The 144,179-nt window shown below is 43.8% G+C and overlaps 1 protein-coding gene and 1 long non-coding RNA gene across 2 annotated transcripts; both read left to right on the top strand.

Annotated features, from left to right (window-relative positions):
* The first annotated feature begins 46,557 nt into the window (after positions 1 to 46,557).
* LOC306960692 lies at positions 46,558 to 47,529 on the top strand. The gene is made up of 4 exons (XR_013792691.1): positions 46,558 to 46,710; positions 46,779 to 46,802; positions 46,927 to 47,007; positions 47,286 to 47,529. It is a non-coding gene; the product is annotated as an uncharacterized lncRNA (long non-coding RNA).
* An 18,236-nt stretch (positions 47,530 to 65,765) lies between these two features.
* Positions 65,766 to 143,231, top strand: LOC306961007 (echinoderm microtubule-associated protein-like 6). Its single transcript, XM_079553616.1, has 43 exons — positions 65,766 to 66,114; positions 66,511 to 66,670; positions 72,190 to 72,288; positions 72,382 to 72,450; positions 72,518 to 72,697; positions 74,311 to 74,446; positions 75,319 to 75,520; positions 79,688 to 79,825; positions 82,694 to 83,016; positions 83,490 to 83,699; positions 93,211 to 93,378; positions 96,931 to 97,141; positions 100,180 to 100,366; positions 100,676 to 100,781; positions 102,584 to 102,677; positions 103,340 to 103,440; positions 103,602 to 103,801; positions 103,952 to 104,063; positions 104,341 to 104,468; positions 105,015 to 105,156; positions 105,614 to 105,766; positions 106,878 to 107,009; positions 114,130 to 114,218; positions 115,465 to 115,638; positions 116,153 to 116,351; positions 119,431 to 119,533; positions 119,956 to 120,028; positions 121,768 to 121,897; positions 123,333 to 123,431; positions 123,680 to 123,700; positions 123,789 to 123,803; positions 124,175 to 124,342; positions 124,803 to 125,011; positions 125,089 to 125,246; positions 134,664 to 134,778; positions 134,967 to 135,081; positions 136,133 to 136,311; positions 138,091 to 138,263; positions 138,878 to 139,040; positions 139,472 to 139,587; positions 139,653 to 139,815; positions 141,006 to 141,106; positions 143,143 to 143,231. The coding sequence occupies exons 1-43, from the start codon at positions 65,918 to 65,920 to the stop codon at positions 143,165 to 143,167; spliced, it is 6,036 nt and encodes a 2,011-aa protein (XP_079409742.1). The 5' UTR covers positions 65,766 to 65,917; the 3' UTR covers positions 143,168 to 143,231.
* Positions 143,232 to 144,179: the final 948 nt, after the last annotated feature.

Here is a 144,179-nt window from a genome sequence, read left to right as displayed (position 1 = left end):
AAACTGTGTGAACAAACTTGACCAAACCTTGGTTTCTTGTACCTGGTGGGACCCTGTATAACATACTAAAGAATCAGCCTTCTAGCATTCATGGTTTTGGAGAAACAGCAATCTCGTTTTTTATGGCCGCAAATGCGTTCTCTCGCTGAGAACACTCGCTTTGAGGAACTCTCAGCTTTTTGCATTGTCACAGCGGAAAACCTCGTCATCAGCAGATTCGGTGTCAGGGATGAACATCCCAGTCAAAGGAAGTATGGTTTTGGGTTGTTTTCATAAGTGAGACCTGAGAAAACTGACGGTTATTCAGAAATTTGAAACTGACTTTGTGGAAAAACTGTGTGATCAAACTTGACCAAACCTTGGTTTCTTGTACCTGGTGGGACCCTGTATAACATACTAAAGAATCAGCCTTCTAGCATTCATGGTTTTGGAGAAACAGCAATCTCGTTTTTTATGGCCGCAAACGCGTTCTCTTACTGAGAACACTCACTTTGAGGAACTCTCAGCTTTTTGCATTGTCACCAGCGGAAAACCATATCATCAGCAGATTCAGTGTCAGGGATGAACATCCCAGTCAAAGGAAGTATGGTTTTGGGTTGTTTTCATAAGTGATACCTGAGAAAACTGACGGTTACTCAGAAATTTGAAACTGACTTTGTGGAAAAACTGTGTGATCAAACTTGACCAAACCTTGGTTTCTTGTACCTGGCGGGACCCTGTATAACATACTAAAGAATCAGCCTTCTAGCATTCATGGTTTTGGAGAAACAGCAATCTCGGTTTTTATGGCCGCAAACGCGTTCTCTCGCTGAGAACACTCGCTTTGAGGAACTCTCAGCTTTTTGCATTGTCACCAGCGGAAAACCATATCATCAGCAGATTCAGTGTCAGGGATGAACATCCCAGTCAAAGGAAGTATGGTTTTGGGTTGTTTTCATAAGTGATACCTGAGAAAACTGACAGTTACTCAGAAATTTGAAACTGACTTTGTGGAAAAACTGTGTGATCAAACTTGACCAAACCTTGGTTTCTTGTACCTGGTGGGACCCTGTATAAACATACTAAAGAATAAGCCTTCTAGCATTCATGGTTTTGGAGAAACAGCAATCTCGTTTTTTATGGCCGCAAATGCGTTATCTCGCTGAAAACACTCGCTTTGAGGAACTCTCAGCTTTTTGCATTGTCACAGCGGAAAACCTCGTCATCAGCAGATTCGGTGTCAGGGATGAACATCCCAGTCAAAGGAAGTATGGTTTTGGGTTGTTTTCATAAGTGAGACCTGAGAAAACTGACGGTTATTCAGAAATTTGAAACTGACTTTGTGGAAAAACTGTGTGATCAAACTTGACCAAACCTTGGTTTCTTGTACCTGGTGGGACCCTCTATAACATACTAAAGAATCAGCTTTCTGGCATTCATGGTTTTGGAGAAACAGCAATCACGTTTTTTATGGCCGCAAACGCGTTCTCTCACTGAAAACACTCACTTTGAGGAACTCTCAGCTTTTTGCATTGTCACCAGCGGAAAACCATATCATCAGCAGATTCAGTGTCAGGGATGAACATCCCAGTCAAAGGAAGTATGTTTTTGGGTTGTTTTCATAAGTGATACCTGAGAAAACTGACAGTTATTCAGAAATTTGAAACTGACTTTGTGGAAAAACTGTGTGATCAAACTTGACCAAACCTTGGTTTCTTGTACCTGGTGGGACCCTGTATAACATACTAAAGAATCAGCCATCTAGCATTCGTGGTTTTGGAGAAACAGCAATCTCTGTTTTTATGGCCGCAAACGCGTTGTAGCGACTCAAAGTCCTATTGTTGCTGGAGAGGGAAAAACCTTGGGTTCGGTCTAGTTGTATGACGCGCTGCTTGGGTAGCACAGAAGCACAGAGTTCAACCAAATGCATTTAAGTTGCATTTGCATTTGCATTTGCAACTCTTAGGAATCCATCCAGGAACTGTGGGCAGAGCTTACGAAGGTGACTTGTAGCTTTTACTGGCTGTCCTTTCTCCAGACTTGCCAGTTCCTCTGGAAACGTTCTTTGCTGGCAGTACCTTATAATGGCCAATTCAGCCTTCTCCAAATCCTCCACTGAGAGTCTGTGGGCATCGGTGGTCCTTTCCATTTCCTTGTCCTCAGAGGATTTCTGCTGCTCGTTCGTGAGTACCGACTGTGTAAGCGTCTGGTGTAATTGTCTCCTCTTCTTCGTACAGGACAGAAGCCAGTTTTTAATTCTCAGTATCCACGCCACTGATGTCTTAAGGCGTGTCCAGGAGGAAAAGTACTGGATCAGATACGAAACGGGCTCTTCTTCTGTCTGCACAGCATTCACCACAGCAATTTTCTTCAGCTCGGGATCTTCAGGAGGGAGCTGTCCAAGGTCCTGAGGACTGACAGGCCACTCACTCTCCGGATGTAAAAGAAAGTGAGGTCCTGACAGCCACGTAGCGTGTTTGACAAACGCCTCGACCTTTACCCCTCTGGACGCTATGTCTGCTGGGTTGCAGGCAGTATCCACATACCTCCATTGAGGAGCACTGGAAATTTTCAATATCTGTGAGACCCGGTTAGCCACAAACACTTTATACCGTGAAGTCTCATTTCGAATGTATTTAAGGACTGATTCGCTGTCTGTCCAAAATACTGATTTGACAAGTTCCATCTGCAGCTCCTTCTTCCAGAGCACATCCATTCTGCTTGCCATGGTTGCTGCTATGAGTTCCATCCTGGGAATAGTTACTGTTTTAAGGGGAGCCACACGAGATTTCCCCATCACGAAAGCAGAGTGCAGTTCTGAGTCTTGATTTCTTGATACCAGGTAAGTGACTGTTCCGTATCCATTTTCACTTGCATCGGAAAAATGGTGCAACTGTGCTGTACAGACATCTCCAAAGTGTGGTGGTTTCAAGCACCGGTCCACTTCAAACAGCAGAGGGAGCTGTTGTATTAGCTTTAACCATTGCTTTGCGATGGAGTCAGGAACATGATCATCCCATCCCATTTCTCTCCTGCACAGGTCTCTCATTATCCTTTTGGCAGTTAGAATCACAGGAATGAGCATCCCAAGGGGATCATATATGGAGGCAATGGTCGAGAGCATTCCTCTTCGTGTGAGTGGTCTTTCCTTGATCTGGACTCTGAACTTAAACGTATCCGATTTGATTGACCATTCGACTCCCAGCACTCTCTCCACTTGCACAGAATCAAATTCCATATTCAGCATCTCCATGCCTTTTGCTCTGTGATTTTCAGGGATGACATCCAAGACTGCTGCTCTATTGCTTATCCATTTTGTGAGAGTAAATCCTCCTCTAGAACACAGTGAGACCAACTCCTCATACAGCAACACAGCTTCCTCTTCAGTGGCCACAGATACGAGGCAATCATCTACGTAGAAACAGTGATAGAGCTTTTGTGCAGCTTCTTCTCGGTAGAGATGGCCGTAGTCCTCTGCACACCTTCTGAGGGCATAGTTAACGCAGCTGGGCGATGACATGGCCCCAAACAAATGCACTCTCATCCGGTACTCAGCAGGTGCTTTCTCCATATCACCATCTTGCCACCAGAGGAACCTGAGCAGATCTCGGTCGTTGGGGGTGACCAACACCTGGTGGAACATTGCCTCTACGTCGCCCATTCACTAGCAAGGACTACGCCACAACAAATTGCAGTTTAAGAATTTATTAATGTTTTAAATGTGCCGAATGAAGCTGGGTGAGACTGTGGGTGGGGGCTCCGTCTCGATTGAACCCAGCTCTTCAGGACCCCCCTCCCAGCAGAAGAATCAGGGCTGAAAGATAAAACAGACGTAGAGGGAGGGAGGGTGGGGTCGACAGTTTAGAGCAAACATGAATGAAGAGGCTAGGCCTGGTGTATATATATGGCTTGTGGGTAATTAGAGGCGTGGCCAGGTGAAAGCAGGAGTGGTTGGTATGCAGAAGGTGATTGGCTGAGGCGAGGTCCTGCTCCCGAACCTAGTCAATAAATATTGACTCCATTTCACTAGCAAGGACCACGCCACAACAAATTGCAGTTTAAGAATTTATTAATGTTTTAAATGTGCCGAATGAAGCTGGGTGAGACTGTGGGTGGGGGCTCCGTCTCGATTGAACCCAGCTCTTCAGGACCCCCAAAATGAAGAATTTAAGAACACAAAATTGAATGAGCTTGACGTAGGTCGTCGAGGTTTTGTCGAATGTAAGAGAGATAAGCCCTGGAGGACTAACGGCCGAGGGTCTGGATTTTATGGTCAGAAAGGCCTGCCCTGGCTGCTGAGGACGCGGCCCCGATACGGAATGAATGAATGGAGTAATGCGAAGAGGATATGCCAGATAGGTGGAGGATCTTGCGGAAATGCTTGCTGAACCAGAATCTAAAAGCCATCTTCCCTGCTTCGGTAAGGAACAGGGGATCATGCGAAGAAGCGCTGGAAGCAAAGCGAAGAGTGATGTACTTTAGCAGAGGCTCATATGGGCTGATAGAAGAGTTAAGGCGGAACAGATAGATAGGAAAGGAAGCGCCTAGCTGGTCAGTTTTACTCCTGCGAAGTGAGAAGATGAGCGAGTCAGAGGTATGGATTGAAAGGTCGGATAACCTGGGGTGTATCGACTGGTCATACACACTGGATGTAGGGGCGAACTCGGAGCATCGCTGGAACCCGAAAAAAGCCAAGAGGAACATGCACTCCAAGACGAGGTCAACGGAAGGAGTAAGGTAACCAGAACGTAAAGTGCTTACACAGCGGGCGAGAAGATCAGAGGTGAGTGGTGAGCGCTTAGGTAGTACGCGAGGTTCACTCTTTGTCAATCCTTTGAGCAGCATTGAGATGTGAGAGTGAGACATAGCGGGGCAGTCGGTACCTGTCGTAAGTTTGAAGATGAAATTGATACCGGAGAGATAGGATTGAATGGTAGACGCACGATTATGTCTGGTAGAATGAGCGAACGTAATGAAATTGCAAAGTGTGAGGATATCCATGCTGCCAGGAGGAATTCTATAGTTGCTAAGGAATGACTTGAAACTGTTCCATCCCGTGAGGTATGAAGACAGCGTGGCGGGAGCTAGACCGTTGAGAATGGCTTGTTGAGAGGCGTCGGTCAGATGAGACAAGGCCGGATCTAGGGGTAGACGGTGGCTGAATATGGAGGAACCGGCGTGGGGTGAATGTCGGAGTTCGGCGCCAAGCATCTGAACTTCTGAAAAGCAAAACGAGAGAGAGCGTCGCCAATGGAGTTATGGTGACCAGGGATATGAGCAGCACGAATAACAAACTGATTAGATGCAGAAACGAGGGTGAGCCTTTGCAAGAACTGCGAGATAATGGGGCAGCGAGACCGTCCTTTATTGATGATGTCCACAGCAGCAGAGTTGTCGGAATGAATGAGGATACATCTGCCTTTCCATTCGTGTCCCCAAAGAAGAGCAGAGATGACAATGGGGTAAAACTCGAACACGGCGGAAGACACCTCGGAAGGCCAAGTGTCGGCAAACCAACGCCCTTGGTAGAACCCCCCATACCCGATGGACGGGGCGGCGTCAGTGAAGAGTTGGATATCCTCGGGACAGGATAAGAAGTCGTCATAAAAGAACGACACACAATTCCAGGAATCCAAGAAAGACTTCCACAGGCGCATCTCTGAGCGGCAAGCAGCATCCAGCTCCACGGAGTCATGGAGAGACGAGACCAAAGCCGCCTTGGCCAGCAAACTAGACAAGAATGGCTTGCCTTGAGGAATGATACGGATGGCGTAATTGAGGTGGCCGAGGAGCGCGAGGAGCTGCCGTTTGGAACATTGAACCGTCATAATGAAGTTAGAAAGCAACAACGAAATACGCTGGACTTTCTCTCGGGGAAGAGACGCTTGAAAAGAAACCGAGTCGAGAGTAAAGTAGAAGGAACCCTTCCAGAAGACACCGAAGTACCGCCAAAAATCCGGGCGAATGGGCAAAACCTTGAACGCACTTGTGATGTCGGCCTTTTAAAGCCAAGATCCTCGTCCAGCCAAACGAATCAGAGAGATGGCATTGTCTATAGAGGCATAGCGCATGGAGAAATCCGGGGCAGGAATGAGGCTATTAACGCTGGGGACCGCAGAGCCGTGAGGGGAAGAGTGATCGATAATGAGCCTCTTCTTCCCGGAATATTTGCGGGTAGCGATACCAACCGGGTTAACACGAAAGGTATCGAACGGAGGACGGTCGAAAGGGCCGATCATGAAACCTTCCTTCACCTCCTTGGCCAAAAGAGTGTCGACCGTGGCCGGATCCGCCATGGCAGATTGCAAATTTTTGCAAAGATACGACGTCTCAGGCAGCACGGCGATCCCAGGATGAAAGCCATAGGAAAAACCTCGAACCAGGAAGTGCACAAACTCCCTATCTGGGTGATGTGTCAGGGCCGAAATCAGGGAATTTACCTTAACTGGAGTAGAAGCTGACAAGGCGACTCCGTCGTTGGGTGTGGAGACCGGATTATGAGGGCAGGTGGGCCTGGAATGAGCGCCTACGCAGAAGGAGCAGATGTGGAGAAGCCGACACATGGAGGCAGCGCAGCCGGAGTCATTGAAGTTGTTACAAATCATCCTACCCCCCTGATATAGCAGTGGTCTACCTCGCTTATCGGATCCTTTGACACCGGGAACGCCATTTGATTGGCGAACAAAGGACGCCCGAGGGATGAGGGACGGTGGAGGAGCGGCCGGGGACAGGCGACTGAAAACGGGGTTCTTAGATGAGCCAGATCGTGGACGAAGGGGCGCCACGACAGAGCAGAGGGACGCAGGATGCGAGGGAGCGCCACAAAGGTCGCACGAGAGAGAGGCACGAGCAGCGAAGACTCTGCAGTACAATTCCGAGTCGAGCACCCCCCAGTAGGTACCCTGATTGAACTGCTGCAGTCTGCCGGCTGCCTGGGTAGCGAACAACACGTGGTAGGTGTAGAAACCCGTCCCACCGAAGCGGAACACGAGGTCGAGGACCAGGGCCATGTAGTCGTCCAGTTCGGCCCTGCGAACCGGATACACAGAGCACAGGGTGTCGCGGAACAGCGAAAATGCAATAGCAAACTCCGTGGGGGTAAGGTCCTTGGCCCGAGAAGGAATAGGAAGCGACATGAGGGCAGACAGACCCGAACTAGACTGCAGTTCCCGCGGCTGCTGCGGAGGGGCGGACAGAGAAGGCTGAATCAGAATAGCCAGATCGACGTAAAGGGCGGGGAGAGGGCCGGAGGACAGGGAGGGTGGGGCCTGACTGGGGAGGGCGGGGACTAACTGCATGGATGCGGGAGCGACGGCCGCGGCTAGCCTAGCAAAATTGGCCGCCGGGTCGCCCATGGCTGAAGGGGACGAGGGTGGGGGAGGGGGCGACGGAGGAGGGACGTTGGCGCAGGGAGCAGGAGCACCCTGAGTTGGCAGAAATGAGAGGAGCGAGGACACAAGGTCTGACACTGAGGACCCGTGTACGGGGGCTGGGACTACCTGGATCCCTTGCGGGGGAGCCGAAGATTCAACACCATATTCGGCCAGGCCCCGCCGAGCTGGAGACCTCCGTAGCAAAGCAGAGCCGCCGTGGGAAGACCCTGATGCAGGATGGGACGACAAGTAGAGCCTAAAAAACTTGGATTTATTGTCATAACGACTGAAAGAAACGCCCGCTGTCCTGAGCGCACCCTGCAACTTAACCACTGTCCAGTCCCTGATGTCCCGACTAGAATTGGTTTGCCCCAGCTGGGATGTGCGAGAGGGGCCTTGTGTGGCGTGGCGGGAAGGGTGTGTGTGGGGGGGAGGAGAGGTAGCGCATGTGGCAGCGCGCGTGGCACGTGAATTCCTGGGTGCACCGCGGCGGGGAAAGGTGCTGTGGGGAGAGGGCGAGTGACGTACAGGGGGAGGCGAGGCAGCGCGAGGAGAGACGCGTGCGCGTCCGTTCCCGAGCGCGCTGCTGCTCCGGATTGCCGAGCGGCGGAGGGAGGGGCTGAGAGGGGAAGGCGAGTGACGTGGAGGGGGAAGCGGGGCAAAGACGCGCGCGCGCCTCTTTCTGGGAGCGCTGCGCCGGCCTGGGGGAGATGGACCGTGGGAATGACGTGTAGGAGAGGGAGAAGGGGACGGGGAAGCACGTGGAGAGACGCGCCGGGAGGCGGCGTGAGGGGGAGAAAGGCGGGGGGAAGGGAGCGTTGGCGGGAAGTGAGGGGAACGGGAAGCCCGCGTGGTGTGACTGTTTGAGTGCGTGCTGCGGCCTGTGGAAGCAGGAAGAGGGGAGCGTCGAGGAGGAGCAGACATGGAGGCGGAATCCCGCCGAGAGACCCGAACCGAGCGACGGCTCCATGGCTCGCTGTGGCCGGCTGGTGAGCGGGAGTGAGCCGAGCGTCTCCGGGGGGGAGAGGCGGAGCGACGAGGCCCAGGCTGGCTGCGTCCTGCAGACACCCGGGAGCGCTGGTGAAGACGGCGGCTGAGGATCCTGGGGACAGAATCCCGTGAAGGTGTGGGCGATATAACCTCAGGAGATCCCGATTGAGAGCGTCCTACCGCGCGCACCGGAGAACGCACCGCCGGTGTGCGTGAGGAAACGCTGCGCCGGACAACAGACCCGGTGGACGGGTCAGAATCCGTATCGGGCGGGTTGAGGTCAAGGACTTGCTCTATAGTAGTCATTGTCGACAGTTTAGAGCAAACATGAATGAAGAGGCTAGGCCTGGTGTATATATATGGCTTGTGGGTAATTAGAGGCGTGGCAAGGTGAAAGCAGGAGTGGTTGGTATGCAGAAGGTGATTGGCTGAGGCGAGGTCCTGCTCCCGAACCTAGTCAATAAATATTGACTCCATTTATCACCACCGGTTCCTTCCTGAAACGGGTCACCACACCAATCAAGGAGCTAGTTAGGTCTGGGCCTTGTAGGAGGTGAGCATTTAACGATGTACCTTGACAGCTCGCTCCGCAATCAAACACCACTCTGAGCTTCTTTTTTGTGGGATGATAAACCCCGTGGTGTGGGATATACCATACGTTGCCACTGCCACAATCCAGCTCCTCCTCAGGCACCATCTCTGCATAGCCTTTAGCCACAAGGTCGTTAATAAAGGTGTTATACTCAGTGAAAAAGGTTTGATCATTTTGCAACCTCCTCTTCAGTTGTAATAAGCGCTGTACAACCACTTTCCGATTATTAGGCATTTTAATGTTCCCTTGCTTCAATGGCAAGCTGATCTGATAATGGCCATCCACTTGTTTCACTGTGTTTGTCACCTTTTCCAGGAACTTTTGATCATCTCGTGACAGAGCAGGCATTTCATCCATGGTGCTCTCTGGGAAATCGTTTTTGAATTGCTGCTGCCACAGCTCGTCCAGATTCACAACTGAAACTCTGTTGACAGTTAATTCTGGCTGACTGCAGGCAACCGTCTCTCTGCTGCCGGCTCCAAGTGGTCCATTGACAGTCCATCCCAGCATTGTCCTAGTTGCAAATGGTCCTCCGTTTACACTGCATACCACTTCCAGCGGCTCCAGGGCCCTTGGCACATTTGTCCCGATCAGGAGCTCTATACCAGCGTCAATTTGTGGTAAGTGGACGTGCTTCAGGTGAGGCCATATTTTAATATCCCTTTTTGTAGGAATATTTCCTTTGTACACTGGCATGGATTCCTGTGTGTAGGCCTTCGGCAGCTCCAGAAACTCCTCTCCATCCAGCGCAGCAACTTCGAGCCCAGACACCATGTTGCTTCTCACGACCTTCTCCTGCCCCATCGTCCGGAGAAGTATATTTCCTTTTCTTCCTGTCAGATTGAGCTTGTTCATCAGAGACTCCGTACAAAACACTGCGGTGCTCCCTTGGTCCAGAAATGCAGAAGTTGTGACTGTTTTGCATCCTTTCTTTGATTTGACTTGAACGGGCACAATTGGCAGCTTGCAATCCTGGTCCCCAGCCCCTGTAAGGCCACTCGATATCAGAGTATTGTCAACAGAGACCTCATCACTCCTTTCAGTCTGCATGGCACTATGTGTAGGTTCTTTGTGGAGGACAGTGGGGTGTTTAAGGCTACACTTGGTACAGGAAATCCTTTTGCGGCAGTGCTTGCTCATGTGTCCTTTACACAAGCAACCGAAGCAAATGCCCTTTTCCTTTAGAAAAACAATTTTCTTCTTGTGTGCCATCCTTCCCAACTGCATACACATATCCAGTGCATGTCCTGCTCCACAATAGAGACACGTGTTATGTTCTGGTGCCTTCGCGTCCTTCTTTGCAGACTGTGCCTTCTGCCCTGTGGGACCTACTGTAGTGGCAAAGCTGGCTCCCTTAGAGCGAGGTTGTGACTTTGGTTTGAATGCACCTTTTCCAGTTATTGTGGGGGGGTCTTGAATACTGCCAAAGACTGGATCGGTTAGGATTTTCATTTGCTTTTCAATGAAATCCACAATGTCACTGAACTTTGCTCTCCTTTCCTGACGTTCTTGCAGATCACAAGCTCGGCTCCTCCACTTGTCTCTGAGCTTATAAGGAAGCTTTCTTATAACGTTCAGCATATTGGAGGGCATGTCCAAATCATGCAGGTATTGCACGTCCTCCATAGCATTGCAACAGCCCCGAAGAAACAGGCTATAATCTTGTAGTGCTCTCACATCTTTGTTCTTAATGTCGGCCCATGAGAGGGCTTTATCCATGTATGCTGCAGCAACTTTTTGTTCATTTCCAAAGTGCTCCTTCAATAAAGCTTTTGCTCTCAAGTATCCATTGTCAGGATTGATGTGTTGACAGCTCCTTATCAGTTCTCTGGCATGGCCTTTAGTGTGCTGTTCCATGAAATATATACGATCTGAATTATTGTATGTATTTTTCTCAACACCATTTTCAAATGCATTTATGAAGGTGTGGTACGTTAATGGGTCACCATCGAACACAGGGATCTCTCGCTTTGGCAGAGCGGCGAGGCATTGTTGCTGAATTAAGAGAGTTGTTATTTCATTCTGCGTCTTCATGATTTTACTTGTGTGTTTGAAATGGATCCATGCACAAGCTGGGTATTTGTCAAATCCAGAGGACGCGCTGAACTTTGTCCAGCAGAGAGAGCTGTTGCGTATTTGAGAGCGTATTTCCCGTCATTATTGGTTACATTTTGTTTTACGGGCATTGATGGAATAAATTCTCCTGCATGAACATTGAGAGTTTTCTTAGACTTATTCTTTTCAAAATAAGAATTCATTCCATTAGAGACATGTGATGCTGCTTTTAAAACTTGTGATTCCACTTTTGACATTTGCTTTGATAGCTTTCCACTTGTAGAACTTCTTGTTTTGAGAACGTTCAATGTTGCCACCTTTTCAGCAATTTCCGTTTCTAATTGCAGTTTCTCTTTCCTTTTTCTTAATCTTTCTTCTTCTTCTTCCAGTGAGTGTCTTTCTTCCAACAACTTTTGTCGTGCACCCAAAGCAGCAAGCTCCGCTTCAGTGTTTAAACGTGCAGAAGAAGTGGTAGACGATCTGGACAGTGAAATACGTGTTCCAATATTTGAAGCACTGTCTGAAGGTTTCAGTTCATCAGCAGTTTCCCTTGAGTTCAAACAATGTTCATTTACTCCATTGGTTTCATTTGTTCTTCCGCCAGGGCTTCCGTTTGTTTCAAATACACCTTGTTCGTTTGCATCAGGTTCACATTCATCGAGCCACTTTTGAACATTTTTTTTAAATGTTTCACTGTATGTCATTACGCTCGAAAACCATTCCGTTTGTTGCGCAGTTTGATCCTTTGGAAATAAGGGCAACACTTCCTCATGCGCAGTGGTAGCCTTTTCGCTCAATTCATTCAATGTTCCAAGAGATTCCTTCACTTGAGACATATTTTCCTTTTCGTGCATGAGCCTTTTCATTTCTGGTATTAAGGCTTTCATTTTATTCACACACCCTTTTCGTTCATGTTGCAATTTTTCCACCTTTAGAAGAAGCGCTTTTTCAGTGAGTTTACTTTGCCTTTTAGGCTCTGCGTCAGGACACGAGGCTGCACCATTCGTTTCACTCATTTTTTCTCTTTATTTCTTTCAGTGAACCATTGCATTGAAACATCCAGTGTGCAACGAATACATCATTTTCATTTCAACAAAGCAGCATTATCATTTCCCATGAAACTCCATCTGAACATCGCATTATTTAATCCACATTGCATAAGCGCCAATAGCAGCGAACATCCACCTTTACGCACGGGTATCCAACAAGAATCCTTTCATCCAAATGCTCCAAATGTAAATACTTCATGTATTATTGCAATAAGGATTCCGTATCCACATACAAACTGCAACAGGTAAGCTTACCTGGCCTCCACGCGGTTGATGTGGTGCTTAGATCACTGCGCGCAGATCACTGCTGCACTTACTTGGCTTGTTCCGAGTGGATTGATATTGCGAGCGATGGCTTTCGGCAAATGCCATTTTTGTTGACTAAATGTAGCGACTCAAAGTCCTATTGTCGCTGGAGAGGGAAAAACCTTGGGTTCGGTCTAGTTGTATGACGCGCTGCTTGGGTAGCACAGAAGCACAGAGTTCAACCAAATGCGTTTAAGTTGCATTTAATTAAAAGAGTGTCTTTGGTTAACATACAAAGCAGATGCAACAGTGCGCACGTATTGCATGTAGTCCAGGTGAAATAATGTGTTAAACAAACGAACGGTCAACAAAAACTACGGCGACCTCGGCCCCCCTCTCTCTACTACTGGTTTCATTCACAAAAAGGTGAGCGCCTTAAGAAAACTCCGCCCGTGAACACGTGACCTCGAACCCCGCACGTCACAACCCAGTCATAGTGACAGCGCCCTTACTTCACTTATGGCTCCTACACGCGTTCTCTCGCTGAGAACACTCACTTTGAGGAACTCTCAGCTTTTTGCATTGTCACAGCGGAAAACCATGTCATATGCAGAGTCAGTGTCAGGGATGAACATCCCAGTCAAAAAAAGGAATGGTTTTGGGTTGTTTTCATAAGTGAGACCTGAGAAAACTGACGGTTATTCAGAAATTTGAAACTGACTTTGTGGAAAAACTGTGTGATCAAACTTGACAAAAACCTTGGTTTCTTGTACATGGTGGGACCCTGTAGAACATACTAAAGAACGGTTAAATCCCCGGATGTTGTTCTCGCCATGCCCGTTCTCGGAGACAGACGTATCCCAGAAGGCATTGCGGCAGCAACAGTGCAGCAGCGGCAAAAGTGAATGCGGTAAGTTTAATGTTGCCTTCATTCTTTTTCTCGACTACAATTCACTTCTGAGGCGATTTCGGGCGAGAAATGTCTACTTGTCAAGCAAACCCAATTGTCTGTTTATCGGTTGAATCCCAAGTAAATGTACGATGTAGCGTCTTTAGCAAAGTTAGCGGCCCGCGCTGTGAGCTGTAGCCGAGCAGAGTGAGCTCTAACTCGGCTAAAGTTCTACGAACCTCCGCTGTTTTTCTCCGGCTCTATTGTAATTAAACTTGTGAAAACTCGAGAAGAAATGTTTGTTAGTGACTGTTGTTGACTGCATATTTATACTACTGGTGATGTTTAGCTAATATATGACGTAAGATGCTCATAATAGTGTAGTTTCATGACAAATGGGTAAACGACTGACCATTCTCATAATTCTTCACATCTTTCTGCAAACGTATTATGAATAAATATTATCTGTAATTAAAGGAAAACCTTTTAATTTCATCCAGGAAAGAAAAAGAACTCAGTATGGCAGAGGACATAACCCACACATGTAAGTTGGAAAGTAGTAAAATTATACTTGCATCAGAGCCTAGTGTTCTTTGTTGGGCGCCTAATTTGTCACTATTCGTGTTTGTTATGGTGAAATAACACATGAATAACATTTAACCTTCATTCAGGGACAGTGGAGGAAACGCGAGCCCTGATCACCTGGAGGACCTCCAATGAAGCCCAGTTCACAGGCCGGAGGAACTCATCCAAAAGTGGGTGGGAGTAAGTATCAGTTTGTTTATTTTTCTATTGCCTACTAGCTATTGATTAGTTACCTCTGTACAAAAGTAGTGTTATTATTCCTTTTTGAATAGGGTCTTTGTTGCAACCTCTGGCCTGGGCATAACTGCTAAGCAGGCCAAGAAAAAATGGCACAACTTGGTGCAAAAATATAAGGTAGTTGTTTCACATTCACCTATTTGTATAGAGACAAATATGGATGAGCTATTTGTGAATACATTTTTCAGGATATCTGTGATCCGACCTCAGTGTCAGAGGCCACCTGGGTGTGGTATGATATGCTGGATGCTGCGCTTCGGGGGCAGCACTCCATAAATCCCCCCGTTGTCGTGGCATCCAGCATTTCTGCCACATCCGGTGGGGTGGTGACACTGGCCTCTGCTCCCACTGAGGGCAGAGAGGAGCAGACAGGCGTTGAGGAGTACAGGCGTCAGACAGGAAGAAAGAGAAGTGGAGGGCAGGATTTGTTGGATTTTTTGAAAGAACAGGCTGAGAGAGAGGAGCAAAGAGAGAAGGAGATGGTTGCCAGAGAAGAACAGAGGGAGAGGGCTGCTGCTGAAAGGGCAGATAAATATCTGAACCTTTTTGGAAAATTAGTTGATAAATTTTAAATAAATATTAGTGAACAAAAAGAAGTGTCATTTATTTTTAATGTAGTTCGGGTTCGACATGTATGAGTGGACACAACTGCATAGTACAGTTTCCAATTGTTAGACCTGTTCACCCTATTTTGCAGGCTGTTTTTACAGGAGCAGAAACCAGTGTGCACAAACTTGCAATGCTACAACTCCGCAACGTCACGTTCTAGGGCTGGTGCTGTGGTAAAATAATTCGAAAGGTGAGTGTTTTCAGCAGACCTTTTGTAGAGCTCACAGAAGTATTACTTTGTTCTAAATGTACATGTCGCATAGGAGGCCTCACTGATTATTAAACTTTTATATACACTAATCACAAAAACTTAGGGCACACTCAAAAAACACATCCTAGATATCAATCAACTTTATTCATGGTGTAGGGCAATGTGTTGAGAAAAAAATAATATAAGAATGATAAATGGAAATCAAATTCTCAGCCCCTGGAGGTCTGGATCTAAAATTCTAGTAAAAATCAAAGTTAAAAATCAGGTCACTGGTTGATCCAAATTCTGTAGAAATTCCTCAAAACGAGTCTGTATCATCCTCAGTCGTGTGTGTGGTCTCCACGTGCCTGAATGCACTCCCTACAACGCCTGGGCATGCTCCTGATGAGACCACGGATGTCCTCCTGAGGGATCTCCTCCCAGACCTGGATTAGAGCATCAGTCAGCTCCTGGACAGTCTGTGGTGCGACGTGGCGTTGATGGATGGACCGAGACATGATGTCCCAGATGTGCTCTATTGGATTTAAGTCTGGGGAACGGGCAGGCCAGTCCATAACATCAATACCTTCATCATGCAGGAACTGCTGACACACTCTTGGCCTGGCATTATCATGTATCAGAAGGAACCCAGGGCCCACAGCACCAGCATATGGTCTTACAATAGGTCTGAGGATCTCATCCCGGTCCCCAATGCCAGTCAGGGAACCTCTGGCTCGCACATGTGGGCTGTGTGGCCCTCCAATGAAATGCCTCCCCAGACCATCACTGGCCCACCTCCAAACCGGTCATGCTGGATGATGTTGCAGCAGCAGAACGTTCTCCAGGGCGTCTCCAGACACTGGCACGTCTGTCACATGTGCTCAGGGTGAACCTGCTCTCATCCGTGAAGAGCACAGGGCACCATTGGCCAATCTGCCTATCGCTGTGTTTTCGGCGATAGGGGATGGGTCAAATGCAGAGAACTCATTTCTCTACAGAGATTTCTCTACAGAGATTAATACAGTATCAGATTTAGATTTAGATTTAAAAATAACACAACACTAACACAGGTCTTCACCACAATACAATTCATTCGAATGTTGTCCAGCTTTGTGATATGCTCTAAAAAAATGTTATCTGAGCATTTTTACTGTGCTTTTTCTTTGGTAAATTAGGTACTTGTTCCACCAGTGAATAGACCATAGTGTGATGACTGATGGCGTACTGACCTGTGAGGAATGGTGGTCCACTGTTCTGTGAACAACACGACAAATAGTGGCCACTGGCATCCCAAAGATGTCCCCAGGCTGATGAGGCTCCACAAGCCAGCCAGTACACCGTCACCAGGAGCTCCACCTCATGACTCCACCCATGGTCCTTACTTCGGGGCAGGAGCTGGGCCAGCAGATTAAAGGACCCTCTGTCCATCCTGAATGCTGGCTTAAGAGCTCCCTCAGAAAAATATACTGCCAGAATTGGCAGAGAGGCATTTAGGCGAGCATACCTCGTAAGTGGCTGTCTCTGTTCCTGAAAAATACATATTTTTAATAGTATGCAACACAAAAAATATTTTAATAACATTACCTATTTGACTTTGACTTGGTGACAAAAATTGTGTGTGTGTGTGTTTGTGTTATTTGTTTAGGATGGCTGTCCCATAAACTCATTCATGGCACTTCGAGAGGAGCGTTTTGCTGCCCTCTGGTGTCGGTGTTTTTATGTTTTGTTTTTTAAAACGTGTTTAATTTACAGATGTGTGTAATATTTAAACCAAATAAATGTGCACTGATGCATGAGATTGGTCATTATTTCATTTAGGCAATTTAGAAAATGTAATGTCAATGGAGTACTGTCAAAGGTTTTGAATGACATGAACACTGATTTGAATAATGGCTGGTATTGGTGCTTACTTTGAGGTTTGACAATACTCTAATCAGAATTTAAGTTGTACAGGTGAATCAGAGTTAAAATCATACATAAAAGATCATTTGGGAAATATGTATGAAGCCATATAACAACTTACCAATGGGGAAAGACAAGCAAAGAGGGCCCGCCTTCTTGCCCTCCTCTTCCTCATTAAAATGTTCAAATCGCGAACACGTCTCCTGTGCCGAGCAGCCGCCTCCTCAGCCTCCCAATAAAGCTGCCCAGCGGCGACAACAGCTGCGATTTCCACCATCTCAGGTATAAACTCTCAGGTATATAAAAACTAAAATCTGTTGGTCACCGGTAACTACGGCGTAGTTTCCCGCCGCTGGTAGTTTAACAGCCAGCGCGAGCCACCCTTGCATACATTACGAACAGTTACGTGGATATACTGTGCACAACAAAATAAAAAAGCAATAGAAATATACAGGATAAGTAATGTAAAATTAAAACAAAAAAAATGTGTTCAATAAAAAAGACATTTCGAAATAATTTATAATCTTTATTTCATAAAAACTTTGCTGAAGAAATTGTTTACACAACTGAAATGATTAAATGATAAAGGGAGCAAAAGCAGGACGAAATCAGCTGTGTGTATGTGTGTACAGCTGACTGTGGTGTTGTCATCCAGTGGGAGCTGTTCCAATACTCAAGCACCATTCTGCGTGCTCCCGTTCTCCCCAAGTCCATACTTCTCGCGAGCTCGGCAAGTACGTACTTGCCGAGCACACGAGAACGTACTTGTGTTCTTGAGTATTGAGAAACGGCCCTAGTTCTGACCAATCAATGCTGTGATTGGTCAGAACTAGGTCACCTGAGCTTCAAAATTGTTCCGTGCACGTCAAATAGTTCCACTTTTACACTCAAATTGTTCTAAAATTGCAGGATTTCTGCGTGTGGAAACTTTTAATAAGTATAGTGTTTTTTTATTGTTCCAGAATATGAAAAGATATTTTATTTCTGATTTCCTGGAACCAAACTTCACCGTAGAAAAGCTAGCCGATGGCCTAGAAGGACTATTGCTGATGCAGCTGATGGCCGTGGTCCATAAAAGTGAATGTAGCGGCGAGAGACGCCACCGACGTCCGCTCTGCGCTCCACCCACGCGCTTTTGTTTACTTCTCCGTCTACTTAAGGTGCGCGGTAGATCGTGGATGTACTGTGAAAATATCAGCGTGTATAAAGCAGCCACCTCTAAGGACTATTGCTGTTTCCTCTGTTAGCATCGCATTAGCTGCAGCGCTACACGCTCTGATGCTCTGATCACAGAAACTTTCCTCCGGGTTTACACACCTCTGCCTCCACACAGATGAAGCTGAGCCTGGGCTGCTTGTTGAGAGTTCTTTGCAGCTCACTTTTGGAGGCTTATGTTTGGGAATGTTTTGGATAAAGATAAGAACTTATCTCACAACCACTGACTAATACACAAGAGCAAATAGCAAGATATTATTTAGGCTATTTACAAAAAAAAAAATCAATATAAGCTTATTGGAATAGTGTAGGCTAAATGACTATGTGGACTATTTGGAATTATATTCCATGTGATTATAAAGGTAAGTATGAGTAAGTAATACTTTATTAAATCAGTAGAAAATATTTAATTGTATTAGAACAAAAAGTTATTAGTGGAAAATCGCAATAAAATCGAAATCGCAAAATTGATTGAAAAAAATCGCAATATTGATTTTTGGCAAAATCGTTCAGCCCTACTTTATACTGCACATTGACAGAATTTTTGTATTTGTTTCATTAAAGCCAAACTGGAGGATTGCATCTTTAACTTGCTCACTGTAAAGCTCTGAGTAAAATGGTGAGCCATCTTTTATTTGGAGGGCAGGAGGACTCACTGATCCAGCAGAAAGAAAGGCCTGATACATCTGACCGAAAGAGTCAAACACAGATTTTTGAAATTCTTCAGATGCCTTGTACATCTTTTGAAATAACTACCGTTTATTCCGGACTGTAAGTTGCTTCGGAGTATAAGAAGCACAAGCCAAAATATGCGTAATGAAGAAAAAAAAACATAAATAAGTCGCTCCGGAGTATAAGACGCACTAACCATAAAATGCCAAATGAGAAAAAAACAACAGGCACACAACAAGTACACAACAAACTAAATAGGTGTCTGTTATGTTAACGTCACATAAACAGCTCAGATAACTAAAGCATAAGGAACATACCTCTGCACCGTTGACAAACCTCTCCCAACAGCATGTTTTTCAATTCCTCATTTGCGAAGTCGTTCCTCTCTCTAGCTGTGGCCATCGAGCTTTTAGCCCGTGATTAGCTTTGTTTTGTTTCTTCTAAGTGTAACTTTGCTTCTCGCTTACTCCAAACTTTCTTTCTGCTGCTCGATTAGCCTGCAGTGCCCTCTAGTGGCATGGGAAATTATATATTTGAATTCCCCCCCTCAAAAAAATCACATATTAGACGCACGGAGTAAGACGCAACCCCTGCCAAACTATGAAAAAAGTGTGACTTATAGTCCGGAAAATACAGCACACTCCAGATTTGTACCAGCAGTAAATGGAAACTGAAGTTAGCTGTAAAGCCACATGACAGTATTAGCTAGCGTGCTAGTGGTCTTCAGTGCAACCCTCGTTACAAACCTTGAAATCAATTAATTTCCATTTACTTACCGATGTCACTAAGAAGATTCAGCTTCTGGCTGATGAGGCCAATCCATAAAATCCAGCCCGCCGATAAAGCACCTTTGTGAACAACGACAACGAATAAAGTTTGAAGTAGTTCGGTTTGATGCGGTCGCGGAGAGGGGACGCGGAGAAATAGCAGGAGTCAGATACAGCACGCTGATTGGCCAGTTTGAAATTCAAGGCGTTGTAAAACAGTAGCTAGTAACTTCAACGCGCACGTGTGTAGACCGGAGAACTGAAGGGAGACTGACTAAAACTGGATGTAAAGAAACATTAATATATTATACAAAATGTATATAGCCAAACATGATTTAAATATGTTTATTTTTTTTACAGGTTGTACTAGAAGCACATTCTAAACGTCAGTCATGTTTCTATAAGATAATGTCAAGCAATGCTCAATTTCGAAACAGAGGAATCCTAAATTACAAGATGCTTTGAAAATCTGGATGGATTTGGATGCTGCTAGAAGAACTTCAAAATTAAAGGAACCCTTCTGCAACTTCACAATGGAACAATGGCCATACATTCATTTCGGCATGTTTTGAACAGGAATAGCTTATGTGAATAAGCCTGATTCATTGTCCCTAAGGCCTACATAATATATATGATAATAATACATCATAATAACATTCTGTTTAATATTTTTGCGCTGTAAATGTAAGTACACATCTGCAAAGTCTTTATTTTACGCAATATACTGTAATGCTGTTCATTTTGAAGTAATTATCATTTTTTGTTTCTTACGGTATTTACCAATTAATTCAGCGCTCTTTTTTACTATCACAGAAAAAAAACTGCATTTTCTACATATTAGCACTGTAAATATCAAAGTTATATAATGTTTCTTGATTTACAGTAATTTACTGTAATTTACCATGGCAATATACTATTTTTCATTTTACGGCCTTTGACTGCAATTTGACAGTATTTTACCGTAAATTCTACAGATTTTTTTTACAGTGTACCTCAGGAGCGGTGTATCCAAACCGAACCTGTTTCTTTGTGTTTGGAGCATTTCAAACGATACAAAAGGTCCAGATTAATCATTATTTTAAAGGGACATGACGGATTTTCATGTGTGCCTGTGACCGTCGCGTCGCTGCCGTGATTCGTGTGAGGTTTATTAGAAGCGACACGTGACCCAGATATTTGACCAGAGGCGGCGCATTTACCTCAGGAGCGGTGTATACAAAACTGAACCTGTTTCTTTGTGTTTGGAGGATCTCAAATGACACAAAAGGTCCAGATTAATCATTATTTTAAAGCGACATGGTCCGACCTTTTACGTTTTATAAATGCTTTTAAACCAATTGACTGATACAGGAGAGTATCAGGTTATTTCATGATACCATTAGCAACCCAGGTAGCATCTGAACCAGTTCTGGCTTCGTTGTGGCACAGCTAGCTGGCCCAAAAACAAACAAACAGCGAGCTAGTCAAGTCAAGTTTTGGAATAGATACTTGATACTGGGTCATGCTGCAGTTTGTCATGGTTGATGGAAAGTAAAACATATGTAGTAAGTAAGTCTACGAAGAAAAGAGAATTGGTCTGTTTCAATGATCCCGCCGGCAGGCACACACTGGCATCCAGAACCCACAAATCAGTCACATCACATCAGGAAATAACGTGATAATTTCATATCAGGAAATAATGTGATCTGTTAATTGTACAAACATGATGCAAACATGATACGGACATACACATACGCAACTGAGACCAGGGCGCTTCCATAGTTTGTACCCACATTATTTTGTGCACAAAGCACAGTGCACCCCCACTGACCCCTCTCTGACCCTCCGGTCTCTGCAGCCTGACGCTCTAGAGTCTACGTGGACAGTTCCATCCCCTCCCCCTCTAACCCCCCTCTACTCCCCTGTCCCTGCAGCCTGGCGCTCTACGCAGACAGCTCCATTCCCTCCCCCTCTCACCCCCCCGTCTCTGCAGCCTGGCGCTCCACCTGGACAGCTTCCTCTCGTCTCCCTCTAACCCCCCTCTCACAACAGCCTGGCACTCTACGCGGACAGCTCCCTCTCGTCTCCCTCTAACCCCCCTCTCACCCCCCTATCCCTGCAGCTTGGCGCTCTACGCGGGCTGCTCCCTCTCGTATCCCTCTAACCCAGGGGTCACCAACCTTATTTCAGCTGAGGGCTATTTTAAGAGCATTAAGTTGTTCGAGGGCTACCAGTTAAAAACAAATCCTAAAGACTTAAACGTACACTGTTCACTTACAGGATATTGACCCCATATTATTTTAAAATAGCTTTATTTTAAACTCATACCGAGTCACAAGAACCGAAATAACTGTAATTTTAAGAATTAGATTCAAGAAAATTAAGTGTTTTACACTTTAGAAAAAGTCCCAAGGGCTACTGGACATGCCCCAAAGGGCCCCTGGGTGCCCGCGGGCACCACGTTGGTGACCCCTGCTCTAACCCCTCTCGGACCCCCATATCCTCCCAAAATCCTTTTATTGTGAATAGGGTTCATTCCATTGGACCTGGAAGTAGAGTGATGACATCATCACTTAACAATCCCATACCACACAGTGGCAACTCCAATTAAAACTTTTTAAAACGGATTCCAATGGTGACTTTACACATCTAAAACACAGTTTAAAGGCCTGGCTATGAAGAGTTTTGTGTCTTTTAACAACGCTGATTTTTGTGATGTGAAATTAAAAAGTTTAAGTCTGAGTTTGTTTGTGGATAATGCAGTGATATTCAAAAGAGTCAAAAAGGTGGATAATCTTCGAGCAGGCTAGATCTCCACAGTAATATGCCCTGAACTCAAAACCTGCTATGGACCAGGTTTAGTTACGAGCTAAGAAAAGAAACAGCTCATTGACCAATCAGAGGAGACCAGTTGAAAAAATTCAGATTTTGCATGGTTGAGTCTTAACAAGGTTCTAAGTAGAACTTCAATATGCAACATGAAGAAATGAGAATGAGACAAAAACAACAAAAAAATGTTTATTGAAAACAATTAAAAAAAAGGTGAAATAGAAGGTGAAAAAAATCTTGTTTTGAATGTGGTTAGGTTGTTGAGCTGCATAAGCAGGGCCTCTTGTAGCACACCATTGCTACTGAGGTTTTGAATATCTTAAACTATGCTGAGAGTTATGGTAATGTGGTCCATGACGAGCCACTCAAAGCACTTCATAAAAACTGGAGTGAGTGCTACTGTGTGGTAGTCCTTAAAGCAGAAGGGTGGTGACTTCTTTGGCAATGGAATTGTGGTCGTTGCTTTGAGACACCTTGGGACCACAACCTTGGGACCACAACCTGCTGCAGAGATGTGTTAAGAATGTCTGTGAAGACTTAAGTGAGTTTGTTGACTGCTCACATGGGCATGGTTGTCGTGGTGTCCTTGGCAGCCATTTTTCCATCTACAAAGTAATTCCTCAATAAGTTGTCTGCTCAGTTCTTCATGCTTGATTGAAGATCCATCTACATGTTAATCAGAGTTGCTTCATAAAGTTGTAAAGCAGCTGTTATTGCAGCAAACTGAGCCGATACATGAGTCAGTTGTTGAGGTTCCAGCACTTGAAGTTGATCAAGAAATAACTGTTGAACTACTGCATATAAGGATATTATGGTATGCCCATCTTCTGCTCAGTAAGAGTAGCCATCACAGAATAAAGTCATATCTGGATTTGTAAAAAGCGTTCTCAGCAAGTCTGTTCTCACATTTAGTTCCTAAGAACTCCACCTCTCAAAGTTTAATGGCTGGTATGCCATTCATGATTTTACGTCATTCTCCGTGGGCAAATTCTCCGTGCTTAGTCTTTGTTGATCTTACCCTCCCTCATCTTGGAGTGGGGCTTTATTGTTGTTTTTACCGCTTTGGGTGTCACTTGGTGCCAAGGATGGTCTAGGAGAGGATACTCAAGATCCAGGGGGTAAAACAGGAACTTCCTCGTATTGAGGAGATTTGTCAGGGGATGTCATCAAGGCTTTGTCATTTGCTTATGGTTCCTTTCAAGCAACTGTGCAACTAGTACAATTGACATGTTCTCATTCTTCAATTAATTAAGGTAGTTTTAATTTTCTTCCAGGCAGTCAAAACAGAGGTTTTATACATGATCTGCCCTTAGTGATAGTCCATGTTTTTCTTCCATTGTTTCTTGAGGTGTAGGTACATACCTTCTACAAAAACTCTCTTCTATATTTTAGCATGGTGAATTGGGACATTGTTGTCGTTTGTCTTGCAGTTTCTCTAAAATGCATTTGGTTAGTTTTTTCTCTTCATCTCATCCAGTTGAGTCGGGCAGTTACTAAACTCAAAAATAAACAGAGGTTGATGCACAACACAATTTTCAGGTGAATCAATATTACAACACAGTCTATGTTTATGCTGACTATTTAGGCTTATGTCCAAACAAAATGTTTAATTTCAGTAGGATTTTCCTTTTTAAATAAAGGTCTAAAAGTTTCTTATTAATTAGTACTTTAAGTAATTTTTAGATCTTAACTGTAATTAGTAGCTATTAGTTTAACATAAAAATTCAATAAAAATGTTCCCATGGTCAAAAAAGTGAAAAGAAAAATAAGCAAAGTAACACATTAAAGATGAGAAAATGAAAATGACACTACCGGTCACACCTGGGCAAAACTTAAACTAATGGTTGTCAAAAAAGCTTAACTACAGAGAATGGTGTGGCCTACACCTTTTCAGATGGAAAATTATAGAGCTCCGGGAGATGACGTAGTTACGGGACAGGAAACAGTGGGCATCTCCATTTTGGCAGCATTCGGCAGACTTGTGGTGAAAGGAGGCTAAATATGGTCGACAACTGTTGTGCACCAGGTTGCACAAATAAACGAGGGAAAAAGAAAGGTATATTGTTTTACCGCATTCCTAAAGATGCGGAGAGACGAGCTAAGTGGATCAGCGCCATTAAAAGAGCCAGGAGCACGCAAAACAAGACTGAAAGATGGGACCCCCCAGCTGTTGGATTCCGCTTGTGCAGCGATCATTTCTTATCAGGTCAGTTACCGAATACAAAGCTCACTAACATAAGTATCTTCATTATTTAATCGGCTATAATTGTGGTCTCTGATCAGTTTAATACTGCATAGCTATTAGCTAGTTATAGCATGCAATTTGTGGGGCTAACAATGCCATGCTTTGTAAGCTAACAAGTGCTAACGTAGTAAACCAAACCCAGTTCGATGCTGAAATGTTTTCATTTATTTTGTAGGGAGAAAGAGTGATAATCCCTTGAGTCCGGACTTCGTTCCATCTATTTTCAACTACGTTCCATCTCCAGGGAAGAGGAAAAGAAAAATGAGACTGGAGGTTTTCAACAGACGACAGAAAGCAAAGCTACAGAAGATAGAGCAGACAAAGCTATCTGCGAAAGTCATCCCTCCCAGGTGCAAATATTAAAGTTCAATAACCTGTTCAACCCCACTTCCATGGACTTGTTAAAATTATAAACCTAAATTCATTGTAGGTTTAATAACACCCAATGAGTTAAAAACAATAACATCTGTGGCTGGTTTGAAATCATCACACACAACTCTACTGACTTGAATTTGGCAGCCACTGACTATGCATGTGATTGTCCCTGTCATTGTCTTTCTATTTTTTATTATTGTTTATTTTATGCATTTTTTTTTCTTTATCATATACTGACTATAAAGAACTTTGGATGTAAATGTGCTTTACAAATAAAATGTACTTACTAATGAAAGCTAGTATATACAGCGGAAAACAGAGAGTGATTGACAAAAAAATGACACACTGTCATCAGTAGTTTATACATGTACTCATAATATACAACTTTTGTGTTTTCATCAGAGCATCAACCGATTGTCCCCAAGACGGCACCAAGGATTCTACTGCAGACCAGTCTCCCACCACAGAGCCTTTGAAGGAATCTACCCATGAAGAACCTGGAAATGATGTCCAGCCTGTTCTCCATGAGGATGATCCAGCAACTCCATCATGCAGCACTGAAACCTGTGGTAAAGGCGTCCAATCTCTTGAGCAAGAATGCCAAGCTCTGAGGACTGAAAATATGTTGCTGAAGGAGAAAATCAATAGGACTACACTGAATGAGATGAGCTTGCATAACGATGATAAAAGGGTTAATTCTCTTACTGGTTTATCAACATATTCAATTCTCATGACAATTTTTCATATTGTTGCTCCGTTTCTCAAACTTAAATCTGGTTTAACATGTTTTCAGCAGTACATGTTAACTTTAATGAAGCTTAGAATGAACTTGTCCTTTGAATTTTTGGCTTTTTATTTTGGCATTGACTCAACCACAGTTTCAAAGCTCTTCAAACACTGTATTAGTGTGATGCATTGCAGACTGGTGCCAAGTCTAGTGTTGTGGCCTGACAGAGAATACTTAAGAACATCTCTTCCATATGCATTTCGAAACAGTAGCTTTGAAAAGACAGTTTGCATTATAGACTGTTTTGAAATATTTCAAGAGAAACCCAGTCGATTGCTAGCCAGTGCTCAGTGTTACTCATCTTACAAATCACACCACACAATGAAATATTTAATTGCAATTTGCCCTCAAGGTTCTATTTGTTTCATTTCCACTGGATGGGGAGGTCGGACAAGTGATAAGTTTATCACAGAACAAAGTAACTTTTTATCTCATTTGCTCCCAGGAGATGTAGTTTTAGCGGACAGAGGTTTCTTGGTTAAAGAGTCCATTCAGAGATGCCAAGCTGAATTAAAGATTCCGGCATTTACCCGTGGAAAGAAGCAGTTAGATCCTGTTGACTTGGAGAACACCAGATGTCTAGCCTCTCTTAGGATACATATTGAAAGGGTAATAGGAGTTCTCGGTCAAAAGTACACAGTCTTGCAAAGCACTGTCCCCATAAGTTTCACGGACATTGACAGAGAAAATGATGTGACCTACCTTGACAAGATAGTGAGCGTATGTTGTGCACTTACAAATGTGTCTGAATCTGTGGTGCCCTTCCAGTGATGAGGATGTACAGTTGAACTGATGTGTTTGGCTACAGATGTGCTCAACCAGCAAATAAACCTTTGTGACTCTCATTTCTTGCTTGTGTGTTGTAACATTACTTACTAATTTTGATAACTCGCTATTCTGATGCGATGACACTATCTTTTCAGATCAAGCAGCACATTCACCCATTCTTAGTTCCACTTAACAAAATATTTGTTCTCGTGTGTTTGACATGAATGACCTACCCATGTTTTATATTCCTGATTGCTACAGATACTTAATAGTAATGATGGGGAAGAGAACAATATTGATTGAACAACTGTTTATTCATAAATAAGATGGTACAGTATCAGCTACAACTGTTAACTAATTTCACAGTCTCCTCACTAAAGTTTTTTCTGTTTTTGTGCATTTATTACTTTTCGGCAGCTGGGACATACCCACTGTTTTGGGACCCTTTTTATGCGAAGGCAGGTTTGGTGAAATTTTTTAACTGAACAAAAACCTGATGCACAGACCAACATGTTCCCTGCTTCTGGCTCACGGCAGTAGCACCACTGTAGTTGACTATTATCAGCAAATGCTGCTGCTGCTGGTGCTGGTTTTGGTGCAGAAAAATACTTGCCTAGCAGCTCTGGAATTATACATTTTTTAAAGAAGTCACGAGCACATTCCAATTCTTTGTCAAAGAATGCAACATCAGGTTTGACACGTTCAACAAAAGGTGAAGTACTTTCCCTTTCAGTCCACAGAATGAAATCACAATATGGTTTATCAGTAACAAATAGCTGCATCTGCACTTGATAGTAGTATACATGGTCCCGCTTCAGTCTAATTTTTCTTTGCGCATTTCTTTCAAGGCAAAAGTGTGCAACAGAATTTACTGCCTCATTAACAGAAAGGTCCTTTACAGAAAATGGGCACTTAATTTCTATCACACCGGAGCCACAGCAGCTGCAGGAAACATATCCATCAGGTGAGGCCCCAATAAATGGGTGCAGGGGTGAAATCCTGAATCCAGCTGATCCTACGATGACATCCATGTGTGAGAGGCGATGCTGCATTTCATAGTATTTTCTTGCCAATTCCTCATGCTGACATCCCCATCTGAAGAAAAAACAATAACATTAGTTTTGGACAATAGTAATGTCACCCCACATTGGTACCTCCCTGCTCTTTCAAAAGGTTACTACTTGGTTTAACACTCCTGCTTTTTTAGAATAGTGCTTCCTCGATTTACCCTCCCTGTTCTCTTACATCACATTCACTTGATTGTACACCAATGACAATTTTACATAACTGCATGCCCTATTTTACCCTAACCCTTCTATGCTCATGAATACCTGGTAGCCTCACTGGTGAAACTATGGGACTTTGGGTAGCATATTTGTCTTATCAGAGACACTGCAGGCTTCCTGATGTCTGTCTTTGTGGCTGCTCTGAAGGTAGATCCTGTTACCCTACCACTCCTTTGCTCAAACCAGATTTTGGATTTGGACTGAGCTCGGGTCTCCTCCTCTACTATATCACTCTGAAAACAAGACGATTCAAACTGTTACACATAACATTTTAAGTTTGCACAGACTGTACACATGCAGTACATGATAGATTTTAGATTTCAGTTATTAGCTCCTGTTATTTTAAAGAAAATACAATTTTCTATACCTGTTCTTTGGTCACAATTATGTCTTCAAATAGTGCTTCTGCTCGATCTTGTAACTCTGCCAGGTTGAGGTCTCTTGCCTGCTTGTTATACAGGTTGGTGAGGGGTTCTGGAAGATCCAGCATGACAGCCTTTGGAACATAGGATGCTGCATACTCTTTGACAACAGACAGGACTGCTGGTTTGATGATCTGCCCCTCTTGTGTGCGGCATTGGGAGAGGTTGCAGTAGAGTTGGGCTTGCTCAGCAGCGGTCAGAGGTGGGAAAGCTGGGGGAGCAGAATGACCTTTCGAAGATTTTCCTTTCTTATTTTGTTGAGAGTTGTTAAATATGATGTCTTTGCCCTGCTGATACTCCACTTTCTTTAAAGAGTCCGCACTTGGGGTGGCCCACTTGCACTTCTTAGATGTTACAGCTATCTCTTCTTTTGTTCCATTGTTATGCTGCCATATGCTGAACAACACAGCTGACACATGGGAGCAGCTCTCACCAAGTCCAGCTGTGCAATTGCAATGGGCTCCCAAGACAACACCATCATTCCTCACCACCATCCATGGCTTTAACTGAGGGTCATTAAGCCTTTGGGAATGATTAACCTATAAATGAAATAAAAAATGTTAGCTAAGTTGGGTACATCAAGATAGAAACTTGCTACAGATAGCCAGACGCACCGCGGTAGCTAGCCAAGCTAACATAAACAAACAACCCAGACTCCACATTTTTTTTCCTAGGATGGGAAAGGCCACATTTGAGAACAACCCTATTTTAAACTGATCCAAACTAGCCAACACCCTAACCTTAAAAAGAGAGAGTTGACAAGGGATTTCACATTGAGTTTTTCTTTTGGGACAAAATAATAATTACGAAATATATTGTTCACACATGTACAAAATTGAATGTATGTACAGACATGTTAAACAATAGCAGAGATTGTAAGGCTTGTTGTCTCGGAATCTAATGTTTTGACATTTAATTCTCTGCTCCCGAGATGCATACTGTCATTGAGTCTGGAGAAAACATTTCACTCCCATCTTGCCTGTTTGAATGTAGCATGAGGGTAAATGGTGGCATAGAGTTGACCTCAACCAATATATCTTTCATATGGTCCCCACAACTACTTTCCAAGGTAAAACATGGCATTTATAGTGTGAGGAGCTCGGTGATTACAGACAGGCTGATATGTAGCTTTGTTCTGGGTAATGTATTCCTTTTTTAAAGAGCATTGCGCACGGTTAAATATATCGCCTAAACTCAAACATAGTCGATTTAGACACACTACTAGAAAATAGTCAGAAAGTACTTCCTGAAAGCCACATTTTTATTATCTTATATCTATGTGACAAAAATATGCATGCACAGTGATCGCCAAGGGACAACCTGTGGGGTTCAAATCAAGGAAGCACCACGGGGCTCCCATTTGGCCCCCGGGCAGTGTTTATGTCCCCAGATATATAAGCAGGTAAAGCGAGGATCTTCATGATGCTTGTGTTTTATTGGTGTCACTGTAGCAAAACAAATAACATGCATAACTGTACAATATGCACTGTATGAGACTGTACACAGCATACAAGTGTCATTATGTTCACTCACTTGAACAACAGGTCAGTCTTTCAGCTGCTCCTGATGAAGATCCGTGATATCTGAAGATGAGCTCCTGGATGCAGCAGTCACCTACTGGATCATCCATGCTGGGGCTTGTTGATTACCATGGCAGATTTTGCTATGTGGCAGACAAAATCTAAAAATTAATAAGTTATAATCATTAAACTGAAATATGGAACATAATTAATCGGTTATATTGTGGTTATTCTTTGCCAAGTACTGTAATTGTTTTCCCCTTTATTATCCCCATAATATCTTCAATATTTTATTGTGAATATGCAATGTTTTTTGCATGTCAATGAGGGCTGACAGAGTAGTATTATTACACTTCCAAACATAACACTGTAGCTCCGTTTACACAGAAGACTCATGTATGTATGACCCTACAAACACATCAGTTGTCTGTCAACATCAGGCATAAGCATTTTTCTCCCATGCAATGTTTGTAGAAACTCAAGTGAGAAAAGTTTGCTAGCCTTAAGCTATTCTATCAAAACAAAGGCCCTTTGACAGGTCGGAGCTAGTGCTAATTGCTAACTAGCATTCCTATCGCACCACACTGACACCTTCCCCATTGCAAAAATAAACATCTAGTTCTTAGTTACAGTGGAAGAGACACTGCTTTTCTCTTTGTCAGTAGAAACCGACTTAACTGAGGCAGAAGGGTCCTCCGGGTTTCAGCCCAGAGGCGATCGATGGTGCTGCTCTTGCCTTAGCAGAGAAGGGTTTGGCTTGTTCCCATTGGCTGCAAAGCCATCCATTTTACTGGCTGTCCAAACTTCAGGGTGGAGATTATTAGCATTTCTATTAAAATATATGAATACGCCGATCGGCGATAGGCGTAAAAAGCGGCATTTTATTTTGTAGCGCAGATCGGCGTTCGGCGTACAAAGCGGCGTTTTATTTTGAAAAACGGCATTTTGAACGCCGGCCGATAGAGGCGATTTATGCTAACTTTGGCTTGCCATAGAAAACAACCGGACTCTGGGGCTGTAGAACGAGCGCCTGGCCCGGCCCCCTATGGCCCGCCCATAACGACGGGTATGCGCGTTATTATATATTTTTTTATTCCTCTTTGTCACTTTAGTTGTGCATGATTACTTTGCAAAACAAAAGTCACTGCTGAAGTGGGGTGGACGGAGAGAGGAGTGGCAGAGGGACAGTTTGTGAATGCACGACAGGAAAGGGTTTTAGAGCGCGGCTCTGGGGAAACAGAGAGAGAGCTCCCGAATATGGCAAGCCAAAGTTAGCATAAATTGCCTCTATCGGCCGGCGTTCAAAACGCAGTTTTTCAAAATAAAACGCCGCTTTTTACGCCGAACGCCGATCGGCGCTACAAAATAGAACGCCGCTTTTTACGCCTATCGCCGATCGGCGTATTCAGATATTTTAATAGAAATGCTAATTATCTCCACCCTGAAGTTTGGACAGCCAGTAAAATGGGTGGCTTTGCAGCCAATGGGAACGAGCCAAACCCTTCCCTGCTAAGGCAAGAGCAGCGCACCATCGATCGTCTCTGGGCTGAAACCAGGAGGACACTTCTGCCTCAGGTAAGTCGTTTTCTACTGTCAAAGAGAAAAGCAGTGTGCTCTTCCACTGTAACTAAGAACTAAATGTTTATTTTTGCAATGAGGAAGATGTCAGTGTGGTGCGATAGGAATGCTAGCTAGCAATTAGCACTAGCTCAGACCTGTCAAAGGGCCTTTGTTTTGATAGAATACCTTAAGGCTAGCAAACTTTTCTCACTTGAGTTTTTGACTACAAACATTGCATGGGAGAAAAATGCTTATGCCTGATGTTGACAGACAACTGATGTGTTTGTAGGGTCATACATACATGTATGTGTAAACAGAGCTACAGTGTTGTGGTTGTTTGGAAGTGTAATAATACTACTCTGTCAGCCCTCATTGACACGCACAAAACATTGCACATTCACAATAAAATATTGAAGATATTATGGGGATAATAAAGGGGAAAACAATTACAGTACTTAGCATAGAATAACCACAATATAACCGATTAATTATGTTCCATATTTCAGTTTAATGACTAACTTATTAATATTTAGATTTTGTCTGCTACATAGCAAAATCTGCCATGGTAATCAACAAGCCCCAGCATGGATGATGCAGTAGGTGACTGCAGCATCCAGGAGCTCATCTTCAGATATCACGGATCTTCATCAGGAGCAGCTGAAAGACTGACCTGTTGTTCAAGTGAGTGAACATAATGACACTTGTATGCTGTGTACAGTCTCATACAGTGCATATTGTACAGTTATGCATGTTATTTGTTTTGCTACAGTGACACCAACAAAACACAGGCATCATGAAGATCCTCGCTTTACCTACTTATATATCTGGGGACATAAACACTGCCCAGGGGCCAAATGGGAGCCCCGTGGTGCTTCCTTGATTTGAACCCCACAGGTTGTCCCTTGGCGATCACTGTGCATGCACATTTTTGTCACATAAGATAAGATAAGCCTTTATTGATCTCACAAAAGAGAAATTCACTTGTTACAGTCGGCGTTACTTCACATAGATATAAGATAATAAAAATGTGTCTTTCAGGAAGTACTTTTCTTACTATTTTCTGGTAGTGTGTCTAAATCGATTATGTTTGAGTTTAGGCGATATATTTAACCGTGCGCAATGCTCTTTAAAAAAGGAATACATTACCCTGAACAAAGCTACATATCAGCCTGTCTGTAATCACCGAGCTCCTCACACTATAAATGTCATGTTTTACCTTTGAAAGTAGTTGTGGGGACCATTTGAAAGATATATTGGTTGAGGTCAACTCTATGCCACCATTTACCCTCATGCTACATTCAAACAGGCAAGATGGGAGTGAAATGTTTTCTCCAGACTCAACGACAGTATGCATCTCGGGAGCAGAGAATTAAACGTCAAAACATTCGATTCTGAGACAACAAGCCTTACAATCTCTGCTATTGTTTAACATGTCTGTACATAGATTCAATTTTGTACATGTATGAACAATATATTTCGTAATTATTATTTTGTCCCAAAAGAAAAAGTCAATGTGAAATCCCTTGTCAATTTGTGCACAACTCTTCTCTTTTTGTACCCACAACCGTCTTTTCTCACAATGAAAAAAAAAAAATGTTAACGTGCAAGTAGTCAACAGGTGGTATTTAAACACCATTAGGCATCGTCCATATCCATTTGCTGGGTTGCAGGTGACATCACAGCGTTGTAAAGGCCTTTAATATTATATAGAGGTAAAAAAAAATTATAATAATTTCATGAAATTTTTGGTACAGAGAGATCATGGACCCAGTGACTGATATTAATGATCATTTTTGTAATTCATACATTTTCTTTTTAGATACATCTTGTGAAAGTGTAATGCTGTTAAAAGGAATATAACTGGCTCCTGCCCCTCCACTGGGTCCTGTGACATCACATTCTAGAACTTGCAACCCACCAATACTTGCAAAAGAACTCCACAATAAACTGTCATAATAGTTGTACTGTGTATGGTTATACATATTTACATTTTATTTTCTTGTATTAAGGTTTATCTCCTGCATCAATGCAAAGTGTTCAACAAAAAGTGGAAAGAATAGACCCAATACATCCTTCATGTAAATGTTAAGGAATGCTAATTGAATTTTGGGCTAAGGAAGGCTTAGTTTTACCTAGTTCACCTCAAGCCTGGTTGCGAGGAACATCTGATCCTGATGTAATGTTAAATCAGCATCTTGTTCATAATGAGATTTCCAAACTCTTTCAGGAATGTCTAAAGAAATATCTGCCATTCAGAGTACCATCACATGCAAAACAGGTCTGCAAAAAAGACTATACCAGGCTGAATATTTATGAAACAGGAGTTGACGTAAAAAGCGGACCCAAAGAAAATAATTATGAAACGGTTTTTAAATTAAACCAAAACTAGAACTGCAGGGAAGCCTGACTACTATAATTGCCCTGTTTCATCGAAAAAAGTTCCGTTTGGCTATGAAGTATTCCACATATAATTCAGCCAGCTGTCCTAAAATTCACTAGGTTAAGGCAGCTCTTCCGTGAGAGGCAGTGGAGTCCATATGATTGTCAAAACCACCTTCACCATTCAGCGCAGAGGCAGTAACAACTGCTGAACATGCCCTCAACAGTCCAGAGGTGGAAGTTGCTGCTGATCCATCCTAGTCCAACCTCACTGCGCAGCTTGATGGTGACTGACAGATTCTCCATCGCTGGACTTTGTTTCATCATCATCCTCCTCCTTCCCAGGCTAGCTCACTTGTGTACTTTTTGTCAGTGTACAACAGGCCCTTAACACACAGAAAACATAAAATATTACTATTGCATCAAAGCAATGTATGCAGCAAAAGCTATACGGTTGAACTGATCTATCCATTCACCTTGGTGTGTGTCAAATGTGACATGTTATTTGTTGTTACAAGTGTCATTATGTTCACTCACTTGAGCAAGCCAGTCTTTCAGCTGCTCCTGATGAAGATCCGTGATATCTGAAGATGAGCTTCTGGATGCAGCAGTCACCTACTGGATCATCCATGCTGGGGCTTGTTGATTACCATGGCAGATTTTGCTATGTAGCAGACAAAATCTAAATATTAATAAGTTAGTCATTAAACTGAAATATGGAACATAATTAATCGGTTTTATTGTGGTTATTCTATGCCAAGTACTGTAATTGTTTTCCCCTTTATTATCCCCATAATATCTTCAATATTTTATTGTGAATGTGCAATGTTTTGTGCGTGTCAATGAGGGCTGACAGAGTAGTATTATTACACTTCCAAACAAGGAAGAGGTAGGCAGGAGCCCCGACACTCACATCCTCCACCTGTTCGCTCAGCTCCGCTCTCGGCCGCCTCCGAATCGACATCACCGCCCACTGCCTCCTCCGCCCCGGTCACCTCGGCTGCTGCTGCAGCTCCACGAGGAGCTCAAAGTGAGCAGCAACGAGTTTAAGAAATAAAAGTCCTAATGAAATAATAAACAACGGTTACAGAGGAGATCGCGTTGAAGCTCGACCTCTTATGCTTAAGTTTGTTTTTGTTTCCCTCTTGCGCGAGGGAGAGAAAGGCAGAGAAAAAGTTACTCATCATTTCCAGTAGCAAATCAAACCGAAGCAGTAGTGAACAAAATAACGGAAGTTGTTTTAGCAGTGTTTGTTTCCACTGCAAAGCAAAGAAATGGGTCAATATTTTATTTAGAATTTTTTGCCTTTCCAATTTAATTTAGAAAATGGAAATACAATAAAACAACCACATAATTAGTTTTTCTGATTTTATTTTGAAACGGAATAACTAATTATCGAAAGGTACACGGATTTGAATGAAACGTTGTTTTTAAAGATAAAGCTGATTTTCATGTTTGCACTTTATATTTAATAAACAAAAAACAAATTAAGATGAGAACGAAAAACAACTAAATTTTTGTTTATGTAACCGGAAGATGTCATATTTGTGCGCCAAGAGCGCTAAATATAAACGCCTCTTATATGAAGGTGCTGTTTGCACAAAAACATCCTCCTTGTGATTGGCAGCCTGCGGCTCGAAGTGTGCCGCTGTATTGGCACATTTAGGCCATTCCTTTGGTTAGTGGCCAGCAGACACTATGGATACTATAATAGGAATGATGGCAATAAAAAAAAAATCTTCATCTGAGGCCGGAGTCTGGGGTCTCCTTTGTGCACAGTGAGGCACTGGTGTGAACCGAAGAGGGCATGATTTTCTCTGTCATCAATAAATCAAGGAGAGGCACACATTCACTTTCATCTCAAGTTAGCAAAGGTCTAATGAAAAGTGCTGGAGAGACACGAAAAATATGTTTGATCTAATCAGTTTTACGCACAACTACTGTCTCTCTATGATAATGTCCTTCAGTAGATCGGGCTCTTGACTAGCCGTCAATGATCAAAACCAGTGTGGTCAACATCTCGCTTAACCTCGGCCCCCAATCAAAACCGCCCTTTGACTCGGGGCTCCGTGCGCTCTGCGGCGCACTTGATAACTTTTGCGCACAGCCTCTCTTTGAGCGGTTCTAGCCAGATGCGCACGGCACATTCTGTGCACAAAGGCGTGGCTTGTGCTCTGTCCATATTTTAGACTTGGCCTAACAGATTGATATGTTGGCTGAATGTGGAGGTGCAGTGGTCCTTACTGGCGGAGGCTGGGGTAGAAGAGGCAGACACAACGTAACGGCGGCTCTCGTGAACGCCCCGACCTGCTCCGTTCCAAGGCCAATACTGAGCTGTAAATCTAGGCAGACTTCAGTCTCGCACTGACAGCCTGCTATAGCCTACCTGCTGCTGATGGGAAGTTGACGCCCCTGCTCCCCACTAACTGCATCTGTTTTACAAGTGCCTCTAGTGCAGGGGTGGCGAACACGCGGCTCTTGAGCCGCATGCGGCTCTTGGCCAATCAGAGTGCGGCTCTTTGCATGACTGGATAATACAATGTTGCTCTTTACAAGAGTGTTGGTACATATTTCCCATAAACTGTAAAACAGTCTTTAAGAATCTTGACTAAAAATCCAACCATAGTCCTACAGACCCGGTTTCCATCTCCACATGAATGAGAGCCCGCATCACCCTCGTTTTCCAGGCGGCGTGAAAAGGTGCCTGCCTCACTCACAGCAGGATGTAGGTTAAACAACAGGCAGGCAGATCGTGGCTCTGGGATCAGCTTCTGTGCTTTTCAGGTTTCTGATCAGCCTACTCTTTATTTGATGAAATGTGGCCTCATATTCACAGAAAAAGATCAAAATTAGGAAATGGAAAAAAGCGGAGCTCTAACGAAGCATATGATGCGAAGCGCGACATCGCGTACCGCGGAAATACGCAAAGTCATGACTTTTCTTTCACATGTGACTGTAGCTGTAACAAATACAACTTAAAACAGAACCTCAGACGTCCTCCAGAGGCTCCTGATTAAAGTTTATTAACTTTGTGCACTGTGCAGCCTAGAGTGCCTTCTCTCTGCACAGTCCAGTCAGAACAGAGCTGCACTGAGCGCTCAGGCCAGGGGCGAATCAGAGGAGGGGGCTCAGTCGGCAGGGCCCCACATACAAACACACCCCAGCATTAAAAAAAAAAAAATTCTAATTCTGTCCCAGTCAGAACAGAACAAAATGTCAGTTTATTTAATATATATTTATTTCAATCTTGGTGAGGAGTAAAACCAATACATCTAATACAATTATTGAAAAAAAGGCCATGTATAAAGTTATAGTTTATTGTGATTAAATATAACAGTGACATTATATTTAATCACAATAAAGTACCACCCCTGGATCTCACTAATGGTCGGTGCCTTTGTGGCTCTTCACAGGATCAAGGTTGAAAATTTCGGCTCTTGGTCTCTGACGAGTTAGCCACCCCTGCTCTAGTGCATCAAGACGCAGCATTGCCTTACGTGGCCAAGCTGCTCCCCGGACCGCAAACAGGCTACGCACAAGCGTCATTTCTGCAGATAATGCAGTGGTCTGGAACTGTACTGGCACGGGGGTTGTTGCAAACTTTGAGAACAGAAACCAGGGCTGCAAGAAAGAACTCCAAATCGCCAAATCTTTCTCTCTTTAATAAAACAGATGCACTGCCAAATTTGAAGACGCGCACCAACGATGCGTGTGCACGCCTTGCCAATCCCATCTGGGCTGTGCGTAGAAGTTACCAAGTGCGCCACAGAGCGCACGGAGCCCCAAGCGAGATGTTGACCACACTGGTTTAGATTATTGACGGTTAGTCAAGAGAAGGTTAGTCTACTGAAGGACATTATCGTAGAGAGACAGTAGTTGTGCGTAAAACTGATTAGATCAATCCTATAGCTATCCAAAACATATTTTTTCGGGTCTCTCCAGCACTTTTCATTAGACCTTTGCTAACTTGAGATGAAAGTAAATGTGTTCCTCCCCTTGATTTGCTAATAGGCTATTGATGACAGAGAAAATCCTGCGCTCTTTGGTTCACACCAGTGCCTCACTGTGCACAAAGGAGACCCCAGACTCCGGCCTCGTATAAAGATTTTTTTTATTGCCATCATTCCTATTGTAGTATCTATAATGTCTGCTGGCCACTAACAGAAGGAATGGCCTACATGTAATATCACAACAGGACCAGTAAATAATAGGGCTATGGTTAACTAAGTTGTTTTGACTGTAGCTAATGTTCATATATATCTATGTTTATGTCTAAGTCCATGTCTACAAAAAATAATATCAAATGTATAAACTACAAATAACATGAAGAGATTGACAAAACAGTCAAATAATATTAAATATATAATATTAAATATTAAACCTGCATTAGCTGCACAAGTTCATAAAAATGATTCAACAGTGCTGTGCAATCCGATTATCTTAATGCATGTAAACACAAATAGATCTGTGTGCGCCATTTGTTCACAGAAAATAACCTTTGTGACATGCATAAAAACACTTTAGTTAGATGGCCAATGCCACTGCCAATGCTAATGCTAATGCTGATGTTTGGCGCTGCTAGCTTAGCATATAGCATGTAGCATATTCATTCGTTCAGACTTTCTCACCAGTTCCTCTACACCAGGGGTGTCAAACACAGTGGGCCAAAATGTAAAACTTGAACAAAGTCGCGGGCCACCATTGAACAAATGAACCTTTTAATATGGACCCAAACAAGATTTGCTTTAACATTGAATATGGAACAAGCAACACTTATTACTATCTATTATAGAAAACGCTATCTCAATGGCCGCCGCCTGGGCGCCGCCATGTTTATTTCCCATACCGGCTTTGAAGCTAAGCAGGGAAGTGCCTGGTGCACGCAGATGTGTTTTGGAGGATGTAACTGTACCTGTGCGGAGCGTCTACAGCTGCAGTTTAGGGTGAGTGACGATGACACACATCGCCCTGTTTGCACACATACGCGCGCACACACACGCACGCACGCACGCACGCACACACGTGCACACATACACGCGTGCGCGCGTGTATGTGTGCGCGCGTGCATCCAAACAGGGCGGCGCGTGCGTGCAGGGCGATGTGTGTCATCGTCACTCACCCTAAACTGCAGCTGTAGACGCTCCGCACAGGTACAGTTACATCCTCCAAAACACATCTGCGTGTCTTTGTTTAAGTCTCTCCTGCAGTGACCGAGGCTGTGGTTCATTATAGATCCAGTGCTGCGTAATATCAGAGGCGCAGAGACATGCGTAAGATCCAATCCTGGCCATATTCCGTCTCCAAAGTTTTGTCTCCGAAAAAAAGTACACGCAAAACATTGCCCAAAACACGAGCCTCTAATCAAACGCGCTGCTCCGACTGTTTTCTCCTCCGTGTGAGTCAAAGCGAAAATGAAACTACCACTTAACGAGCGCATGGCCTGCACTGCATAGTTTTTTTCTTTTCTTTTACTTTGCTGCTGGACCATTTGTTTTCTATTTTGCTTTCACGTATTGTGAGCCCAGAGGTACATTTTATTCTAAAGCAGCTTTGAAAGCATTGCCAATTTTATTGTAAGGTTATAAATACTGTCTAACAACGATAATTAGGCTATTTCATTTCAAAACCAACTTTTTATTTTTTTGATTGTACACTACCGTGATGCACCAAACCTCGGGTCCTGCACCGTGACCCAAACCGTCAAAGCTGAACCCCTAATGTTTATCCATAATTATCCCACTCTCTCTTGAATTCTATTCCCTGAGTTTAGCGAACATATTGTCATTGTAGTTAATAAGAAAGGAGTACGGGTGCATCAAACACTCCAATTGCTGTTTGTTTGAAATTATTTTTAGCATTCATTATTTCACACATTTAGTGGCCATAGTTTTTGGAATGGGTTGGGAACCACTGCTCTACAGCTGAACTGTGTGACGGGTTGGACATTTCTTTGTAATCACTCATAATCTCAGAATATCAAATGTGGAGCCTAGCGAGGCCTGGCCGAAGGCCGGGTCTCAGCTCGTACAACATATAACTTAATAGTCCAGATATGCAAAATCTGAAAAAAAAACGGTGGGCCAGCTCGAGTAGTCATTTGGTATAGCCTCGCGGGCCAAATATAATTACATTGTGGGCCAAATTTGGCCCACGGGCCAGAGTTTGACACCTATGCTCTACACAATGTAACACGATGGTGGCGACGGATTACCTGCAGCCCATTAGGTTGTTCTATAAGCTACAATAATAGGCTTAACTTAACAGGCATGAATCGAGCACACGAGTGAATAATTTGTAAGACACGAACCTGTCCGCAGCTGGCTTCCCCACACCTCTGAATGAGGAAGACACCGCAACCAGGTTAAACACTGCTCCATTGCGCAATTGGCTAAGCACAGTCACGTGACTGACTACGTGAGGTCGAATGGCACGCACTACGCACGGATAATTTAAAGGGGCAGAACTAGTATACACAATTGTTTTGTATCTAGTAACAGATTTTAACCTGGGTTACACCCTCCCCCCTTAAACCCATGCACGTCCCGTTGCATGTTAAACCACGTGAATAATTGAACTGGTGGTAGACACACGGGTTAAAGCGTTTGATATACTGTGTAGTAACGTTTGAACCAAAGATATCAAGGGATTACCAAGTGAACTGTACTGCAGTAATCATTGACGCACAGAACGTTTTTGAACGGGTTCTGGTTCTACTGAATCAGGGGTTAAATCAAAGTTTAAGGGCTCAGAGACACTAGGGACTGGCGTCTCAGGATTGACAGACTCTTCAGCATCTTCAGTGAGTGGAATTTCAACAAATTCAGGACTGACTGGATGAATTGAGTAGTCGGGTAAGCTTCTTTCCACAGGTAGTTTGACAGATTCTTCTTCCTCGGCATCAGACTCAGGTAGGTAAGTCGGTTTCAGCAAGTGCTACAGATTCTTCAGCTTCAGGTAAGTGGTTAGGTGTTACAGGTAAAGTCTCTTCAGGTAAGTGCTCTCTCTCTCTGATCCTTCTACAACAGCTGGTTCACTCACAGGTGACATTGGTGGAGGAAGATAGTCATTGGCAACACTGGGGGATGAAGCCTTTCCGTAAACCTTCTCCACGGTGAACTTCATTGGACTTAGATTCAGGCCCAGAGCTGTTGAGTCAGGTGGAGGTTCTTCCTCTTCAGAGACCGCAGAGTCAGGAGGAATCTCGCGCTGCTGCCGAGTTCTTGGCCTTGAAACTGGACTGGCCTCAATGGACGGCTCTTCAACAGCAGGGAGGAACCAACACGGTAAGAGTAGATCTCTGTGAAGAGTACGTTTAGGACCATCATGACGCTCTGGCTTCATTGTTTAGACTGGTAGGTCTCCAGCTCGATCCACCACAACGTAGATGTCCTGCTCCCACTTGTCACTGAGCTTGTGTTTACTTCTCAATTGAACACTGCGCACAAGCACTCTGTCTCCAGGCTTTGAAGGAACGACTCTTTGATCAAAGCGGACCTTGTTCTTCTCAGATGCTTTGGTGGCGTTCTTTGAGGCAATTTCGTAGCTTTCTTTCAACCAGGACTTCAGACTTCAGACTTCAGACACACCAACCAATGAGGTTTGTGTGTTGCCCCACTCAGTGGTAGACCAAAAGCCAGGTCGACCGGAAGACGAGGGGAACGTCCAAACATCAGTTCGTACGGTGTGTATCCTGTGGTCTCATACCTTGCACAATTGTAGGCGTGTACCAAGGATTTGACGAAGTCTTTCCATTTTGTTTTCTGTTTTGCTTCCAGAGTTCCCAACATGTTGAGTAGAGTGCGGTTGAACCTGTCTACAGGATTTCCTTGCGGATGGTGTGGTGTAGTCCGACACTTCTTGATTCCAGCCACTTCACATAATTCTTTTATCAGTTTGGACTCAAAATCCCACCCTTGGTCTGTATGTAGTCGTTCTGGTATCCCATAATAGACTGTTAAGTTGTCCCATTTGTCCTAGCCATCTGATATGGTGTTGGAAAGGCTAAGGCGAATTTGGTGAAGTGATCTGTTCACACGAGGATGTCTTTGGTGTTGCTGGTGTCTGGCTCGAGGCTGAGAAAATCCAGGCAGATGAGTTCAATTGGTCTGGACGTTTGAATACTGATGAGAGGAGCGGCTCTCTCCGGAAGAGCTTTTTGCCGTACACACCGTCCACAAGCCTTTACCTTGTGCTCTACATCAGCAGACATCCTCGGCCAATTGAAACGGGTGCGAGCAAGGTCTAACGTGCGCTGTATCCCCATGTGACCCATATCATCATGAAGACTCTGCAAAACAGTGGAACGAAGTGCTTCAGGCAGGACGAGTTGATAAGATAGCGACATTGTTCTGTCGCTTTCTGTAGAGAATGCCTTCAACCAGTTTGAGCTTGTTGAGCTCCCTCAGCAGCAAGGAGATCTCAGGAAGCTCCTCCTTGGCAGTTGGAGGAACTTTTTCACCCATCTCCATCTGGTCTATTACTTCCCGGAGGTTCGGGTCAGACCTCTGCTTGTCCCGGATCTCAAGATGGGATAGAGCCGGAACCACAGGCAGCCCAGGATCCTCTGTGTAGCTCTCAGAAAGAACGTCTGCCATGATGGACAGGGACTCGATCAACGTGCTTGCTGCATCCGCCCGGATGAGGCAACTCTGGCAGATGGCATTGACAACCTCCATGGGATTAAGGGGTCGCCAGGATCGGAAAGATGTTGTCTTGCGAACTGATTGAGGAGTTCTTGATCCAATTCGCCGCAGGGCGAGTCTTCATGTGGTCAGCGGGAAAGTGCATCCGCATCCAGATTCTGTCGTCTAGCTCTATATTGCAACTTAAAGGAAAACATGGAGAGCGCAGCCAAGCACCGATGGGTTGTTGCATCCAGCTTGGCTGATGTCAGGATGTACGTAAGAGGGTTACTGCCAGTAACCACGGTAAATTTGGCACTGTACAGATTGTCCTGAAATGTTTCTGTTACGCTCCACTTTAGCACTAAAAACTCAAGTTTATGAGCTGGATAACGACTTTCGCTTGATGAGAGTCCTTGGCTTGCAAAAGCAATTGCCCGTAGATTTCCATCCTGCTCTTGATCGAGCGCTGCACCCAGTCCAACGGTGCTCGCATCTGTGTGTAGAATGTAAGGGAGTTTTGGATCAGCGAACCCCAGAACTGGTGCACTGGTAAGTTTCTCAATCAAGGTCATGAAAGCGAGTTGACATTGAGGACTCCACCGGGAACCGAAGGGTTGTTTTGGGTCGAACTGGTGGACCTTTGAGTCAATAGGGTTTGAGTTCTTTCTTGTGGAAGAATACCCACGGGTCAGGTCGTTGAGAGGCTTTGCAATGGCTGAATACCCCTTAATGAAACGGCAGTAATAGCCTGCAAATCCCAGGAAGGATCTTAAGGTCTTGAGATTAGTGGGAACTGGCCAGGATTTTAGTGCAGATACCTTCTGCACTAAAATTCCTCAAGTGTGTTGGAAAAAATGATCAGGTCATCCAAAAACACAAGAACCTCATTCAAGTGGAGATCACCCATACACTTTTCCATTAACCTTTGGAAGGTTGAGGGTGCGTTGGTTACTCCCTTGGGCATTCTGTTGAATTCCGAGAATCCAAGAGGCATAAGGAAGGCCGTTTATGGTTTGTCAGCTTCATTCTTTTCAATTTTGTAATAACCAGACTTTAGGTCTCGCACAGAGAACCATTTAAATCCAGTGAGCGCAGAATATGATTCCTCCAAGTTTGGCAATGCATATGCGTCTTTTACAGTCTGTAAATTGAGCTTGCGATAGTCAATACATAGTCGAATATCTCTATTTTTCTCTTTGACAACAACTATAGGCAACGAGAATGGTGACTCGGATTCTCTGATAACACCGGCAAGACAGCTGCTAACGCACAGACCACTCGGCAGGCCTGAATCCGGATGTTTGACGACAGCATACTGACTTGCTGGAGCAGAGATTTTAGTGGAGCCCTTCAGCAGCATGGTGTGGCCAGCAGGAACAAGCACAGCGGATTTACTGAGCAGCGTTACAACTCCAAGATGGTGACTGCAGCTTTGTTGGTAGGTCACTTGGAGAGTTTGTAGTACAGTTCGGTATCCGGATGCATTTGGTCGGAAGGAAAAATGATCGTAGAGCGTTTCGAGAGTGTTCATGCCAATCAGGATTGAGGTGGGAAACCCTGGTCTGACATCAGGAACAATGAGTGCAAGAGTTGGAACAGTAATGATACTTCCAACAAAGTCTTTGGGAAAAGTCATTGTGGTTTCGATGTAGCCAAGATATGGAACATTTTGGCCTGCTGCTCCTTCGACGTGGAATAGCTCGAGCAGGGATTGAACTGGTTGATCGGAGAGATGCTCGTTGTAGAAGGAAACCGGAATGGTCGTAACTTGGGACCCGGTATCCAGAAGACAGGACCCTTGTTGACCAGCGACTTTGACATCAGCCGTACATCTGGATCCTATAAGTCCTTTTGGCACCCTCCTTGATGTGGACAGCAGCTCAGAACAGGTCACAGGAAGCTTACTCCTGGCGGGACAAAGTTGGTCCTGCTCAGCCCCTGGGTGTCCCACACCAGGAAGTTTAGTTTACTTTAGTTTAAATGCTTCTTTCCAGATGGATTTTTTCCCTGCTCCTTCTGCTGCTTGTCTTGAAACTGCTTTCGCTTGGCGCTGACCAGCGCTGGGTTTGGCTCAGAGTCACATTGAGGCTTAATATGACCGTCCTCCCCACAGCGGAAGCAATAACCAGGTTTCGGAGTGGAAGAAGCTGGTTTGGCATTTCTTCCTGTCTTTCCGGTTTCAAACTGCTTTGAGGCAGAATATAAAGCTGTGGCCTGATGTCCACTGGTCTGCCCGGTGTTGAGAGCGGCAAGCTGTTGTTGAATGGCGGTCATCTGTACACAAATTTGTTTCATCATCCGCGCTGTTAACAAGTTGAGCATGCATAGTTACTTTGTGTTTAGTTGCTCCCAAGTGCTGCTTCATTCTTTGCTCCTTTGCTGCTTCTCTATCCTCCTCTGTTCGTAGAAATTATAAAAGTTCAGCAAAAGACGGGGGACTTGATTTCCTTTGTTTAAGCTGGAGTTCTGAAATTAGTCCATTGTTCCAACATCCTCGGCAAAATTGAGCCAATAAGCGTTTGTCCATATCCCTCTCGGATACTCCGCCTCTCCTCACAGCATGTTGCAGTGCCACCTGGAGTCTCTGCAGGTACTCAGACGGCTTCTCTCCATGATTTTGGTAAGTGTCCATGAACTCGGCGTAAAGTTCTTCTCCGTCCTGGACAGTGCCGTACGCCGACTCCAGCTGCTGCAGATACACATCAGGCAGCGCGTCATGGCTTAGATGTTTCACCATGTCACAGGCAGGGGGCAGCAGTATGTATGTGCCGTATGTAGCTGGGGTTTCATAGAAGCTTCAGAGAATCATTAGACAGCACAGGATTCCAGTGTACCACAAACCTGTGAATGCACTGAGACAAAAACTAGTTCATCCCGAAGACAAAACAGCAAGCCAAAAACAAAGCAATTTGGTTTACTCTATTAGGTGCAAGGAAGAAGAGTGCAAAGAACATTATATTGGAGAAACAAAACAAGTATTACAGAAGAGACTTTATCAACACCGAAGAGAAAGCACTAGCGGCCCCCAGTCGGCTGTGCTTCTCCACCTCAAAGCCTCCAACCACTCCTTTGAGGACGGAGAGGTCAAAATCTTAGCAAAAGAAGGACGTTGGTTTGAACGAGGAGTAAAAGAAGCTATTTTTGTCAAGAAAGAAAATCCCTCCATGAACCGGAATGGGGGACTCAGATTTAATCTTTCTCCACTTTACTCCAATCTCCTTCGCCGACAGCCGGTTTCTGCCAGTCCAATGAGACGGCACATCAGCCATCAACAGAGCAATAGGCAGGTAATTGGCAGTGAACAGCTTTGAAGAGGTCACCGATACTCTGGAGTGAGCAGGTCGTTAGAGACACTCTACTTCAAAGGCGTTTACTCACAGATAGTTTCTGGGGAGGAGCCAGGCCTTCCCCAACTCCTCCCTTTTGGTCTTTATCTAGGCTGCGAGCACTGACGAAGCCTTTTAGATGAGAGGCGAAACGTTAGAGACTTCAGCCACTGAGTACAGAAGACGACTTGAATTGCTTCTTTGAAGACTATGTTTTTGTGTTTGTTTTACCGGGAGCCTTTTATGTTTTGCTCACATCTTCAAAATGATCGCTAAATGCTAAACGGTGCTCAAGTCCTTGACCAACACACCAGTCTTACGACTCAACTTTGTCTTATGTTTTCTTTCTGGGGAAAATCAGTAAATTGTTCCCGGGAATGTGGTACAAAAAAGTTACTTGATAGGCTAACGTGGCTGTTACTGTGTACTCGATTCTAATAAATTATTTGTGAAGAGCGCATGCACCCCATATGAATGTTCGTCATTGTTTAGTCCTACTTTATACTGGGTTTATGTCTAGACCTAGTTCAGACCTGGTGTTGTCCTGAGTTGGGCCTGGTTTAGATGGTGTGTAAATTGCTAATAAATAAACAAATAAATAAATAATAATACCGTAATAATGATAATCTCTTCCAATCTTTGCTTCGTTTGGGGTCAATCATTTATTGATGTGCATTTTTTTCAATATTATTAGCTAAGATATTGTATGTTTTCTTCTGCACAGGATAGAGTTTGAGCGAGAACTGGCCACAGACACATATGTCTCTGATTATGTTTCCTCTGTGTCTTTGTGGTATGTTTTGTTGTAATGCAATTCCTACTGTCTTTTCCTTGTAAAGGTGTGAATAAAATGTGTATGTTTTTGTTACACTGCCCTGGTGGTTCAATGCAGAATCATTTGGATGAACTTCCCATCATTGGGCTTGAGGAAGCCGTCATGGACTGCAGTTATAGTAGAGTTGGTGAGTACTAAATGTCTGTAGTGTTTTTTAAAAAGTCATGAACAGGATGAAATGGAATATAATGTAGGTGCATTTGTAACACTTATTCTTCATCTGCATAGTTTGCCCACGCTGACAAAAGATGTGGATGTGGAACAGCCAGCCAAAACCTCTTCAAATAATAAACATGAGAATGATGGCATCTTCTATTATGGGATACAGCATTTCTACTGCGTACCAGCTGTAAGGGAGTTTTGGACAGAGAAGAGGGCTGTCATTATCAACCGATTACAGACTAAAAACAGTGTTGTTGGCCTTGGTAAGTTATAAACTGCAGATATTTGCAAATTCTCTAAAAACTGACATTTATATGCATTTCTATTTTAGCTGACGGACAAATGGACTCCCCAGGTAATTCAGTGGTTTATGTGCTTTGTCTCTGGCCTTTTTTCTTTTCATTTGTAAATCAGAATATTTTTTGTATTTGTGATAGTGATGGGCATTTTCTAATGTAGTGTTTGTGTTTTATGACAAGGAGAGAATCAACGAGAGGGGCGTTTCCCATTACCTCGACGTCTGGCATGCTGCAAAGCATCTCACTAAGAGACTTTGTGCTGTAACATGTGACATGGTTTTCATGTGAGAGTGACATGTAGTAATGAAACATGAATTTCAAATTTGAACTTGTTCAACAGGCCTGGGCGATGTCACAACAAAAAACAATACTTATACTTATAAAATATATTGTAATTGTATTGCTTGTCAACATGCACGCAACAGATGAGTTTTTGGTGAGTATGATCATTCAAAATGTACGTAAAGTAAAGTACTGTAGTAATAGATGTCAATGTTGCTTCTACTATTACATTATAGAGGTTCATTTCTGTATTTTAGGGTGTGTGGTGAGGTGTACTCCACTGACATGGTGGAGTCCATGGGTCTTTAGGTGATAATAGTAAGGAAAGAGAGGTCCTACAGCCTGGATCTGCCTCTTCATATGAAGCCTATGAAGCCGGGACAGCTCTTGCGGCGTTTGACCATGACCAACATAACCACCGACCAGTGCATGTCAACAACAAAGGCCATGTGTCGTAAGTGATCGCTTTATGACTTCCCTATATAATGCATGTTTTGAGAACTTATGTCACATAATTTGTTCATGTAAAAACGACTGTACTGCAAGAAGTCACAGACCGGGCAAAAGACTACAGTTCCATCCCTGACCTGCAAACAAAAATTCTACGAATACGACTTCAGTCTGCAGGACTCCCCCAAGAAAACGAAGCTTCAGAACATATGACCCTCGGTTTCTGGAACCCCTGTCTGGCATTGTGCCCCCTCCTACAGCTGATCTGGTGCAGTCACGTGTCCACAGAGGGAAGGTGTGTCAGTTTTTCATTGTTTTACAATGTATGTCTGTTATCTGTTCCATTAAAAACATGTTTGTTCTAATTGCAAAAAAACATGTTTTGTTTTTCTAGATGCCATCAGCTCCCTGAACAAGCTTCAAGTGAAACATAAACAGTGCATATATACACTGCTCACAAAAACTTAGGGCACACTCAAAAAACACAATGTAACTCCAAGTAAGTCACATTTCTGGGATATCAGACTGTCCAGTTAGGAAGCCACGCTTATTGTGAATCAATTTCACTTGGTGTTGTGGAAATTAAACAGACAACAGGTGAAAATGAGAGGCAATTAGCAAGATCACTCCAAAAGAGGAATGGTTTTGCAGGTGGTGACCACAGACCATTTCCCTGTCTTAATCCTTTGTGCCGTATTTTTGGAACACTTTTGCATTTGTCCAGTGTTCTCATCACTAGAGGTATCATGAGGAGGCATCTACAACCCACAGAAGTTGCTCAGGGAGTGATGCTCATCCAAAATGGCACGTCCATTCGTGCTGTGGCAAAAAGGTTTGCTGTGTCTCCCAGCGCAGTGTCCAGAGCATGGAGGAGATACCAGGAGACAGGCCAGTACACCAGGAGACCTGGGGGGGGGCGACCGAGGTCAACAACCCAGCAGCAGGACCGCTATCTGCTCATTTGTGCACGGAGAAACAGGAGAAGCACTGCCCGAGCCCTACAAAATGACCTCCAGAGGGCCACAAATGTGCATGTTGGTACTCAAATGGTCAGAAACCGACTCCATGAGGGTGGTATGAGGGCAATGGGCAGGTGTTTACTGCCCAACACCGTGCAGCCCGATTGGCATTTGCCCGAGAACACAGCGATTGGCAGATTGGCCAATGGTGCCCTGTGCTCTTCACGGATGAGAGCAGGTTCACCCTGAGCACATGTGACAGAGTCTGGAGACGCCCTGGAGTTCTGCTGATGCAACATCATCCAGCATGACCGGTTTGGTGGTGGGTCAGTGATGGTCTGGGGAGGCATTTCATTGGAGGGCCGCACAGCCCTCCATGTGCTAGCCAGAGGTTCCCTGACTGGCATTGGGTACCGGGATGAGATCCTCAGACCTATTGTAAGACCATATGCTGGTGCTGTGGGCCCTGGGTTCCTTCTGATGCCTGATAATGCCAGGCCACATGTGGCAAGAGTGTGTCAGCAGTTCCTGCATGATGAAGTTATTGATGTTATGGACTGGCCTGCCCGTTCCCCAGACTTAAATCCAATAGAGCACATCTGGGACATCATGTCTCGGTCCATCCATCAACGCCACGTCGCACCACAGACTGTCCAGGAGCTGACTGATGCTCTAATCCAGGTCTGGGAGGAGATCCCTCAGGAGGACATCCGTGGTCTCATCAGGAGCATGCCCAGGCGTTGTAGGGAGTGCATTCAGGCACGTGGAGGCCACACACACTACTGAGGATGATACAGAGTCGTTTTGAGGAATTTCTACAGAATTTGGATCAACCAGTGACCTGATTTGTCACTTTGATTTTGAGTATAATTTTGGATCCAGACCTCCAGGGGCTGAGTATTTGATTTCCATTCATCATTCTTATGTTATTTTGTTCTCAACACATTGCCCTACATTATGAATAAAGATTTTAATCCGAAAAATCGAATTGATTGACATCTAGGATGTGTTTTTTGAGTGTGCCCTAAGTTTTTGTGAGCAGTGTATTTATTTTTACAAACATGGAACAAAATATTTACAATGAAGTCTTTTCTTCCCTAATTCGTAGACATATTTTGTCATGTGCTCACAACTTGTTTATTGCCTGAACGGTGCTTCTTTACAACCAACATAAATGCCAAAATTGTCAGGATAATTTTCTGTCCTCAATGATCAATCTTGCTCATGACTGCACCTGCAACTAGTACTTCTGCCTCCCCCCTTGGTCTCTCCCTTCCACTGCTGCCACTTCTCTCCACAAGAACATCAAAATGACCCGAGCTGGAATTCTAAAGGGAAAAAATATTTTGTTATTGCAATAATATACATGCTGTATTCTACACATCGCAGGAAAGAAATACAATGAAGTAGTACTTATTTTACTTCCGTCATATTGTACAGCAGGCTGACTTTTTCCAAAGCAAATAACTGTATTCGTCTACATCAAATTTGCTTCTGAACTGCATAACAACCAGCCCATGCACTTTCTATTTCCCAGCAAATATGATCTTGTACTGTGTGAATTAATTCCATGTTATGTGTATAGGGAGCCTTTTTTTCTCTTCTAAATGTACAAACTAGTGACTTGTGGCCGCTACATACCCTGCCCTGGTACAGTAGTTGAAAAGTATTAGCACATTTCACAGAAAATGTATGTCAAATCACTGTCTAATAAGGATATATTGCTATTGGAATATGCTACTAAGCAGATCGATAAAACAGGCTAAACCCCCACAAATCTTTGGAGGATCAGGCTGTTTTAGCTAAAATGGCAACGTTATAGTGGCATTGTAATAAGGTATTTGGTGTGTCAATCACAGATTATTATTTTTTAGCTTATACCAAGTAATGACTTATATTATTCGTGAACGCATTACCATTATAATCCAATCATCAGTGAACACACAAAACGGGTAGAAATGGGATTTTTTTTTTTAACCTTTCTCCTCCCCCGTTTTTCCTCTCAAACATCAATGTTGTTTACTGAAATGCAAAATCCTTTCACATAATTCAAAATAACTTGCAGATTTATAACTTTCTTACCTCTGAAGACATTACCACTCTCAACAAAAGATTTGTGCAATCACGACTGACGCTCCTTTGGTTCTGATCAGCTCGTGCTTGTGCAAGGATGCGTCTGGTCCATGAGCGTGCACAACTCTGAGTGCAGTTCCGCTTTTCGCCAAAGGGGGCATAGTTCTGTGAAAACTCAGAGACTCGCGTTTAGCACATTTACATGGCCTTTACAACATTCCTAATGACTGCAGAATGTTCACACCTTGCCCTAAAGAGAGGCCACCTGTGTGTAATCTACTCTCAGTATAATTACAGCTGTTCTGTGGGGGCCTCAGAGCTGTGGTCAGAGTGTATTCGTCACTAAACATCATGAAGGCCAAGTAGCACCAGAGAGGTCAGGGATAAAGCTGTGGAGAAATTTAAAGCAGCGTTTAGTTATACAAAGGTTTCCCAAGATTTGAACATCTCACGGAGCACTGTTCAATCCATCAATGGAAAGAGTAAAGCACCACTGCCAACTTACCAAGACACGGCCGTCCACCTAAACTAACAGACCGAACAAGGAGAGCACTGGTAAGAAATGCAACCAAGTGCACCAAGATAACTCCGGAGCTGCGAAGTACTGCCGCTGAGCTGGGGGAATCTGTACATGGGACAACTATATACTCTATACCAGGGTTGCCCAAACTTTTGCTCTCCGAGGGCCAAAATGAAAAAGTGCCTGTGAGTCGCGGGCCAAACACGGCGATGTCAAGCACGAAAAACACATATAACCCTCTCCTTTGTGAGATCAATAAAGGATTATCTTATCTTATCTTATTTGCGTTTGATTCTATCTATGCAAATAACATACTATATTAAAACGAATGGTAACTATGGCAAAAGCCTGATTTTAGTACTGACAAAACAAATTCAAAAAGAAATCACTTAGGGCAGCTTTAAGTTCTACAGGGGGTGTTAAGTGTTAAGATCCAACCATGCAAAATGTAAATATTTGACATGTTTAAACTGGTCTTTTTTTTATCGGGACTGTAAGAAAGCCATGAGAAAATTATTTATTATTTTACTTTTATTTATTATGTCATCTTTATAACTCAGACAAAACCAAATTGAGGACAACACAACTCAAATAATGCCTAATATGCACCGTGGTTTTGTGGTTATAGTCCAATGTCCAAAAATAAGTATTCTTTTATTTCCAAGAATTTGCAAGATAAGGCCTCTGCTGCTCTGTCCTGCTCTACTGGACACCCTGCACTAAATCCCCCTAGGTTGGGGGTCGGCAACCCGCGACCCCGAGCCGCATGTGGCTCTTCAGCCTCTTGTAGTGGCTCTTTGTCCCACTGGAGCAGCAACGAGTATGTCTACAAGGAGAACCGGTTCTGATGAGTAATCCATCGGAACCATGTGACTCCTTCATTAACGACGTCGCTTTGCGCCGCAGCCTTTTTACACGATAAACCTGCAGGCGCGGAGCCGCTGCAGATACACGCCTGCAGATACACGCCTGCAGATACACGCACCACTTCATCCTAAACGTCTGCGCTGTTTTAGGATCCGCGCGACACGTTGTAAAGAGTCTGAATCTGTCCTCTTTATATACGCTAATGTGCAGCTGCTACTTTATTAAGAACCAAAACAAAGTGCACGTGCTGAAAGATTGCTCGCTCGTATCAATCAGAAACTACGACGCTGACGAGAATATCCTTCACCCTCGTTCATAAAAATAGAGTGTCTGTCCCACAGAAATAGCTTTAAATCCCGTTAATTTAATAACCATTTTACATTAGCCTTTATAAAGATGCTTTGAGGACATTTATGTCAAAATAGGTAAATTTACTTTATTTTCTGTGTAAATTAAAAAAAAAACACACAAGGAGCACATATTACAATTTATTGCCTATTTTTAATGAATTGATAAGAGAAACGATAAAGAACGTATAAATAAGAGAAATTACCAATATTAACATGATAATTGATGAAAAAAAATCAACAAATAAGCAAATAAAACATCATTAATCATTTTAATCAATATTTTGAATGAATCTGTCCATCCATCCATCCATCCATTTTCTTCCGCTTTATCCGGGGCCGGGTCGCGGGGGCAGCAGTCTCAGCAGAGATGCCCAAACTTCCCGATCCACACACACCTCCTCCAGCTGTTCTGGGGGGACCCCGAGGCGACACCAGGCCAGCTCGGAGACATAGTCCCACCACCGTGTCCTGGGCCTTCCACGAGGCCTTGTCCCACTAGGACATGCCTGGAACACCTCCCGCGGGAGGCGACCAGGAGGCATCCGGAACAGATGCCCGAGCCACCTCAGCTGGCTCCTTTCGACGTGGAGGAGCAGCGACTCTACTCCGAGCTCCTCCCGGGTAACTGAGCTCCTCACCCGATCTCGGAGGGTGCGCCCAGCCACCCTGCGAAGGAAACTCATTTCGGCCGCTTGTATTCGCGATCTTGTCCTTTCGGTCACGACCCAAATCTCATGACCATAGGTGAGGGTGGGAACGTAGATCGATCGGTAAATCGAGAGCTTTGCCCCCCGGCTCAGCTCCCTCTTCACCACGACAGACCGATACAGCGACCGCATCACTGCTGACGCCGCACCGATCCGTCTGTCGATCTCACGCTCCATCCGTCCCTCACTCGTGAACAAGACCCCGAGATACTTGAACTCCTCCACTTGAGGTAAGGACTCCCCACCAACCTGAAGAGGGGAAGCCACCTTTTTCCGGTGGAGAACCATGGCCTCAGATTTGGAGGTGCTGATCCTCATCCCGGCCGCTACACACTCGGCTGCAAACCGCCCCAGAGCGTGCTGAAGGTCCTGGTTCGTTGGAGCCATCAGAACAACGCAAACATCAGAGATGAGATCCCGAGGCTCCCAAACCGGACACCCTCCGGCCCCTGGCTGCGCCTAGAAATTCTGTCCATAAAGGTAATGAACAGAACCGGTGACAAAGGGCAGCCCTGGCGGAGGCCAACACGCACCGGGAACAGGTCTGACTTACTACCGGCAATGCGAACCAAGCTCCTGCTGCGGTCATACAGGGAACGGACAGCCCTTAGCAGAGGGCCCCGGACCCCATACTCCCGGAGCACCCCCCACAGGGCACCACGAGGGACACGGTCGAACGCCTTCTCCAGATCCACAAAACACATGTGGACTGGTTGGGCGAACTCCCACGAACCCTCAAGCACCCGATGGAGGGTATAGAGCTGGTCCAGTGTGCCACGACCAGGACGAAAACCGCATTGTTCCTCCTGGATCCGAGGTTCAACTATCGGCCGGATCCTCCTCTCCAGCACCCTGGAGTAGACCTTACCGGGGAGGCTATCTGAATCTGTATTTTTTTAATTATCAACAATAATATAAATCAGTTTGTTCGGTCGGTTGTGCATTAAAACTAATGCGGCTCTTTCAGACATTTGTTTGGTTTGAAATGGTCCGAAATGGCTCATTTGATGTTGTGGGTTGCAGACCCCTGCCCCAGGTGCTCAATGGTCTCAAACCAAATTAAATAAAACTAGATAAATAAGAGAAGCAACTAAGACTTAATGTAGCATATTGGAAAAATATGCTACACGGGGCCCCTCAGAGCACCGTCCTCTCACGGTTTTTGTCTTTACCATCTACACACACATCAGACTTCACATAGAACACGGACAGCTGTCATCTCCAGAAGTTCTCCGACTACTCCGCCATCGTGGGCTGTGTGTCTAAGGGGAACGACCTGGAGTACCGGTCAGTCATCATAGACTTTGTGGACTGGTGTGAGCGCAACCACCTGTGCTTGAACATCAGTAAGACGAAGGAGATGGTGATCGACTTCACGAGGAAGCCACTACGGCACACACCGCTGAACATCCAGGGGGAGGACATTGAGGAGGTTAGGTTAGGTTAGGTTAATTTATTTGTACCCGTGGGTAAATTCGTTTTGCAATTCTGAGAACTAGTCGACACATTAAAACACATTATACAAAGATAAAACATCACACATATAAAATATAAAACTTGTAAGTGCTCCACATACTAACAGGATGTGCCTTTGGTACAAAAACAACTGAAATTTAAGCCACTTGACAGTAACAAAGATAAAAAACCCGTGTCAGGGGCAATTTGATCCCGACTTGTTCATAAAGGAAAGGGCAGCGGGAACAAAGCTTTTCTTAAAACGGTTTGTGTGGGTCATTGGCATCAAAAACCAACGCCCAGACGGAAGCAATCGAAACTCTGAGTGCAAAGGATGCTCTGTGTCTTTTGCGATGCTTTGTGCCATCCTCTCTAACTGTCTATCATGCAGAAAGTCCAAACTGGTCTGAGGCTGGCCAATGACTTTACTTGACCACTTGACGAGCTGATTCAAGGCGTTTTTGTTTGTAACAGAAGAGCTCCCGTACCAGGCGACCAGGCAAAAAGCTAGGGTCGCTTCGATGAATGCCCGATGAATGTTTTTTGTTCTTTTCATTGAGCTGGCTTCTTAGGACCTGCCTTACTCATTTGGGGCATTTGCTTTCCTTATCACCTCTTTGAGGTTGTCATAGCTTATATATATATATATATATATATATATATATATATATATATATATATATATATATATATATATCTGCCATCACAGTGGCAGACGTCCAAGAAAGAGCCTCAGGTATGAAAAATTGGACAGCACCAGGCCCTGACATGATACACGCCTACTGGCTTAAGAAACTCACGGCTCTCCATGAGCGCTTGGCAGCGCAAATGAACCAGCTGCTGAGGGATGGGAATCACCCTGAATGGTTAACCGAAGGGCGCACAATCCTGATCCTGAAGGATCCCTCAAAGGGTACAGTCCCATCCAACTATCGGCCAATAACCTGCCTCTCCACAACGTGGAAGCTCATGTCCGGCACCATAGCGGCTAAGATAAGTAAGCACATGGATCAATACATGAGCACAGCTCAGAAGGGAATCGGTAAAGATACCAGAGGTGCCAAACACCAGCTCCTGGTAGACAGAACAGTCGCTCGAGACTGCAGAACCCGACACACTAACCTGAGCACTGCCTGGATTGATTACAAGAAAGCCTACGACTCAATGCCACATACTTGGATCATTGAATGCCTGGAGCTATACAACATCAACAGGACTCTAAGAGCCTTCATTGCAAACTCGATGAGGTTGTGGAAAACCACCCTTGAAGCCAATGGCAAGCCACTTGCACAAGTCTCCATCAAATGTGGCATATTCCAAGGAGACGCCCTGTCCCCACTGCTGTTCTGCATAGGTCTGAACCCCCTCAGCCAAATAATCAACAAGACTGGCTATGGATACCGACTCAGGAACGGGGCCACCATCAGTCACCTCCTCTACATGGATGACATCAAGCTGTATGCTAAGAATGAGCGAGACATCGACTCACTGATCCATACCACCCGGATATACAGTGCAGACATTGGGATGTCATTCGGACTAGAGAAGTGTGGTCGGATGGTGACTAAGAGAGGGAAGGTAGTCCACACAGAAGGGGTCTCACTCCCAGAAGGAACAATAGCAGACATTGAGGACAGTTACAAGTACCTCGGAATCCCACAAGCAAATGGCAACCTCGAAGAGGTGACAAGGAAAGCGGCTACGGCCAAATACCTCCAACGAGTAAGGCAGGTCCTAAGAAGCCAGCTCAATGGCAAGAACAAGTCCCGGGCAATAAACAGCTACGCCCTACCAGTAATCAGATACCCTGCAGGAATAATAAGCTGGCCAAAGGATGAGATACAGACCACAGATGTTAAGACGCGAAAGCTCCTAACCATGCACGGAGGGTTCCACCCCAAATCCAGCACCCTGAGACTGTACGCTAGCCGTAAGGAAGGACGCCGAGGACTAGTGAGTGTGAGAGCCACTATCCAGGATGAAACATCCAAGATCCATAAGTACATCAAGGACAAGGCTCCGACAGATGACGTGCTCAGTGAATGTCTCAGACAATGGGGAACAGAAGATGAGGTGCTGGATGTCCCGTCATGGGAGGACAAGCCCCTACACGGCATGTACCACCGAAACATAACTGAAGTGGCGAATATACAGAAATCCTACCAATGGCTAGACAGAGCCGGACTAAAGGACAGCACAGAGGCACTCATCATGGCTGCACAGGAGCAGGCCTTGAGCACCAGAGCAATAGAGGCCCAGATCTACCACACCAGACAAGACCCCAGGTGTAGACTGTGCAAAGAGGCCAATGAGACGATCCAGCACATAACTGCAGGGTGTAAGATGCTGGCAGGGAAAGCTTACATGGAGCGCCATAACCAAGTGGCTGGTATAGTGTACAGGAACATCTGTGCAGAGTATGGGCTGGAAACCCCAAGGTCAAAGTGGGAAACACCTCCAAAGGTGGTCGAGAATGACCGAGCCAAGATCCTGTGGGACTTCCAGATACAGACGGACAAAATGGTAATGGCGAACCAACCGGACATTGTGGTGGTGGACAAAGAGCAGAGGAAAGCCATTGTGGTCGACATAGCAATACCAAGCGACTTCAACATCAGGAAAAAGGAACACGAGAAACTAGAGAAATACCAGGGGCTCAGAGAAGAGCTGGAGAAAACCTGGAGGGTGAAGGCATCAGTGGTGCCCGTGGTCGTTGGGGCACTCGGGGCAGTGACCCCCAAACTGGAGGAGTGGCTCCAGCAGATCCCAGGAAACACATCAGACATCTCGGTCCAGAAAAGTGCAGTTCTAGGAACAGCAAAGATACTGCGCAGAACCCTCAAGCTCCCAGGCCTCTGGTAGAGGACCCGAGCAGGAGGAAAAAGAGAGACCGCCCGCGGAGGGTGAGGAAGAGTTAGTTTTTTTTTCATATATATATATACATATATATATATATATATATATATATATATATATATATATATATATATATATATATATATATATATATTAGTGGTGGGCCGTTATTGGCGTTAACGTGCTGCGTTAACGCGAGACTCTTATCGGGCGATAAAAAAAATATCGCCGTTAATCTATTCTCAAAGCTGGGTTGGGAGCTGGGTCTATACTGCAAGCTATGATGACTTTCACCGTGATATTATATTCAGGGCTTAAAGTATTCCGGCCTGAGGCCTCTGGCGCAAGCAAAGTGTATCAGACTGCAAATTATTTGTCCGTTTTTTTCTACAGTCTATGGTTTTTCCGCGCATTTGTGAAAAACTCGCGTTTCCCACACTTCTTACAGTCCATGAATGCATCTCACACGCAGCCTCGCTGTTACGTGATTCCTCTGAAACCAAAACAACTGCCACGCGGATGCTGTAGCTACTTTTGTTATGGATTAAGTTTTGCCAAATGGACGCTATGACCAGACGAGTGAGAATCGGCTAAAGAGGCGAAGAGCAGCAAGTTCTACGTCTGATCCACTGTGAGTTTATTTACTTCTTCTGTGAGTACAGTCGGGCTAACGGGGTCGCATCACCCGCGCTAAAATAAAGCCCCGCACGAGAGCACGGTGTCGGACCTGCCCCGCTACGTGCCTCCTTCTGCAGCCGTGCCCGCGGTGAGACAGGTGTGCACGGAACGACACGCTGCAACACCCCCGAGCTGCTGCCGCTGACTCGCTGTAAAAAGGGAAACGTAGCGCCTACATATTGAACAGAGCCTCGCACTGTCACAAATACCCAATTCGAGTCGATATTTTCCGCAAACGACGCACACAGTGGCGTGAACGTGCACACGTGTCAGTGCTGGCCGTGTTGACCCACTAGACACAAGCTGAAAGTGGCTCCAGGTCATTATTTTACAGCAGTTTTCCTTTAGGCTCAGTCCCAATAGCTCCAGCCAAATCTTACCAACAGCCTGATTAACAAACTATGACACTTAATCGTTTACTTACTAGATTATTTTCAAAAATATTACACTTTACATTTTGGTCTATACTTGTATTTTACCTCCCATATATTAAGTGTTTGCACAAATTGGGAGTACATTAGGTCCAAATGCAGAGTAAATGTGTAATAAAAAAGTTTAATAAAAAATATTGGCCTAGAGTCACGTGACGCCACGACCAAGATGGCTGCTTAGACCTCTGGCTAAAAACGCCTCTCCTTCATTTATCCTTAAAACGCGATTGTTTACCGGGATTTCTTCGATGAGGCAACTATTAAAGAAGATTTGAACTGAGAAATGCCCAAAAAAACGAAGAAAACATCAAAGGATAAAGAACAACGAAGTACGAGAACCACACGAGCTACAGCTAAACACCTGGCCGGTATGTCTCATCAGGAGAGTGATTGCTCTGACTCGGATCTAACACCAAAAGAAATGGAGAGCGTCACAAATAAAAACCTCTTTGATATGCTGCAGAAAATGGCTGTGGACATGGAAGATTTGAAGACAATTAAGAAAACTACGTCCTCAGTGGAAGAGAAACTTTCCGGCCTCGTGAACAGAATCACTGAAGTTGAGGAGAGGGTAAGCGGGATTGAAGACACCCTCGCGAAACAGAAAGAAAACCCTGCTGTTTCTAAAGAAGAATGGCGCACGTTGCGAGACAAACTGGCCCTGATGGAAGACCGATCCAGGCGCAATAACTTGAGATTCGTCGGCTTCGACGAAGGATCTGAACAAAATGATACAGCTGGATTCCTGAACCGGTTCATCACTACGGCGCTGGGCAACACCGCCGTGGCATCCCATGGCGTCGAAATAGAAAGGGCGCACAGGATCTGAGCGCGGAAAGCTGGCACCAGCGAGAAACCAAGGACCATCATAGCCGCCTTCCTGCGACACCAGGATTGCCAAACTATCCTGCGGACCGCTCGAGAGAAGAAACAGATCATTTGGGAAGGGAAACACATAATGATCTTTCCTGACTACTCCCGAGAGACCCAGGAAAAACGCGACGCCTTTCGACCCTGCAAGAAAGCTCTGCATGAGAGAGGAATAAGGTTTAGCGTGTTGTACCCAGCCCTACTGGCGATCTACGAGGGAAGTAATCCGCCGCAAACCTTCTCTGAACCGCTAAAAGCCATGGACTTCATCGAGAGGCTGTAAACCTGCCTACAACAACTACAAGTAGTCAAATGGATTATTATGATGTCGAGACTCATGTTGCCCTGTGCCCACGGAACGAGCAAGTAAATCTACGGTGATGCACAGTTCGAAAACAGTTCTAAAAACACGCTACATAAAGTTATTGGTAGACTGTTTATGTCCACATAAGTGGTGTTTAAACAGACTGGGCAAGCCACTTGGCGTTAGAGTTACGGACATTGACTTTGGGAACATTAAGTCATGTGTGCTGCATCTGGGAGTGCGACACATGATGTAAATATAGATCGGGTACTTCTAAAAATTCCCCCTATTTTGTATGCCTGTGTGTGGATGTGTGTGGATGTGTGTATGCGTGGGTTTGCGTGTGTGTCTGCATGTGACTCTTTGTTTTGTTGCTCCGTCTATGTTGTTTTTTGGGGGGGCACTCGTTTTCTAGCGAAGGGTCAAGTAATAGTCGAGGGGTAGTTACATTAGTAAATAAACGCCTCCAATTTAGACTCATTAAGAAAATTACAGATGAAGAAGGGAGAATTCTGATTACACTAGCAGAAATTCAGGGGCAGGAATTAATGTTAATAAATATATATGCACCTAATGGTGACCATCCAGATTTCTTCATTAAACCTGAAAACATGATAAATGATGTAGGAGACTTTCCTCTTATCATTGGGGGTGATTTTAATATTACTTTAGATAATGTAGCAGATCGAAGCGGAACTACTTATTGTCGAATTACTAAATCTAGCCAAGTGGTTAAAGAGGTATGCTCTACACTAGCACTCGCCGATATATGGAGACTTTTATACCCAAGAGAGCGGAACTACACCTTTTTCTCTAGTGTGCATAATGTTTATTCAAGAATTGATCTACTTTTTATCTCAAAATCACTGATACCATCCATATCTTCATGTGACATTGGTAATATTATTATTTCTGACCATGCAAATGTATCATTAGAAATGCTCTTACAGTACAATAACCCTAGGACAAACAGATGGAGACTTAATAACTCCCTTCTCCAAGATAAAGATTTTGAGGATAAACTAAGGGAGGAAATACAATTTTTATAAAGAAACCAACATCCCAACAGCGCCCTCTTTAAGAATGGCCTGGGATGCCATGAAGGCCTATCTTAGAGGATTTATAATTCAGTATGCCTCCCGTAAAAAGAAACAAAATAACATTCACATGGCAAACTTGGAGAAAGCAATCCAAAAAGAAGAAGGCATGTTAAAGAAAACAATGTCGCTTGGTAGACTAAAAAAATTAACCCAACTTAAAATGGAATATAATGAAATATTAACAAATAAGACTGAGTTTATGCTACACAGGGCAAGACAAAGTTACTTTGAATCTGGAGAAAAAGCAGGGAAGTTATTAAGTAACTACATCAAACAAAAACAATTCAATTAACTTATTCCAGCAATACAAACTAACGAAATGAGCTTAGTAACAGAGCCCGCAAAAATTAATCAGAGATTTAAAGAATACTATAAGGAATTATACAGCTCTGAATGTACCACAACTGATGAAGAAATTGAGGCCTTTCTAGATGTGGATCTGCCCAAGCTGGATGAAAAACAAAAACAGGCTCTGGATTCTCCTATTACCCTTAAGGAAATACAAAAAGCAATTCAGGAACTCCCACTAGGGAAAAGTCCAGGCCCGGACGGCTTTACAGCTGAATTCTTTAAATGTTACTCCGCTGAACTATCGCCATTCTTACTTGAACTATACATGGAAATGTTTAATGAGGAGAAGCTAGCACCCTCTTTGGATCAAGCTATTGTTACATTGATACTCAAACCAGGGAAAACCCCCACAGAATGCAAAAATTACCGTCCAATCAGCCTTATACAAACTGATTGTAAGATTCTCTCTAAATTACTGGCAGTCAGACTGGATAAAGTGATTTGCAGTCTTATACATAAGGACCAAGTCGGGTTTATTCGTAAACGCAACTCATCAGAGAATATTAGAAGGCTAATAAATATTATTTGGGCTGTACGAGAATCAAACTCTCCAACAACTGCTATCTCACTCGACGCGGAAAAAGCCTTTGACCGCGTTGAGTGGCAGTACATGTTTCGGGTCCTGAATAGGTTTGGGTTTGGACAAGTCTTCATGAGGTGGATAAAAATTTTATATACAAATCCTGTAGCAGCAGTACAGACACATGGAATTATATCATCCTTCTTTAGTTTAGGCAGAGGAACGCGACAAGGATCAAGTCTATCCCCAGCCTTGTTCAATCTGGCATTGGAGCCCCTGGCACAGGCTATTTGTAAAAACTCACAATTCCCAGGAATAAAAATTGGTAGTACATCGCATAAATTGATTTTATATGCTGATGACATTTTATGTTTTGTCACTGATCCAATAACATCTATTCCGATTCTCCTGAATATTATCAACGCCTTCTCAAAAATATCAGGGTATAAAGTCAACTGGAATAAATCTGAGGCTTTGCCCCTCACTTCATACTGCCCTAAAACATTATTCCAAATGGGACAGTTTCAATGGCCTAGGGAAGGTATACAATACTTGGGAATCCTGTTTCCACCCAAACTGGAGGAAATTATGGAGAAAAACTTGGACCCTCTCATAAAAAAAAATACTTTGGATGCTGACAGGTGGTCACTACTTAATTTATCTTTATGGGGAAAAGTAAACGTTATAAAAATGACCTGTATACCAAAATTTAACTACCTCTTCCAATCTCTCCCCCTACACACTCCAATGAAATACTTTAAAATGTTTGATGGATTGTGTAAAAAATTATTTTGGGGAAATAAACGTCCGCGACTAAGAATGGATAAACTACAAGTCCCAGTAGATCAAGGAGGTATGGGCCTTCCAAAACTTTTATATTACTATTATGCATTTAATCTTAAACATTTAGCACACTGGTCTTTACCACCAGAGAGAGCACCTCCATGGTTAGAAATTGAAAGTGAAGCAAGTATGCCTCTCAAACCCTTAACATGTATGACCACTCGCTTGACCCCTAAGCTGAAGTCCCACCCAGTCTTTACCCACTTACAAGATATATGGAAAAACATAGCCAAAATGTTTAAAATTGATGCTTTCCTAAACCCAGAAGCAAGCATATGGCAAAACCCAGCTCTCCGTAATAATAAAGCTCCATTTATATGGAAAATCTGGTTAAATAGTGGAATTAAAACTTTTGGTGACCTATTTGAAAACGACATATTGAAGTCTTTTGAAGACTTACAGCAGGAGTTTCACCTGCCTCAAACTGCTTTTGGCAATACCTACAACTGAGACACTCATTGAATTTTGTGTTAAGCCACAAAATTGTAATCTCCCATTCATCTTAAAGAGTATTTGGGAGAAGGACCTAAAGATTACATTCTCAGAGTTGAACTGGAAAAATATCTGTCAAAATTTTAAAAAACTGTCTAGAGACATGAGGGTTAGGTTGATACAATTTAAAATTATGAATCGATATTACTGGACACCAATGCGGTTACATAAGCTTGGCCTTAAAAATACTCCCAACTGTTGGAAATGCCAAAGCTTAGATGGCACACTGCTCCATGCATTGTGGCAATGCTCCAAAATTCAGGATTATTGGAATAAAATTCACGGCTGTATTGAGGAAATTACAGGAGATATCTTTGAGTTTTCTCCTAGGCTCTACGTGCTTGGAGATCCGGCCGTTGTACAGTCCTGCCAAAACGCACAATTCATCCAGACGGCATTAATGATAGGTAGACAGGTTTTGTTAAGGGATTGGAAAAATCCCAGAAAGAGAGATTGGTTTTGCGAATTAGGACGTGTGGCTACATATGAACAACTTTTCTACAGGATAAATGATAAATGGAATGAATATGAGGACAAATGGAGAAAATATTATGTGTACATTGGACATCAGCAGTAGCGGAGTGCTGTTTAATATCCGAATGTGGCACTTGACGTGGACTAGTCAGATATTCGATGCTGGCAGTAGACTTAGTGATACTACTGAACCATGACAGATAAATAAATGAAAAGAACTGATAGATAAATACTAGATTACAGCTGCACTCTACGTTCAGTAATGAACTAAACTACTACAGGAATTAACAGTTTGTCTCTTGAATAAACTATTTTGGCATCCTCTCCGGTCCAGCTTTGCCCAGGTCTGGAAGCTTTTTGAGCCAGGCCACTGTAAGATCTCGTTTAAAGCTGCATAATTGATCTTAACCTAACATATTTAATTTTTTTTCTTCTTTTAATTTTTTTAATTTTCTTAATCCCCTTGCGTTCTGATCACTCTTTTTTGTAGCATCTTTTGCCCTATTTTTTGCACTGTGCGTGTTCCGAATTTTTTTTTTTTTTTTCTTAGTATTTGTTTATTTTTTAATTTTTTAGTTCCTTTTTGCCGATCTCGTCGCTGTTTTTCAAAATTCAATTACATGTGTGTATATATATATATATATACATATATATATATATATATATATATATATATATATATATATATATATATATATATGTGTGTATATGTATATATATATATATATTTTTTTTTTAGTCTATTCTTGTTTGTCACGTTGTGGATAAACAATGCCTATTTGTATCTGGACTCCTCCCCTGGGAATAATTGAGAAAAAACATTTGTTCTTTGCTTTTGTTTTTACAAATATTTGTAATTGTTATATTGTTTTTTGTTTGTTTTTTGTTTGCTTTTTAAATTCTTTTTTGGTTATTATTAATTTATTTATTTATATGATCTCTTTTTTTGTCAACCTTTATCTATATTATCTATTATGTATATTAATGGATTTATTTCTTGACTACTTTTTTTGTCTTGATGGATTTATTATTGTTTTTATTTTTTATTTTTCTGTCATTGTTAGTTCTGATTATTTACTACTTTTGGAATTATTTTATGTTGGTATGGCTATGGATGCGCGCCTGTGAATGTGTGTGGGTGTGTATGTGTGCATGGTATTTGTGTTACTCTTTTCTCCCCCCCCCTCCTTTTGTTTTTTGGAAACCCATTCTGAAAAGAAAAATAATGTAAAAGAAAGAAAGTTAAATAAAATTTAAGTCGCAAAAAAAAAAAAAAAATATTGGCCTAGGCTACATTGCCTATATACAGTAGCCTCTATCTAACGTTTTTCTTTTTTCTTTTAAAGCACCGATAAGAGTACCATTAAAGTACCGGATCGATAAGGAGTATCGATAAAAGTCCTGGTCTAACGCACCACCTGACTTGAGAAACTGGTTCTCAAAGACTTACTTTTAGTCATTATTTGGGTAGCACTCATATTCTGAATGGTTTCGGCAGAATTCAAGCGAGCCATTTTAATCTAGATTAATCTAGATTCATTTCAGAATTAATCTAGATTAAAAAAATTAATCTATGCCCACCTCTAATATATATATATATATATATATATATATATGCATTGTAGCGGTAGCCGGAAGTGTGTTTATTGTGAAGCATTGACTGGAAGTAGTTGTCGCTGATCCCATAAATCCCATTAACCCCCTCGTGTCTGCATCTCTGCACCCTGACCCTGGATCTGGGACCGGGACTTGGATCGGGGGTTGGGAGCAGCTCTCCCCGCCCACTGTGCCTCTGTGTTGACCTGGAGCTGCAGCAGGAGTGGGTCCATACCACAGCGGGAGTGTGCGCCTCTGTGCCGGGCTGTGAGCACGCAGTGGCCAGGGATAATCTCCCGCTGCACATGGAGGATTTCAGGATTTACATTTAGCACAATTCTGTTTTTTCTTTGAACAAAACCTGCGGCACAAGGAGATATTCAATATTTGGATTCGGACGGATTTTCCTGTGTGACTGTGACCGTCACGCCGCTGCCGTGATTCGTGTGAGGTTTATTAGAAGCGACACGTGACCCAGATATTTGACCAGAGGCGGCGCATTTACCTCAAGAGCGTTGTATACAAACCAAACCTGTTTCTTTGTGTTTGGAGCATTTCAAACAACACAAAAGGACCAGATTAATCATTATTTTAAAGCAAAAAAGTTCAAAGCTTTTTTTTACATTTTATAAAAGCTTTAAAACCAAAGAACTGATAGAGGAGAGTTTGATCCTCACTCTGATCAGTCCAAGAATATTTGAAGATGTCCAGATAGCTTTTTTAAAATGTAGATTTGATTCTACAGTGTTTGTAACCAAATCATTTCCTGCAAAGGTTTTTGTAGGAAAAAAAAAAAAGTTTTTTGTTGTGAAGCTAGTCTATTTTTCAGTTTGTACAGAAACCTTTCACCCGCTCAGTGTTTGAGACCTAACACAGAAACCTTTCAGCTGAGCTCTCTGTCAGGCCCGACTCTAGGATTGTTCAGCTTCTCAGTCTGTAAGATATAACACAGAAGCCTTTCGGCCACTCAGTTAGGGTTAGTGCAGTGTGAGAATGTGTGATAAGACGGCCCCCAGAGGGCGCCTGCGCCTTGAGTGGGTGTACGGGTACCGCGGAAGTCAGTGTCGGAACAATCTGTTCTACACCGCAGCTAAAGAGCTTGTTTACTTCACCGCCGCTGTGGGCGTGGTCTACAACCCACGAGAGCATACGCAGCGCTTCTACCATGGGCACAGTGATGATATCATCAGGTGAGCCCCATCCCAAGCACAATGTTCCTCCCCTTCTGCTCCCTCTCTGACTTCCCTTTAGCCCCCCTTCGTCCCCATTGGCCCATCTATCTCCACAGCCTGGCGCTTCACCCAGACCGCTCCCTCTCCTCGTCCCACTCTGACCTCTTGATTCAAATATTTTTTATTGAGAAGCACATTTTTTTAAAGGTTAACCATTATTGAAGTTACTGAATGCTTCATTTTACAAAAATAAAAACAAGACAAAAATAGATAAATAAATCTCACAATATTCAGACAAAAACTACATGTACGAACACATAACATGACTAAAACACCTCAAAAACAGACTTCAGACCTCCTCCAATCCTTAACGGACCCCCTCTGACTTCTCACTGTACCCATTTGTCTGCGCAGCCTGGCACTTCACCCCGACCGCTCCCTGGTGGCGTCAGGGCAGGTCGGTGCAGAGCCGCGGATCTGTGTGTGGGATTCTTACTCCGCTGCCACTGTGTCCCTCCTCCAGGAGCAGCACAGCCATGGTGTGTCCGGGCTGAGCTTCAGCGCCGACGGACAGGTACTACCCAGAGCGGCTGGAGTCAGTGTCATCCCCTAATCGACACTTTCCAAAAGGTGGTGCACTTTTTTGTTGTCAACAAGGCCTATGATGGCCTGTGATGAAAAGTGCACCATACTGTGAAATATGGAGGTGGTTTGCTGATGTCAGTGGCTCCAGCAGCATAAAGTGAAGGTCCCGTTAGTGGCCATCTCAATCTCCTGATCTAAATATCATTGAACCACTGCCCAGGAATTTACAAGAACAGGAGGCTTTTTGCCAGGAAGAATGGGCCACTTCACCATCAGAAAAAATAAAGAACCTCATCCACAACTACCACAAAAGACTCCAAAATGTCATTGACGTTAGAGGGGGAAATACACAGTATTAAAAAAACAGGGTACACTTCTGATCAAGGTCATTTTGGTACATCTTTTTTCATTATGATTTAAAAATAGCAAACTCAGTTGTTTCACCATAAATGGCGCCACACAATCACTAACTGTGTGAAAAAACTGTGTTTCATATTCTTTGAAAAATAGTCAAAAAATAAAACATTTGTACGTAAACTTTTGAGCACGACTGTAAGGGGCGCCATAACCAAGTGGCTGGCATAGTGTACAGGAACATCTGTGCAGAGTATGGGCTGGAAACCCCAAGGTCAAAGTTGGAAACACCTCCAATTGTGGTGGAGAATGGCCGAGCCAAGATCCTCTGGGACTTAGATACAGACAGACAGAATGGTAATGAAGCAATCGGACATTGTGGTGGTGGACAAAGAGCAGAAGAATGTCATTGTGATTGACATGTAGCAATACCAAGTGATTCCAACATCAGGAAAAAGGAACAAGAGGAACTAGAGAAATACCAGGGGCTCAGAGAAGAGCTGGAGAAAACCTGGAGGGTGAAGGCATCAGTGGTGCCCGAGGTTGTTGGGGCACTCGGGGCAGTGACCCCCAAACTGGAGGAGTGGCTCGAGCAGATCCCAGAAAATACCTCAGACATCTCGGTCCAGCAATATATGTATACAGAAATATACAGTCAGAGGAACCATCTGCAATCCTGACGTTGAGTAGTTTGTGCATCACACTCAGACCATTCTACCTTCCCAGAGAGTTGAAACATACAGTGGTTACATAAGTATCACCCCCCCTTAACTTTTTGACATTTTGCCACTCTATGGACCATAAACATAAATATATTTAAGTTAAATTTTATGTGAAAGACACACACTAAGTGACACACAATCGTGAAGTGAAATGGAATTTATAAATGATTTTGAATTTATTTTTTATAAATAAAAAACTAAAAAGTGTGATGTACATAAGTACCGGCCCCCCACTTTCCTTTTAGTGTAAACAATTGCCTTCAGAAGTTGAATGAAGATTTCTGAATGATCACCTGTTGACCTAATGACTAAATAGAGACTACCTGTGTGGAATATAATGTCAGTTCAAATACAACCGATCTGTGGTGGTCTGAGAGGTCTGTTTAGAGACTATTGGGGAGCAGACAGCATCGGGGGACATGGCAGAGTGGCTAGAACAAGCCATTTTTAAAAGAAAGCCATAAGAAGTCCCATTTGCTGTTTGCCAGAAACCACATGGAGGCCACATTTTGGCAAGAAAAACGCAACTTCAAATGCTTTTCTTTCAAAAATGCCACTCTGCCATGAGGCCAGATTTGTGCTGTGTACGACTAATAGTTGTCCTGTGTACAGTTTCCCCCACCTGAGCTGTAGCTCTCTGCAGTTCATCCAGGGTCATCATAGGCTTCTTGGTAACAGTTCTGGTCAGTGCTGTCCTTGTTTGGTCAGTAAGTTTAGGAGGACAGCCGGGTATGGTAGGTTTGCATTGATGTCATACTCTTTCCATTCCTGGATGGTGAATTTTAATTGTACTGTAATTGTGTTTTGAGAGATGCTCAAAGCTTTGGAAATCTTTTTATAACATAATCCAGCTTTATACTTTTGAATAACTTTATCCCGGACCTGTCTGGTGTGTTCTTGGACTTCATGATGCTGTCTGCTCTCCAATAGTCAGACCTCTGAGACCATCACAGAGCAGCTGTATTTGAACTGACATTAGATTACACACAGGTAGACTCTATTTAGTCATTGGGTCACTTTTCAGTTTTTTATTTATAAAAAATATTCAATATTCAATATTCAATCATGTATCAATTTCATTTCACTTCACGATGGTGTGTCACTTAATGTGTGCCAATCGATATTTATGCAACCGACAGGTACCGCCCACCAGGTTCACAACAAGTCTATAATACAGGCTGGTGCAGTCTGGAAGGAAGAGGTGCAGTCTGGAAGTTTTCCCACAAAGGTTGTGGACAAGATGGCGCCAGTGTGTTTGGCCCGCTGTCTGTCTCTGCCAGGATTTTTTGTGCTACTATTATTTCTGTCAACTGTAATCTCTACTTTATGTAACATTCTGGTGTACGACCGCCAGACACTTCTGGATCTGCGCCCTGTGGCCTATAATCAGTGTTTGGAATAACGCCGTTTAAAAGAACGGCGTTAGGTAACGGCGTTATTTTTTCAGTAACGGAGTAATCTAATTCATTACTCTCCTCGTCGTTACAACGCCGTTATCGTTACTGGGTAAACAAAGTGGCACGTTACAATTGGGCTGAATGAAGCGCCGCGGTGTCAGCATGGGGAGAGCAGTGGAGAGGGTGGGCGGAGTCTGACGGAGCAGAACACGCACATCTGACTGTCCGTGCAGAGTACTGCATCGCGCTCTCTGCTCCATAAACTACTTGTGTCCCCAACCCGCGGCTTGTCATCCCCACAGCGCGGTGCAGCCGCAGGGGAGAATCAAGTTGGTGATCATTGATCAGTAGTGTTGGAACTTATTTTTAACCCAAAGACGCAGTGGACGCGGTGGAGACACGTCTTTCTCCCTCTCTCTCTCAGCGCCTTTCTTCTTCCTCTCTCCCCGCTCTCCGCTCCATAGAACAGTGCAAGGCCACTAACCTTCTGGGGCATGTAAACTTATACTTGCTGTCGATTGTTTCACGGAGAGACATCATGCTTGTGCGTAAAGTCTGCCCTGATCGTTGGCACATGTTACTCTTGTTCCTCCCCATTCTCTTTGAATACGGCCATATTCCTACATTAATAAAACAGCGGCGCAAATACAATACCACTCAGTCACAGGGGCCTCCCCCACTCACCCCCCATTCAGTTCATTCAGTTACTATGAACATCTTTGAACATCTTTGAACACCTGTCTGTTCTAACCATTTCAATTGACTTGTGAAAACAGCAACAACAAAAAAACAAAATTCTTTGACATATAGCAACACAAATAGTTACTTTCCCTGGTAACGAGTTACTTTTATTATAGAGTAATTCAGTTACTAACTCAGTTACTTTTTGGAACAAGTAGTGAGTAACTATAACTAATTACTTTTTAAAAGTAACGTTCCCAACACTGCCTATAATACTGCAAACTTTGAGTGGAATAGGCAAAATACTTCGCGCCCCCCACTCTTGCATGGAGTCCCTGCTTACCTGCTCCGGGTGCCGGCTCCACCTTCGTGCAGACGGCGCCGTGCGCGTCGGGGAAGGCGCAGCGGCCAGCTGGTAAAGCTAAAGGCTAGCTTGCAACGCTGCCCCCCGTCAGTCCGCAAAAGGCTTGCTGTGCATCGTCGATTTGTTTCGTGGCGTGTCCTCGATCCCATCGCTCCCTGCTTGGTTCCTCTGATCGGCTCGGGAGAGGGATTCCTGCCTCGTCTTCATCTATCCCCGCGCGTCCGGCTGCGGGGTGTGGAACATCGCAACCTGGGGTCTCTGAGCCGGGTATTCCGGACGGCTAGTCCCACCGTGGCTAACTCTTCAGTCCCTGCTCCCAGAATAGCCGTGGTGAATGCGCGCTCTTTGGGAAATAAAACTTTTATCAATCAAGGATATCTTCACGTCCCATCGATTGGATTTTATGTGCGTGACAGAAACCTGGCTGAATGTCGGTGAGTCCAGTGCACTCTCAGAACTGCTACCTGCTAACTGCTCTTATTTCAACACCCCGAGGTTGACTGGTCGGGGAGGAGGAATTGTGACAGTTTATAACGACATGTTTAAGTGCAAGCAGCTAACGATGTCTGCCAGTTATCGTAGTTTCGAACTGTCTACCTTTGAAATATGTCGTCCCGTCTCTGTTTTGATTGCTGTTGTATATAGACCTCCTAAATACAACAAGGAATTTATTACTGACTTTGCCAAGTTCCTAGCTTGCATCATGCCGAAACATGACAAGATTGTAATTGTTGGGGACTTTAACATCCATGGTTGTTGTCCGAAAAAAACGCTAGCCAGAGACTTCTTGAACCTTATTGACTCTTTTAATCTTGTGCAGTGTGTTTCTGGTCCTACACAGGAGCGCGGGCACACGCTTGATCTAGTGCTAGCTCACGGTTTGTCTGTTGATTACCTTAAAATCCTTGATGCCGTGTTTTCTGATCATATGCCTGTCATTTTTAACCTTAATATGCCGTGCGTAACAGCCGAATCGTGCTGCGCTCCTGTGCGCCTTTGCCGGGTAATTAACCCCTCCACTGCCGCTCGGTTCACTGCCGTTTTTGAAGGCTGTTTTGACCAGTCTGCATGCACTGAGGTCGAGACGCTATCCTCCGGCTTTAATTCGGTTTGCCAACGGGTACTGGAGACAGTAGCGCCAGTGAAGAGCAAGACTGTGCGACGTAATCACGAGCCTTGGTTAAATTAATCTACTCGCACTGCCAGGCGAGAGTGCAGGCGGGCCGAGCGAAAGTGGAAAAATGACAAACTGGAGGTGTCTTTCCAAATTCTGAAAGAGAGTTTTTTCCACTTGATAAAATTGGTGAAATTGAAGTCCATTTTATCAAGGCAGCATTTTGAGACTGTAATACATGCCTTTGTAACGACCAGGTTGGATTACTGTAACGGCCTTTATGCTGGTGTGAGCCAGGGGGCGCTCTCTCGACTGCAGCTCGTTCAGAACGCTGCAGCTCGGCTTTTAACAGGGATACGGAAATATGACCATATCTCACCGGTTTTAGCTTCTCTCCATTGGCTCCCAGTCAGATTTAGAGTTGATTTCAAAATTCTTCTCTTTACTTTTAAAAGTGTGAATGGTCTCGCCCCCTCCTATCTGTCTGACCTGATTCAGCCTTACGCCCCCTCTCGTGCTCTCAGGTCAGCGGATCAGCTGCAACTGGTTGTCCCAAAAACCAAGCGCAAACTTCGGGGAGATCGGGCCTTCTCTGTTGCCGGCCCGCGGCTGTGGAACCAGCTGCCATTAGAGATTAGACAGGCCCAGTCCCTTCCTGTTTTTAAATCTCTCCTAAAAACGCACCTTTTTTCTCTGGTGTTTAACGCAAATTGATGTTGCCTGCTGTTGTTGTACTTTTACCTCATTTTTTTTTTTTTACTGTAAATATTTGTATCTGTTTCTGTGTGCGGCACTTTGGCCAACTGTACAGATTTTAAAGTGCTTTATAAATAAAGTTGGTATGGTATGGTATGGTAAATTTTGTCTTTGCTGCAGCGCCTGGTCTCTGTCGGTCTGGACTCAAAGAACACTATCTGCGTCTGGGATTGGAGACGAGGGCAAGCCCTGGCCTCTGCTACGGGACACTCGGACCGGGTCAGTGCTGGTTTGGCCCTTATTTAGTCCCAGTTTAGTCCAGTTTAGGCTAAGATGTAGTTCTGGTTTAGTCTCATGTTTGTTTCTCCTCAGATTTTCGATGTCAGTTGGAACCCTCGTCAGTCCAACCACCTGGTCACCTGTGGAGTCAAGCACATCAAGGTGAGACAGGAGAGCATTTGACTTACTCTGACTCACAGGGAGGACATCTGACAGTTTTTCTCTGCAGTTCTGGACTCTGTGTGGGACTTTGCTTGCATTCAAACCCGGTGTGTTTGGGAAACTGGCGGAGCAGACGGTGTTGTCGGTTTGTCTCAGAGACGACCTCACATTTTCTGGAACTCTGAGTGGAGACGTCCTCGTGTGGAGAGACAGGGCACTACTCCGGACTTTCTCCAATGCCCACACGGTGAGATACGTTGTCCCCAACCGTCCCCAACACCCACATGGTGAGACACGCTGTCCCCATCTATCATCAATCTTCCCCAACACCCACATGGTGAGAGTCACCATCCCCAATGTGCCTATCTATAATTGTTTGTGCATGTAGATCAGTTAATCTGTAACAGATGGCTTTGACACCATGCTATTCTGTCATGTGATTATATAAGTTAGAGCTGGGGCTGATAAAACTCAATGACAGAGACGCAATCATCGTTTAGCTGAAAGTCCTTTATCATTAGGAATATTCTCTCCACTTTAGGACACCTTTATGAGACGGTCATGTGCCCTTAGTTCATATGTGCTGAGAGAACAGATGCTGTATCTTAGGACAGTTTCTGTTTCTGTTGGTCCAGCCATTACAGAAACATTATACATAAACCAGTCCATAATTCAGCATTTTGACCGTTACCGTAGTTACCACAAAAGGATTCTTAGCTGTACAATTATTTTACACTAGGCTGTTTATAATGCTGTGACATCAAATCACAAAGCCTACAACAAAGCCTATGAAGTTTTGTGTGAAATCAGATGCGTATGTTTGTTTTCAGCGATTTGTCGATAATTCAGTGATAATTTCATCGACTAAATAATTTTGTCATAATTTCAGTCAAAGTAATTTTTGCTGACTAGAATTAGGCTGAAGCTAAATTAAAAGTTGTTTATGAGATTAAAACTATGACTAAAATCTATCTGTGATTGGCTTTATTTTTAGTGGGCGGGGTTATTTTGGCGGAAGCGGGAAGCGATAATCCAATAGGTGTGTTTAAGATGAGCTAGGCGGACTCCGGCGGCTGCAGGCGGCTGCAGCCGCCGGAGTCCCCCTGGCTCATCCTAAACACGCCTATTGTTTACGTCCTAACACCGGTGCGGAAAATGGAGACAACATGGCTAGTTTTGCGGCACCGCTCACGGCAGTAAAATACTTCGCTGAAGGATTACAAGGACACGCACATGGCAAAAAAGTCCTGGGGAGAAACACACGGATGTTTTGGGCGAGGACGAAGAGGAAACAGAAGAGCCTGGCGCTACCTGCGTGAAAGAGGCGAGTGATAAAGAAAAAAGTGGTTCAGGCTCGTGGACAGAGGAATACCAAGCTTGTAAACCTTAGACCCTTTCATCAAACACCGGGGAACGTCACCAACATGTTCAGTGAAGGTTCTTGGATGGACAAAACCTGTACTGAGCTACACAGATGTCAAACAACATGGTTTTACCGAGTGACACGGAGGTAAGCTTGTCTCCGTTTTCTTGTCTCTGTTTTCCGCACCGGTGTTAGAACGTAAACATAGGATTCTCGCTTCCCACTTCCGCCAAAATAACCCCGCCCACTAAAAATACAGCCAATCACAGCCAGAGTTCTCGCAGCCTTGCCGAAATAGTTCTGCTGATACGTCAGCAAGACCTGCCGAACAGGAGCTGCGAGAACAAAATGATGTCATTTTGTTCTCGCAGCTCTGGGTGCGAGAACAAAGTTCTCGCGTCTTGTGGAGGATGAATAGGCCTTTAGACTAAAGCTAAATTAGAATATGTCAAAATTAACACTGTATTAGACTTAATTGTAACTCCGTTTGGGTCCAGGCCGGAATCTTCAGCCTACAGGCCTCTGAAGACGGCTTTGTGAGCGGAGGCAGAGATGGTTGTGTCCGACTGTGGGACCGGGACTTTAGCCCCATCACCACAATCAACCTGAAAGAGTCCCCACACGGCTACCCAGGTACTGCCCCACACTACCAAGATACAGGACTCAGAACTATAATAGTACTGCTCTACGGCTACCCAGGTTCTGGCCTGGAATTACCCAGAACTCACCTATAACTGATTTATAACTGACCCGACACCAATCAGTTTCAAAGTACAGGTCAAATCTCAAAGACCCTAACCTCAGCCTTAGTTCCAGGTGACACCTTGGCATTGCTCCACACTACCCAGATACTGCCTCACATTACTAAGGTACTGCCCCACACCACCCAGGTACCGCCCCACACTACCAAGGTACTGCCCAGCGGCTACCCAGGTACTGCCCCACACTACCCAGGTACTGCCTCACATTACCAAGGTACTGCCCCACACTACCCAGGTACTGCCCCACACTACCAAGGTGCTGCCCAGCGGCTACCCAGGTACTGCCTTACACTACCCAGGTACTGCACCACATTATCAAGGTACTGCCCCGCATTACCCAGGTACTGCACCACATTATCACGGTGCTGCCTTACACTACCCAGGTACTGCACCACATTATCAAGGTGCTGCCTTACACTACCCAGGTACTGCACCACATTATCAAGGTACTGCCCCGCATTACCTGGGTACTGCCCCACACTACCAAGGTACCGCCCAGCGGCTACCCAGGTACTGCCCCACACTACCAAGGTACAGGACTCGGAACTACGATGGCACTGCTCTACAGCTACCCAGGTTCTGGCCTGGAATTACCCAGAACTCACCTATATCTGATTTATAACTGACCCAACACCAATCAGGTTCAAAGTACATGTCAAATCTCAAAAACCCTAACCCCAGCCTTAGTTCTAGATGACACCCTGGTATTCCCTTTTACCGCCTCAGGTTTGTTCCATCCCTCAGGTCTGTCTGTGCGCAGCGTCTGCTGGAGGGCTGACCGGGTTCTCGCTGGGACTCAGGACGGGGAAATCTTTGAGGTGCAGGTCAGAGAGCGTGACCAGCCTGTGATCCTGGTCCAGGGCCACAGTGAGGGTGAGCTCTGGGCCCTGGACACTCACCCCAAACAGCAGGTGGCGCTAACAGGCAGCGATGACCGCTCGCTCAGGTACTGACCAGTCTGTGGTTATATTGATATCATGTTAAAAATGATTCCAGAGAACCATAGACATGATGAGTTTGCATTTAAATCCATGCAGCAAAAATATGGAGCACTATGCTTGATTTTGTTCTAGCAGTGGAACCAAATTAGTTTTGTCACCCTTGAGTATAAATTGTTGTAAACTCAGACATTTGTGGGGAAAACGCTGTCTAGTTATAAGACATGTGTAACAATCTCATCAGAATCAGAATCAGAATAGTTTTTATTGCCATTGTTTGAGAACAGGTTCACAAACTAGGAATGAACTTGCAGGTGAGTTTCCAGCATTACTGTGCTGGTGATCCTGAAAGATGACTCTAGACTTGTGAAATATGCCTCTAAACTCGTCCTTGTGAAGTCTTGGGAAATTAGTTTGGGCACAGCTAACATTTGAATTGAATTGAATTGAATTGAATTGAATTGAATTGAATTGTTTCCAAAAATCCAAAAATCAGGCAAGGAAATATTGTGACAAACGATTATATTGAGGACCACTGAAACCAACTTAAAAAAAATGGGAATGTCAGTAATGTTCAAAAAGCACATAGTGACATATCCTTTATAACACACAAGTTGCAATTAACATGAAACTCAATACAGTGGGTTGCATAAGTATCGGCCCGCCTTTAACTTTTCAACATTTTGCCACACTATGGACCATAAACATAAATACATTTAACTTTTATGTGAAAGACACACACTAAGTGACAAACAATTGTGAAGTGAAATGAAATGTATTCATGATTTTGACCTTTTTTTAAAAATAAAAAATTGAAAAGTGGAATGTGCATAAGTACCGGTCCCTCTTTCGTTTTCGTGCAACCAATGACCTTCAGATGTTGCCTGATAATTTCTGAATGATCACATGTTGACCCAATAACTAAATACAGTCTACCTGTGTGTAATCTAATGTCAGTTCAAATACAGCTGCTCTGTGATGGTCTCAGGGGTCTGTTCAGAGACTACTGTGGAGTAGACAGCATCATGAAGTCCAAGAACACAAATACTCTCTGTCATAACGGCCATATTTGTGTTCTTTAAAAAATGGCTTGTTCTAAGCCACTCTGCTATAGATCCTTTAACTGCTGACAACATCAGTGACATCAGCTGGAGGCAGGAAGTGATCAAGAGAAATAAGATTTAACTAAAACTAGCGATTATAAGTGTAAAACGACAACTAAATAATGTGGTCCTGTTGTGGCTTAAGGTGCAAGAACAAGAGGAATGACATTTGAGACCATAAAATAAGGTTTATCTGATATTTCCAACAACAGTTAAACATTTGTTTATCGTTGCTTTGACAACAGCTACAATGGAAATAGATAGGAATCGAGTTTCCCGCCTCCAGCTAAGCCCAGAATGTTAACAAACAATTAAAGGGTCTATAAGGCCAGATTTGTGCAGTGCACGATAGTAATAATAGTCTCTTCTGTCTACAGTTTTTCCCACCTGAGCTGTAGCTCACTGCAGTTCATCCAGGGTCATCATAGGCTTCTTGGTAGCAGTTGTGGTCAGTGCTGTCGTTGTTCGGTCACTAAGTTTAGGAGGACAGCCGGGTCTTGGTATGTTTGCACTGATGCCATACTCTTTCCATTCCTGGATGGTGTGTTTGACTGTACTTTGAGTGATGTTCAAAGGTTTGGAAATCTTTAATAACCTAACCCAGCTTTATACTTCTCAATAACTTTATCCCGGACCTGTCTGTGTTCTTGGACTTCATGATGCTTCTGCTCCACAATAGTCTCTTAACAGACCCTTTAGACCATCACAGAGCAGCTGTGTTTGAACTGATATTAGATTACACACAGGTAGACTGTATTCAGGGCCGTATCCAGGATTTAAAAAAACGTGAGGTCCGGATAATTCTTTAAGTGGGGGGGTCTGGGGGTCCTCCACCAGGAATTTTTTAAAGATTCAGATGTAATTTCCTGTATTTTAAGTGATCAAAAACACTTTCTTAAACTGTTTTCAAAAAATTGCTTTTTGTTGCACTTTTGGAGACCGTTTGGGAACACTAGGAAGCCTGAGTGAAGGTAGTGAGTGGATGGTGGTTGGACATGCAGATCGCGCAGGCTGGTTGCCTCGCTTCCATGAGTCTATCCCAGGGTAGCTGGGGCTACAATTGTGGCTTATCACCACCAAGTATAGAGTGAATGAATAATGCACGAAACTGTAAAGCGACTTGGAGTGTCTGAAGAAGCGCTATATAAGACTAATGCATTATTATTATTTTCCTGTATATTACAGCTTTACTGACTAACAGCACCACCCAGTTTTGGAACAGTTTGGTCAAACAACAAACCATAGCAAAACTTAACACAATTCTTTACTCTAACAGAAGCATCAACCCTCACCTCTCAAGCTCACTCACTGTCAGATAAAAAAAAAGAAAAAAAGAATGCTATTTAGCTTTAATATAAAGCTTTATTACAGTTATTTCAAAACCAACAAACAAAATTTCAACAAAATTCTGGACTGATTGACACTAGGACTAAATCAGAATCAGAGTAGGGTTTATTGCCATTGTTATGAACAAAACACACAACTAGGAATTTTACTCAGACTATACCAGGACTATATACAGGACTGGACTGAGACTACAGGACTAAACCAGGTCTAAACCAGGACTAAACCAGGACTATTGAGGACTGGACCTGGACTGAATGAGACTGGACAGGATTAGGATTAATGTCAAAACCCAGTGTGTCAAACTTTGAAAGAACCTTTAGTGAGACGCTGTGGATGCCAGCTACTCTTTCTCTCTCCGTTTCTTCTTCGTGATTCTCTCTTTTTTGCTGTCGACCTGAGGCGGGGCATCAGCAGCTCCCCTGTGACCCCGAAGACTAACTTGCTTTGCTTGAACCTTTTAATCTCTTTCTCTGTTTCATTGAGGGGGAAATGTTAGGACCAGATAGACTGTGTCACAAAAAATAGCTTAGTGTGGGTCCCAAACATTTTGGAGCCATGTACTGAAGCTTTATAGTTTATTACAAAATAAAATATCGATTTAATATCTATATCCATTATTACAGTGAAGCAGGTTTTCCACATTTTTTCCCACACATTTTAGCTCGCCTGAGTGATAGGCAATAAGAAAGTCTTTTTTGAAAACGAGGTTGTGGGTGTGAATGGGTAAAGCTGAGGGTTTTGCATGGTCCCAGTGACCAGCTCATTCTGAACATCAGACACTGGTTTGGACTCTGCGCTCTGACCCCGCCCCCTCTGCGTCTCCCTCACTGTCAAACCACTGGTAGCTACAAATGTGAATGCGCTGGTTTAAGCTCTCATTAAAGCGAAGGTCATTTATACGCAGGACATTACAATCTTTGCACGTGACAGATACAAAGCCACGGGGAGAGCACTGATGAGCCCGCGAACGCTGCTCCTTCTCCCCTCGCTCTTCGGATCATAATGAGGTTCGGTTTTAGAGTGGACACATTTAGGTCCAGATTAGAACAAGCTCATCTACGTCTGAATTAGAAGGCTCTTCCGCCTGTATTCAGAAGCACGTGTTTACAATATTCATTTGCGCAGTAAAGGATTCAATGTGTTAAAAAAAAAAAAAAAGCTAAAATTTTACCGAGGTCTGGACCTCGGTGACCCCAATACCAATGACTCTATTTAGTCATTGGGTCAACATGTGATGATTCAGAAATCTTCAGTAAACTTCTGAAGGTCATTGGTTGCACTAAAAGAAAAGAAACATCCCACTTTTCAAATTTGTATTTATTAAAAAAAATCTAAATCATGTATAAATTTCATTTCACTTCATGATTGTGTGTCATGTAGTGTGTGTCGGTCACATACAAAATTCAAATTAAATATATTTATGTTTATGGTCCATAGCGTGGCAAAATGTCAAAAAGTTAAAGGGGGGCCCATACTTATGCAACCCACTGTATTTACTTAACTAAAATTGTTCTTTTTGTATTCTTTTAAAAGTATTACAAAAATAGGATAAAAAATTGTAAATCAATGTACTGAGTGATGATAATTATTGAGCTAAAACATTTTTTTTCTTTTATTGTATTTTGTGTGTTGCTGCTCATTATGAAATATGTTCCATAATACAAAGCTGCCTTTCCTTGCCCTCGCCCTGCCCCTGTGCACTCTCCCCCTTGCCCCGTCCCTCAGGCTGTGGAGTTTGGTGGAGCACCGGTTGATTGCCCGCTGTAATGTGAGTGAGGGAGTGCGCAGTGTGACCTTTAACCCCGATGGCTCCGTCCTGGCCCTGGGCTTGAAGGACGGCTCCTTCACCGTGCTCCGTGTCAGGTACCGCCCATTTAGCCATGCATCCATTAACTATCTGTTAATCAAAACAACTTTATTCATAGAGCATGTTTAAAACAGCCAAAGCTTACAAAAGTGCTGGACAGTCAAAGAGCAAGTACAATGGGAAAAAAAAAAACATACACAAAATTACAAACGAAGCCAAGTGTTTCATTAATTGGTACAGTTGAAAATGTGTCTTAACTTATATTTGTTTTAGTGTTGAAGAGATGACGAGCATTCAAACTAATTATAAAAGACATTTATTTCTAAATAAAAGTATAAGCTTTTTTCCATCGGAAAAAAGGTGGCTTCCCCTCTTCAGGTTGGTGGAGAGCCCTTGCCTCAAGTGGGAATGTTCAAGAATCTCGGGGTCATGATCACGAGTGAGGGAATACCCGCGGGAAAGACTGTCTCCCTGTGTCTGCATAGGTTTCCTCTGGGTACTCCGGTTTCCCCTATGACTAAAAACATGAGCAAATTCTGACCATCAGCCTGGCTCCACATCATGGAGATGGGTCCCCGGGTGCGGCACTGCCTTTGCCCACTGCTCCTTATGGGTTGCCCAATGGCATCAAAGGATGGATCAAATGCAGAGGACAAATTTCCCTACAGGGACAATAAAGCACACAAACAAACAAACGGGTACGATTTTGAAGGTCTGAGCCAAGATGGCCGACTCCCGGTATGTTTAGGGTGGGGTCATAATTTAACTTTTTACATGTCCTGACGTGTTCTATGTCCTTGGCCAGTGTCACCTTTGTACAATGACATTTTTTGCGACTGGGCCCCCATTGACTCCATGTAAACTGTGTGTCTGAGGGGGCGCCACTGAGCCATATTTTATTAATTAGGCCCGAGCGCCATCAGGGCTGGCGAAGGGCCTCTTGTAATCGTATAGAGTGCGTGGAGCGAAACGGAGGCACTCCCCCAAAGTGCGTGGAGCGTACAAAACGAGCGTGAAGCGCTCGCCTCCTATCAAACATGCACTAATGCCCTCTTCTTGTCGTGCACGTCCCGTGCACATATAATGCAAAAATCAACATTGTAATTGTACAGAGCCCATTAAAGTCAATGGCCGAAAATACACTGCTCACAAAAACTTAGGGCACACTCACTCAACACAATGTAACTCCAAGTCAGTCAAATTTTTGGGAAATCAGACTGTCCAGTTAGGAAGCCACGCTTATTGTGAATTAATTTCACTTGGTGTTGTGGAAATTAAACAGACAACAGGTGGAAATGAGAAGCAATTAGCAAGATCACTCCAAAAGAGGAATGGTTTTGCAGGTGGTGACCACAGACCATTTCTCTGTCTACATCCTGCTCAGGGAGTGATGCTCATCCAAAATGGCACGTCCATTCGTGCTGTGGCAAGAAGGTTTGCTGTGTCTCCCAGCGCAGTGTCATCTGACCCGATGCCGCTGGAGCATTCCTTAAGGAGAAGCACGAGCACTAACCGCTGTGCCACCAATGCCAAAGAAATGCAAATGTAAACAAAGATACATTGGAGACAAACCACATTTATCAATTTGGTATCAAGCCTATTCATCCCAGGTGTCAAATCACAATATTGTACCAAAAGCCAGATAGATTTAGTAAAGATTCAATAATAAAGGATTGACAAAGTTAATGAGCGAAAAAGGGTCAAATAGTACCACAGCAACGGCTGGAGAGCACGCTTTGAACCAGTCGAAATCGGATGCAGGGGTTTTGCTGCTCAAACTCTTTGGCATTAGAGGACTGTAGTCGAGAAAAGCCACCAAGAACATCCTTGAGAAAAGCCTCAGAAAAGTCCTCCCAGTGGCTGTGGATCCATAGGGGGGATCCGTGGTGCGCTATTTGGACACAGGCCAGGGTCTGATCACCCGCCAACTGGGTGTCTGATGATCAAAGACCCAAAATACCCTACGACCCTTGGTTTATCAATGATGATGTGTCCATTCTACAAAAGGCCTGGTCACTTCTGGTCTTCCGGCTGGTCTTGGGAACAGCAGGAGAAGCTAATCAGCAGACCGCAGAGCTCTGGGACGTGAAGCTGAAGGAGTTCAGCTAAGAAAGGAGGAGCCAAGCCATTCAAGCTTTTAAAATAATCATCCAAACGTTAAAGTGAATTCTAAAGAATGCAGGGAGGGAATGTAATTCATAATTGTAGTCCCTATGCTTCTTCCCTGTTAGAAGGAGGCTGCTGCATTCTAGAACTCCCTGTATACAATTGAGTTGAGACTTGTTAATACCAGCATACAGAGAGTTGCAGTAATTAAGCCTCAACATTACAAAAGTATGGCCTTCTCAAACTGGGAGAAGGGACCTATTGCACTGCCACAAGTCAAATGTTTTTTACTTGCTCCAGCAATGTCCTAATGTGTAGAATGAGCCCAGACTTATTCACCACATCTGCTGCTAAAAGCCTGCACAGTCACTCAAAAAGTAATATAGAAATTGCAGTTGCACGTAAGACCTGAGGTGGCAGTAGCAAGTATAAAATGACAACTTCCATGTAGTCCTCTAAAACTAAGACACCATGATGGATCCTAAGCATATAAAGTTAAGGACAAGACCTAAAATGCTTCCTTGAGGTACCCAACATTTTAACTCTGACAAGTAGGGATTTTCATGGTCAACCGTTTAACTGTTATTAATTACGTAACCGGTTCAGATCCTTTTGTTGTATACACTTAATATATATTTTTATCCAGAAGTGCTTCATTCTTCCAAGTCGACTTTGCTACATAACGTTATTTTAGCGTTTTCACAAAATGTGCCAGATTATAGCAAAACTGCTCATTTACATCTGTAGTCCCCAGGCAAGAGAAAGAAACAATGCAACTCATACAGCAACAAGCACAATATTAAAACAAAACTGTTTAGGGACCTGTCAGAGGTGGTGCACGTGAAGGAGCGCCACGAGGTCATCCATGAGCTGAAGTTTTCTCCGGACGCCACCCTGCTGGCTGTGGGCTGCAACGATGGCTGTGTGGACATCTACGCCACAGCGCAGCGCTACAAGAAGGTGGGGGAGTGCCGAGTTGCAGCTGCAGGGTCTGGCGGAACAGCTGCAGGGGTCGGAGGAGCAGCTGCAGGAATCGGAGGATCAGCTGCAGGGGTCATCACGCACCTGGACTGGTCTGTGGATAGCAGGGTGCTCCTCACCAATGATGGTGGCGGGAACAGAGCTTTCTACAGGATGCCCGGTAAGACCCACCCCTGTCCTGTCCCGGTAAGACCCGCTCTATCCCAGTAAGGCCCAATCTGTTGCGGCAAGCGCCACCCTATCCCGATGAGGCTCGTCCTTGTCCTGTCCCGGTAAGACCTGCTCAGTACCAGCTAGTACCATCTAGCTTTAATGTACAACCGATGCGCCCAGCATGAAGCTAACATAGCATCCTAGTTAGCAATGTTTGAAGTATTTATGTCCTGTTGAAAAACTTTGCTCCTGTCCATGTCTCCTCTCCAAATATATATTCATAATTCAGCATCTGTTAAAGTAATGATGGAGAAATGGGAAAAAGGTTCAATTCCAAAGATGCCATCTGTATCTATCCCCAAACTCCTTCTCAGTACAATGTTTTTGCCGTGGTTTTGAACTTTTTTTTCTTTTGAGTTTGAAATGTGGTATTGTAACAACCATAGTCCGGGTCCTGTCTCAGTCTTGGTTTGGTTTCAGCCGGCCGGCCGGTGGCGCTGGAGGAGCTGCGGGGGCTGCAGTGGATGACCTGGACGGGCGTCATCGGGTCAGAGGTCAATGGCATCTGGCCCAAATACGGCTCAGAGATGGACGTGCATTCGGCTCACGCCAACCTAAGCTCTGCCGTGTTGGCCACAGCACACGGCAATGGGCAGGTCCGGCTGTACCGCTTCCCCTGCACCCGGAGAGGTCAGTGACACACTAAACCCAACAACCACTAACACAACAGGCCAACAGGCAGGTAACAGCTGTACCGCTTCACCTGTACCCAGAGAGGTCAGTGACACACTAAACACAACAACCACTGACACAACAGGCCAATGGGCAGGTCCGGCTGTTCCGCTTCCCTGTGCGTGCAGAGGTCTGTGACACGCTGAAGTGAACACAGGATAAACACATGCTAAAACACGGTAAATACATGCTATAACATTAGCACAACAGGCCAATGGGAAGGCCTTGCTGTACTGCTTCCCCTCTGCCCAGAGAGGTCAGTTACGCACTAAACAGAAGCTAAACACATTCTAGTGACATATTAAACACAGGCTAAAACACTAACAAAACAAGCTAATGGGCAGGTCCCGCTTTCCCCTGCACGCGGAGAGTCGGACTGGGGGGGTAAAGGGTACTGAGTACCCAGGGCCCAGAGCAGGGTACGGGCCTTCAAAGTGCTGCTATGAAAGTGTTCTGTATTTCCTCATAATTTATTTAAAGGATCTGTATCATGCTATTTTAGCCATCCCAAAATAAAGTATAGGCATTTATATGATATGTTGTACCTCTTCAGCACTATTTTTTGTGAGAAATATAAGTATTTTCTGGGGGTATTTTCCAAACGCGGAAGACAAGACGCTTCGATTCAATTAACTCTGCCCCCTCTCTCTGAGCGGATCTGCCCATGCATTATTAGTAAAATAAATATTAATATCACAGTTATAAGGAGACATCTACAACACAGCTTCATAAATGGCTAACACACACGCACACAAGCTAACACGCGTTTTGACTCACCACCGCTCTGTCCTGGCCTCTCCATCACATTGGGGACTCGCGTTGGTTATAAAAGTTAATGCACTTTGCGAAGATTCACCAAACATCCATCAAGAGACAGTCACAGAAAAACATTATTTTGGCTGATAGTCGCTGAATCCCGGAAAGAAATTCCAAATTTAACCGCTATAATAATTTAACACTATTATAGCGGCCTGGGATGTAACTTTATGTGATAAATTACAGTTAAAAATGAGCCGAAATGAGTACTTCCACTGCTGCGGCCGGTGCAGAGTAGAGATTAGATCGGGCCCAAAAAATCAAGCCCGACCCGACCCGAGCCCGCGGTTATAAAGCCCGACCCGACCCAGCCCGAGCAATTAACGTGAATTGTCAGCCCGAACCCGAAACAAACCCGACGTAAATAATTATTTATTTAAGGCTCAGATAGGTGCATCTGCACAGCAGCACCATGTTTGCGAGGTACACGGCTACGCGCACGGCATACGTGCACGCCATACGTGCACGCAGCACGCGGCGCGGAGCAGCTCAATGTGTCTTGTCTCCTCTTTTCCATATCTCTCTCCTCCTCCTTCATGTTTCATAAACATGAAGGAGGAGGCTCTACAAAAGCTACTTTTTACGCAGTAACAGGAACCAAACTGCTTATTTATCCACTGTTAATGAAACGCTGTCCTGAGAGAAAGACTGAAGAGTGATGTTCTCTGTGTGGCGCCGGTATCACAGCCTGACCATGCTGCTTAAACGTGACAACACAGCAGCACGTGCGCCCGCCCCCCGCACCTCCTCCTCTCCCGGACTCCTCTATTTTATATTGCGTATTGCCACATTTTGTATCCAATAGACTCCGCCTATTGCATAGATTTTTATTAGAGATTATAATGACATTAATAAAAAAAAGAAAAAAGAAAAAAAAAAAACTTGAGCCCGACCCGACCCGAGCCCGACTCTCATGCGGGAAATCTCGGCCCGGCCCGGCCCGAATGTTGGGTCGGGCTCGGGCCGGGCTCGGGCTCGGGCCAAAAATCTAACCTCTAGTGCAGAGTGAGGCAGAGCATGCTCTGCAGCCCTCTCTACTCCTCCACTACTCTCCAGTCCTCTCCACTCCTTTTCTTCTCATTTTAAATCACTTAAGTTTCCATTTCCTTTTATTCATTGACTGCCATCAGGCCAAAACAGTGACAAAAGCCACAGGCCGCTCACACTATTTTCAAATTAATTATACAAATGACCTCTGGAACACACAGCCATGAGGCAACATATTGTATGAATTATATAAAGTAAACTAGCGTTTTAAAGCATTGTAATGCCCATTTCAAAATGCTACATTTATTATACCTCTGTCCCCAGTACAACCTCCTGTTTATTGTGATATGTTTAAGGTCTATGTAAAACTAATCATTTCAATAGGCCTACTAAAAGTAGCAATTTAAACATATGTGCAGGTAAATCACAATTAAGGTTAAAGCAGACCTGTACATTTTTGTAACTACAGCCAGTCCAGGTGAAATCTGTCACACAATAAACAAGACCACACAGTATACAGAAAGTATCTTCAATGAGGGTTCTTGAGTCATCTTGAGTCATCTTCTGTAGCCAGTAGTTGAAGTCTCGAACGTTTCGCCTCTCATCCAAAACATTTGTCAGCAAACTAAGGTTCAGCTCAGCCCGCAGCCCAGATAAAGGCCCCAAGGAGTAGTTGAGCTTGGCCTGGCTCCTCCCCTCTAATCACAGCTACTCTCACCTGTGGGTAACGACCTACTCACCCCAGAATTTTGGTCTGCCTTGCCCTATTCTCAGCTGATCACTGCTGATTACTAGCCTATTGATCTGTTGTTGGCTGAGGTGCCGTCTCATTGGCATGACAGCGCCCTGTTGGCTGCCTGCGAATGAGATTAATGTAAAGTGGAGAATGATTAAATCTGATTAAATCCGCCATTCCGGTTCATAGAGAGATTTTCTTTCTTGACAAAAATAGCTTCTTTCACCTCTCGTTCAAACCAACGTTATTCTTTTGCTAAAATTTTGACCTCTCTGACCTCAAAGGAGTCATTAGAGGTTTTGAGGTGGATGTGCACAGCCAACTCACGGCCGCTTGTGCTTTCCCTGCAGTGCTGAAAGACCATTCTGTAATGCTTGTTTTGTTACTCCAATATCATTATCGTTGCATTCTTCTTCGTTGCATCGAATAGAATTAACCACACTGCTTTGTTTGTGGTTCAGAGTGAGGGCCGGCCCTAGCCAATTTGGGGTCATAGGCAAGATTGACCTTTGTCCCCACACCCTACCCTCCCTACCCCCCTCTAAAAGAAAGAGGAAAATTATTTATATTTCTGTGTGTTTATTGAACCAAATTGCATGCTATAGTAGTTATTGTTTTGTTGTTTTTTCCCCCCAATCTTTTTAGACACTTTTTGGATGTGGAAAAGGCTAATTTTATTTCATTTTATTATTATGATTATTAATGTTATATTATGATTATCTATTCATTAAGGAAAAAGGAAATCAGAGAATGTGCATCATGAAAAGTGCACAACGGTTCTATTGGAGGAGAAACCTCTACTTCTGAAGTAAATTTTCGAATTTTCGTCATGATGTTACACGGCTCCCTGGAGGCGTAGAAGGACCATTTGAAAGGGCTCATTTGAAAGATTGAATTCTCTAGATTTCAACACAAAAGACCACAAGTCTCTATCACTTTCTGTTCCAAAGTTATGTCCGAAAATCTGCAATGTTGTAAATGGCAGGAGTATGGGTTCAAAAATTGAAGTGCAATTCACCGCCCCCTCCAGCAGATGGCGGCCACTTTTGCCCCACTTTTCTCTGAGTTTGGTCTTTGGAATGAACTAATTTTTGTCTCGGTGTATTCACTGGTTTGTGGTACACTGGAATCCTGTGTTGTCTAAAAGTCCTCTGAAGTTTCTCTGAGAACCCAGCTACATATGGAAAAGAGACTTCTTCTGGGCTCTGTAGTCTGTCTGTCTTGTTTTTGAGGTCTTCTTGTCCTTTGTGCTTTAGTGAAAGACCAGTTGGGATAGCCACAGCCAAGGCTTTTCTCTCATTTCCTCCTTGCAGAGGGTAGCTTCTGTGGGTGAAACTGGAGAGCCCATTGCACAGCCATGGATCTGACTGTCCTTAGAGTCAGTCTCTTCCTCACTGCTGTGACTGCTGCTGAGGTTGGGACAGATGTAAACAGTGCTGTAAACATCATAAAACACCATAGTGTCATCTGTTTCAAGCTGGAGGAGAGGGATAGCAGTCACTGTCAGAGATAGCGAACAGAGAGAGAGCATCGCACAGTCGCTTTTCTAAGGGATTTATTACTCTACACCACCTCCGGCCGAAGTGTGAGCATCACAAGGGCTTTATCTACTGGTTTGCCTCATGAGCTGAATATGAAACCTCCAGAATCTCAAATTATAAGTTAGCATCGTAGCTAAGGCTAAATAATACTACTCTCCCAAGTGAGCTGAATAAAATACCAGTAGAAATATTTATTACGTTGTTTGTTATAAATGTACGTAAAGCCTATGAAGAGCACCTCACTGTCCCCTCAGAGATGAGAGACACTGTTGTATATAATAAGGCACTTATGCAACAGGTTTGCTGAATATTCTAGGCACAATAAACTGATAACTTCTGCATGTCTATATATTAGTTATCTACGCAGCATGGTCAATTACTTTTACCCCCTAAAACAGCTGAAATGCATTATGTATGCACTGTTCTGAATGTAATGCTCATAACTACCTATTTGTTCTGTTGTGACATTTGAACCCACAAAATGCATTGACTTGCAAAAGTGTGATCATGAGTACGCAGTAAATCACCACCTAAAATATCCCATATAAGTGGAAAGTCTTTGGACCAACATTCAGCGCACACTGAACTGCTGAACCTCTGCAGGCATTGTCTTCTGTGGGTCACAAGAAATGAGTTCCAGGGAAGTTGATCTTCAGTCTGTTCTGTAGTTATGTCGTCTCAACCTGAGGGGGAAAAGTACAGGCTTTTGAATTGATGTTGTTCATACTTCCATACCATAACAGAAAACAGATTTTCAATAAGTTGCTCAGAATACAATGGTCCTGAAACAACCCAAAATACTTTTTTGTCGTTTCATTTGTATTGATACTATCCATTAGATCTGGGATTATACAGTGCCTCTCGAAAGTATTCATACACCTTGAACTTTTGCACATTTTGTCATGTTTACAACCCTAAACATAAAGATTTTATTTTGATTTTTTTACTGAACGTTCACACACAAGTAACCGACAACTGTGAAGTGACAGCTAAATGATACACGATTCTGTTATTTTTCAAAAAATAGAAAACCGAAAACTGGGGCATGCATAAGTATTCATACAGCATGAATGAATACTTTGTGGAACCCCCTTTTGCTGCAATAACAGCAGCAAGTCTTTTGGGGTTTGACTCTACAAGATTTGCACATGTAGAGACTGACATTTTAGCCCATTCCTCTTTACAAAACAGTCAGATTAGAAGGAGAGCGTTTGTGAACAGTAGTTTTCACATTATTCCACAGATTTTCAATAGGATTTATGTCAGGACTTTGACTGGGCCATTCTAACACATTAATATGTTTTTATTGAACCATTCCATTGTGGATTTATCTTTGTGTTTAGGGTCATTGTCCTGCTGAAGGTGAATCTCTGCCCCAGCCTCAGTTCTCTTGCTGAGTCCAGCAGGTTTTCCTCCAAAATGTCCCTGTATTTGGCTCCATCCATCTTCACAACTATTCTTACAATCTCCCCAGTCCCCGCTGAGGAAAAGCAGCCCCACAGCATGATGCTCCCCCCCCGTATATTTGACACTGGGGTTGGTGCACTCAGGACCATGAGCAGTGTTAGGTTTGCTCCATACATAACGTTTTGCATTTGGGCCAAAAAGTTACATTTTTTATCTGACCAAAGCTCCTTCTTCCACATGGAGCTGTGTCCTCCATATGACTTGTAGCAAACTTCAAACGGGATTTCTTATGGCCTCCTTTCAATAATGGCTTTCTTCTTCTACTCGTCCATGAAGGCCAGATTTGTGTAGACACGACTAATCGTTGTCCCATGTACAGATTCCCCCAGCCCAGCGGCAGGACTTCACAGCTCCTCCAGAGTTATCTTGGGGCACTTGATTGTATTTCTTACCAGTGCTCTCCTTGTTTGATCTAATATTTTAGATGGGCGACCGTGTCTTGGTAAGTTCACAGTGGTGCTATACTCTTTCCATTTCTGAATGATGGATTGAACAGTGCCCCGGGAGATATTTAAATCTTGGGAAATCTTTGTCTAACTTAATGCTGCTTTAAACTTCTCCACAGCTTTATCCCTGACCTCTCTAGTGTGCTCCTTGACCTTCATGATGTTGTTTAGTGACCAATACACTCCGACCACAGCTCTGAGGGCCTAAAAGAACAGCTGAAATGATACTTAGAGTAGATTACACACAGGTGGCCTCTATTTAACCGTTAGGCCAAGGAGTGAACATTCTGGAGTCATGAGGAATGTTATGAAGGCAATTTAATGCACTCAGAAAATGCTGTATGAAAACTTATGCACGCCCCACTTTTCACTTTTTTATTTTTTGAAAAATAACAGAATCATGTATCATTTTGCTTTCACTTAACAGTTGTCTGTTACTTGTGTGTGAACGTTCAGTAAAAAAATCAAAATAAAATCTTTATGTTTAGGGTTGTAAACATGACAAAATGTGCAAATGTTCAAGGTGTATGAATACTTTCGAGAGGCACTGTAACTCCTCCCTGGTAAACGCTGACATTTCCTCCTGTCCATCACTTACTCAGTGTCCATCATGTGTTTTTGAACAATTTATTAATTTGTACAAGACATGGCTAATGACTAAAATAGTGAGGAATAGCGAGAGGAGAAGGACAGCTGTACGTGAGCTCACACAAACAATGCTCACTTATAGCAGTAGATTGGTAACTGCTGCTCACCTCAAAACAGAGGTGGGAGACTCGAGTCACATGACTTGACTTGAGTCAGACTCGAGTCGCAATTTTCGGGACTTGAGACTTACTTGACCAAAGCTGCAAAAAGACTTGACTTGACTTGGGACTTGCTGTTTGTGACTCGAGACTTAACTTGGACTTGAGGCCAATGACTCTCAATGACTCGCTGTGACTTTATAGTTATTATTTATTTGAGTGAAACTGTCGAAAGATCGGGATTCATTGCGTAAAAGCGGCGCATCTATGTTTACATATGGTAATTAGCCACATGCGTGTTCGGTTACCCGACACAGCGCTTCTAATCAATACAGCGCGTAAAGGCAGGAGGAAATACGACGTCGAAATATGTGCATTAAAAGTTTTCTAAACAGAGTGAAGAGGTGGAGATTTACGGACAGGAAAATGACGATGCGCAAGAGCTGATTAATCAACAGAGATCTTGGCTTTTCGGTGTTTTAAGGCGTTCACACAAAGTTTACAGCATTTAGTGGTTATTTTACGCATCCGCACACAGCCCAATGACAGCGAGACTGCGGAATCTATTTTGAGCAGGGGGGAATCCGAGTATACAGGGGCTGGGGCATTACAGGGGAACCACTGACAGAAAAACTGCCAGAAACTAACAAAAATAAAAATATTATTTTATATTTATCTTTCAGACTGCAGGGAAAAGCAGCTCATATTTAAAATACTATATTTCATATTTTTTAAGTCGCCCACCCGGGCCCCCTTCCTTAAAATGCTGTCCCAGCAATTTTGTACATAGACTGTTTATTTATAATACATATATTTTGACTGTTGTGTTTAAATATTAATTAGACTTTAAATCCAAATTCATGAGTTTTTAAAAGTTTGATTTTAGCCTAAATTTTCAAAATTACGGTATCTTGAGAAAGCACTTATTATTTTCAAGATTAAACACATGAAAAGTAGACACGCTGGCGTTTGTGACTTGAGGTGACTTGCTGGCTAAAGCAAGACTTGACTTGACTTGACAAAAGCTATGACTTGACTTGACTTGACTTGGACTTACTTGAGACTTGGACCTTCACGACTTGGACTTGACTCGAGACTTGCATTTAGTGACTTACTCCCACCTCTGCCTCAAAGTCTAGTCATCCGGATCAGGACTGGACGCACAGTCACACACTCTTCACAGCTGAGGTCTTCCTCCTCAACGCAAACAGCAGGCTGTGGAACAAAAGCATAAAAGATATATGATGTTATTAAAACATTTAATCACAGATAATTGTAACAATGTATGCAGAATGTATACCGCAAGTTTGATTAGTGTTGAGTGGGCTCACTGGCAAATCTCTGAGCTTGTGCATTTCACCACAGCTGCTTGTAGCTTCTCATGTAGACTTGGAGTGCAGTGAAGACCGCTGTCTGAAAGAGGCAAAGATAAAACATAATGTCATGAATATAGTTTATAGGATTCTACAGGTCATCAGAATCTAAGTCAATTGACTATCCTGTACTTTATTTGAGTTGATTAGAATCTGCACTATAAGGTTTTGAGTGTTTTTGTTGATAACTTATGTACTTTTACTCCACTACATTTCTTCAAAATCCAAGTCTCAAAATAATCATTCATGTCAAATTGATTTTGCTCTATATACATTGATTACTTTGACTGTAACCTCAATGCTAAATGGAATAAATGTGATCAGATGTATTGTGAACTAAATAATTAAATCATTTGGACCATCACTGCTCAATACTAGAATTTAGTCAATTCTTCCACCAGCTGTGCTGGAGTCAAACTTATTGTACTGTCTACAGTACACAACTCCATGTCCCCAAACCCCGGTACTTCAGAATAGAGCCTTGTCCAACTAGGCTAAAGATTTGACTCTGATCCCTTTCCATACAGGTCAGATTAGCTTTACTTTACAGGCCAGATCGTTTGCTGCAGTAGTGTCTGTCTGTCCTGTATAACAGCATTTGCACTGTTTTCACCAAAGCCACAACACAAGCTAACGTAGCTTTATCTTTCATTAGCAAAAGCACTTTCCAACACAAACTTATCGTTTTTATGAATGCACAACGTGTTAATAAGTAAATGCAGCTCACTCAATTTCGAATAGCGCTGTTATCCGTAGCACTGCACTGGTGCTCCCAGCTAGCAGCATGTTCACCCCCAGGGTTTGAGTGAAAAAACACACGACAAACTCGGCCCAGTTGGATAAAAAGTTCTGTGTACCTCGCTGGTGACAGTGACAGTGCCATTGACTGTCCTGTGTAAACCAACAACGACCAAAAAGCAGAAACTAGACTCACAGGCTCACAGCTGCCCGTGCAAACACCAGGCGGTGTGTGCCATAGATCTATTATATTAACATGTGTGCGCTACGCGTTTCCTGGTTGCTTTGTGGGCGGGGCCACAGAGGCACAGAGGCAGAACCACGGGCAGAACTGATGACGTTTTCTGGACGCCGTGTACACATTCTCTTCCAACTGCAAAAAATTAAATGTAGTTGATGCGTGAAACCAGTAGAGGCGTTAACCATGCGGTTTTAGACACAAAAGTGAGATTTTGAATAAGTTTGCACCAAATGTCAAAATATTGACTCAGAATATGGACATGTAGTTAACTGTATTCAACAACTCTTTAGACCGTTTATCAGCAAATAAAAAGTGGATTTGGTGTTTAGTTACTCTTTAAGAAGTTGTGGTTGAATGGTGATACTTTTGTATTCACAGGAGGCAAGTTTAAGAAGTACGTGGGCCATGCGGCGCCAGTCACCTCTGTCCGCTGGAGCAGTGACCTGCAGTGGCTGCTGTCGACGGGTGGTGCCGACCATAGTCTGTTCCAATGGAGGTTCATCCCCGAGACGCCTATGACAGGGGCATTAGAACCGCTACTACAGGGTACACACCTTACTACTACAACTGCAACAGCAAATACCACTACTACTACTGCAGAGATTCCCATGATGGCGGGGACACAACCACTACTTCAGGGTACACTCACTACTACTGCAACTGCAAATACACTGCTCACAAAAACTTAGGGCACACTCAAAAAACACATCCTAGATGTCAATCAATTTGATTTTTTGGATATAAATCTTTATTCATAGTGTGTGTTGAGAACAAAATAACATAAGAATGATGAATGGAAATCAAATTCTCAGCCCCTGGAGGTCTGGATCCAAAATTATAGTCAAAATGAAAGTGACAAATCAGGTCACTGGTTGATCCAAATTCTGTAGAAATTCCTCAAAACGAGTCTGTATCATCCTCAGTAGTGTGTGTGGCCTCCACGTGCCTGAATGCACTCCCTACAACGCCTTGACATGCTCCTGATGAGACCACGGATGTCCTCCTGAGGGATCTCCTCCTAGACCTGGATTAGAGCATCAGTCAACTCCTGGACAGTCTGTGGTGCGACGTGGCGTTAATGGATGGACCGAGTCATGATGTCCCAGATGTGCTCTATTGGACTCTGTCACGTCTGTCACATGTGCTCAGGGTGAACCTGCTCTCATCCGTGAAGAGCACAGGGCACCATTGGCCAATCTGCAAATCGCTGTGTTCTCGGGCAAATGCCATTCGGGCTGCACGGTGTTGGGCAGTAAGCACCGGACCAACTTGTGGACGTGGGGCCCTCATACCACCCTCATGGAGTCAGTTTCTGACCGTTTGAGTACCAACATGCACATTTGTGGCCCTCTGGAGGTCATTTTGTAGGGCTCGGGCAGTGCTTCTCCTGTTTCTCCGTGAACAAATGAGCAGATAGCGGTCCTGCTCATTTGCGGTCCTGCTCATCCAAAATGGACGTGCCATTTTGGATGAGCATCACTCCCTGAGCAACTTCTGTGGGTTGTAGATGCCTCCTCATGATACCTCTAGTGGTGAGAACACTGGACAAATGCAAAAGTGTTCCAAAAATACGGTACAAAGGATGAAGGCAGGGAAATGGTCTGTGGTCACCACCTGCAAAACCATTCCTCTTTTGGAGTGATCTTGCTAATTGCCTCTCATTTCCACCTGTTGTCTGTTTAATTTCCACAACACCAAGTGAAATTGCTTCACAATAAGCGTGGCTTCCTATCTGGACAGTCTGATATCCCAGAAATTTGACTGACTTGGAGTTACATTGTGTTTTTTGAGTTTCCCTGCCTTCATCCTTTGTACCATATTTTTGGAACACTTTTGCATTTGTCCAGTGTTCTCACCACTAGAGGTATCATGAGGAGGCATCTACAACCCACAGAAGTTGCTCAGGGAGTGATGGTCATCCAAAATGGCACGTCCATTCGTGCTGTGGCAAGAAGGTTTGCTGTGTCTCCTAGCGCAGTGTCCAGAGCATGGAGGAGATACCAGGAGACAGGCCAATACACCAGGAGACCTGGGGGGGGGGCGACCGAGGTCAACAACCCAGCAGCAGGACCGCTATCTGCTCATTTGTTCACGGAGAAACAGGAGAAGCACTGCCCGAGCCCTACAAAATGACCTCCAGAGGGCCACAAATGCGCATGTTGGTACTCAAACGGTCAGAAACTGACTCAATGAGGGTGGTATGAGGGCCCGACGTCCACAAGTTGGGCCGGTGCTTACTGCCCAACACCGTGCAGCCCGAATGGCATTAGCCCGAGAACACAGCGATTGGCAGATTGGCCAATGGTGCCCTGTGCTCTTCACGGATGAGAGCAGGTTCACCCTGAGCACATGTGACAGACGTAAAAGAGTCTGGAGACGCCCTGGAGAACGTTCTGCTGCTGCAACATCATCCAGCATGACCGGTTTGGTGGTGGGTCAGTGATGGTCTGGGGAGGCATTTCATTGGAGGGCCGCACAGCCCTCCATGTGCTAGCCAGAGGTTCCCTGACTGGCATTGGGTACCGGGATGAGATCCTCAGACCTATTGTAAGACCATATGCTGGTGCTGTGGGCCCTGGGTTCCTTCTGATGCCTGATAATGCCAGGCCACATGTGGCAAGAGTCTGTCAGCAGGTCCTGCATGATGAAGGTATTGATGTTATGGACTGGCCTGCCAGTTCCCCAAATTTAAATCCAATAGAGCACATCTGGAACATCATGACTCGGTCCATCCATCAACGCCACGTCGCACCACAGACTGACTGATGCTCTAATCCAGGTCTGGGAGGAGATCCCTCAGGAGGACATCCGTGGTCTCATCAGGAGCATGCCCAGGCGTTGTAGGGAGTGCATTCAGACACGTGGAGGCCACACACACTACTGAGGATGATACAGACTCGTTTTGAGGAATTTCTACAGAATTTGGATCAACCAGTGACCTGATTTGTCACTTTGATTTTGACTATAATTTTGGATCCAGACCTCCAGGGGCTGAGAATTTGATTTCCATTTATCATTCTTATGTTATTTTGTTCTTAACACATTGCCCTACACTATGAATAAAGATTTATATCCAAAAAATCGAATTGATTGACATCTAGGATGTGTTTTTTGAGTGTGCCCTAAGTTTTTGTGAGTAGTGTAGTTACCGGCTGTATTGACGTTATTATTGCATAATACTTGTTTTCACCGGATCTATGCGCTGCTAAGGAACTAGCTCCGGGGAAGCAGTTAGCAGCTCGGCTACGGACCTATTTTTTGACATGGCTGATGTTCTCACGTTGAAAACACAGACTCGATACTCGTTGTATTGGGCAGAGAGAGATAATGAGAGGCTGCTTATGAAATGGCTGCTTTTTACTATAGTCTCCCAGGGACTATAGAGCCTCTGCTTCAGGGTACTACTACTTGTGCAAATACTAACTTAGACACGCCCATGACGGGGGCCCTAGGGCCACTACTGCAAGGTACTACTACTACCACTATTCCTACTGAAGAAGGGTAAAGCTACTACTGCTTCTACTGAGACACCCATGACGGGGGTACAAGAGCTGCTCCAGAGTGCTACTAATACTACTACTGTAGTAGTAGGGGTCCCATTTCCCTACAGGGACAATAAAGTATACCATTTATAACATTTGCAGGGTACTATTTCAACCACTACTACTGCAAATATGACTGCAGAGACGGCCATGACTGGGGAGCTACAGCCGTTAGTACAGGGTGCTACTACTACTACTACTACTTTTACTACTGCTGCAGAGATGCCCATTACAGTGGCGGCACGGTAGCACAGCGGTTAGCGCTCTCGCTTCACGGCTAGAAGGTCCCAGGTTCGATTCCCCCCTGGACAGGGCCTTTCTGTGTGGAGTTTGCATGTTCTCCCCGTGTCTGCGTAGGTTAGTAAGTAATAATAGTGTTAATACTAAAATTAAAATGCACTCAAAATAAAATAAAGTGTTTTCACTGCTGACACTGTACAGCTGTTTAATGTCATGTGCTTTCTCCCCGGACCTTGCTGCTGTTCGTCTTGGACATTGCTGCTACATCGGAACTTGCTACCACTCTTGGACATACCCGGACCTTGTGGGTGCTCAGAGGGCTATGCGGACTCCAACAGCGGCGAGTCGGACTCAGATCAGTCCGAAGTCCCGGAGTTGGACTCTGAGGTGGAGCAGGAAGTTCAGACGGAGTATGAGCGGCCGCTTTACAAACAGGACCTGCACCGGACCCACCAGCAGAGGACGCTGCAAAGCTGCAGCCGACAGACAGCTCCGAGCACAGGACTGCGGCTCTCATTTGTCCACGGGTAACGCTTGCCACCCCCCAAATTTTGAGATTTATAGTTTTGTCCCTAACATCTTGGTTTTAAGTTGAGACGCTACACATATTTTACTAAGCGTTTTTTAACACGCTTAGAGAGGTACAGCTCAGGTAGGGGAAACTGTACACAGTACAACTATTAGTTATACACTACCCAAATATGGCCTTTATGGCAGAGTGGCTAGAAGAAGCCATTTTTGAAAGAAAATCCTAAGAAGTCCCGTTTGCTGTTTGCCAGAAGCCATATGGAGGCCACATGGTGGCTCCTGGCAAACAGAAAATGGGACCACCCCCCACCTGAGCTGTTGCTCTCAGCAGTTCATCCAGGGTCATCATAGGCTTTTTGGTAACAGCTCTGGTCAGTGCTGTCCTTGTTCGGTCAGTAAGTTTATGAGGACAGCCGGGTCTGGGTAGGTTTGCAGTGATGCCATATTCTATCCATTCCAGGATGGTGTGTTTAACTGTACTTTGAGAGATGTTCAAAGGATTATAAATCTTTTTATAACCTAACCCAGCTTTATACTTCTCAATAACTTTATCCCGGACCTGTCTTTGTTCTTGGACTTCATGATGCTTCTGCTCCCCAATAGTCTAGACCAGGGGTCGGCAACCTTTAACACCGAAAGAGCCATTTGATCCGGTTTCCACGGAAAAGAAAACACAGGGAGCCGCAAATACTTTTTGACATCTAATGCTGGGTTTACACATAACGACAACAAGTCACGAATGCCAAAAATCCACATTCGTGGCCGAGGATCACGAATGTGAGTGTTCCGGGTAGAGGTTTCACGCTCGGCCACGAACTGTTGCGACCTGTTACTGCGTGTTACGATTAATGGCACGAATTATTACGCATGGTCACGAATATGCGTCCCGCACTGCTGCGTGCAGTGGCGCGCTGCTGCGAGTTATTGGGAATTGTCGCGTTCTGTCAAAAATCTGTCAAGAATTGGGCGAATGTGGACAAGATCGCCTGCCGCGCACACCGGGGTGGAGGCGGAGCAGGGACGTCTCGCTCCGCCGTGCGCCCCTGACTCGTTGGGCTCTTGCCAAATCGGGTTAAACAAAAAGCAAATAGACCAGCTCATCGTCGGGCCTGTCCAAATAGGCCTACTGAAGAAAAGCAATAGTTTTTTTAGTCTATGGGACAGTCACACCAGTTCAACCCGGGTCCTGTCAATGTGTAACACGGGCAAACGCATCAACAAACGCACGCGCTTCATGTCAGATCATGTCAGCCCCACAATTTGGGCTTACTTTACTCCACAGAATAAGCATAAAAACACTACACTCACTGTGCTCTCGATCTCGATCTGGGGATCCGTCGTAGAACTTGCTGTGATTGCAATGATTCTCACTCGTCTGGTCAGTCCTCAGCTCCAGTTGGAAAAACTTTGTAATCCAGAAAAACAGGCGCCTGTCTTCACCTGCCCCGCGCCCGTCACCGCTTGTTTTATGTGTCTAAGGTTGTAAATAAGCCTTAACTTATCCATGGTGTAGCTGCTGGAACCACGCGCTGTTGTTTTGGTGCGAGGCAGCGTGGGAGATGCATTCAGGGACAGCGGGAAAGGCGCACTTCTTACTGTCCCTTTTTTTCCCCACAAACGCAGGAAAATCAGGACAAATATATAACAGTGGGGTTCTCCAGCGGTGTGGCAATAGGGGTGGCAGTGACTGGCTCCCAAATATCAGGAGGAACGACCGCAGGAGGAGGAAAAGCCGGCGTTTTGGCGGGTATACCGGCTTTCACGAGTATGACGTTTATTTTGAGCGACGAAAAACAATAAAATATATTTATTCTAATAGGTCAAGATCACAATAATCTTCCAATTTAGAACAAAAATATTAAAGAACTAACACAAATAAAATACACTTCAATTAAATACTTAAGCAAGCCACTCAGTATAAGGATGAAAGAGCCGCATGCGGCTCCGGAGCCGCGGGTTGCCGACCCCTGCACTAGATGGAGGTAGGTAGGCGCAGGCGAGAGCATGATGGGGGGAGAGCCCCAAAGGCGAGGGCCTCCATCGCTGCTTGCGGCTTTAATTATTATTTTACATTAAATGAATAGAAATGAAATTGTGGTGCTGTCATTTATCGATCCTAACTTTTAAAATGTTCTCTCAAAGGCGCTCAGTCAGGAATAAGAGTTACAGTTTTGCGCAGTCTGTGCTTGTGCAGAAAACTCATTTACATATTTGCGGCACTTATAATGCGCAACGTTTCTAATGGTAAATCCGGTGCAACACTTACACAGATAGCACTTGCTCATGTTTAGTACTGCTCGCAAATTAGCACCTGGCTTAGTAAATGAAGCCCTTAGTTTTAAAGTAAGAAACAGACCGAGAGACGTTTTGTCTCTAGTGACCTGGAGATTTTTAGGAAATAGCTTCAACGCTGAGGCAATGCACTTGTAATTCAGTTTCACTTTTTTCCAAAATAGACTGTGCAGGATTTTCTTTTCCTCTCTTAATTCAACATGTAACCAGTGGTGAAAGAAGTACTCTAGTACTATAAAATGTTTACTTAAGTAAAAGTATAAAAGTATACATTGTAAAATGTACTTAATAAGTGAAATGTTTTTTGACCATTTGAATCAAACCAGGTCTAAAAGAGTAAACCACTAACTCAGGTCAAAGACAGGAACTGAACCAGTTCTAAAGCCAGATTAAACTAGGTCTAAACCAGGTCTTAAACAGATATAAACAAGGTCTAAAGGAGTAAACCACTAAACCAAGTCTTAACTGAGAGTACCCAAGTTCATCGTAGAGAGAAGTAAAAGTAAAAAGTATTGATCATAAAATGTACTTAAAGGGACTATACTGAGTTTAAAAATGTTACATGTTGCATATAGGACATGTTCCAGCCATGTCCTAATGTGTAGAATGAGCTCAGACCTGTTCACCACAACTGCCTCTAAAATCCTGCACTGTCACTCAGAAAGTTGTTACTCCACTCGTACACTGGCCTTAAAGTGCACTTTATATTCTGACATGTGTCTGGACACGTGTTTCTGCTGAACAGGTTCCGTGGCTGGGACACACGCAGCGCTCTACTGTCCTGCCTGTCGGGGGCGCTGGTGTTCCCTGTGGCCACGGTCTGCGTCGTCTACGACAGAATGAGACACTCACAGACGTTTTACCAGGGACACGATGACGACGTCCTCTGTCTCTGCCTACACCCCAACAGGGACATCATCGCCTCGGGACAGGTGAGGGAGACCAGGGGGATACACGAAAAGGACTGTCTCTGTTTGCACCCCTACAGAGACATCGGAACAGGTGAGGGGAGAGAAGGGGGACACGGGGTACCAGAGATGAGGGAAGGGGTCAGACCTGGTTTGGTGAGGGACAGATTTGTCTCTCCAGAAAACAAATTGTCCCTCTGTCTCCATTGAAACCTCTTCACCGTTAGACTTAACCATTGATTGTACAGGCTCTTAGTTATTCTGCAGATTTCCATCTTAGGTTTACAGGTGTCAGCTGCAATGGGTTGTTGATCAGTCTAATCTTGTCGGCAGGTGGGGCGCGATGCTGAGATCCACGTGTGGGACGTCCAGTCTCTGAAGTGTTTGTCTCTGCTGCGGGGATCACACCAGTGTGGAGTCAGCGCCATCGACTTCAGTGGTTACTACTACAATACTACTACTACTACTACTACTACTGCAGATGGAAACTAGCTATTTCGCTATAATCTGGTGCACAACGTATCTGTCTTTTAACTTAAAGGATCTGTATCATGCTATTTTAGCCATTCCAAAGTTAAGTATAGGCATTTATATGAATGATTGTACTGCTACCGCTATTGAGCACTCATTTTTGTAATGAATATAAGTGTTTTCTGGAGGTATTTTTCAAACCCGGAAGACACAACGCTTCGATTCAGTTAACTCTGCCCCCTCTCTCCGCACATACTTTACCGAAATATAAATAAACAGCAATAAGTGAAGATACTTCACAATGCAGTTATAAGGAGTTGACATCTGCAACACAGCTTCATAAATGGCTAACACACATGCTAATACACGTTTGGATTGACTCACCACTCCATGCTGGTCCATCGCTGTTTACATTATGGGACTCGCGTTGGTTATAAAAGTTAATCCACTTTGATTCTGGTGAAGGTTCACCAAACATCCATCAAGAGACAGTCACAGAAAAACACTATTTTGGTGATAGTTGCTGAATCCCGGAGAAAAAAAACAACTTCTGACGGGAGTGGCCTCTTCTTTAGGAAGGTTGAATCATAGACTCTATATACTCCTGTCCTCGTAGCCAAACGCGATTCTTTTTCTCCGTCCGTGACATTATCGTTAGGTAGGATGAAGAACAGGTGTGTCCAGAATAGGTTATAACGAGCTCTATCTTCACAGCTGCAGCGCAAACATGACTGATCTGTTCAGACGCTCAGGGGATGTGTTTGTTTTTTTTCCTTTTCCTTTATTTATTTATTTCTTACAACAGAAATAATGAAAAGGGTGGTTTACAAATTAAAATCAAGCTGTAAGCATAGAATTAAGACATTACATTACAGACGTCGAGCACTTCCGTTCCGCTGTGACGACACAACTGAACACTCAGTCGTTCACCAGGAGATGGCGGAGCAGCTGCTCAGAGGGCACGATTCAGGACGATTACTGAGAGCTGCGTGAATGAAGCCACAAACCACTCTGAGGGTGTTTTTGATAAGGAAATAGCATAACAACATGGCTAAAAGCTCTAAAAAGTCGATTTTGCATGATATATGACCTTTAATGTCTCTGTGCACTGTCCCTTCAATAAAGACTAAACGAAACTACTGCTACTACTACTACTATTACTACTACTACTACTACTACTATACCACTACAATACCACTACTACTACTGTACTACTACTACTATACTACCCAATCCCATCGGATATCAAAAGCTCAGCAGGAAGGGCCTGGTTGTAACTTGGATGGCGTGAGTGCGTGAGTGACTGAGTGCGTGAGTGAGTGAGTGCGTGAGTGAGTGCGTGACTGAGTGCGTGACTGAGTGCGTGAGTGAGTGAGTGCGTGAGTGAGTGCGTGAGTTGGACAGGACCTAACCCGGGATAATGGCACAGACTGGTACCATCGATTAGCACATCAATGTGTTTCATTAAGGACTATCCAGACAAAAATACTCATGTAGCTGTTTATTTGGGTACAACATGAAGTAACCGCTAATGTGTTTTGGCATGAGCTTTCCTCAGAGTGTTTATAGTCAGGCTGATTGCTCTGCCGTAAATACAGATGTAGTATGACTTACGTTACGGTCAATTATTCACAATCTATTACATTTCTAAATTATAAACTCACTTTAATTCAGGTGTAAATCTTGCCTCATAGACAGATTTTTGTTTAACTTAGTATGTCAAATTAAGGACTTATTTATTGCACCTGAAAGGCCTGTGTTGTGTTGCAGTGGATGGGAAGAGCCTGGTGTCTGTGGGACTCGACGACTTTCACTCCATCATCATCTGGGATTGGAGACGAGGGGAGCGACTCGCCAGGACCAGGTGACCATGCAGCTTCGCAGTTACATACACATACAGGAGCAAGGACCAGGTGACCATGCAGCTACTCAGTTACATACACATACAGGAGCCAGGACCATGTGACCATGCAGCTACTCAGTTACATACGCATACACATACAGGAGCCAGGACCATGTGACCATGCAGCTACTCAGTTACATACGCATACACATACAGGAGCTCACCAGTTAAGTACAGTTGCATGTTTTTTGTCAAGGAACAAACTTTTTTTCCTGAGCAAGCTTATAGCTCCTGTACCTGACGTGATTCTGTTTTGATCAAATGAGTGTGTTCTTCAAGTTATTTTAACAACATCAGACGTTAATAAAAAGCCCTTTGTGCTACAAAGCCTTTTTAGCGATGGTGAACTCACAGCTGGTGTTTTTTGTTTACATTACTGTGATAAATTTGTGACACCTGAAGAACTGGGATGTTATAAATGTGTTTTTTATAAGCCCAAAGTCCATCTTTTCCAGTCTTTACAACATGTGTTTAGAAATTAAATTAAGCTAATTTGAAAATAGACATAGTCCCGCTTAAATACTGCTCCTTTAAAGGCAAGGCAACTTTATTTGTACCACACATTTCGTACACAAGGCAACTCAGCACAAATCTCTCTGTGAAAAAGTTACTGTTTGTTTCAGATCCAACAAAGACAAAGTCCTGGTTCTAAGAAGCAACCCGTTCCGCACCGACAAACTGGTGTCAGCTGGAATCAAGCACATCAAGTTTTGGCAGCACTCAGGTCAGTCCTGGTTTAGTCCGGTTTAGCCATGATTTAGCCTACACTCAGTCCCGATTTAGACCTGGTTTAGTCCTGGTTTAGTTCTGGCCCTTCTGGCTTAGTTCTGGTTTAGTTCTGGCCCTTCTAGCTCAGTCCTGGTTCAGACAGTGTTTCTGTTTCAGGGGGAGGTCTGGTCGGGCGGAGGGGCATCTGGGGCTCTCGTCAGACAGAGACTCTGACGGCACTGGTCTTTGGTCAGACTGAGGACCTGGTCTTCTCCGGGTCCAGCTCTGGAGATGTGTTTCTGTGGCGAGACACAAGACTCACCAAGACCTTCAAGACGCATGACGGGCCGGTCTTCAGCATCTGCCCCCTGGACCAGGTCTGGCTCATTCTGCCCACAGCAAACAGCATTCTGTTGTCCAAACCACACAGCTGCTTAGATCTTTGTTTTGTCCTGACCCTGTTGGTGCTGCTGCTGCAGCAGTTCTGGTTTAGTTCTGTCTCAGACTTTGCTGCTGTTCTGTGCCAGGGCTTCGTGAGTGGAGGGAAAGACGGCGTGGTGGAGCTGTGGGATGACAAGTTCGAGCGCTGCCTCAAGAGCTTCGCCGTTAAAAGGTCCGCGCTGTCGCCAGCCTCAAAAGGTCAGAGTGCGGCCTCATTTAGCCCTGTTTTTTTTTTTGGTTTAGACCTAGTTTAAACCTAGTTGGATCCTGGTTTAGACCTGGTTTGAACCTAGTTCAGTCCTTGTTAAGTCCTGGTTTAGCCCTGGTTTAGTTCTGGTTCAGCCCTGGTTTAGCCCTGGTTCAGTCCTGGTTTGGTTCTGGTTCAGTCCTGATTTTGCCCTGGTTCCATCCTAGGTTAGTTTTCTGACGCAATCTAGACCCGCTTTGCGCCCAATTCTGACCCGGTTTTCCACAGGGCTGCTGCTGGAGGATAACCCGTCAATCCGGGCGCTGACTCTGGGACACGGACTTATTTACATTGGAACGAAGAACGGAGAGATTTTAGAGATTGAGAAAACAGGCACCATCACCCTGCTGCTCCAGGTCTGTACATACGCAAGACCCAGGTCTGTACAGCTGCAAGACCCAGGTATGTACATCTGTAAGACCCAGGTCTGTACAGATGCAAGGTCTGTAAGACCCAGGTCTGTACAGATGCAAGGTCTGTAAGACCCAGGTCTGTACAGATGCAAGAACCACGTCTGTCCAAGTGATAAACCTTACGGCCAAAGATCTTTTAGATAGGACATCGCCATAGTAACATATGGGAAGCTCTGGCGGCCATGTTGTGATTATCCTTTCAAAGTTAGTACAACATAAACCAATTCACCACCACTCATTTTTGTATGCTTTTTATTTTAATCCAGTTAATTTCTCACTTTTTTGTTCCAAATACTGACTGAGCTGTCTAGTGTAGCAAGAAAAGGAAGTTTGCATCTTTATTGTTTTTAAGCAATGGTGAATGGGGTAAAACAGTGCTAACAAGAGTCCTTTAAAGAAATACAGCAGAGAGACGCTATTACCCTCAGCCACTGGCCAATCACAAAATGGCTGCCATTATTAAAGATCTTTGCTTTCGGTGGTTCTTAGGGACACCTGCAGGGGGAGGTGTGGGGACTGGCCGCTCACCCGCTGCTGCCTGTATGTGCCACCGTCAGCGACGACAAGACCCTGCGGATGTGGGAGCTGTCGACCAATCACCGCATGGTCGCCGTGCGGAAACTCAAGAAAGGTCTGTTTCTGAGTTAGTGACTGTTCCCTGCTGCTCCACAGGGAGATGCTGTAATGAAGCAGCACTTGAGTGACAAGCTGCTCTTTAGAAGCATGTTGTGTATTGGCAAAAGTAGCAACCAAAATGTCACGCAGTGTGCCTTTATTTTTATTATTAATTATTAATTTATTATTTTTTGTCTGCCAGAGCTTTGTACAAGACTCTAAACATCTGATCACACAGAAACATACTGTTTCAACGACTTTGGTGATACTTTTCTCTGTATTTTCAAGCTTATAGTGGTCAAAAGATTTTTGCACACATTGTAAATGAAAAAAATGACTTGAAAAATAAATAAAATAAATAATATATGGTCTTTTATGTGTTATAGAACAAAGATATGAAAATAAAGTTTAGTTCTATGGAATGGAATGGTCTATGGAACTTTGTTACTGACAAGTTCCCTGTGGCTCCACAGGGGGGCGATGCTGCACATTTTCTCCCGATGGGAAGGCTCTGGCGGTGGGTTTGAGCGACGGCAGTTTCCTGGTGGTCAACGCAGATTCACTCGAGGACATGGTCGGCTTCCACCACCGGAGGGCGCTCATATCCGACATCCGCTTCTCTCCAGGTCTGAGCTTCTCTCCAGGTCTGAGCTTCTCTCCAAGTCTGAGCTTCTCCACGACGGAGCTTCTCTCCAGGTCTGAGCTTCTCCAGGTCTGAGCTTCTCTCCAGGTCTGAGTTCTCTCCAGACCTGAGCTTCTCTCCAGGTCTGAGCTTCTCCAGGTCTGAGCTTCTCTCCAGGTCTGAGTTCTCTCCAGACCTGAGCTTCTCTCCAGGTCTGAGCTTCTCTCTAGGTCTGAGTTCTCTCCAGGCCTGAGCTTCTCTACAGGTCTACGCTTCTCTACAGGCCTGAGCCTGCCTGCCTGCCTGCCTGTCTGCCTGTCTGCCTGTCTGCCTGTCTGTCTGTCTGTCTGTCTGTCTGTCTGTCTGTCTGTCTGTCTGTGTGCTCTGTAAGCCTTAAGTGTGATTTTTGTAAAGCTTTAGTGTGATCTTAGTAAACCTTTAGTTTGCTCTCAGTATCCTCAGCAAAGCCCTTTAGTGTTTACAGACAGACCTTTAGTTTGCTCAGACCTTTAGTGTACACAGTCAGACCTTTAGTTTGCTCAGACCTTTAGTGTACACAGACAGACCTTTAGTTTGCTCAGACCTTTAGTGTACACAGACAGACCTTTAGTTTGCTCAGACAGCCCTTTAGTGTACACAGAAGGACCTTTAGTGTGCTCAGACAGACCTTCAGTGTGCTCAGACAGACCTTTAGACAGACCTTTTGTTTGCTCAGACAGACCTTTAGTGTACACAGACGGACCTTTAGTGTACTCAGACAGACCCTTAGTTTGCTCATGCAGACCTTTAGTGTGCTCATACAGACCTTTGGTGTGCTCAGACAGACCTTTAGTGTGCTCAGACAGACCTTTACTGTGCTCAGATAGACCTTTAGTGTGCTCAGACAGACCTTTACTGGGATAAGACAACAGACCTTTAGTGTAGTCAGACAGACCTTTAGTTTGCTCAGACAGACCTATAGTTTGCTCAGACAGACCTTTTCTGTGCTAAGACAGACCTTTAGTGTGCTCAGACAGACCTTTACTGTGCTCAGGCAGACCTTTACTGTGCTAAGACAGACCTTTAGTGTGCTCAGACAGACCTTTAGTATGCTCATTAACCTTTTGTGTGCTCAGACTCTGGGAAGTATCTGGCCGTGGCATCCCTTGATTCGTTCGTTGACATCTATAACGTTCAGACGAGTAAAAGAGTGGGTGTTTGTAAAGGAGACGGCAGCGGCGTCACACACATCGATTGGGACCAGAGAGGTATGCTAACGTTAATGCTAGAGGATAATGGTAACGGATAATGCTAGCGGTTAATGTTAAATTATAGACACAGATATGTGAGTACAGAAGTACTCACATATCTCTTTATTTGGTTACAACATAACGCGTTTCGGCATAAACCTTCCTCAAATGCTCTGAGGAAGGCTTATGCCGAAACTAGGGCTGGGTACCATTAAACGGTACCTACTTGGTACCGACCGAAAAGCTCCGGTAGGAGGCGGTGCTAATTTTCGGTACTTTTTCTCTCCAAACGTCAATAAATGATCCACAGTGAGTCTAAAAAAGCCTGAACTCATGAGCAGTTTCAGCGCAAATGCAGAAGCAAAGCTATAACTTACTAACACTTCAGCATTATCAGAGATGGCAGAGCCGCGGACTGAGCCAGGACTAAACCAGGACCTACCAGGACTTACTGTAAACTGGTTAAAAACCAGGACTAAACCTGGACTGAATAAGAAACTAGAGCTCTTAGACAAAGAGAAAAGCAGTGACAACACGGTAGTGACAACAAGAAACACATGGGCTTTACCTTTAGCTTTAGCCCCGCAGAGCCTGAAGTTACTGCTGTTGTTTACAACTCCAGCTGCACCAAATGGCAGCACCGGAGCATTTGGGATCAAAGATTGTTTCTGGAAAAGGTGAGCGCTCACTCTGCATTAGCCATTTTTGGAACAGTTATGGTGCAGTTTTAGTGACAGAATGAGCCGCTCTCACTATGTAACGGATCTTTGACGTGTGAGGAGCTTTCACTTCGTCGGACAGCGCAGTGTGTATAGAAAAGTTTATCTGAAAGAAAACAGTGCCTGATGTGGATCTGGTCTGTTCCTGCAGCTCAGAAGGTAATAATGTCCTTTCTCTCTTTTCAACACTGCTTAAGTGGGAATTCTGCTCAAAAAATGAAGTTACAGGTGACGCTGCTGCGGCCTGTTTTCTGATGTGCCGTGTTTGGACTTCCTCATGAACAATACTTTTCCTATGCACATTATTTTAACTCAATTAAAAAAACAAAGATATCGAAAAAATACCGTTAAGGCACCGGTACCGAAAAGCAGGTATCGTTAAAGTAGTGGTATCGAGAAAAAAAAACGAACGGTACCCAGCCCTAGCCGAAACGCGTTAGCTGTTGTAACCAAATAAAGAAATATGTGAGTACTTCTGTCTGGATACATGAACTACTGATGAGCTACCCTTTACATTTTTTCTAAAATGTATCATTTTTTGGGCTTTAGCGCTCGGAACATTTGAAGACGCGTAACTTCCCTTCCTGAATGCTAAGACATATTTACTCTTTTGTAATTCTTCAAAAGACTGTTATTTGGTAGTCTACTACACTGCGTTCCAAATTATTATGCAAATTATATTTTTGTGTCAAAAAGGTAAAAAAAAATAAATAAATAATGAAACTCATGGATGTTATCGTGTCACTGGGATCTATGAATCACTGACATTAATCTCAGAGACCTGGGATGATCAGTTTTCAGGTTAAGCCCAGTTAAGGGAAAAACTACTGAAAAAGAATGTTCCACTTTATTAAGCAGATCATCATTTTCAAGCAATATGGGAAAGAAAAAGGGTCTCTCTGCTGATGAAAAGCGTGAAATAGTTGAATGCCTTGGTCTAGGTATGAAAACCTTCGATATTTCATGAAAGATTAAGCGCAATCATCGTACTGATAAGAGATTTGTGGATGATTCAGACACACACGGGTTTGTGCAGATAAAGGCACAATAAGGACGGTTTCTGCCAGACAAACACATCAGATTAAGAGAACAGATGCTACAAAGCAGCATACAGGTATTTGAAGCTTCTGGTTCCTCTGGAGTCTCCCGAACATCAAGGTGTAGGACCCTCCAGAGGCTGCAGTTGTGCATAAACCTTCTCTCCGGCCTCCCCTAAACTGCTAATTGAAGCTGATGAACAGAAACGGCCGCAATGACTCAGAAATATATGAAGACTCATTTTCAAACAGTCTTGTTTACTGATGAGTGCCGTGTAACCCTGGATGGTCAAACATTGGAGTAGTGGATGGTTGGTGAATGGCCACAATGTCCCAATAAGGCTGTGACGTCCGTAAGGAGGTGGCGGAGTCATGTTTTGGGCCAGAATTATGGTGAGAGAGCTGGTCGGCCCCTTTAGGCCCTTTTAGGCTCCCTGAAGGTGTGAAAATATGTGGAGTTTCTGACTGACCACTGTCTTCTGTGCTACGAAAAGAAGAGCCGCGCTTTCCCGAACAAAATCCTCTTCATGCATGATTTTTTCAACTACATTTAAATGATCCTCTACCAGTTAAAGACTTGAAAATTATGCTGATTCTCATTTGAGTTGGCAATTTAGAAAATCTTAGAAAAATGTCATTTGCATAATAATTTGGAATGCAGTGTATATTCATGAATGGTGAATTGCACCATTCATCATACAATCGGTATATTCACTGTATTTAGAAAACAGCCATGTAATGAGCAGAATGCTTTATTTTATTGTATTTTCTGGGCCATGCAGCCTTTGCTTTGCCCAATCCCGTCAGATCTCTTAAGCTATGCAGGAAATGGTCTGGTTGGTTGGATGGGAGACAATGGGAATTACCAAGAATCCTGGGTGAATGTTGTGTCTCAAAGTTTTGATCAGCTGCAAAACTATGGAAGACTATAGGCACCTTAATTCAATTGTCTAATCATTTGTCAAATGGCTATGCATTAGGTTATTTTAGTATACATTTTGTAATTGTATTTGTATATAGTAAGTATAAGTATAATGTTATATCAAATTTTGACATTTAATTTTCTATTCTATATATTGTTCTAATGGCAATTCAATATGTAAAGTGTCGATGCAATGTCTTCATATATTTCAAAATACAAGATTTTGAAATGAATAGCATATTGCCATGGGATTTTAGCCTCTTTATTCATTGTTCTATTCATTCTTAAAATAGCATTTAGTTTGGAGTTGCATTTGGCAAAGTGGAATGTTATATCCCATTTTGACATGTAATTTTCAATTCCAAAAGTTCTAATGGCAATTCACTATGTAAACTGTCGATGCAATGTCTTTATATATTGCAAAATACAATATTTTGAAGTGAATAGCATATTGCCTTGAGATTTTGGTCTATTTATTCATTTTAAAATGCAATTCAGAATTATGCATTTGACATTCTACAATGTGTAATGCAATTTACATTTGATAATGTATTATGTATTTTTAGTTGACTTTTGAGAATTATGTATTTTGTTTTGCAATTTACTTTTTGATAATGTATTATGTGTTTTTAGTTGACTTTTGAGAATTATGCGTTTGACATAAAAGAATACATGGTGAAACAGCACCATCTTGTGGTTACAACATTGCGGATTACAAAACGTCTCGCGCGCCGAAGGTCTCTTTATTCAATTGGCAATGCAATCCGTTCCTGGCCAATCAGAGAAGAGTGCGCCTCAGCAGCGCAGGCAGTGCAGGCAGCCGTGAACCACAACCAGGCAGGCTCAGGCTACGGTGACTTCTTGCTGGTGGAAATAATTGCATTCATGACAGATTTGATGCAACTGATCAGACTTCATGAAGATTCAGAGCTAATCCAATGTTTTGGTAAGCATTTGTCTTGTGGGTTAAAAAAAAGCTAGTCAGACTGCTAACAGGGTGCTAATGCTAAACTATCCTGTAGCGTCGATTCGAGTGTTTATGACCAACCTGGCATACCATGGTTCCCAGGGTATGCGCGTTGTGCCATCACAAGCACTCTGGTAGCAACAGCGGACATTGATGTGCACGGCGTCGACGTGCACTCTCACACCAATGGTCCTTGTCACTCCAGCGTCTGTCCTGTTTACAAATTGTTTGCATGTTTGCAATCAGTTAATTAGTTAAAATAGATTTTTTTTTTTTTTTACTATAAAAAATATATGTATAAACACATGCGCGCGCAAGAGAGTATTTGGCTGAAATCCAATAGGAACTGACCAAATACTTTTTTGCTCCACTGTCTGTACTAAAAGCAGACAGTACAGACACAAGATTGCTATTGCTCTGATAGCCCAGTAGATGTCAGCAAATACTAGTAATGGCAGTGAATGGTTGCACTTACCCCCCTAAAAGAATATTTTATAATAAACTCAAACTTTATCTTATTTAATCACTGACAAGAGTTTGTGTGCTGGCCAGCTGTCTCGCTCCTCCAACAGCAGGCAGTCCGATCTGGTAGAACCAATGTTGAAATCATTTCCTGCACAGACCAAATGAAACAAAGGGCTTCTAAGGTGTAAAACAAGAGAAGCGTAAGTCTGTTACTTCAAAATCACGCTGGGTGACCTATTTGGATGTAAACTGCTAAAATCATTGAGAGTGCTAATGCTAAAAACGTTGGTTGCCAAAGATAAAAGAGAACATAAAAAGGCTTATTTACGTATTCATTTAAATGTATTAACTAAATCATACATGTAGCAATGCTTTATCTATGCATTTGGTTATACAAATTTACATTTTTATTTTCTTGTGCTTTTAAGGTTTATCTCCTGTATCAATGCAGTCTTCAATAAAATGTGGAAAGAAATAGAGTGAAAACCTGAAACATCCTTAATGTAAATGTTAAGGAATGCTCAGAAATTTTGGGCTAAGGAAGGCTCAGTTTTACCTAGTTCACCTCAAGCCTGGTTTCAAGGAACATCTGGTACTGATGTAATGTTAAATCAGCATCTTGTTCATATTGTGATTTCCAAACTCTTTCAAGAATGTCTAAAGAAACGTTTGCCATTCAGCGTACCACCGCATGCAAAACAGGTCTATAAAAAGGTCTATGCCAGGCTGAATATTTATGAAACGTGTTAACGTAAAAAGGGGACCCAAAAAAATAAATAATGAAACGGTTTCTAAATTAAACCAAAACTAGAACTGCAGGGAAGCCTGACTATAATTGCCCTGTTTCATCGAAAAATGTTCTGTTTGGCTATGAAGTATTCCACATATAATTCAGCCAGCTAGCTGTCCTGAAATTCACAAGGTTAGAGGCAACAAAAAAACAAAATGAACCGTCACAATGCCATGTTGCACCCATGTTGCACTGTCTTTTTTAACACTGGAAACTGCTGCACTGGAAGGACAGCATCTTGTCCTGGAGTTTGGGATGTGAAAGGATGGATGGCTGTGGACCCATCATACCTTTGAGCCTCATCTGCCACGTAGGGTGAAGGACCAATCTGTGCAAAAATAAACTGTCAAATCCAAAAAAGTTTAAGGACTCTTTTATTTGCTGCCTGGCATAATAACACCCATCAAAATGTGACAGAATGCTGCAGTAAACAAAGTGTCTATGGATATTTATGCAATGTTCTCCCTATATTAATTGGTGCAGTGTCTCATGCCTGACCCTACGGCTTTATTACTTTTAATAACATAGGCTAACTCTAAAACCTCTAGACTCATTGCTCCTTGACTATTTTTGAGAACTTGTGCACCTGGGTGTTGTGCAAAACAAAAGCAAAGGACATAGTTATATCTAGCACACTGAATCAGGTAAAAACTGTGTGTAAACAGGACAGACCCTGGAGTGATAAGGACCATTGGTGGTCGACGCCGTGCACATCAATGTCCGCTGTTGCTACCAGAGTGCCTGTGATGGCACAACACACATACACAGGGAACTATTAGCAATAGCACCCTGTTAGCAGTCTGACCAGCTTTTTTTTTTTACCCACAAGACAAATGCTTACCAAAACATTGGATTAGCTCTGAATCTTCATGAAATCTGATCAGTTGCATCAAATCTGTCATGAATGCAATTATTTCCACCAGCAAGAAGTCACCGTAGCCTGAGCCTGCCTGGTTGTGGTTCACGGCTGCCTGCGCTGCTGAGGCGAACTCTTCTCTGATTGGCCAGGAGCGGATTGCATTGCCAATTGAATAAACAGACCTTCGACGCCTGAGACGTTTTGTAATCCGCATTGCTGTAACCACAAGATAGTGCTGTTTCACCACGTATTATTTTATGTCAAATGCATAATTCTCAAAAGTCAACAAAAAATACATAATACATTATCAAAAAGTAAATTGCAAAACAAAATGCATAATTCTCAAAAGTCAACTAAAAAAACATAATACAATATCAAATGTAAATTGCATTACACATTGTAGAATGTCAAATGCATAATTCTCAATTGCATTGTAAAATGAATAAAGAGACCAAAATCCCATGGCAATATGCTATTAATTTCAAAATATTGTATTTTGCAATATATAAAGACATTGCATCGACACTTTACATAGTGAATTGCCATTAGAACTTTTGGAATTGAAAATTACTTGTCAAAATAGGATATATATAACATTCCACTTTGCCAAATGCAACTCCAAACTAAATGCCATTTTAAGAATGAATAGAACAATGAATAAAGAGGCCAAAATCCCATGGCAATATGCTATTCATTTCAAAATCTTGTATTTTGAAATATATGAAGACATTGCATCGACACTTTACATATTGAATTGCCATTAGAACTTTTGGAATAGAAAATTAAATGTCAAAATTGGATATAATAGTATACTTTGCCAAATACAATTACAAAATGTATACTAAAATAACCTAATGCACAGCCATTTGACAAATGAATAGACAATTGAATGAAGGTGCCTATAGTCTTCCATACAAAACAGCCTATTTCAGTTTAATTGCTGTTTCAATTAAAACATTGTAACAACCCTCTGTTGCCCCATGTATGGAGCGGTATCATGGCAGCCATAATTTTTTGGCCAATTCTCCTGTCGATTAAAAAACACCGCACGATTATTGAGATCCTTTATCAAAATCACAATTAGATTAAAATTGTATTAATTTGCTCCACCCTACTCACACACTACATTCACCCTGGCTTCCTGGTGTTCCCATCAAATCTTGGAAGACACCATCTCTTCCAAGATTTGAAGGGATCGGGCATAGCAAAGGCAGTATAGCATAGCAAATTACTTCATTTTGTTTTTACAGCTCACAATGTAAGAACAAAGTTCTTGTGTCTTATGACATATGAATGAGCCTTTAAATGAGCCTTTAAACCTGTGACTGTAGATCTTTAAATGCTAGTTTTGCTACTGACGCTGTTGTGGCTATTTCCAGGAAAACTGCTGCAGGTGAACACTTCGGCTAATCAGCTGTTGTTCTTTGAGGCTCCGCGAGGAAAAAGGCAGGACATTAGCCAATCCGAGGTGAGAGCTAGAGAGGCACTGATCCATCTTATTACTTTTTACTTTCTTAAAAAGTGGCTCCTTTGATTGGCAGTGTGAATTATCCTCTTTTCTCCAGTGTGAAATAAATAAAGTAATATCTTTTCTTGCAAACGAGATGAGTGATATCAATTATCCATTGTATCTATTCATAAGCGAAATGGGAAAAAACATGACAACAACAAGGATCACTGGACCTTTCTACACCGAATGTCAGCTTCACGGTTCAGGGTTTTGGTTACATTAAAATAAACAACTCACAACATAGAGTGATTTGATCATAACAACCTGTTCATAGCAACTGTGTTAGATTAGTTATTCTTTAACAGCATTTCATAAACTAAATTACAAACACTTCTGGCCAGAAGTATTTCATTAATAGTTTTGATTTGCTGTAGCATTTTGTGCAGTGATCAGTAATTCATTTGCAGAAATTAAAACCAATTCTCCAGTTTCAGAGCTTCAGAATGAGATACAGCATATCCATATTATATTTATTTGAGAGCCAAAACAGGTGTTGATCCTGTATTGAATATTTAGAATCGACACAGATACTGGATTTTTCCTAGTATAGACTCTGATATTCATTATCAGTATTGGATCGATGCATCCCTAGTGAGAACACAGCCTGAAAGCGATGCACCACTCACACGTCTCACTCGTGGCCATTCACTCGTGAACAATCTGCGCTCAAGACAGCGACAGCCAAAATAAATAAAACAAACTTTGATAGTTTCCGTTCCTGCCATTCTATTCTGTCATGTGATGATGTGAGTTGGAGCAGTGTTCGATTCTAAGTCTCAGTTTTGGAAAGAAATGTCCAAATGTTTTCCCTGATCATTATTTGGAATTTTTTGGTTTTAAGACACCTTTATGAGACAGTCATGTGTCCTTAGTTCATTTGTACTGAGAGAGAAGACACTGGACTTTGAGACAGCTCTTGTTTCATGTGGATAGGTCCAACCATTACAGAGATATTAACCATGAAACCAAGTCCAGAATTCAGCCTTATAACCATCACCATACCACACCACACCAACACCATTTAAAATGATCATTTAGGCTGTTTACAATGTTGTGACGTTATGTAAATGTTTTTCGTTTGTACAATTTGTTCTCCAAGCCATTTTATTTTCCTTTCGAGAAATATTGTATTGTAGGTCTTTTGCTTCATCCGCCTCCACACACTGTCAAAATGTGTCACTGAAAGGCTCTTCTCTGATTCCAGTTTGAGAAGCTGCTGTGGGCATCATGGAGCTGCGTCCTGGGGCCCACAGTGGAGGGAGCACGCAGCTCCCCCCTGGAGCCCGCACTGAACACTACAGCACTTACCAGGGACCGTATGCTGCTCGCCACCGGAGATGCTCTGGGCTTCATTAGACTCTACACTTTCCCTTGCAGGGTCAGCCTATGAAGGTTTAGATGGGAGAAACACCCTGCCCCCTCTGGTTGTAAACAAAAGGAGGATTAGTATGGCGGGACATAGGAAGTCTGGGCTTGTTTCTCGTTCTGGGTGTAAATTATTCCTTGCCTGTGTGAGAACCCCAGGAAAATGTCCAGTCATGAACACATCAGTTCACTGGCACTGGACGATTAAGCGCTATTTTATTTGTAATGGAAACACACCAGTTTATCAATTACTACATTTTAATCTGTAAATATTCAGCCTGATAAAACATGCTCAGCATTAGCCCTAATTTATGGTTCAAACACACATTAACGTTGGCAATAGCAGCAGATAGCTGCTGAATGAAACAATGAATGAAACTCCATCATAGGCCATAGACCTTTGATATTTTATTTGACCTTTAAATTATTTCTGTTTCACCCAAAGTGGGCGCTAACCTTCTCAGGGACATAGACAGCTGTTTCTGACACAGAGAGGTCAGCAGGTTTAACACCTCCCTCCTGCACAGGGCCAGGCGGCTCGCTGTAAGAAGTACGTGGGCCACAGCGCAAATGTGGCGAAGCTGTGCTGGACCAATGAGGATGCAGCACTGCTGTCAGTGGGCGGGGCCGACACCGCGCTCATGATATGGACGCGAGAGTCCGGACTCAGAGAGACACACGGCCCGGACAGCGAGGACTCGGACCCGGATCCGGACCAGGACGGAGGTGGGTTCACTCGGGCTGAGACTGACAATTATGTTGTAATGGATGAATCTGCAGATTACTTTTATGATGATAGGGTGAATTTCTTGGTGCAAACTTGGCAAAGCTGTGCTGGCAGCAGGGTGGTGCAGTGGTTAGCGCTTGTGCCTCTCAGCAACAAGGTCTTGGGTTCGATTCCCACCTGGACGAGGCCTTTCTGGGTGGAGTTTGCATATTCTCCCCTTGTCTATAGGTTTCCTCCGGATACTCCTGCTTCTCTTAACACTAAAAACATGTACTGCGTGTGTGAATGTATGGTGGTGGTCAGAGGGACCGTTGGCACAGATGTGTGCTCCAGGGTAAACTGAAGTTACATATTAGGGCTTTTCGACAGGACCAGACCGGAGTGGTTTGAGATAGTTTCGACAGCCAAGAGTAAACCGGTCTGCTCCCAAAGGGTGGTCCAAGCCGCTCCAGACCACTTCTTTATCTATACTCATAGTACTAATACTCCTGTTTTTGATGTGGAAACATTCAATAAAATATTTTTTTTATTATGTCAGTTATCTACTGCTCAAGTTTTCAAGTTTGATTTGCACAACCGTTTTCCTATACATTCTGTCTTATTGCCTAAATGACAGGAGTGAGGCCTTATATCCCTCTTTTACTGTATTTTGGACGCACTTTAAATAACATGCCTACTTGTTTTGGTCATTGTTGTGTTTTCTTTCTTTTTTTCCCTCAATATCTGTTCTACAGGCGCTAGAAAACCACTCAAACCGCTCAAATAAATAAATAAAATAAAGACTTGCTGGGGCTGGTATAGGCATGGAAGAAACAGCAACATCCAAATAAAGTCCACATTGCCTATAGTTTAAAGCCCAAAGATGATCAGGACGCACATCCGAAAAAATGAAAATAGATCCAAATCTTGCTGTAAGTGTAAGGCATAATATAGAATAATTACGTAATTATTTTGCATATACAATGGTATTTTGATGCAGGACTAAAGCACAGTGATATCAGGCTGTGGTTGTTGCCACATGAATATAAATGTCCTCGGCTATAAGACTATAGGGGGCCATGCATAAGAATATTAAATAAATAAGATAAATATTGAAAGGTAAAATATGGTAAGACGACAGCAATTGGACATAGAACAACAGTGGGATTGTATTTACAGATGTATAGGTATATAAAGTGATAGCAGCTGATCTAAGTGTGGACTCACCACACAGTGCAACAGGGCAGATTACGTCCATGAGTCTGTGCCTAAGTTATTGGACAGGTGTGTGCAGAGTAGGTTAGAAAGAGCTTCTTATTCACAGGTTGCAGTGCAAACATGACATGTGTTCAGACGCTCAAGGGGTGCGTTTGTTTTTTCCGTAGGGGCAGCACTTCCTTGTTTTTTTGTTTTGTTTTTTTTCTTTGTTTCTTTCAAATTAAAATCAGGCACATAATGGAGCCATAGGTCTGGGCCTAATACATGGAGCTGTAAATATTGCACCCCAATGTTGTTCTGGTTCTGTTGGTAAAAAAACACTAATCATTTCGTTCTTGGCTGCAAAACAAAAAGATTTATTATGACGATCTTTACACTTTCATTTTATTGTCAGAAATAAGAATTCCAAAAGTGCAAATTCCCCATAAAATGCTAAAATAAAATCCCCCAAAATCCACCTTCACTTTTAAAACTTTGCAAATACCACATTTCCATGTAATTTCTGCACTTTGCGAGCCAGAAAACCACACACCATTTACTAATGGCGCTTCATCTATGTCAATAATAACTAGAAACTTTTGGAATGGCTGAAGCCATTGCGATTGACTGTGGAATAGTGCTGCTGCAGAAAAATCCTTGAAATCCTTTAACTGTTGAAACCTTTAAACTCCTGAAATCCTTGAAACTCCTGATATCCTTGAAAGTGTCCTTGAAACTGTTGAAAATCCCTATTTAGTAGTATTAAACTACTTTTAATATGAAAATCCCCATGGAGTTGTATTATACTGCTTATATTGTGAAAATCCCCATTTAGTTGGATTATAGTGCTGTTATTGTGAAAATCTGCATTTAGTAGTACTAAACTGCTTTTATTGTGAAAATCTGCATTTAGTAGTACTAAACTGCTTTTATTGTGGAAAATCCCCATACTTTAAATGCAAAAATCCCTATTAAAGCAGGACTAAGTAACTCTTGCCCCTAGAGGCCATAAGCGCAACTGCAGGTGTCGTAGCAAGTTACAATTGTTCAACTTATTAATTGTCTTGGAGAGTAAATACTAAGCTGACAGGAAAGACAAAGGGAGAGAGGGATATTGTACATCCAATTATACAATGGAAATCATTTTTTTCACTCAAACTTGGCTGTAAATACTGTTTAAAGTGACATTAGCCTGCAGTTAGCTTTGCCCGTTAGCATATTAGCTTCTTCTTCGTGATTCCATTAGTGTGTATTGCTTGCTCCGGTCCGGTGGCAAGTTGCAAACATGGTTTTCTGGCCAGAGACACCAGGGGGAGATGAAAGACCCTCCAATCATCCCATAAACACTTGTATTACCCCCACAAGGACTACGAAAAGGATTTATTAAGGTAAACACGTTACTTAGTACTGCTTTAAGTTGCATAACTGCTTTAAATGCGAAAATCCCTATAAAGTTGCATTATAGTGCTTTCATTGTGAAAATCCCTGTTTTGTTGCATAATTGTGTTGTAATTGCAAAAACAAATCCCTAGTTTGTTGCAGCAACCCCATTCTAAGTCAATGGGAAAAATCGGCGGAATTCCATCTGATTGCAGAAAAAAACGGAAATCGGCGGAATTCCCAAAAGTAATGTTTTGAGGTATAACTTGCCAAAATTGGTGAAACTGTGAAAGCTGGGAAAACGCTATACCTGGCACACAACATCTCTTCTGTCTTAAACTAATGTTGTTTTTGCATTGTCCCTGATCAAATAAAGAAAGTTAAAGTTTTAAAGTTAAACTCCCGAAAATCTGGAAAAAAATATGATAATGGGTAAAGTACTTGAAAACCAATTATTGATTATCAATAATTTCTTGTTTCAGCCCAAGAATTTATCATAGATCAAAAGTGTCTGCCCTTCAGGTTACGACAGCGACGTGTCACGAGAAATAAGCCTGGACTTTACCCAAATCCAAACCAGGACCAGGACCAGAGCTCAACCCCAAGACACGGCCCCGGAGGACAGGTAACAGAACACCTGCAAGGTCTGACACACAGGTACCCCCTCTGAGCACCTGCAAGTCTGACACACAGGTACCACATTCAGGTCGCACCTCTGTGTCTGAGCAGCTGCAATGACACTCAGAATCAGTCAAAGAGATGATTTTTCTCTAGTCCGAGGACAGATGTCACGTTTGTCATCCTGAAAGAGTAGAATTACAGTAATTAGCATAACATACCATGAAATACAACTGCATAAAAATGCTACAGGGTTTGCAGTCGAGAGGTCACAGTGCGTTTGTCCAGTGGGTGGAGGTTTCAGGGCTGAAAAATGTGTGTGTGACCGGATAAACACTCACTGAAAACATCATCCTGAACCCAGTCCACCAGTGTCTGACCACTTCAGTGTGTGAACAGCTGTAAGTCCTGACCCATTCTCCTCCTCAGGCCTCCTCCCGTGAGCCGCGCTGCTCCTCAACCTCCGACGCTGCTCCGCTCCACCACCAAGAGGCGCATCGAGGTACGTCTGATTCTCTTCATGTGGCAGAGTGGTTATCTTCCTGTAATAGAGTGGTTATCCTCCTGTAGCAGAGTGGTTATCCTCCTGTAGCAGAGTGGTTATCCTCCTGTAGCAGAGTGGTTATCCTCCAGTAGCAGAGTGGTTATCCTCCTGTAGCAGAGTGGTTATCCTCCTGTAGCAGAGTGGTTATCCTCCAGTAGCATAGTGCTTATCTTCCTATAATAAAGTGGCTATCCTCCTGTAGCAGAGTGGTTATCCACCTGTAGCAGATTTGTTATCCTCCTGTAGCAGAGTGGTTATCCTCCTGTAGCAGAGTGGTTATCCTCCTGTAGCAGAGTGGTTATCCACCTGTAACAGAGTGGTTATCCTCCTGTAGCAAAGTGGTTATCCACCTGTAGCAGAGTGGTTATCCTCCAGTAGCAGAGTGGTTATCCTCCTGTAGCAGAGTGGTTATCCTCCTGTAGCAAAGTGGTTATCCACCTGTAGCAGAGTGATTATCCTCCTGTAGCAGAGTGGTTATCTTCCTGTAGCAGAGTGGTTATCCTCCTGTAGCAGAGTGGTTATCCTCCTGTAGCAGAATGGTTATCCTTCTGTAGCAGAGTGGTTATCCACCTGTAGCAGAATGGTTATCCTTCTGTAGCAGAGTGGTTATCCACCTGTAGCAGAGTGGTTATCCTCCTGTAGCAGAGTGGCTATCCTCCTGTAGCAGAGTGGTTATCCTCCTGTAGCAGAGTGGTTATCCTCCTGTAGCAGAATGGTTATCCTTCTGTAGCAGAGTGGTTATCCACCTGTAGCAGAGTGGTTATCCTCCTGTAGCAGAGTGGTTATCCTCCTGTAGCAGAATGGTTATCCTTCTGTAGCAGAGTGGTTATCCACCTGTAGCAGAGTGGTTATCCTCCTGTAGCAGAGTGGTTATCCTCCTGTAGCAGAGTGGTTATCCACCTGTAGCAGAGTGGTTATCCTCCTGTAGCAGATTGGTTATCCTCCTGTAGCAGAGTGGTTATCCTCCAGTAGCAGAATGGTTATCCTTCTGTAGCAGAGTGGTTATCCTCCAGTAGCAGAGTGGTTATCCTCCAGTAGCAGAGTGGTTATCCACCTGTAGCAGAGTGGTTATCCTCCTGTAGCAAAGTGGTTATCCACCTGTAGCAGAGTCGTTATCCTCCTGTAGCAAAGTGGTTATCCACCTGTAGCAGAGTGGTTATCCTCCAGTAGCAGAGTGGTTATCCACCTGTAGCAGAGTGGTTATCCTCCTGTAGCAGAATGGTTATCCACCTGTAGCAGAGTGGTTATCCTCCTGTAGCAAAGTGGTTATCCACCTGTAGCAGAGTGGTTATCCTCCAGTAGCAGAGTGGTTATCCTCCTGTAGCAAAGTGGTTATCCACCTGTAGCAGAGTGGTTATCCTCCTGTAGCAAAGTGGTTATCCACCTGTAGCAGAGTGGTTATCCTCCTGTAGCAAAGTGGTTATCCACCTGTAGCAGAGTCGTTATCCTCCTGTAGCAAAGTGGTTATCCACCTGTGGCAGAGTGGTTATCCTCCTGTAGCAAAGTGGTTATCCACCTGTAGCAGAGTCGTTATCCTCCTGTAGCAAAGTGGTTATCCACCTGTAGCAGAGTGGTTATCCTCCTGTAGCAAAGTGGTTATCCACCTGTAGCAGAGTCGTTATCCTCCTGTAGCAAAGTGGTTATCCACCTGTGGCAGAGTGGTTATCTTCCTGTAGCAGAGTAATTGTTTTCTGTAGGACCTTGCGCTGGAGCACGTGTTTGGTTTCCGTGGCGGTTATTGTCGGAATAACCTCCAGTTTCTGAACGACGGCCTGGACCTCGTCTTCCACACGGCACGGATTGCGGTCGTCCACAACCTCTGCTCAGGTACGGAAAGATGCATGGCATGTCTCAGCGGCTGCATGGTCTGTCTGAGCGGATGCATGGTCTGCAAAGCAGAATGGTTTGTGTGAGCGGCTGCATAGATACAGACGGCATCTCTGGAATCGCCCACATATGGTCATTTTTAAAAACAGTTAAGGGGAAAAACAATTTTGAAAAAATTTATATTTTCTCGAATTATTCAAAAACTACTGTAACAAATGCTGAAATATGAACATAGTTTCTACTAAATAATGATACAAATACAAAGACATGGGGAGGAGCAAAGTGGTTCAACAGCCCATAAATACATGAATAACGGAGAATGCTAACTTGATGCTAAATGTTAGCATCGGGCTAATGCTAACGGTTAGCTCGTGCTAGCTACAACTGCTGTTTTTTCACTTCTACTGAACAATCTGCTGTGAGAAAATATCCGTATGGGCCTTGTTTACATTTGACTTTATTCGTGTGTAATAAATAAGTTGGTATTCCACCAGAAAATGGCAAAAAAAGAGAAAATTGTGTTTCTCTAAAGATTCTATTTTCCCCCTTGGCGAAGCCATGCCCCTTCTATGACGAGATGCCGTCTGTATCAATAGGATTGTTCTAGAATATGATGTCATAATATCAGGTGGAGGGCAGAGGCCAATACAACTCTACGGAAGAAAAAGTCTCATTGAAAGAAATCTCCAAAAAGAAAATTGACAAATGTAGAAATGTATCATTATTTTGCAATTGCCATATTATGGTTGTATGTGACCAACATCACACAAATGTTTTGGAATATTGTCTACAACCAATTAGACCTTACTTCAACTGTTCAAACAGTGAAGGCCGTTTTGTTTGTTTTGTAGTTGTTTTTTTGTGTGGATTGTCCTTATGATAGACGATTAGATATTAGCTAAACACAAAGATCACTTAATTTCATGTGGGGCAACTGGTTTACAGCAAAAGACATAAAACACATCAGAGACTCTGCACACCCGCAAGGTGCTCCAGCTCCAGTACACAGACAAGGAATTGAGATTGCTGCAGGTATAAAGGAATATTTATATCTGTTTCTCCTTCCTCTTGGCTTGTCTCGAAAACAGGTAAGTTAAGTCTGCGGAGTTCCCAAACCCTTAGAGCTCAGTTCCACTATTCTGCTGAGTGACTTTTTTGATTGAACGTTGAGAATCCCATACCATCACATCATGGAAAACGTTAGCACTGACTCAACACAAGATTTATAAAATAAAGTCATTATGGTCCTGTCCACATGAAAGTAAGTAAAAGGGGAAAAAAAAGTATATTCAACAGTTTCAAACATAGAATTCTTACCAGCACCTCCATTTGAAACCATAGGCTCTTTAGAATGGTGTGAGTTGTGTGTCACTTGAATGGAAACTATACAAGCTGAATGTTGTGTTTGATCTGCTGCATGTTGTTTGTGCCACAGGGACCCAGAGCTTCTACCTGGAGCACACAGATAGCATCCTGAGTCTGACCGTGAACCAACATCCAAAGTACAGCAGCGTTGTGGCGAGCGGACAGACAGGTCTGACCCGGACTGGACTGACAGACAGGTCTCACCCAGACAGGACTTACAGACAGGTCTGATCTGGATTGCACTGACAGACAGGTCTGACCCGGACTGGACTGACAGACAGGTCTGATCTGGATTGGACTGACAGAAGGTCTGACCTGGACCGAACTGAAAGATAGGTCTGACCTGGACTGGACTGAAGGATTCAGATCTTTCTCTGTGTTTGACCAGTGTTTCTTTTTCTCTGTTGCTTCCTGAAGGAGACCGGAGTGAGGCTCCAGGTAAGACTCACCTGTTGAGCAAGGCTCGCCCATTTTTTTTAACAATCCCCTCCTTAAATTAAAACAAACTGTTTTTGTCTTTGTCCAGAGGCTGATGTTTCAGGTGAGTGACGTTAATTCAGTTTCTGTTGAGAACTCGTATTGCGTCCAGATAAAAGAAATAATAATATCAATAATAATTAAAGCTGAAAGGCCCTCGCCTGGTGCGCGGGCCCGTATCAACCACCCCTGCACGCTCTCACCCATGTCACACTCTCGCCCCAGCCTCACTCTTCCACACTTTTAAAGCTCACAGTCAGAGCTAACCTTTCAGCAGACCAGTTGCAGAAATTGAAAAAACTTTTAAAATTTAGTGAAACTCAAATAAAATACTCGACCTAAACCATGATTAAGACTGATTCACTTCTATTGTTGACCCCTGTCCCTTGCAGCAGCTCAGTTTACTTAATAACTGTGTACATGTGTACCTTGTAGGTGCTCTGATCCGCGTGTGGGAGGCGGGGTCGAAGCAGACTCTGTCCGTGCTACAATGTGCTCACGGGAAAGGCGTGGGCTACGTGAACTTCAGCGCCACAGGAAAACTGCTACTGTCGGTGGGAGTGGACCCTGAACACACCATCACTTTATGGCGGTGGCAGGAAGGTAAGCTGGAAGGACTGCTGTTCACCTAATGCACAGTCTGAATATGCTTTCTCCTAGATGTTTGTCCCACTTTAAAAGAAGTATGTCCTCCTTGCTGTTTCGAAGATATGCTTGGGGAAAGAAAATGTAAAAATTAGGAAAATATAGTAAATGGACTTGCGCTTTTCTACCTACATTAGGCCCAAATTGCTTTATAGAAACGGAACCAGTCACCGTTCACACTCTCATACACCAATGTACGCACACACTGGAGGCAAGGTGGGTGAAGTGTCTTGCACAAGGACACAACAATAGGGTGCATTTGAACCCCCGACCTTCACCGACCTGCACTACCATCTGCACCACAGTCACAGATGGTGGAGGGGGAAATTGGGGGGTTGGGGAATTATTATTATTTTTAAATTATTTCCATCTAATGGAAGAAAAAAGTCTGTATATGAATTTTTTGTTGTTGCTGCAGGTTCGGTGGTGACCTGCAGGGGGGGCCACAGCGAGCGGATCTTCGTGGCAGAGTTTCGCCCAGACTCGGACTCACAGTTTGTTTCTGTCGGAGTCAAACACATCAAGTTCTGGACTGTGGTCGGCGGCGCGCTGCTCTATAAGAAAGGTCTCATCGCGGGTGTGGTCGGGGCGAAGCATCAGACCATGCTGTCGCTCGCCTTTGGTGCGGTGAGTCCTTTCAGCTGGTTGAGGTGGGGGTTAGGGTTAGGCTATCCCTGTGTGTGAGTAAATGCTGTGCTCCTCAGAACGGCCTGACCTTCTCCGGAGCCATAAACGGCGATGTGTTTGTGTGGAAGGAGCATGTGCTTCAGCGCATCGTGGAGAAGGCGCACAGCGGCCCGATTTTCAGTATGTTCACCACTCTGCAAGACGGGCTGATCGTCAGCGGCGCCAAGGAGAAACCGTCAGTGCCTCACTCTGCCACACTCACACAGAGTTTCATTACTTGAGTGAAACTGATGCTATTGCTTAAATAGGACTCCAATATAAGGCGCATTGAGTTGTCTTGTGTATGAAATGGGCAATAGAAATAAATATGACTTGCCTTGCCCTAAAAGTTGCTGAAGTTGAAGTATTTGATCTTCAAACTTCAGTCCAAAGCCTTTCAAGTGTAGTGGAATAAAAGTAAAAAGTTCTCAACACAAATAATACTCAAATACACCTCCTCAACAACTCTACTGAAGTACAGGACTGAAGTATATTTCCTTCATGCTCTGCTCAAAACACCCACCCACACAGTCATGTTCTGTAGTCAGTCAACTGTGGCAAAAAATGTTTTTACCCTGTCATTATTTTTAGCTGCATTTGACCTAGATTTTCCTTTTGTAAAGCTGTATATTTACATTTGTTTCATGCTGTTTAACACTGTATTACAGGACAATATTGATGTCATAAATATACAGTATATGCATACATCTGACTACCTATTACATAACATTAAGCAAAGCTTATCTATTCTTAAGCCACAGCAGGAAAGAAAATGGTAGATTGACAATGCACAAACAATTATTTAGTTTGTCTGGGCTCAGGCTGAAAATTGGCAAGGCAAGGCAAATTTATTTACTCAGCACATTTCATGCACAAGGCAACTCAATGTGCTTCACAGCAACACCATAAAACACAACAAAACAAATCAATCAATAGAAGTCCTAAAAGTATACACAAATATCTCTATATATAACTGTATTAAAAAGTAGTTAAAATACCATCAATTGCCATAGGCAACAGCAAAAAGCAGTGGCATGCATTGACTTTTTGAGTTTGGCAAGCAGTGGCCTGGGACTAAGAACATTTTTTAAATCATTTTTAATTTACTGTATTCTGATGCATTTTAAATGAAAATATATATATATATAAGTGCACCTGTGGGAAAATAAACACAATACGCTGTTTAGATTATGATGCAAAATAAATGAATAACTATTTATTCATCTAAATATTACGAACGATAAATAACCAAAATTACTGTAAGTATTTAAAATACTTGCATTAAATATTTTTAAATACGGGCAGCACGGTAGTGCACCAGTTAGAGCTCGTACTTCATAGCAAGAAGGTCCCGGGTTCGATTCCCATCTGGACGGTGCCTTTCTGTGTGGAGTTGCACACATGTACACTTTCTGTGTGCATGTTCTCCCCGTGTCTGCGTAGGTTTCCTCCGGGTACTCCGGTTTCCCCCATCACTAAAAATATGTGCAGTAGGCCAGGGTGAATGCTGTGTCTGTGGGTGAATGATGGTGGTAACGTAGCTTACCACCACCGAGTGTAGGGTGAATTGAATATAAAATTCTCTCATGTAAAACGCTTTGTGACCATGTCTGTGAAAGATCTTCTTCTTAAATGCATTGCAATACATTATTCCAAACAATATACTAGGGTATGTCTTCTTGACATGTCTTAAATGTATATTTATATGCAAGATTGGCACTGACAAATTGCATAGGGTTATGGGCGCAATTACCAAAATACTCACTGATGACCAAAATACTCACTGATGCATATGGGCTACTGCATCGACCACCCAGACCCAAACCGATAGCACAAAATATGTAATGACATGAACTAGGCCTATGTTTGTTTACTTTCCAAAATACTAAGTTGCCCCATCGATGTGTCTCTCCAGTTCATAAAGATTTATATTATAGTTTTATATTGCTGGACAGTTTGACTCTATGCTGGTTCATGGCACTTCACGTACACAAAATTCACTCACTCAACAAATTCACTCACTCACCAGGACACTCCCCTACCCCCTCTGGTATAGCCCAAAGCCTCATTGGTCTTGTATGAAGAAAAGCGTCCTGTTTTCCCACAAACTGGCCCTTTGGATGTCCACTCAGTGTAATAGTTTTCTGACCCTGCTCCAACTGCGTCATGGACCCACACAAACCTGTTCTAACCTGTATGACTATTTTCCCCATACACACAGTTTCTACAGGAAACGCCACACTATTTTCAATGAGCGGAGGCTGCCGCGGAGGCCTCAGACCAGGGACAGACAGTGTCGGATCCAGGTTCAGAGCACAGCGGAACGGAGAGACAGCGGGGCACCGAACCCCATGTGTCATGTCAACAGCAACATATCGAAAGTTTGGAAAGAAACTCTGAGTTAGCAGGAGCTGAGGCAGAATGAGGTAGCATAACTGAGTTTGCAGGAGCTAACATACGGTAGCGTAGCTGAATTAGCGGAAGTGGAAATGTAATGAACGACCATAGCAGCACTACTAGTGTGACGGGCCACGTGAGAACTGGGAATAAGCCGGTGTCATGCGCCCAGGCGCAACTCGGACCGGGGGGCCCGGCCACAGGACGCACAACTTATGAAGATAACTTAGGAGAACAACAGCTGCGACATGAGGTAAGAGAAAAGATTACCATATGCGGCCGTAGGAACGGGAGCGCACATGTAACTGGGAATGAGGAGAGGCTCAGGGGAGGGACCGGTATTTATAGGAAATGAAAAAGCAAGTACCCAAAAGGTACAGCCAGATGCCCCCCTGAAGCATTGTAAACTGCCAAAAAAAAGGCTCCAAGCCTTGGCCAGACGCCGAAAGAGGTACACGAGAGACAACGAAGCCAGACGAGTAAATCGTCAAACCTCAACCAGCGAAAGTGTGCGCTCAATAGCAGGATAACAATAGTAGAGCAGAATCACCAAGGCTAGAAATTGAACAGTACTGGAAAGGCATATGGGAGAAGGAGGCAGCACATAACAGTGATCTACAGTGGCTGGTGGCTCTGAGAGAGGACCACAGCAACCTCCCTGAACAGAATCCAGCTACCATTACAGTGGCAGAGGTATGAAAAACTGGACAGCACCAGGCGCTGACATGATACACTTGAAAAAATTGGGAGGCTGGAGTGCTACTCTGATGTAAAAAGTTTTATAAGTTTAGTCTTTTGGGTGCTCTTCAGTGCAGGGATCCGTTTCAGCAAAAAATCAAACAAACTGAGGCACTCCAAAGGTTGCCCTGAGGAAGGCAAGCTTGCCCTGAGGAAGGCCTAGAGCCGAAACGCGTTGGGAATTTTACCTTATCTAGCCATGTTTAAATAAAGGCTTTTTAATATTTCTACCTTTGGAGTGCCTCAGTTTGTTTGATTTTTTGCTGACATGATACACACCTACTGGCTTAAGAAACTCATGGCACTCCATGAGCACTTGGCAGCACAAATGAACCAGCTGCTGAGAGATGGGAATCACCCTGAATGGTTAACCGAAGGGGGCGCACAATCCTGATCTTGAAGGATCCCTCAAAGGGTACAGTCCTATCCACCTATCGGCCAATAACCTGCCTCTCCACAATGTGGAAGCTCATGTCCGGCACCATATCGGCTAAGGTAAGCCGGCACATGGATCAATCCATGAGCACAGCTCAGAAGGGAATCGGTAAAGATACCAGAGGTGCCAAACACCAGCTCCTGGTAGACAGAACAGTCGCTCAAGACTGCAGAACCCGACACACAAACCTGAGCACTGCTTGGATTGATTACAAGAAAGCCTACGACTCAATGCCACATACTTGGATCATTGCATGCTTGGAGCTATACAACATCAACAGGACTCTAAGAGCCTTCATTCACTTGCACAAGTCTCCATCAAATGTGGCATATACCAAGGAGACGCTCTGTCCCCACTGCTGTTCTGCATAGGTCTGAACCCCCTCAGCCAAATAATCAACAAGACTGGCTATGGATACCGACTCAGGAACGGGGCCACCATCAGTCACCTCCTCTGCATGGATGACATCAAGCTGTACGCTAAGAAAGAGCGAGACATTGACTCACTGATCCATACCACCCGGACCGACAGTGCAGACGTTGGGATGTCATTCGGACTAGAGAAGTGTGGTCGGATGGTGACTAAGAGAGGGAAGGTAGTCCACACAGAAGGGGTCTCACTCCCAGAAGGAACAATAGCAGACATTGAGGACCTCAGAATTTCACAAGTAAATGGCAACCTCAAGTTGCCAGGTAGCGAGTAAGGCAGGTCCTAAGAAGCCAGCTCAATGGCAAGAACAAGTCCTGGGCAATAAAAAGCTACGCCCTGCCAGTAATCAGATACCCTGCAGGAATAATAAGCTGGCCAAAGGATGAGATACAGACCACAGATGTGAAGACACGAAAGTTCCTAACCATGCATGGAGGGTTCCACCCCAAATCCAGCACCCTGAGACTGTACGCTAGCCGTAAGGAAGGAGGCCGAGGACGAGTGAGCGTGAGAGCCACTATCCAGGATGAAATATCCAAGATCCATAAGTACATTAAGGACAAGGCTCCAACAGAAGTGAATGCTCAGTGAATGTCTCAAACAATGGGGAACAGAAAATGAGGTGCTGGAGGTCCCGCCATGGGAGGACAAGTCCCTTCACGGGATGTACCACCGAAACATAACTGAAGTGGCGGCTATCAAGAAATCCTACCAATGGCTAGACAGAGCCGGCCTAAAGGACAGCACAGAGGCTCATCATGGCTGCACAGGAGCAGGCCTTGAGCACCAGAGCAATAGAGGCCCAGATCTTTCACACCAGACAAGACCCCAGGTGTAGACTGTGCAAAGAGGCCAATGAGACAATCCAGCACATAACTTCAGGGTGTAAAATGCTGGCAGGAAGGTTTACATGGAGCGCCATAACAAAGTGCTGGTATAGTGTACAGGAACATCTGTGCAGAGTATGGACTGGAAACCCCAAGGTCAAAGTGGGAAACACCTCCAAAGGTGGTAGAGAATGACCAAGCCAAGATCCTGTGGGACTTCCAGATACAGACATACAGAATGGTAATGGCGAACCAACCGGACATTGTGGTGGTGGAAAAAGAGCAGAGGAAAGCCGTTTTGGTCGACATAGCAATACCAAGTGACTTCAACATCAGGAAAAAGGAACATGATAAACTAGAGAAATACCAGGGGCTCAGAGAAGAGCTGGAGAAAACCTGGAGGTGAAGGCATCAGTGGTGCCCTTGGTTGTTGGGGCACTCGGGGCAGTGACCCCCAAACTGGAGGAGTGGCTCCAGCAGATCCCAGGAAATACATCAGACACCTCGGTCCAGAAAAGTGCAGTTCTAGGAACAGCAAAGATACTGCGCAGAACCCTCAAGCTTGGAGGAAAAAGAGAGCGCCCGCGGAGGGTGAGGAAGAGTATATATATATATATATATATATATATATATATATATATATATATATATACACTGCTCACAAAAACTTAGGGCACACTTAAAAAACACAATGTAACTCCAAGTCAGTCAAATTTCTGGGATATCAGACTGTCCAGTTAGGAAGCCACGCTTATTGTGAATCAGTTTCACTTGGTGTTGTGGAAATTAAACAGACAACAGGTGGAAATGAGAGGCAATGAGCAAGATCACTCCAAAAGAGGAATGGTTTTGCAGGTGGTGACCACAGACCATTTCCCTGTCTTCATCCTTTGTACCGTATTTTTGGAACACTTTTGCATTTGTCCAGTGTTCTCACCACTGAGACCACGGGGGGGGACCGCTATCTGCTCATTTGTGCACGGAGAAAACAGGAGAAGCACTGCCCAAGCCCTACAAAATGACCTCCAGAGGGGCACAAATGTGCATGTTGGTACTCAAACGGTAAGAAACCGACTCCATGAGGGGGGTATGAGGGCGTTGGGCTGGTGCTTACTGCCCAACACCGTGCAGCACAATTGGCATTTGCCCGAGAACACAGCGATTGGCAGATTGGTGCCCTGTGCTCTTCACAGATGAGAGCAGGTTCACCCTGAGCACATGTGACAGACGTGACAGAGTCTGGAGATGCCTTGGAGAACGTTCTGCTGCTGCAACATCATCCAGCATGACCGGTTTGGTGGTGGGTCCGTGATGGTCTGGGGAGGCATTTCATTGGAGGGCCGCACAGCCCTCCATGTGCTAGCCAGAGGTTCCCTGACTGGCATTGGGTACCGGGATGAGATCCTCAGACCTATTGTAAGACCATATGCCGGTGCTGTGGGCCCTGGGTTCCTTCTGATGCCTGATAATGCCAGGCCACATGTGGCAAGAGTGTGTCAGCAGTTCCTGCATGATGAAGGTATTGATGTTCTGGACTGGCCTGCCCGTTCCCCAGACTTAAATCCAATAGAGCACATCTGGGACATCATGTGTCGGTCCATCCATCAACGCCACGTCGCACCACAGACTGTCCAGGAGCTCACTGATGCTCTAATCCAGGTCTGGGAGGAGATCCCTCTGGAGGACATCCGTGGTCTCATCAGGAGCATGCCCAGGCGTTGTAGGGAGTGCATTCAGGCACGTGGAGACCACACACACGACTGAGGATGATACAGACTCGTTTGGAGGAATTTCTTCAGAATTTGGATCAACCAGTGACCTGATTTGTCACTTTGATTTTGACTATAATTTTGGATCCAGACCTCCAGGGGCTGAGAATTTGATTTCCATTTCTCATTCTTATGTTATTTTGTTCTCAACACATTGCCCTACACTATGAATAAAGATTTTCATCCGAAAAATCGAATTGATTGACATCTAGGATGTGTTTTTTGAGTGTGCCCTAAGTTTTTGTGAGCATATATATATATATATATATATATATATATATATATATATATAAAAAAAACTCTTCCTCACCCTCCGCGGGCGGTCTCTTTTTCCTTCCGCTCGGGTCCTCTACCAGAGGCCTGGGAGCTTGAGGGTTCTGCGCAGTATCTTTGCTGTTCCTAGAACTGCACTTTTCTGGACCGAGATGTCTGATGTATTTCCTGGGATCTGCTGGAGCCACTCCTCCAGTTTGGGGGTCACTGCCCCGAGTGCCCCAACGACCACGGGCACCACTGATGCCTTCACCCTCCAGGTTTTCTCCAGCTCTTCTCTCTTCTCTATACACATCAGATACACATCAGATTTCAAAGATTTCATTAGTAATTTATTGTATTATTGTATAATCACTGCAGTAATGTTTTCTTCTTTTTCAATTTTTCATTTAGTTTTATTTAAATGTTATCTTACTAAGGCCTGTTTCTGGATGCTCGTGTCAAGGTGCTTATTAGCCTTGCTTGGCCCTCATTAGAATTGTTAAGTAATGCTATATTTTAAAGTGTAATTCCCCAATACCATTTGTTAGGCCTAGTTTTTTTTTTAAACAACAAGTAATATTTTTTGTTGTGTAAATAAGCTCTTGAAATGAAATGAAATTGTTATTATTAATTAATTAATAACATTAATTAATATTCATTAATTAATAAATTAATAATTAATTAATTATGTTTTTATTAACTCTAAGTGATCTTCTTGAACGCCGACTGTAACAAGTGAATTTCTCCTTTGTGAGAGTTTGCCAAGTTTGCCACTATTATAGACCACTAGTTAAAGGATATATGGCTCTTTACTGGGAGCCTGAGTAGTTCAAAAGACTGGCTCTTTCAATGTAGCATTATAATAACACCATTTGTTTACAAATGTAAAGTGTGACAGATAGACAGATAACTCACAATATCTAAGAAGCGATTGATAAAAGGCACATTTTTATTTTAAAATGACAATGGCACTGACATTTATGTTTTGAAACACGTGTTTGTGAATCAAATCTTGCACCACAACTAATAAAAAGAGGCTGCAACTGTCTGACAAATCATCAACTTTGATTGCTTTGATCGCCTGCTCCGTTGTTGGGCTGATTCTTGTGTTCGTTCTGGAGAATTCTAGATAAAATTGACTGAAGATCCGTCTATTTTCACAATTGAGATCCGGTACAAACCGTTCACCTTAAAGAGTCATTCGAAAGAGCTGCTCGGTCATGAATGTTACCATTAGACCACCAAATCAGCATACATGTATGAACTTTAGTTGTCATCATGTCATCAATCTTGGGTCAACACTAATTTCTCTTCACTTTTAATTTTTATCATTAATACAACGTACATATACACAGTGTATACAAAACAGACTGTTCATTTGTAGAAAAAAATATAATTTTAGCTTAAATTTGACAAAGCATCACAAGACACAATAAGCAAAACAACATTTCTGTTCACTTTTAACAAGTGAGCATATTACTGTACTAACAACAACACGATGAACGTGGTCAAAGGCTTATAATGTACTATTGAGGCGTTCTTCCGATCTCACATAAGCCTCAGGATGAGCTCATCTACATCTCACTCCATCTCCTCCTTTTAGCAACAATATTTGATCTTATCGTTCATTATCTTCCAGGTAGAAGTAGACCCACAGATGTAGGGGAATTCAGAGTTACATTCAGAGCCGGTGCTGGCCCTTCTGGGGCCCTAAGCAAAAATCCACACGGGGGCCCTACAATACCTACGCATCCTATGGCCATTCGACGAAGGGCAAATCCATTTACAGTCAAAAACTGTGCAGTAGTGCAGGGCAGAAGTGGAACATAATAACCTCAATTCAGGCCCTGCCCCTCTGTGTGAGAACCACTAAGCAAACAAACAAACAAACAAACAAACAAAGCCACTGTTTGACTGGGATTTAGGACTACTATAGTCCATTTCCCCCACTTATTAAAATGGTAAATGGCAAATGGTCATTCTGTCACCTTTGGTCCCTGACCCACAGTTTGGGAAGTCCGGATTTAAAACTAACTGACATCTGCTCCTGACAGTTATTTATGTCTTACCACTGAAAAATAGCCTGTGAGTAGCCCAATTCGTTATAGACTGCACATTCAGAGAACCAGAGTTACTGTAAGTAACTGTGCTCAAACCGTGTGGATTCAACTCCTCTTTGAGACAAAAATACCACGGATGGCTTTTTACTCTCGTCTATTCGCCAAACTACTGTCCTGATTCTCCGCTAGAGATGATAAGAGAGTTTAAATGAGATTGTGACCGATCCACCCCCAAGTCCGCGCAGGGAAAACATGACAGCAGCACGCGGGACAAGGGTGACATGATGCAGCCTTGCAGGAGCCGCACATGAGGGGATCATGAGGCGAAGTGAGCACCGGGAGACAGACAGCCGAGCGGGGACACAAGCGAGAGTTATATGTGGCAAAGTAGGCGGAGAGTGAGTGCACGCGGTCAGAGAGCCTGTCCCCGTAACAACGCGTTGATTAGTCAGTGAAACACCGTAGTTTGACTGAAATGCGGGGCCCTTACGGCTGCGGGGGCCCTATGCATCTTGCGTATAGGAAAAAACGGCTCTGGTTACATTTGAACTTAGAATTAAAGAATTAAAAGTAGTTTGTCAGGTGTTGATTATATTGCCAAATATATTGTTATATTGTTATCGTGATAGTTTTTTTTTTTATATTGTGATATACATTTTTGGCTATATTGCCCTGCCCTACTCAGAGCTGAGTGTTTTTCAGGACTAAAGATGGCGGTGCGGTCAAACTCTGGGACCAGGAAATGAAGCGCTGCCGAGCGTTTTCACTGGAGACGGGAAAAACTACCGACACTGTCCGCGCTGTGTGCAGAAGCAACGTAAGTTACTCTGGGTACCTGAATGGTCTCTGGGATATATGTGTCCATACTGAGCGTCTGAAAGGGCTCTGATGTCTGTCTACACTGAGCATCAGAATGGTCTCTGAGATGTCTGTCCACACTGAGCGTCTGAAAGGTCCCTCTGTGATATCTGTAAACACTGAGCGTCTGAAAGGTCTCTGTTTCAGGGGAAGATCGTGGTCGGGACCAAGGACGGCGACATTGTGGAACTGGAAGAAAAGAATGCGGCGTCGAACCTGATTCTGAGTGGACTCTCTGCAGCGCCCCCTGTGTCTGTGGGAGGTACTGACTTCTGCAGTGTTTCTGCTTTCCGCAGACAGATGATTACTTAACACTCTTATCCAAATGTAATTTAATATAATGTTCTTGACTCCAGAGGTTTGTCATAAATACAACAACCGCCCAAAGTAGATTCAATTGAATTTGATTAGATTTTTTTTATGTTTTTATCAAAGTTTGACGACACAGACGGATGACATATATATCAGTGTGTGGAGTTGCGGTTTTAGTGCAGAAGAGGAAGAATGAGTATAAAGGAATCATTAAATTCAATTCAAAGTCACAATCAATGTAAGGAATGTGAGGCTAGCAGTGCTAGCAGAGGAGAGCAGTGCTGCCTGTCATAAACCACGCGTCAATTGACGTCTCTTTTTATAAGCGGCGCAGTCACATAGCACAACGGCTGTGCACAGGCAAGATGACCATTGCATTTGGAGCAAAGATGTCCTTGCACCAGGCGGAAGCTCAGGCTCTCAGTCACTTATCTAACAGGCAGATGGGGGTAGGGAGAAATTGTAGGTCACCCTCTTTGTCTCCAGTGGGAGGGACATAAGTACTTTATGTACTTTATGAGCCTGTGCCGGTAAGTGAGAGTGGGAACTTGCTCAGAGCTGCTGGAACACATGGCCCTAACTTTTCTGCTGCAGTTTGTAGCAGTCACTTTGTAAGTCAAACCTGATGCAGTCATTACATTACCTGAATGGAACCATTTCACTGTATAGTTTCACTCACTGCTGCTCCAGAGCCTACAGCAGTGAGCGAAACTATACAGTGAAATGGTTCCATTCGGGTAATGTAATGTGCATTGAGAGGGTTGAAGCTGCAGTAATACTTCTCATAATGTAAATACGCTTAAATACATGTTGTTTACATGAGACATGTAATGTCTCACGTAAACAACACCATCTCTGTTTAAAAAGTTAAATAATGTTGTGTGTGTTTAATAGATAATCACAAAATGGCAGACGATGCATGTGGCGAATGCACTTGAACGTTGAATAGTTCCTCAGTGTTAAAAGCCGGTTTAATTAAGTGATTGTTTGTGTTTTGACAGCTTTCTCCCCGGTGGCTCTGAGTGGGACTGCAGCATCCACAGGAACAACACCCCCTGTGGTGATGGGCGGAACAGCAGTGGTGGGTGGAGTCTGGGGACTAGCCACTCACCCAATCAAAGAGCTGTTGGTTTCCACAGGAACAGATGCCACTGTGCGAATCTGGGACCTCACAGATAAGGTCTGTGTTTGATATGGAAAATATTGTGGATTTGTTTGGTCTGAGAAAAGTTTGTACATTGCACTGACTGTTCAGAACCAGGACACAGGCTCTGAACAGCCTCAAATGACAGCCAACATAATTTTCAAGCCTTTAACTGTTAGAGGATCATTTGAATGTGATTGAAAAAACCTCCCAGAGATAACAGTAATTTATTCAAAAATAATAAACAACTCAAAATCTATTGTTCCAAACTATTATGCAACTCATTGTTTCAATGCATTTGATAGGTTGTAATTAACTGAAAATGGTAATTTGTTGAATTTACAGCATTAGGAGGTCATATTTACTGAAATCAAAAGCTATTTCAACCAAAAACATCTTAATGGGTCAAGTTACATTTTAACATAGGACCTCTTATTTGATAGCAGCTTCAAAATTCTTGCATCCATTAAACTTGTGAATTTTTGGAGAGTTTCTGCTTGGATTTCTTTGCAGAATGTCAGAATAGCCTCCCAGAGCTGCTGTTTGGATGAAAACCTCCCACCCTCATAGATGTTTTGCTTGAGGCTCCAAAGGTTCTCAGCAGGGTTGAGGTCAGGGGGGTCCACATCATGAGTTTCTCTCCTTTTATGCCCATAGCAGCCAATGATGCAGAGGTTTTCTTTACAGTAGGACATGGTGCGTTGTCATGCATGAAGATGATCTTGTTCGGGAAAGCGCGACTCTTCTTTTTGTACCATAAAAGAAAGTGGTCAGTCAGAAACTCCACATATTTTTCAGAGGTCATTTTCACACCTTCAGGGATCCTTAAGGGGCCGACCAGCTCCCTGCACATGATTCTGGCCCAAAACATGACTCCGCCCCCTCCTTACTGATGACAATTAGTCTTCATGTATTTCTGAGCCACTGCAGCCGTTTCTCCTCGTCAGCTTCAATTAACAGTTTAGGGGAGGCCGGATTGACGGTTTTTGCACAACTGCAGCCTTTGGAGGGTCCTACACCTTGATGTTCGGGAGCCTCCAGAGGTACCAAAACGTCTTGTGGAACATCCTTTTTCAGTAGTTTTTTCCCTTAACTGGGCTTACCTGACAAACTAAAGTTCCTTTTCCATATACAGGCGCGTGTCAGCCGAATGGCTCTTTCACCCGCTTTGTCGAAAGCTTTTCCATAACATAGGCCAGGGCCAAACTGGTCTGACCAGGTATAGGTTTTGGGACCGACCTCAGGCTGTGGCCAAAGCGTGCTAGTCTGTGTCTGATGTGACGTGAACAGACTCTGGCCTCCGAGAGTTGACAGCCCTCACTTTTGAAACGCAGGTCATACGGATTTAATATTTCACAACATCATACGACTGTTCTAAACACGGATTTTGCCAATATTAGCATAACATTTGCATGTAGCTTACCTTCATAGTTGTATTTAGCAGTTTCTTTTCTGTTTGAATACAGCTTGGCACCTCTGAATGATTCCATAATTCCCACCAGAAGGCAGTATTTGTCCACATTTATTCTCATCACGGCTTACAAAACATTTAATGACGATCTGTACAGCGTGCTCCTCGTGGGGGCGTAGCACACAACTAATGTGTGGTGGAAACAGAAGTGTGTGTGGGGTAGAGTCGATATGATATGATTTTTTTTTACCTTTATGACACTGACATGCAATTTGCATAATAATTTGGAACGCAGTTTACAGATTAGATGACAATAAGGAACACGTAATAAGGGGAATGTTAACTTCAATGTTTAGAGAAAAAAAAAAAAAACTGAAATTTGTGGTTTGTGTTTTGATCTTCAGAAGCTGCTGAGCTGTCTGAGCGTGGGCCGTGTCGCGCTCTGCGCCGCCTTCAGCGCCAGCGGAGACCTCCTCGCCATCGGCCTGGACAACGGAGAGCTACTGCTACTCACAGTCCACAACATGTTGCTGTGGGGCACGAAGAGGGACCGCAGCGGGGCCACACAGGCGCTCAGGTGAGAGGACATACAAGCAAGAAGAGGGACTGCAGCAAGGCCAAGCAGGCACTCAGGTGAGAGGACATACAGATAAAAAGAGGGACTGCAGCGAGGCCAAGCAGGCCCTCAGGTGAGAGGACATACAGACGAGAAGAGGGACTGTAGCGAGGCCAAGCAGGCGCTCAGGTGAGAGGACATACTGATAAGAAGAGGGACTGCAGCGAGGTCAAGCAGGCGCTCAGGTGAGAGGACATACAGATAAGAAGAGGGACCGCAGCGAGGCCAAGCAAGCCCTCAGGTGAGAGGACATACAGATAAGAAGAGGGACCGCATCGAGGTCAAGCAGGCCCTCAGGTGAGAGGACATACAGATAAGAAGAGGGACTGCAGCAAGGCCAAGCAGGCCCTCAGGTGAGAGGACATACAAATAAGAAGAGGGACTGCAGCAAGGCCAAGCAGGCCCTCAGGTGAGAGGACATACAGATAAGACGAGGGACCGCAGCGAGGCCAAGCAGGTGCTCAGGTGAGAGGACATAGAGACGTCCAGGTGTCAGACCCTGCAGCTGTTCACGCCCTCTCGCTCTCTGTCTCTTGTAACATCAGTAAAGTACGATCTTATCCGATCTCTCGCAGGTTCTCTCCTGACGGCCGGTTTCTCGCCGTGTTGTTTGTGGACGCGGTGCTCGATTTCTACGACCTGAGTTTGGGGCCAAGTCTGAACCGCGTAGGATTCTGCAAAGACCTGAGCGGCACCGGAGCGTCACTTGACTTCTCCCTCGACTCAGCGTTCGTACAGGTTTGAATCGGGAATGAGACAAAAGATTCTGTGTAGTTTTTGTTTTTACCCGTTTATTCTGGAGCAACAACATGGCTGTTTATAATGCAAATGACTCTCTGGTGGACATCGGTCTCTATGCAGAGACTGAAAGGAAAGTTGCCATCGGGGGGAGTGCTTCTCAAAACAATCCATGCGCAAAACAACCAACTGCCGGGGCTCAGACCATGGTCACAGTAAACACTCCATAAAAAATGGTTGTGACTATTAAAGCATTTATGAATTATCTTTTATTTTATCAAGTCATCATTATTTTTTAAAAATAAAAATGACAAATAATAAAGAACTGTAAAAGCTGGTATTTGAATCAAATGTATTTCATCAATCGTCACAGGTTTAGACAGGTTTAGAATTACCATCATGTGTCAGGGTTTGAACTGTGTGTGTCTCAGGTGGGGATGATGGGGACAGTAGGGACAGCGTCTCTCTCGCGTCTGGTCGTGTCAGTGCCGTCGGGGAAAGTCCAAACAGATCCGAATCTGAGCGTTACCTGGGCAACGTGGACTAGGTGAGACCCACCAACCAGTCAGAGGAGAGACAGCAGATTTCTTATTTGATTGTTTATTTTGTCAGTGTTGCCGGGGACGAGGTGCAGGGGGCGTGGCCTCGGGTTCCAGAGATCACGGAGGTCACGACTTTGAGCGCATCTCACTCCGGACTCTCTCTTGTTACGGGGGACGACCGTGGCGTTGTGCAACTGTTCGACTTTCCCCCGCAACAACAACAACAACAACAGGTGTGCTCCTCTTCCACAGCAGGGGGTGCCGACACAGTCCAATTTGGGGGGTCATTTACGAAGCATTTTAACAAGTACAAACATGGTAGGGTGTACTAAAGTGGAGCAAAAAGCAAGCGCAGTTGATATTTGCGTTTCTAAAAAACAGCCGAGGCTGCAGAGCAAACTTAGCGCATGGATCCTCATGAATATGCAAACGAAGGCAACTATGCTACATTGCGCAAAATTTGAGGTGGGGAAAATGCAAATGATTGCATTTAGCGATCGCTGTCATGACTATGTGAAGTAAAACTGCACAAGAAATTAGTACGTGAGAGAAGCAGGTTTAAAACTTTGCGCAGAACAATATTATGCAGTTTGTGCACCAGTGTGGCGTTCTAAATGTTCACAAAGATACAATAATAATTGGGTTGTTTTAATGGTGTGCGGGGTTATAAAGGAAGTACACAGTACCTGTCCTTTTAAAGTCCTTCATCCTTAAGGAATCCACAGGGTTTGAGCAAAGCGGAGATGGCGTATTGATGATAGGCTACAGGAGAGGCAGGAGCCGCTGTTCACCTGCCTGAGCGTTTCCAAAATGCGATCCTGTGTGCGTGTGTATTTCTGCTGGATTGATATTCAACTTTCAAGGAGTCCATGATAAAAACCTCATAGTGTTCGGACAAACATCCAGCAGCGCTCATCACTGTTTCCTGCTAGTTTCCATCGCAGATATGACCGTGGCCTGTGAGCTCGTGCTGCGCGCACATGCTCCTCGGACCAGCGCGTGGTGGGCTTGGAGTTGTTTTTTTGTTTTTTCCCTGCACCATCACGTGAACGTACAATACATGATTAAATAACTGACGGCAACAACAGACACAAATTACAGACAGTATTTCTTGGCTATTACTTTAAAGACAAGAGTATTGCTATAGCCTAATAATAATTTGTTTTTATTAAAAGTGATAATTATTAATCTGTCATTTAACCGTCATAACTTGTAAATGTTCCCTCAGGCTCAGTCAGGAATAAGAGCCGCAGACTGTGCTTGTGCAGTGATTTGCATATCACATTTGCATTAGTACTATACGCACAGTTTCTAATAGTAAATCAGGAGCAACACGCCCACCTGCTAATTTTAAGTACTACTCGCAAATTAGCACATGGCTTAGTAAATGACCCCCTTTATGTCTTAACCCACTGTGTTTCAGGGTAATCCTCGGAGTTTGGCCGCACACTCGGGCGCCGTGAGCTCTGTGCGATTCTCAGCTGACGACCGCTTTGTGGTGAGCGCTGGTGCCAGCGACGGCAGGTTAGTTCGTTTATTGTTTATTGAAACAGGGACAATGTACAAAACCATTAGCCTTTACAAAAGAAGAGATTATTTGTACCAGATTTAGCTAAGTAGTTATTTTCCATCTGCAGTCCCAGGTGAGTACACAAGACATTATAATTATAATCTATAAATCTAATCTACAATAAAATCACTATACAAAATACATTAGATGCTTTTTCTAAAAGTGTAGGCAGAAAAGAAAATATCCCCTCTAAAATGTACTTTTTCAAATTTCGAATAAAATTATTAAGATCTACAGACAATTTCTGACTGTCTGAAAGTTCATTCCACTGGGCACATTGCGCAAAGGCAGTGGATCTTTTTGGGATTACACAGTTTTTATCTCCAGTGGACCATGTGGCTCTCATATTTAGCTCAAAACAAAGTCTGACAGTGGCCGTGGAGTTGTTTTATTAGTGGTCTGTCACAGGGCATTCAGCTTTACAGTTAGAGACGTTTAAGGTGGGACGCTGCAGATGATTTGTGTCTAGTTTTGTCCTGAACATAATAGTTTTAAAGGTCCTATATCATGCAAAAGCGACTTTTTGGAGCTTTTAGCCATGTTGTTATGCTATTTCCCTATCAAAAATACCCCCAGAGTGTTTTTTGGCTTCATTCATGCAGTTCTCAGTAATCCTCCTGAATCCTGCTCTCTGAGCTGCTGCTCTGTCCTCTCTTGGAAAACCACTGACTTGTGACACTCTGACGTATTCTACACCTCCCTTCACAATGTTTATTTGGTGATGTAATGGACAACTGCAGACTGCATCCACTGCAGATTCAGAACAACTGAAGTCTGCGGGGATATACTGTACACCAAACTTGCCAACAGGAGACTTTTGAACCCTTTCCCCCCGATGCTCCCGGTCATTTATCCTTCTAATCACCCGACTTTACAACAAGTGAAGGAAACAGTAATGTGTTGTGTACCGAGGCATGCACACGTGTTGTTGGCGTGACCCAAACTAAGACTAAGACCTGGACCAAGACCCGGATCAAGACCCAAACCAAGACCCAAACCAAGACTTGGACTAAGACCCGAACCAAGACCAGGACCAAGACCTGAACCAAGACCAGAAGTAAGACCCGGACGAAGACCCGGACCAACCCCAAACCAAGACCCGAAGAAAGACCTAGGCCAGGACCCAAACCAAGACCCCAAGTAAGACCCGGACCAAGACCCAGACCAAGACCCAGACCTGAACCAAGACCCAAACCAAGACCCAGACCAAGACCCTGACCCGAACCAAGACCCAAACCAAGAGCCGAACCAAGACCCAGACAAAGACCCGGACCAAGAACCTGCTGCACCAGTACTACCATTCCCAATTCCTACAATATTAGACAAAACAATCTGAAGATAAATTAGCATAAAACAACCAAAAAACACTCCAAACAAGATAAAAATGTGTATAAGGATAAACAGAACAAAGGAAGACTGGTGGAGTACCCATTCTTTGAGAGCCACTGTAAAAAAAAAACAATGGAAAATTATGGAAAATATGTGAAGGACTTGTATGTCTTGTATGTCTTGTCTCTGTGTCTGTTTGTCTTATCTTTCTTACTTATCTTTTATCTTATCTGTGTGCACTTGAATCATATCGAACTTCACAGCCTGGGGATCATGGCCAAAGTTTTTGCATAGATTTAGGACCAGTCACAGAACAAGGAAGGAAGGCAAGATGATGATGCACTATTCGACATACGGAAGCTTGTAGTTTGTTTACGGAAAAAAATAGTTTTTACAAAAAGTTTATTTACAGTTCCAACATGACAGCAGTGACAAGCTTTAGGCTGTGTTCTTGTTCAATTGGCGGTCCTCGGACTAAATATAGCTTGTGATATTTTGTCTGGCAATAGCCAGGCTATTCATCTGCAGCATCTCGCCTTAAATCAATGACAGGAATCATCCTGAGCTGTTTCTGTCGAGGAAAAATGTTGGGGACAGTGTTAAAAGACAAAAAGGAAATTTTGCTTAATAAATCAAACCATGTGTTGATGTTTTGTTGCAGTCTGCTGCTGTGGAGGTGTCTGTGAGGCTCGGGGACCAAGACCGTGTTTGACTTACACCGTGTTCGAAATTATTATGCAAATTGTAATTGTCATAAATCACTGACATCAATCTCAGACACCTCTGATAATTAGTTGTCAGGTAAGCCCACTAAAGGGAAAAACTACTGAAAAAGGACATTATTAAGCAGACCACCATTTTCAAGCAATATGGGAAAGAAAAAGGATCTCTCTGCTGATGAAAAGCGTGAAATAGTTGAATGCCTTGGACTAGGTATGAAAACCTTTGATATTTCACAAAAGATGAAGCGTAATCATCGTATTGTTAAGAGATTCGTGGCTGATTCAGAACACACACGGGTTTGTGCAGATAAAGGCACAATGAGGACAGTTTCTGCCAGACAAATACATCAGATTAAGAGAACAGCTGCTATAAGGTGTAGGACGCTCCAGAGGCTGCAGTTGTGCAAACGCAATCAATCCGGCCTCCCCTAAACTGTTACTTGAAAAATGACGAGCAGAAGCGGCTGCAGTGGCTCAGAAATACATGAAGACTCATTTTCAAACAGTCTTATTGATCATCTTACTGATGAGGCCGTGTACCCCTGGATGGTCAGATGGATGGAGAAGTGGGTGATTGGTGAATGGCCACGATGTCCCAACAAGGCTGTGACGTCAGCATGGAGGGGGCGGAGTCATGTTTTGGCTCTGAAAAATATATGGAGTTTCTGACTGACCACTGTCTTCTATGGTACAAAAAGAAGAGCCTTGCTTTACCGAACAAAATCATCTTCATGCATGACGACACACCATGTCCTGCTGTAAAGAATACCTCTGCATCACTGGCTGCTATGGGCATAAAAGAAGAGAAACTCATGATGTGGACCCCCTCCTCCCCTGACCTCAGCCCTATTGAGAACCTTTGGAGCCTCAAGCAAAACATCTATGAGGGTGGGAGGCAGTTTTCATCCAAACAGCAGCTCTGGGAGGCTATTCTGACATCCTGCAAAGAAATCCAAGCAGAAACTCTCCAAAAACC

The sequence above is a fragment of the Gobius niger genome, assembly GCF_951799975.1.
Source record: "Gobius niger genome assembly, chromosome: 3".
In the NCBI taxonomy this organism is placed as follows: Eukaryota; Metazoa; Chordata; class Actinopteri; order Gobiiformes; family Gobiidae; genus Gobius; species Gobius niger.
This window is presented reverse-complemented; position numbering and strand designations above follow the sequence as displayed.

What these genes read in the sequence shown, in the direction of transcription:
- LOC306961007 (XM_079553616.1), top strand. Translation starts at nt 65,918, where the DNA reads ATGTGTGATAAGACGGCCCCCAGAGGGCGCCTGCGCCTTGAGTGGGTG. An exon ending in TCTACACTTTCCCTTGCAGG is followed by an intron (nt 115,639 to 116,152) that starts GTCAGCCTATGA and finishes CCTCCTGCACAG; the next exon opens with GGCCAGGCGGCTCGCTGTAA. An exon ending in GACACGGCCCCGGAGGACAG is followed by an intron (nt 119,534 to 119,955) that starts GTAACAGAACAC and finishes TCTCCTCCTCAG; the next exon opens with GCCTCCTCCCGTGAGCCGCG.